This window comes from Mytilus edulis, chromosome 13 (assembly GCF_963676685.1).
Source record: "Mytilus edulis chromosome 13, xbMytEdul2.2, whole genome shotgun sequence".
NCBI classification, from domain to species: Eukaryota; Metazoa; Mollusca; class Bivalvia; order Mytilida; family Mytilidae; genus Mytilus; species Mytilus edulis.
The window spans coordinates 4,665,900-4,782,046 of NC_092356.1; the positions used below are offsets into that span (position 1 = coordinate 4,665,900).

General features: G+C 33.1%; 2 protein-coding genes and 1 long non-coding RNA gene across 6 annotated transcripts; 1 reads left to right on the forward strand and 2 right to left on the reverse strand.

Annotated features, from left to right (window-relative positions):
- Nucleotides 1-14,570: 14,570 nt before the first annotated feature.
- On the reverse strand, nucleotides 14,571-27,476 carry LOC139499872 (PDZ and LIM domain protein 3-like). The gene is made up of 4 exons (XM_071288448.1): nucleotides 27,274-27,476; nucleotides 20,929-21,080; nucleotides 17,850-17,980; nucleotides 14,571-15,592 (listed from the first exon to the last, which is right to left on the reverse strand). The coding sequence occupies exons 1-4, from the start codon at nucleotides 27,385-27,387 to the stop codon at nucleotides 15,492-15,494; spliced, it is 498 nt and encodes a 165-aa protein (XP_071144549.1). The 5' UTR covers nucleotides 27,388-27,476; the 3' UTR covers nucleotides 14,571-15,491.
- A 5,181-nt stretch (nucleotides 27,477-32,657) lies between these two features.
- On the reverse strand, nucleotides 32,658-99,226 carry LOC139501752 (echinoderm microtubule-associated protein-like 2). Of its 4 annotated transcripts, none has more exons than XR_011658647.1 (22): nucleotides 97,867-99,226; nucleotides 74,588-75,613; nucleotides 57,619-58,305; nucleotides 56,948-57,065; nucleotides 54,862-55,008; nucleotides 54,120-54,195; nucleotides 53,642-53,830; nucleotides 52,794-52,857; nucleotides 50,843-50,944; nucleotides 50,044-50,139; nucleotides 47,494-47,655; nucleotides 46,832-46,990; nucleotides 46,331-46,444; nucleotides 45,281-45,418; nucleotides 37,510-37,641; nucleotides 36,997-37,153; nucleotides 36,494-36,591; nucleotides 35,944-36,031; nucleotides 35,254-35,349; nucleotides 34,561-34,691; nucleotides 33,540-34,121; nucleotides 32,658-33,476 (listed from the first exon to the last, which is right to left on the reverse strand). XR_011658647.1 is itself a non-coding variant. In XM_071290894.1 (22 exons), the coding sequence occupies exons 1-22, from the start codon at nucleotides 97,912-97,914 to the stop codon at nucleotides 33,978-33,980; spliced, it is 4,020 nt and encodes a 1,339-aa protein (XP_071146995.1). In that variant the 5' UTR covers nucleotides 97,915-98,565; the 3' UTR covers nucleotides 32,658-33,977. The 4 variants fall into 4 exon arrangements, 3 of the variants coding, with proteins under 3 accessions (XP_071146995.1, XP_071146996.1, XP_071146997.1); XM_071290894.1 differs by adding an exon at nucleotides 73,581-73,628 and having other exon boundaries at nucleotides 32,658-34,121; nucleotides 97,867-98,565; XM_071290895.1 differs by having other exon boundaries at nucleotides 32,658-34,121.
- Nucleotides 45,322-52,943, forward strand: LOC139501753 (uncharacterized). Its single transcript, XR_011658648.1, has 3 exons — nucleotides 45,322-45,462; nucleotides 46,858-46,980; nucleotides 52,811-52,943. It is a non-coding gene; the product is annotated as an uncharacterized lncRNA (long non-coding RNA).
- Nucleotides 99,227-116,147: the final 16,921 nt, after the last annotated feature.

Sequence of the window (116,147 nt, forward strand, 5' to 3'; positions counted from 1 at the left end):
TTAGAAAGGTTTGGCAAATCGGTGAAATCATCTTGGTGTCCTTCAAGACTAGAAATCAGTGCGCCTACTGACCCTAAACAGGGTTAATTACGTTGTATCGCATCATGTTACAGCATGTGCGGCTGGAAGAAAGTTACAGATGGCAAACCCGAGACTTTTACATATTTCGTGGACAGCTATATAGCGGCAAAATCTTGTGTACAAGTTATAGTATCTGTTTGAAACAATAGCTCATGCGTATGCTGCATGGAGTAGATGTATGGAACGCATTATATTAGAACATCTGTATCTTGTGGTGACTTTGTTATTATACTACCCTTGATTTCGTGCACACCGAACTCATTGTCTACCTGCATAGCATGTAAAATCATGCGAGTATCTACTTCATCGGGCGTACAAACTAATTCTTAAAACCTGAATACTCCTTTTGAGCTGATTTAGGGTCCTTGGAAGTCCTAGCTATAGAATATGAATTCCTCATGTTTCATAGTAACTGTTGATCTACCATGATGCTGAACATTCGATTCGCCAAGAAATCTGATTAAGGCCTGCTGGATCTCACTGACTCAAAGAAACTTTTTCCAGTCAGAAATTTAACGACCTTCTATATATGACCTGAAACACTTTAACAGACGAACAAGAACTTGATTTTTTGGTCATGTTTTCACCACTGCCTGTTTCTTAGGCAGACTGGCACTTAATGTCATCAGAGTAAAAATCCCGTGAAAGTAAAACGCAATAAATTTTCTTTCTTTCAAAATGTGGTTAATTTCAGTAGTCCGGCGGCTACAAGCATTTTTTTAAACGAATTGTGCACATCCTGCTACAGGCATGAAATTTGGCATAGATCTTCCTCAACTATTACGTTTAATTTCAGATAGGGAGGCATTTGAAAAAATGTCTCACTTCCGGTAAAATCCAAAATGTCGGACATCACACTTGAATCAGCCTAATATCGAAGGCTAGTATGTAAAAGGTGTTATTATCATGCTTCTAGCATAATATTTGGTACAAACCTTTGTTATGCACTACTTTTGGATATATTATATAGATTAGATGTCTTCAAAAACCCTACTTCTGGTTAAAATCCAACATGGCGGACATTTTACTTACATAAGCTTATTTTGAGGGAGGGTAATTGAAATGTGTTTTTAACGTATTGCTACTATCATTACATTGTGCAGGAACCTTTCTTTGGTGCTTCTGATGGATACAATGTATAAGACATATGTCTTAAAAACCCTTAATGCCGGTAACATCCAAAATGGCGGACATAGAATTATCAATGTATTATTCAAATATTCATTTTTTTTTAAATGTAAAGAAAAAGAATTTTTTGTGTGCTGGTCATTAAACTTTTGGCTTTAAGTTATCCCCAAAACCACTACTTTTATCATGTTGTAAATGTTTAAATATAAAGTTAACACTTCCGGTAAAAATATGACGTAAATTTCAAGATGAGTCCTCAATCCATTTCTTCGATGTAGAGTTTTGGATAGATTGATTAAAACAAAATAAAATCACTATAGTACTAAAATGTTTTTAAAATTACTACTATACTTTACTTAAAATGATGAGGCCTCAGAAATAGTGTTTTTACAAAGAAGTCGAAATAAATTATTGCCGGCTTGCTTAAGTACGAGATTCTCCAAGTTGGCCATTAATCCTAGGTTAAATGTGTGCATTGCCTTTTAAATGGCTGATAAAACTAACGCCCTAGACCTGTACGAGTTTGTAAGCAAAAGGTTAAAGGGGGGATGCGATGCCTCTTTTTACAACGAAAATATAAATTAAGCCGACTGGCCTAACTAAGAGATTCTATACGCGGGGTATTATATCAGAGGATGAGGTAGGCATTACCTCTAACATAGCCATAACACGTATGTCCCAGACCCGTGTAAGTTAATCAGCAAAGGGTAAGGGGGGTACCTAAGTATATCACAAAGTCGAAATAAACTATTGCTGGCTGGCTAAACGAAGAGATTCTCCACATGGGCCATGATACCAGAGGTAGAAGTGGCCATAGCCTCAAAAATGGCCACTTATGCCGTAGACCCGTACCAGTGCTTCAGCAAAGTGTTAAAAGGGGGAGGTGGTATCTATGTTTACAACGAAGTCGAAATGAATTATTGCCGGTTGGCCAAACAAAGAAATTCTCCACATAGGCCATTATAACAAAGGTAGTGGTGGACATTGCATCTAAAATGGCCCATACTTCTTATTCCATTGATCTGTATGAGTTTGTCAGCAAAGGGTAAGGAGGGTACCCTGGTATATAACAAAGTCGAAATAAACTATTGCCGGATGGCCAAAAATAAAAGATGATCCACGTTTATCATGATACCAGAGGTAGAGGTGGGCCTTGCCTTTAAAATGGTTTATAGCACTTATGCCAGCAAAAGGAAAGGAGGGTATTCTAGTATATCGCAAAGTCGTTATGAAATATTGCCGGCTGTTCAAACTACGAGATTCACCACATGGGCTATGCTACCAGAGGTATAGGTGGTCATTGCCTTTAAAATAGCCTATAGCACTTATATGGCATATACCCGTACGAGTTTGTCAGTAAAGAGCTAAAATGAGGAGGTGGTACCTCTGTTCACATTAAAGTCAAAATAACTGTAGCCGGTAGGCCAAACTCAGGGATTCTCTACGTGGATCATTATACCAGAGGTAGAGGTTTATTTCGACTTCGTTGTAAACAAAGGTAACACCTTTTATTTTTAACCCCTTGCAGGCAAAATCGTACAGGTCTTTGGAATTAGTGTTATATGCCATTTTAAAGGCAATTACCATATCTATCTCTGGTAAAATGGCCTACGTGGAGAACCTCTTAGTTTGGCCAGCCGGCAATACTTTATTTCGACTTTGTTGTAAACAGAGGTACCATCTCCCCCTTTTGATTCATTATTGTCAAACTCGTACGGGTCTAGGGCATAAGTGCTATAAGAAATTTGTATGGCAATGCCCTCCTCTATCTCTGGTAAAATGGCCTACGTGGAGAATCTTTTAGTTTGGCCAGCCGGCAATTATTAAAGTGTATTTCGACTTCGTTGCAAACAGAGGTACCACCTTACCCTTTTAATTCATTGTTGTCAAACTCGTACGGGTCTTGGGCCTAAGTGTTCTGTGCCTTTTTTAAGGCAATGCCTACTTCTACCTCTGGCATCATACCCCACGTGGAGAATCTCTTGGCCAGCCGGCAATTGTTTATTTCGACTTTTTTTATATACCAAGGTACTTCCCTAACCCTTTGCTGACTTACTCGCTGGCTTATCCCTTATTGTAAGTAAGTAAGTTCAATAAATATAAGACTGTATGCCAGGTCTTTCTGACAACCAATTACAAACAAATTGGGGTTTATCTAATGAGGCTTTTCCCAGGATGCAATTGCTCGTAGACTGTATACAGTTGACCAAATAATCCACAAATTCCGCAAAAGGATCTTTTAATTATAGGCCATGTCCATTTAGACATTAAGCAACAAAAGCCCAGCATGACCGATGCATTTGTCTTTAACATCTCCGATATTGATTCCACGTGTCCTTCCAATTGACATGAGTGTCCATTGGTGTTCATTGTTAAACCTTTGGAGCTATATCAGTTTGTGTGGAAATTAAGAGCACGATGACCTTCCCTTGGTGATAACAACATGACCAACAACCGTACGGCCTTCAACAATGAGGAAAGCCCATACAGCATAGTCAGCTATAAAAGGCCCCGATAAGACAATGTAAAACAATTCAAACGAGAAAACTAACGGCCTTATTTATGTCAAAAAAATAAATGAAAAAACAAATATGTAACACATAAACAAACGACAACCACTGAATATACCGGCTCCTGACTTGGTACAGGCACATACATAAATAATGTGGCGAGGTTAAAGTCTTTTACACTAGAAATATTTTAGATCTTGTTATATAGACTAATTCTTATTCATTCTGGTCGTGAGTTAGTCTGTCATCCTCAAACGTGTGAGCAATGGTGTACGTACACCAATTTGTAGAATACATGGGATATTCAAAGACTTAAACGAACGTTAAGTCTCAGAGGCATGACTTTTTATTAGTTGTTAGTGGCTTTGAAATAGCTGTCAGATAACTGCGAGTACTCTCAGATCTGTTCATTGTGACTTTTTGTGTCGGGATGTATAAGTACCCGGCCACGTCCACTTGTATTTGTGTCTATCTGATGAGTTAAGCCTTTTTCAACTGATTTTTATAGTTCGTTCTTATGTTGTACTGTTATACCACTGTCCCAGGTTAGGGGGAGGGTTGGGATCCCGCTAATATGTTTAACTCCGGCACATTATTTAAATCTGTGCCTGTCCCAAGTCAGGAGCCTGTAATTCAGTGGTTGTCGTTTGTTTATGTGTTACATATTTGTTTTTCGTTCATTTTTTTACTTAAATAAGGCCGTTAGTTTTCTCGTTTGAATTGTTTTACATTGTCTTATCGGGGCCTTTATAGCTGACTATGCGGTATGGGCTTTGCTCATTGTTGAAGTTCGTACGGTGACCTATAGTTGTTAATGTTTGTGTCATTTTGGTCTTTTGTGGATAGTTGTCTCATTGGCAATCATACCACATCTTCTTTTTTATATGCTCGAAACTTTAGAATAGTTTAGAAATTTATCAAATCAAATAATCCTTGAGTGATGGTTTCGTTATTGAAATTCTAAATTGATGTTTAACCGCGCTAAATATTATATATGATAATCATACGAATAAGTCAGGAACGGAGTTTCAATCTGTAATTCAATAGTTGTTGTTTGTTTCTGTATTTGTTTGTCGTATAGTGTTTTGTAAATCAATGGTTTTCTCGTTTGAATAGTTTTATCATTATGTTAAATGGTGTCGGCGTTTGCTACATGTGGAAGTGCACACATTTACAACATGTTATTGCTTAAACGCACAGTTACTTCTTCCCGCTAATAATATATAGTCACCATTTGCACTTATATGCGAATGGCCGATTGACAGTCGCTCCAAAATATTTTGCAACATTTCAGTTAAAAAAAAACTTTTTTAAGTCTGGTAATATTTTCGTCATATTTCCAACAACTTTATTTTTCTTAAACATTACAAATATTACAAATATAACAAACAAACAAACTTCATTTTTGGAACACTATCACAAAGTTTACGTAATACATGTGTAGCTATTTATTTAGATAAACTGTATTAATCCATACATTTCGGAATTATTTAGCAACTATATCCAAATGACGAGGAAGTTCGAGGTTATTCAAGTAATAAGATTAAGGAAACTTTGGTTAACACAACAGCATTTTCAACAAAGTAGTTTATTTTTGTTTGACAAACTCGAAAAGAGGGGGAAAAGTAATAAAATGGTTACTTAAGCATTTACTTAATTTCTATCACGAAATAAATGCGTTTAATATTTTAGATACATATACAATATAGTGCATTCGTAAATGTAAAACACTTTTTAATAGAAAATTTAAAAGAGATACATCAACAGTGTTTATTTTAGAATTGCTCAAGTCTGTAGGGCTTATTCCCGATTGTCCCACTTTTTTTTAAATTAAGAGCTCATATTGTCCCACATGAAAAGTTCTGACTGGTCCACATTATTTTATGAGGCGAAATGTTCTTATCCCTTGTTAGATTGTCTCTATGGTTTTGTTTCAGATAATTAAGCCAAAATCTACATTTTATGCGATGCTCTTCTTTTAGACATTGCGGCCATCTTAATTATTGGGCGGGGTCATCGAATACTTTTTTGAAACTAAATACCCTAAGGATGATTTTGGCCATGTTTGCTTTAATTTTGCCAGTAGTTTCAGAAGAGAAGATTTTTGTAAAAATTAATGACGACGACGAATAATGAGAAAATGAGAAAAGCTCACTTAGTCCTATGGTCCAGGTGAGCTAAAAAGCAAAACGGACAAAAAGCAACGGACAAAAAGCAAAAGTGTCGGACAAAAAGCAAAATTATCGGACAAAAAGCAAAACGGACAAAAAGCAACGGACAAAAAGCAAAAGTATCGGACAAAAAGCAAAATTATCGGACAAAAAGCAAAACGGACAAAAAGCAACGGACAAAAAGCAAAAGTATCGGACAAAAAGCAAAATAATCGGACAAAAAGCAAAAGCGGACAAAAAGCAAATCGCGGACAAAAAGCACCGTATCAATCCACCACTTGATGATGTTTCAAGTTAAGCACCATGTTTACACAAACAGACTGACACTAGAATCAAGATGCTGATGTTATTGCTGATTCGCTATTCCGTGATATAGGGGCAGACACACTTTGGTTTGCATTTGGAAGTGGAAAAAGCTTAAGATATATATCTATCCATGACCTTTCAAAAGATAACACGTTTTCTGGAAAAGGAACTGCGTTGGTGACATTAATGGCGTTTGAAGATGTGACTTTAGCATTGAGAATGATGATTGATCAGCCAACATCATCAGATTTGGATTTGATAAATTTAATGTCTTTGAAAACGATACGTGGTTTTGTTGTAAGATCGAAACAAACTTATCAGATGGGGTTGACAAAGCAAGAAAACAGGTTATTTTTGGAAGAGGAAAGACTTATTGAGGCTATTCCCACGACTCGGTCTAGTCTTTTTCAGAATGTAAAGCGTGCAATATACAATGGCGGGTGTGAATGAGTAACAAGCTTGGAAAAGGTTCCTATGCTAACTAGTCCAGACGCGTATGAATGGCGAAGGAACAAATATGATCCATGGAAACCCTTTTGGACAACTATTTGTTAGACCTCTTCACCTTATAATTTATCAGGAGCTTTTACATTTTGGATGTGAGAAACAATACCACAGTCTTTGTAAATGTGGAAAATCTGCTCTCCGATTGTGAATTGCGGCCTAACGAGTATGCTGATTGGGTATTATGTCCTTACCTAAATAAAATACCTTGAAACTGAAATACGAGTGGATGAAGTCTTGAATGCGTATGGTAGTTATAGCAACAAATGCTCAGGATATTATTTCTTATCCACCACGTGATGAATTTCCAGTTAAGCACCAAGTTCACATTTAGAGGCAGACACTAGAATCAGGGTGCATGTGTCTGATGCAGTGAAACACGAACTTAATTAAACGAGTCATGATTCGAACAGTCGTTAATGATGATGCTGTCATTACTGTTTCGCTATTCCGTGGCATAAGGGTAGACGTACCATGGATTGTGTTTGGGAGGGCAAAATACTTTGGATTATTATCTATCAATGGTCTTTCAAATGCACAAGGCAATGAGTGATCACACACACTTATTGTTATCCATGCCTTAACTGGTTGTGATATGGTTCTCTCTTTGCTTGAAAAGAAAAGAAAAAGACTGCGTGGGAGACATTGATGGCATTTGAAGATGTGACTCTAACATAAAGAATGATGATTGATCAGCCTAAATCATCAGGGTTTTACTGTAAGATCGCACAAACTTACTTGATGATGGGTAAAACATGGTTAACGAAGCAAGAAAATAACTATTTGCGCAAAAGGGAAGGCTTTTTGAGGCTATTCCTTCAACTCGGTCTTGTCTTTTCCAGCATGTAAAACATGCAATATACTTAGGTAAGTGTTTAGGGAGACGAGCTTTGGATTGGCTCTTATGCTACCCAGTCCAGGCGGGGACAAAGAGGATAACTTTTTAAAAACTCATTTTGAGGCCTCATCATTTTGTCAGAAGCTTGTCGATATTGGATGTAAGAAAAAATGCCGCGGTCGTTGTTCGTGTGGAAAATCGAGTCTCCCGTGCACTGCGATGTATGCATGTCGTGACGACCGTTATTTTTGGCTGAAAATTGTAGTAATTGTAAAAATGTTTTAGTACTTTAGTGATTTTATTATGTTTTAATCAATCTATCCAAAACTCTACATCGAAGTTATGGATTGAGGACTCATCTTTGAAATTTACGCCATATTGTGGGTTTTTTTGCCGGAAGTGTTAACTTTGTTTTTAAACATTTACAACAGAATAGAATAAGTGGTTTTGTGAATAACTTAAAGCCAAATATTTAATGAACAGAAAAAAAAAAAAACATTTTGAAAAAAAGTTAAATAATACAATACGAAATTGACAACTCTATGTCCACTATTTTTGAATATTAGCGGAATAAAGGGTTTTAAAGACATATGTCTTATACATTGTATCAAAGTGAGAAGCAGTAAAAGAAGGTTCCTGCACAATGTAATGATAGTAGCAATACATTAAAACTCATTTATTACCCTCCCTAAAAATAAGCTTATTTTAGTACTATGTCCGCCATGTTGGATTTTACCGGAAGTAGGGTTATTAAAGACATTTTATCTATTTAATTTATCCAAAAGTAGTAAAAAACAAAGGCTTGTACCAAATATAATGATAGTAGTATGATAAGAACACCTTTTTACAAACTAGCCTTCGATATTAGGCTGATTTAAGTATGATGTTTGCCATTTTAGATTTTACCGGAAGTGAGACACTTTTTTTCAAATGCCTCCCTATCTGAAATAAAAGAGTAATAGTTGAGGAAGTTCTTTTCCAAATTTCATGCTTGTAGCAGGATGTGCACAATTTTTCACAAAGCCGCCGTACAGCTAAAAAAATAGTCTTACTAAAATCATGAAAAACTTAAATTATATACATCTTTTCAGCCTTCGGTATATGATAAATTTAATTTTCAAGCTAAATGATAAGTATCATTTGAACAAATAACACAGAAAGCAATAATTTTCTTTTTCGTGTCGAAGAAATGGTTGTATGATGAGGTATCTGTGGGTACCCTAAGAAACCACATTATTTTGAAAAACGTGACCACGGGAGCATACGACGACATTCATGATTGGAAAATATAATGATTTTCCAATAGTTTGCATAAAAATATAGCCGTGTGTTATCCGTTAACTTAAACTCGTTAAGTAGACGTCTTTTTCGATACTGGGCACCCTACTTATTCTCTCATTTGTTTGAGAGTAATATGACACATGTGCAATACGTCACGTCCATGTAGTACTACTAGGTCTCAGATTATGTTATCCCCTTATTATATATGTTATAATGTTAAGTATTGTTTATTCCTTTTACCTGAATTTTCAGTTGACTAGAAATTTAAAGGCAAATCAATTGTATTTGTGTTGACCATGTTGACGGCAATTAAAGTATTACGTATTAAAATCTGATGAACATGAATTTGAATTTGAATTATCTAATAGCTTACAAGACAGCGCACTATTTCAACACATTTTAACCCTTTTATTCATTGAAATCAATTAATACATGTAAAGGACGAGTGTCACAAAGCTGAATTCTACGGCTAGGAGTACTATTCTGTCAGTCTTATGTTTGCAGGTGAAGACGAAAGCTTGTTTAAACTATTCAACATTTCACATATTTTATACTTTTAATTCGGAACCAACTGAGGGTGTACACACCGTTCAGACTTCAGTTTAAGAAATTCGTTCTTTAATCGTTTCACTAAGAATTGGTTTTCTTTATGGTGTTTTTTATTTACCTTTTCTTAAGTTATTCCCTAGTTTATTGAAATTCACCCGCGACAATATCCTGTTTAACTATTGATAAAGATTTCGCCTCGTGATAAATGAGAGATAACGAGTGATATCACACTATGACCATAGTCCACACACGAAAGCGTTGGATATATATTCGTTTATCATTTATCGGGTAAAACAAACTTTTATTCAATCGACATTATTTATTTGCAATCAAGAAAAGCTTCTGCTGCATTTTTGTCGAGCCTTCAACTTTTGTCGAAAAAGCGAGACATAACGATCCTAGATTCCGTCGTCAACGTCGTCCACAAACATTCACTCTGTGGTTAATGTTTTTGAAATTTCAATAAATTTCTTAAACTATCCTGGATTTGTACCAAACTTGTACAAAAGCTTGTTTTTGATCATAAGATTGTATCCAGAATTAAATTTTGTAAAAAAAAAAATCTTCCATTTCACACTGCAGTTAAATTCTTTAAACATGTATAACAAATATAAGATTCATAAACTATCCTGGATTTTTATAAAACTTGGACAGAAGCTTCTTACAATCAAAATATAGTTTCGGGAAAAATCTTTTGTCAATTTTCTTCCTCATTTTTGTTGAGCCTGCGATTAACAGCAAAAGTAGGCGAGACAATGTGTTCCGCGGAACCCTTACAGGTTTTTTTTATCAACGAATTTTTAAGACATTATTAAATGAAGTGTTATATGTACTTAGTAGAGGCATCATAGGTTCTTGTGATATTTATTATCACTTGCAGACAATAGATCCCGCATAGTGTCGATTGCGTAGTTAGTGTTAACAGGTGCTCTCCAACTTCCCTGGTGCTAATATTCTCGAATTGGGAAAAATTGATTTATTGTCGAGATGTATTCGCAGTAATGATATTTAGATGCCGGAATAATACTACACGTCACTTTGGGGATAGTTCAACTATTCTTACGGTATGAAATTAAAAGAAAAGTTTTCTGCCAATTGAATCGAAAAAAGTATATTTATATTGTTCCTTATAAACTAGTCTTCGATATTTCTTACAAGTATTTCTTTATTTTTTTAGTTCCACACATACAAAAGAAGAAAACTCTGAATTTCGTGGTGATCATGATAGTACATTGCATACTACGTCTTCATTCACGTGCACAAATGATACGATTTTTTTTTCTATATTTTGGGGACAATTTGCTCCGTTTATGATAGATAAATTCTTAAACCAAACGCTTATCTCCCTTGTAACTTTCCGAATCTTCGTTTTATAGCATGAAAACACTAAAAGAGGAATATGCAACCCATCATAACTTTTTGTAATTATTAAAATGGATCAGCAATATAAGATCGTTATTAGTAACTACGACATTTAAAGAAATTAAAAGTGGTTACTTAATCATGTATAAAAGGGGCACATGTATTTATCTTTATATGTTTCATAATGCGGTACATTATGTACACGATAATTATGTTGCTGTAGTATAATATTTCGACACAACAATTTGGAATACACAAAACATTTATTTAATTCTTTTGACCAAAGATTTGTAAAAGAGGGACGAAAGATACCAAAGGGACAGTCAAACTCATAAATCTAAAACAAACTGACAACGCCATGGCTAAAAATAAAAAAGACAAACAGAAAAACAATAGTACACATGACACAACATAGAAAACTAAAGAATAAACAACACGACCCCACCAAAAACTAGAGGTGATCTCAGGTGCTCCGGAAGGGTAAGCAGATCCTGCTCCACATGTGGCACCCGTCGTGTTGCTTATGTGATTACAAATCCGGTAAATAGTCTAATTCGGTAGGTCACATTCATGAAAGGGAAGGGGATTGTAGTTACGACGTAAGGAACATATCCGATATCATTTGTGAAACGGTTATTCCATAACGGTCAACCAACTCGTGATGGCGTCCGTAAAATTTACGAAGGGATGATTTCAACTTCACCATTTGGAACTCTTGGTTTAATAGCTTCCTTGTGAGCAGTAACCCTCTATCAAGAAAATCATGATAGGAAATGCAAGCACGGGAATATCGTATCAATTGGGAGATATATACCCCGTATGCAGGTGCTGCTGGAATGTTGCTACTTAGAAATGGAAAGTTCACAATTGGAAAGCTGAAATCATCTCTTTTGTCGTAAAGTTTTGTTTTCAACCGACCCTCATTGTCAATTTCTAGATGTACGTCAATATATGAAGCCGACTTAACTGTATCTTTAGTATCCTTTATCTCCAATTCGATGGGATAAATGCGTTCCACATAGTCACCAAATTTTGAATTGTTTAGTGAAAGAACGTCATCTATATAGCGGAAAGTAGAGTTAAAGGATATTGCTAACTTCTTATCTTTCTTCCTAAGAAGTTCCTGCATGAAGTCAGCCTCATAATAATAAAGAAACAAGTCGGTAAGTAGAGGGGCACAGTTTGTTCCCATTGGGATGCCGACAGTCTGTTGAAAAACACGTCCTCCGAACGTTACAAATATGTTGTCACTCGAGAAATCAAGCATCTTGATAATATCGGTTTCAGAGAATTTTTTGTTTGAATCAGAGTGATTCTTTACAAAGTATGATTTATCCCTCCCTAAGACAACTATACATTGTCAAATCCTTGTTTTTACGTTCGTAGTAACATAGTACATAGTCAGTCACCTGTGTCAATTCACGTGCAAACTACAAATGTTGTTGTATTTGAATCTTTCGGCCAATGAAATGAGACGTAACAAGTTGTTTGTTTTTGATACGCCAGAATGTTATCAATGAACTATCAAACGCTAAAGTTGACTGCATTTCAGTGTATTGCAACAGTCGGGTTGAAAAGAAGATAGAGATAGGAAATTATTTCTGAGTATTAAGTCAGTCAAATGGTAACATTTACGTAAAAGCTTATGACATAATGGTTTTTAGTATTACTGGTAAGAAACTACATAATTTGTCAGTAGTAGACTATTTGAATATCTCTGCCAGTGAAAACAACCTATAATATTCAAGCTTTTTAGAAGTAATGTATGTTGTTACGGTATAAAAGGACAAGAATTATGAAAGTTTGAGGATGAGTCTTTAGATGATCCTTACGGCATAGCAAATGATCCTAGTGGCAATGTTTTCGTTAGGGTCGAACGTCTAAAAACTTGATACTTATTCAACATGACGGAAAAACATATGAATGTTTGCTTAATGTGGACGACTTTTCTTATCCACAAGCGGTATGCTATAATGCGGACAAAAAAAACTCGGATTACTAAACGGATTTAATCTAGTTATCATTGTGCATTTTATAAAGTATTGTACAAGTAACAATTTCGAAACAAAAAATTGCTCCAGAATTTATTTTTTTTTGAAATGATACCACATTTATCCTTTGGCTTCTTATTATATATAAATAAGAAAAAAACCAGGAGTAAATTTTGGCTGCTGTTAACAATCATCATTACTCATTATGGATATACGATAGCAAAATGTAGTAGGATCGTCATGCAATGACAAACTAGGCAGTCTGAACCCAAAGAACGTGGATGTAAGCAACTAATATGATAATTCATTTCCATATCATTTGTATAAGAGATATTAAGCACAATTATTTTGATTTTTGATTTTCCTTTTTGAATTTTCCTCGGAGTTCAGTATTTTTGTGTTTTTACTTTTTATGACTTGACTGCTTTGTAGAAAATTTTTAATGTAGAAATTGGTCGACTCTCATGCTACTTAGACAGCACCTGATCTTTTACTTAAGATGACACGATAGTTACTTTTTTTTTGTCATGTTTTTTTTTTTAATAGACGATTAATTATTGAAAGCCGTATAGTGTGACCTATATAGTTGCTCAAACCACGTAGTGTGGACAAAGCTGGAATAGTACTATTGGCAAACGTATCGAATCTCCTTATTTTCATATTCTATATATATGTCATTGTTTCAATATTAATCATATGTCATTGAGTACAATCATACACTAGCAGGTGAAACGTTAAACCAATAACTTGAAGACGAAATAAAAATAATTCGTTACATGCGCGCGTCAACAGCATTTTTCTAGATTTAACTTCAAAAGTTAACAATAAAAGTGAAATTTATCTAACGTCAATTTTGCCTGAGGACGTTTGAAGTCTTGGTTTCATGAAAACTGGTATTTGCTGTTTTTCCGCTAGGCACGTAATTTATCACATTGATATAACTGATTGATTAGTGGCCTTTTAAATACGTACAATGGCAAATTTATCAAACATTTGCAGGCTACATTACAATTAACAATTAATATAATACGTATGTCCTGTAATTATCGTCAATCAGATTGAAGGGCAACATATTTGTACTGCACTTAAGTATAAGGTTATGTTGGATAGAAATCAAAATGTAGCCTTGCAACATGTCCCATACAGTCCACTGAAAGTGTTGTTGCAATAGTTTTTTTGAACGTCCACAGAACGTCCACAGAACGTCCACAGAGTCATGAAATTTAACTGCATTCTGACCAAGTTTTACTGAGTATTCATACATCCCCGCACATAAAATCGGCCTTCCCGTTACTGTCGGTTGAACAAATTCAAAATATTGCCATATGTGTAAATTCAGGCTGTGTTTGGATATACGCATGAGGCGGCTTATGATTACCCATAGATACCTATGGTTTGATATTTTATGTATCAAAATATCAAACCAAGGGTACCCAAAGGTATCTATGGGTAACCTTAGTCCGCCTTATGCGTATATCCAAACACAGCCTCAGTCACCATTTAGGTAACTTCATTGTAAAACAAATCAAACCGAAACTAAATGAATAAAACATACAAGAAAAAAAAAACATCATTTAAACTTAGGTGGATAGTTGTCTCATCAGTAATCATACCAAATAAACTATTTTTCTGTAGATTTAATTGCTTAGACTCTTTATACGTGTAGCTTGTTTTGTAGTATGATGTTCTTCTTCTCATCGTTGAAAGCTCAAAAGAGTGACATATAGTTGCTTTTATGTAAATTTGTTTGGTCTCTGGCGGAAATTGGACTATTGTACCATTCTCAATCATACCACATCTTCATACTTTATATTGGCAAGGGTCTGCAATACTCACTCATATCTAATTGTTTTTATTTGATATAGCTTTATTATGCAAGTTTTTAGCAAACACATCAATATACATAAATGTCTTTATACAAAATAAATAATTATAAACAAAAACAAAATACATTGAAAATAATAACAACATTGTGTAAATGTAACCCTGGGAACCATAGGTCAAGTAAAGCTTTTACAAACATTGTTTCTTCTTTTTAGGCACAGGAATTAATATATAGAACATTTGAAAAAATGACAGATAAGACTAATTAGTCTTGTATATCAGATAAATAGAAACTTAATATACAATAATATGTATTAGTTGTGTGTACATAAAATTGTAGCTTTGTTTTTATATACATCGGTGAATCGTTCAAGTAGAGCTTTATGGTAGGCATAATTAGCTGATACATCAAATACCCCATCCTTTTCATACATTTTGAAAAAAAGAATGGATAGACTATCATAAACATGTATCATGTTTACGCTACTTCATGGAGAGATAGAACTAAAAAATACTTAAATGTTATATTCCCATTAAGATATAATTATAGATTTCCTCTGTGTTAACACAACTTCTAAAATCAATATTAAATTGAAATATTTAGCTTTTTTTTAAAAATCTTTCCTAAAAATTGAAAGTATAAATACATAAAAATTATACTGTATTCAAAAATATAACCAAATTGTTTTATGGAGACAAGTTAAAGGAAATGCCATGCAAATGAAGCGGTACATCCGGTTTCTGTTTTATATAAACCGTTAAATAACCTTTTTAGTTTTTAACAATCTCTCTTTGAAATCCAAATAGTAAGTTCAGTTTGTCAAACTGAATGTAAATTTCACTCTATACTTTCTTTGATTTAACACTTTTATATATTCTAAAAGTCCCAGATATTTCATTGTTTATGTTGTTGAATGCCCATTCCAATTTGGTACATTATCTTCCATTACGATTGCCCATATGCTTTTGTGTATCCAGATTGTTCAGTCTTTGTATATTCAGATCTGGCTTTTTTCTTCTTGTCAAATATTGAAGCGGGTCTGCCTCCTGTAAAATTTGAATAAGATAAAAATGCTAAGATCAAACAAAGACCACATTGACATGACTTGAATAACAGCTTGGAAGATTTTCTGCATAATTTTGTACTACCAAAATATATGCCTAGGACTAATTTGTATAATTGGAACACAAGAAGATTAATTGATGGAAAGATACTCTTTTGAAATCTAATTCACATGAATCATGGCTAATATCACTTAGTTCTATCTCACTTAGTTCTATCTCTGCCAATATCACTTTCACTGAACTAGTAAACATTTTTGTTTAGAGACCAGCTGAAGCCCGCCTTCAGGTTCGGGATTTTCTCGCTGTGTTGAAGACCCATATTGGTGATCTTAGCTGTTTTGGGCTCTTTACTTGGCTTATTGTCTCTTTTACATAATCCCCATTTTTTCGCAATTTTAATTTCATGTATTAAAGGTATTATAACCAGATGCTCCGCAGGGCGCAGCTTTATACGACCGCAGAGGTTGAACCCTGAACGGTTGGGGCAAGTATGGACACAACATTCAAGCTGGATTCAGCTCTAAATTTGGATTGTGATTAAATAGTTGACACAGCATAGGTTTCTGACACAGAATGAATGTGGTCTAATGAACTTAAAATATTTTTTTTGCCTTTGAGCAATTCACTATTCTGTTGAATATTAATCCTCTCAAAAAAATGTTTGAAGAAATTTTCTATTTATTTATGAATTCTGAAAGAAGAAAAATTTAACCCCCCCCCCCCTTTTTCACATCCACCTTTCCCTTTTTCCAAAACTGATCTCAATTCAAATTTCTAATGGAGTTTGCAACAATAATATTGAATAACTACTCATTTGAATACATCATAAAATATCAAAATGTAAAATAAAGTGCTTGTTATCACTGAATGGTAAAAATTGTTTTAATCTATCAGTTGGTAGTAAAAGTTAATATACATTGTATATTGTATAAAACAATGATTTAAATTGATTCAACTACTATTCTGGACAAAGATAGATAACTCCAATTGAAAATATTTGCTATTGCACAATACTGTGCAATTGAAGATTTCTTGCTATTGCGCAATACTGTGCAATTGAAAATTTCTTGTTATTGCGCAATACTGTGCAATTGAAGTTTTCTTGCTATTGCTGAATACTGTGCAATTGAAAATATTCTTGCTATTGCAAAAATACTTAATATAATAATATCCTGATTTGAACCAACTTGAAAACTGGGCCCATAATCAAAAATCCAAGTACATGTTTAGATTCAGCATATCAAAAAAGCCCAAGAATTCAATTTTTGTTAAAATCAAACTTAGTTTAATTTTAGACCCTTTGGACTTTAATGTAGACCAATTTGAAAACGGGACCAAAAATTAAGAATCTACATACACAGTTAGATTTGGCATATCATAGAACCCCAATTATTCAATTTTTGATGAAATCAAACAAAGTTTAATTTTGGACCCCGATTTGGACCAACTTGAAAACTGGGCCAATAATCAAAAATTGAAGTACATTTTTAGATTCAGCATATCAAAGAACCCCAAGGATTCATTTTTTGTTAAAATCAAACTTAAGTTTAATTTTGGACCCTTTGGACCTTAATGTAGACCAATTTGAAAACGGGACCAAAAATTAAGAATCTATCTACACAGTTAGATTCGGCATATCAAAGAACCGCAATTATTCAATTGTTGATGAAATCAAACAAAGTTCAATTTTGGACCCTTTAGGCCCCTTATTCCTAAACTGTTGGGACCAAAACTTTCAAAATCAAACCCAAGCTTCCTTTTATGGTCATAAACCTTGTGTTTAAATTTCATAGATTTCTATATACTTATACTAAAGTTATGGTGCGAAAACCAAGAATAATGCTTACTTGGGCCCCTTTTTGGCCCCTAATTCCTAAACTGTTGGGACCTCAACTCCCAAAATCAATCCCAAACTTCCTTTTGTGGTCATAAACCTTGTGTTGAAATTTCATAGATTTCTATTTACTTAAACTAAAGTAAGAGTGCGAAAACTAAAAGTATTCGGACGACGACGACGACGACGACGACGACGACGCAAACGACGACGCCAACGTGATACCAATATACGACCAAATAATTTTCAATTTTTGCGGTCGTATAAAAGCTGTGTAATGGATTGCGATGCAAGAATTAATCTTATTATGTTAAAATTTAATCAGAAAATAATTTTTCTTAAACTGCAGATAACCAATGAGATCATGTTTCTGGAAAATCCCTGTTTCTATAAATAGTAACAAACCTGCTGCTGCTGCCTGTGGCAGTTCTGTCTGTAAAATTTGATATGTTTTTGGTTGTACATCTCTGTAATTGTCATCGATAGAATCCTCTTTTTCGAGAGGACCGGCTGTCTTGGGACCAACTCCTCCTGGTCTGTATATATATATAAAAAAATATTATGACAGGATGCATGATCTTAAACTCTGTATACATCTGTACTTCTTATGTAATTTTCTCCATTCTATGTATTTTGCCATAATTCTAATTTGCGTTTTTTGTTTTTTTGTTTATTTTTGTTTTGTTTTGTTTTTTGTTTTTGTTGTTGCTAATTTTTCTTCTCTCGTTTATAAAAATGTAATTGTGCTATTTTAGTATGTTGCAACTAAGGCAACTCTGTACAACAGACTAAATGACAAATAAATTAACAGCTATATGTAACTGTACAGCCTTCAACAATGAGCCCATACGGCATAGACAATGAACAAATTGATAAAGCTTAATTTATGTAAAGGTTTAGGGTACTTTTTTTACATGTAGAACTCGAGAGACAATTACAAATAATTGTGTACTCGTCGTGGAATTGAGAAGAGAACCATGCCTCACAGCAATATATTTACAGGGCTACAACAAAGGCAAATCAGATAGATTATTTTACTATATTTGAAGCCATGGTGACTATAAGTTGTTTAGTATGTCAATGCGCCATGAAGGTCATGTTCTCTTTTGTTTTTAAGGGTTTTCTACCTAATATAATATAAACAAGAACTAGAACACACCCGCGAAATCGCGGGCATATACAGCTGGTAAACTGTTGAACGAACGAACGAACATAATGCCCATAAATGGGGCATACAAATTTATTGTTGAAAGGGAAAATAGTGATTTCAAAAAAATGAAAGTAGGGTAGAGATTAAAGGGAGGCAGGATCTATTTCGTTCGTTCGTTCGTTCGTTCGTGTCCTGACAGAATACAGAGAGTCTCTATATATTAAAGTAGTATAATCGTAGTTTACATGTAGATAAATGCGAAAAAATAATTGTCCTCTATAAGGAGTTATAATAGTTGTGGTTCTTACGATCTAAGCACCATGATAATGAGAACGCTCTGATTGGCTTATTTATTTTTCATTTTTGTTATCTATCATTCTCGACTCCTAGGAGTCGAGATTAAGAATTGAACGATGGACACTAAGGGCGTGAATTTCTCTTTCTACCTGATTGGAAGATATCACGAGACGTGATAATTAAAATTTATTGATTGGTTAGGACAATCCAAACCAAGTAAATGTCCTTCAATCCCGTAGAGTATCGGATTTGTCATCTCTATTTTAGCAATTAGATCTTACACAGGTAACTTTTATCTATAAATAGACGAATCTTCTAGAGTAAACAACAACGTTAAACGATACTACAAGTTCATAACGTGTGACCTCACGTGTGTGGTAAAATTTGTTGATTGATGCACGTGGCTATTCTAGTAAATGAATTAATCTACAAAGCGAGAGCTCTTTCCATTTTCATCAGCTAAGAGTCGAATTTAGCATTTTTTGAAAGGCTATCGCTTGTACGATTGGTTGTATTTGTGAATTTGTCAAACCGGAAGTCTTATCCATGACTAAAGGTTAGTTCAATGACGGAACATATCCGGACTCCTTTTTGTCGTTTTTCTCCCAAAATAACTCAATCTGAATAATCATAAGAATGGATGACAAATGCGCCTATGCATGTTACCTATATGACACAGAGGCATGATGATTGATTTATTGTGGAAGGAAGAGAAGTGACACACAAAATGAGGTCTTCTCGTTTAATAGTACTAGAACACACCCGTGATAACGCGGGTCCGTAACTGAATTAAAGTATATAACTATGCGCAAGCCTTATCTTAGTATTAGTATTGTCATCTGATAAAGTCATGCCGATTATAAGATACACAATTTGCTCCGCTTTCAAATCTTTCTGTTTGAACCCGGCGAACTGGAACTTATCAATTATTGGTAATATTAATTATTTGGAAAACAAAAGGTCCTGGAATGGAGTATTTTTTAATCAACAACATTGTCCTATATTAGTTATAAATAAAGTTGAATTCTTTGATTCGCTGTTTTACGTCATGCCCGCTTACAAATTGAAACTTATTTTTAGTCCAGATTTTTAGTATTCGTATTGTTATCTTAGAAAGTCTTACGGATTAAAATACTACAATAGGTAACAATTTGACAATTTATTAGTGTCATCTCTGTGATTATGACCCGTGTATATAGCATATTAATCCTGAATACACCGTTTGGTGGTGCGCCTGTCAGATGCGGAACGTACAGATAAGGTAAAAGGTGATTATACTATTGGTATCGGTATCGGACTCGACCCGGAACTTCCTAATTATTGGCAATATTAATTACGTGGAAAACAAAAGAGCCTGGAGTGGTGTAATTTTATATCTACACCTTTGTACTATATTAGTTGTATATAAAGTTGAATTCTTTGATTCGTCGTTTTTACGTGATGACGGCTGAGAAATTGGACCTCGTAATTTTAGTATTATAGATAGATGTGTCCATAGTACACGAAAGCCCCGCTCGCACTATCATTTTAAATGTTCAGTGGACCGTGAAATTGTGGTTAACACTTTTAATTTGGAAAATTAGAAAGATCACATATTATAAGGAACATGTGTACTAAGTTTCAAGTTGATTGAACTTCAACTTCATCAAAACCTACCTTGATCAAAAATATTAACGAAAACTTTTACCTTAGCGGGACAGACGGTCGAACGGACGCACAGACCAGAAAACATAATGCCTATAAATGGGGCATCAAAAGGAAGATGTGGTATGGTTGCCAATTATTCACACAAACTATATGAGACAGAAATTTACAACTATAGGTAACAGTTCGGCCTTCAACTATGAGCACAGCTATTCCACATAGTCAGCAATAAAATGCCCCGAAATGACGAATGTAAAACCATAAAATAATTGGCTGTATGCTAATTTACATTTAATAGAGATTAAAGGGCATACAATTAAAGAATAAGAAAATTTGCTTAAAATAAAGAAAACAAAAATGATTGAATTACACTTTTTTACCCTCTTTTGTTACCTTTTTATGGTCATGTCGATATCGTTTCCTGCTCGAATCATCTCGTTCCTGGCGTGTTGATGTGTGACGTCAGCGACGTAAGCTTTGTTAATGTAGCAAATTAAGTCACCGTCCCGCAAACCAGCTTTTCCAGCAACGCTCTTGGGAGATACCTATAATTAAAGATCTAATAATATAACATATACAAGTACATGTATTAAAATATAATAGACTTTTGATATTAATACCATTACTCATCGTTGAAATTAAAGGGCGTCTCCGTACGGATGAATAAATATAGATCAAATTATGTTTTTATTGATTACTGGGTACTTTTTACATAAGAGAAATATTCAGCTACAATAATTATGGGATATGACTATAACAACATTTCTATAATATAGGTCACAATTCATTTAAAAATAAAAGGAGCGACAAACACTGAGGAAAATGCTCTTGACTTGGGATAGACACAAAATATAGCTTGGTTGCTATATATAATATAACTGACGGAAATCCCTTATACCCTATCAGAGGCGGATTTAGAGGAGAGTAGTTCCCCTTTGTGGAAAACATTTTGGTTGATTATAATATCGAATCACTAGCACGTGACTGCAGCGGCCCCCTCTTAGACAGTTAGTGCCTCCCTTCCTCCTTTTCTTCTGGACATGTCTAAATCCGCCACTGCATTTATATCCACATCGCAGTATTACTTAGTATGTTACCTCTCCAGGGTACATTTATTTATATTTAGTATGAAATTACTATAAAAAAATCATGATGTATTTTCGTTTTGGTATATCGTTGCGTAGCAGTCTCATTCGGCATATACAAGACCTTTCCTTTTATTCATCGATAAGATTATAACTGTAATAGATCTCCCATCTAATCCTTGCCTAGCGAAGATGTATCTCCTCGTGCGGTGTTTGTGCAAAATGTGTGTTTGTGGAAAATGTGAAAATTACACGTGTGTTTGTGGAAAATGTGAAAATTACACGTGTGTTTGTGGAAAATGTGAAAATTACACGTGTGTTTGTGCAAATAACACAGACCAAGAAACCACTCGACCGGTGTTTACAGTTGTTTTAATTTCAGCCAAAACCAGATGCTCCGCAGGCCGCAGCTTTATACGACCGCAGAGGTTGAACCCTGAATGGTTGGGGCAAGTATGGACACAACATTCATGCTGGATTCAGCTCTAAATTTGGATTGTGATTAAATAGTTGACACAGCATGCATAGGTTTCTGACACAGAATGAATGTGGTCTAATGAACTTAAAATATTTGTTTTGCCTTTGAGCAATTCACTATGCTGTTGAATATTAATCCTCTCAAAAAAATGTTTGAAGAAATTTTCTTTTCATTTATGAAATCTGAAATGAGAAAAATTTAACCCCCCCCCCCTTTCCCCTATTTTTTTCACATCCCCCTTTCCGTTTTTTAAAACTGATCTCAATTCAAATTTCTAATGAAGTTTGCAACAATAACTACTCATTTAGATACATCATAAAATATTAAAATGTAAAATAAAGTGCTTGTTATCACTGAATGGTAATGATTGTTTTAATGTATCAGTTGGTAGTAAAGTGAATATACATTGTATATTGTATAAAACAATGATTTAAGTTGATTCAACTACTATTCTGGACAAAGAAAGATAACTTCAATTTGAAAATTTCTTGCTATTGCGCAATACTGTGCAATTGAAAATATTTGCTATTGCACAATACTGTGCAATTGAAGATTTCTTGCTATTGCGCAATACTGTGCAATTGAAAATTTCTTGCTATTGCACAAAGCTGTGCAATTGAAGATTTCTTGCTATTGCTGAATACTGTGCAATTGAAAATTTCTTGCTATTGCACAATACTTAATATAATAATTTTGGATCCTGATTTGAACCAACTTGAAAACTGGGCCCATAATCAAAAATCTAAGTACATGTTTAGATTCAGCATATCAAAAAAGTCCAAGAATTCATTTTTTGTTAAAATCAAACTTACTTTAATTTTGGACCCTTGGACTTTCATGTAGACCAATTTGAAAAGAGGACCAAAATTATGAATCTACATACACAGTTAGATTTGGCATATCAAAGAACCCCAATTATTCAATTTTAGATGAAATCAAACAAAGTTTAATTTTGGACCCCGATTTCGACCAACTTGAAAACTGGGCCAATAATCAAAAATCTAAGTACATTTTTAGATTCAGCATATCAAAGAACCCCAAGGATTCAATTTTTGTTAAAATCAAACTAAGTTTAATTTTGGACCCTTTGGACCTTAATGTAGACCAATTTGAAAACGGGACCAAAAATTAAGAATCTACAAACACAGTTAGATTTGGCATATCAAAGAACCCTAATTATTCAATTTTTGATGAAATCAAACAAAGTTCAATTTTGGACCCTTTGGGCCCCTTATTCCTAAACTGTTGGGACCAAAACTTCCCAAAATCAAACCCAACGTTCCTTTTATGGTCATAAACCTTGTGTTTAAATTTCATAGATTTCTATTTACTTGTACTAAAGTTATGGTACGAAAACCAAGAAAAATGCTTATTTGGGCCCCTTTTTGGCCCCTAATTCCTAAACTGTTGGGATCTCAACTCCCAACCTTTCTTTTGTGTTCATAAACCTTGTGTCAAAATTTCATAGATTTCTATTTACTTAAACTAAAGTTATAGTGCGAAAACCAAGAAAATGCTTATCTGGGCCCTTTTTGGCCCCTAATTCCTTAAATGTTCGGACCAAAACTCCCAAAATCAATTTACTTAAGTTAGAGTGCGAAAACTAAAAGTATTCGGACGACGACGACGACGCAGACGACGACGCCAACGTGATACAAATATACGACCAAAAATTTTTTAATTTTTGCGGTCGTATAAAAATGATGTTCCTAAACTCACATCTGAAGTTTAAAAATAATGGTCGGTTTGGTTAACATTTCGATTGAATAAGTTGACTTTCTACTGCATGCGTCTAGCCCATGCAGAGGTGGATTTAGGGGGCAGGTCGGGAAAACAATGATGATTATAAAGGGAATTACTGAATAAAATTAAAATTGAGAAAGGAAATGGGGAATGTGTCAAAACGACAACAACCCGACCATGTAGTAAACTGAAGCATGACTGTAGCGAGCCTCATCTTAGGCAGTCTTGTCCCCCTTTTTATGAAGCACTATTGATCCGCCACTGTAGCATTTACAAATGTAACTGCGTCCAAGGACATGTGAATATGATAGAATTAATTGAGTGGTTAAAAATCTGGAAATAATTAAATATTTAAAATTATTTTTACTTTGTAATGTACCTTTTATGAAGAATGATATTTAAAGTAAAATCATATTTACTTCAGCGATACAAAATAAGAAAATGTTGGAGAAAAAATAAATAAGCATTTACCTGTTACAGAATTCCGTTCGATCTGAATCAAGAAGGGTGAATTATCTGATTTAAGAAATCTAACACGATTAAGACACGGGGCCATATTTTGGGGTTGTTTTGAATAACACAATTTACTATATATTTTTTGGGGTCAATTTTGCACATTTAATTTAATTTGGGTTAGTATAAAAAAAAAATCTGACTTGAATTCATCAAAAATAAAACAAATCTTTTTATCAAAGGATTTTAGTTAAATCTTACCCCTTTGAGTTATTTTATTTTCAAAGTTATGGCGTAAATAGTTGCAGGTTTTTTTTTTAAAGATAAGAAATTACATGAGTCATAGGAAGTTAAGAAAATGGAAGAATTTTAGGGTAAGTAAAATTTTAAATTAATTATTATCTTATTAAGTTTATGAAACTATAAGAATTTTAAATTACTACATTTGTAAAAAAAGTTATTCATTTTCAACGATTAAAAATCGTACCAACTATGCCTATTGAATTTTACATGTATCTCGCTGTACAAAAATGTGCACCAAAAAAAATCTACATTTTTTGAAAATAAAAGATATGCGATTTCTACACAATAGAAGAGAAGATTTTAAATCCATATCGCGAATAGAAAAAACTCGGTGTTGTTAGTTACGGCATCATGGGTATATGCATGGTTAGAACCAAGAAGTTGTCACAATTTCTATAAAACATTCAGCAAGGATTTTTTTAGAATAAAAATTCCTTTTTACATTCGGATTTCAATTGAAAATTACCATATATATGGAAAAATTAAAACATTACAAAAAAGGGGGATGGTAATATGTGTTTTGTGTCATAAAAATGATATATTTAATACGATTTCATAATTTATGTCAGAAACATAACATATATAATATGTATGATTTGTCTCTCTTGATATTATTTCAAAATTGTTAATAAATCACCATGGATATAAATAGTTTCTTATTGTATTTTATCATACTCGATGAAAACACCTTGATCGCAGCTGTGTAGATCAGTAAATAACTCGAGGAATACACTCTTGTGTTTTAAGTGCAAAAGCAACGACTTTCGATCTACAGGAACTTGTGCGAGAAATTTGAATTATTGTATGCTATATCCAGAATAAGAAAAAAGGCAATAAGATAAACAAACAAGTAAACAAATCAAAAGATAAATAAATATACAGGTTCAATGTATTCTGTTAATGCGGAGATAATTACACATCATTGAAACATTGATAACACTAATATCTTCACACGTGCATGAATACTTGTGCGCGTGCCAGATACATTCCAGATTTGGCTGCTAAGGTAACCCGACTCCTAGATAACATTATTATTTACTGTCAATGTACTGCATAGCATTTTACTTATCTTGGCAATCAATTAGGGTGTAATTGTTACTTTAGTCAAAAGCAATACAGCTTATAGAATATACATTTTTACTCCAAATCTTTAATGCTAACTTGGTATATTTTTTTTTTATTTATCTTACTGTATGGTGATTAGATTTAATGATTTTGTACGTATCGGTTTGTTCTTTTTTATGAGGGCCTCAAGTCATGCAAGTAAAGATTAGGGAACACTAATTGGGTTAAAATTACCCTTTTAAATAAAGAATATTATCGTGGTTATTGATTTAAAGATATGATTATGAAATCGTACTGGTAATGCATGAGATATTTGCCACTGCTGGTAATTTCAGCGAAACAACATTCAGCTATTTATGTTATAACCATTACATTTTTTTTAATTATTTACATCAAAAATCGTGAAAGTGATTTTATCCTGCAATTGGGTGTCCTACTATACAGATACAGCCCTACATATATCGATATGCTGTATCTGTATACTATACAGATATCGCTTTAAAGCTCCGCCCACTGCCGGACTGAGTATTGTTTGAACCTGTGTGACCTCAGAATGTGTATTCCAGTTGCATTCCAATGACGATGACAATTGTCGATTTCAAAACTTGAATGTGTATGATTGTGTTACAAAATCAACCATGTCAATTTCAGCATGCATGTTTAGTGAATGTCAAGTCTGAAGCGTAGGACAACACGTACACTTCTGTTTCAAATTTGACAATGTTTTGTTATTTGTTTTTACTGTTGAAATTAGTTGTTATGTTAAAATAGATAATTATTCACCTTGAGCGATGTATTGTTGTTGACCATTCGAGATTCTTTTTTGCGAATCCATCTTCAGCGTAATGTGTGATTTTGATATTACTACGCGGGCCTCAAGGGATTACAAATCGAAAATAAATGCTAAATATGTTAGTTTTTGTGTCTTTCAAAACACAAACAATTTACAGAATTAATTGCAGGATAAAGACAATAACTGTTTAGTGTCTTTAAATATCAGCTGTATTTGTACTCGGCTCGAAACAGGTGTAGTAGCTCGCTAAAAGCTCGCATACACCTTGTTTCATAGCCTCGTACAAATACAGCTGATATTTAAAGACACTAAACAGTTATTGTCTATATAATTTTAGAGTTATAAATGATGTTTCAACCACTTTTCAATTTACAGAACGATGATTTCCCTTAATACAGCGTGAGGCAAAAGTTTTAAATTTGAATAATCTGTTTTAAATTCTGTTGACATATACATATACCTCGGGATAAATTAGTTCAAGCATGGGTTGATACATTGAGTTTACATATCTTATGAATCATTGAAAGTATACAAAGAAACATTGATTGTATTAAAATACAGGTAAATACAAAGTATGTAGAAAAGTTTTAAGTTTAAGAAAAATTTCACAATAATATCTTTTAATGAAAAAGAAAACAAATACAATAATTATTCCATCCCTGGGATTCAAAATCAAAGAAACGACTTTGATAGTTTATTTATATCAAGGTTACATATTCAGTTGTGTTTTCCGAAATATACAGCTGCAACTTCCAAAAATAATAATACCCCTCAATTCAAAACAGCGAACCATTTTGGAAAGGAAATCTTTGACATACCTCAGCAACCTGGAGTGGGATCCGGACCTCGGATCCTCCCTGCATTTTAAATCCCCATGGCTGACCAGTGTCATATCGCCTCAATTTGCAGACCGTTATTTCACTGCCCGCCATTTTGCTACACCTTGTCGATTAGCCTGATGTTACTTTCTACAAGAATGTGTATATACACACCCACTAGAGTGTATTATATTGGTATTGTATATATGCCGAACTTTCATTATCATGTTATCATAATTACACGCGATGGCCTCGATCACACGCCGGGATATCATACGCGTAATTGCCTTTTTTTTTTATAACAAAACCCTGTCCCGAAACATATATTTTTTATGATCAAGTATAAAAAACTTTCTATTAAAATCAAAATTCGCTACTCCCCATCCGTCTGAAGATGCAGTTTGGAAACATTCAGGTGCAATTATCGATTTGTGAGGTTCTGGATGGAGTTTACAGATAAGGGAATAATGGGGCATAAAAAAAGAATAAAGACACCCCCCCCCTTTCCCCCTTTAAAAGATATTTTTATTTGGAAGCAATTTTTTCTCGTCTAAAATATATATATGTATTAGTTTGGATTCATAATCAGTAATTCCCAGGGGCGGATCCAGGATTTCAGATTAGGGGTGGGCGCAATGTTTAAATTTTTGAAGGTATAATTATCGAAATTATTGGAATATTCTTCTAAAGAGGGTGCAATGTAGATATCTTGCATGGCAAGTAAAACGTGGCGAATATTTTGTGTTAAAATAAGCGAGAAATTAAAGTTTCAAGCTAAAACCGCATAAATCCACCCCTGTCAATCTACAATCACCATAATTAACAAGAAATGTGCGAGTTTCAATTCATTGACTCAACAGTAGCTCAACCGACCAATATTAGATTAAAAAAAAAACGGTCTACTTTTGCCAGCGATTTTTCATTGTCTTTTCACAATTTTTTATTATTATTATTTTTTGTTGTTTTCGGAGGTCGTGCCAAACTTTTTATGTACATTTTTTTTTTTTTTACAGCAAACCACTAAATTCAAAATGAGATCTTTATTTTCATGGGATCCTATATGTAATACGGAAATACGAGTTGGAGCCTTGATCGTTTATGCATGCTTCGGCAAACTTTACAGGTTGCAATTAAGTGAGAAACATATATTGATACAGATATATTAAATATTGATACAAATTAATAAAAACTAACCTTTCGCTTGAACCAGTATTTCTATCTTTCATTAAGAAAGAATTTAACCAGTTATCTTGACTGTTTTCTTCGCTGTGCAATGATGAAATACCCAACCCAACCGCGGGTAGGGCACTTTCACCTTCTTCGTTGGAAAGTGAGTTAGTGATGTTTTGGAGTTTCGATTATCAAAGAAATTGTTTATAATTTATAAATTGTTTTACTTTAACTGCCAATTAAAGCCTATGATATGTGTCATCAAACGCAGTACCGCGTTTTACACCTTTCTTTGAAGTATACCATATTTATGATAGAACTTATAGATAAACCGTAGGTCAGTATATTAGTAATCGCATTGGTTCTGTTAAACTTACTGTTTTATATACTTCTTTGAATGATAAAACAGATTGCAATGCGACGACATTATTTTTCGTCGTCTGTTCAGATACTTTATTGAGCTGGGGACAACCCATGCTTTGCAAATTTTAGGGGGGGCGCACGCCCGCCACGCCCCCGCCTAAATCCGCCCCTGATTCCCGTTTGACCTGTAAGTGTCCGTGAAAAACGTGACTATATATACGTGATCACATATTTGGTTAATTTGATTAAAAACAAATACTAAGACAAGTCCCAATGTTCCCTTTGGTAAACATGGTAACGTAACTAATTCTAAAAATATCTAATGAACATAATCTCGCGCATTAATACAGACGTGACTCTTATGCTATAATACATAGACGGACGGGTCGTATATTTATTTTGATTGATGTACAAGTGCCGTTGACGTACTTCCAGGTTATATGTTTTGCCAACATACTTGACTGATAGGGACACATGCATTGTCTATAAATCTTTAATTATAAAAATTACGATGCTGATAGTAAATTATAATACAAAGACGGACGGGTTGTATCTGTATATCTATTTTGATTGATGTACAAGTGTCGTTGCCTTACTTCCAGGTTATATGTTTTGCCAACATAATTGACGGATTGGAACATATATATTGTCTATAAATCTGTAATTATAATTATGCTGCTGATAGTAAATTATAATACAAAGACGGACGGGTTGTATATTTATTTTGATTGATGTACAAGTGTCGTTGCCTTACTTCCAGGTTATATGTTTTGCCAACATGCTTTACGGATCGGAACATATTGTATATAAATCTGTAATTATAATTATGCTGCTGATAGTATCAACAAAGAAATGCTGATTGTTTATTTTTATGATTTTATTGTCTTCTTTCCTACCAGTGAAATATATTGTCGAGATATACTTGTTGTTAACTGCAAATTATCGGTTTACTTATATACTCAATCAAGACTTATTTTGACAAAAACTTGAGGCAGTTCGCTCTCTTCCCCCTTTTCCAGTATTTTTGAAAGTTGAGACGTTACTCCCAATATTTGAAAATATATATTTACAAAAGTTTTATACTATTTTATACTAAAATTTATATTTTTTTTTGGGGGGGGGGTACGTGGTCGATCAATGGGGGAATGTACGCTCTATCTTCTACGCTTCCTGGATCTACCTCTGCACAGTGTACACCGTCTGTTTCTATAATGGCGAATAATTTGTATATTAAGATTCAAACAGTCATAAGGAGTTTGAGTTTTCAATTCGTTAATATTTGTTTAATAGCAACTAACCTGCAATTACTTTGTTTTTTTTTTTAATGTATCTGTAGAACGAATTACTTTTTGTTAGTTTAAATCTATTTATTTATAGTGGATTGGTAAACAAGTTTTGCAACTTATATTAATACCTTTCTACTTTCCGAGTGCGAGTGCTGCCTTTTAGCGGCATTATCCTACTCTTTTTCGATATCTACAAGGGTGTCTTTTTCGTCCAAGAGATATGGCTCTCTTAGTTTTTGTTAACGACATGTTAACAGCCAAATTTAAATATTTGTTGGGGAGATACCGGTTTATGAATTTTTGAAACTTCAAATATCGTCTCTCCAAAAAAATAACATTTAAGCGAAAGATTTATAATGTGCAAATTTTAAATAAAAAGTGCAACTATGTATCATTTGTATTGCACTTGACGTGTCAGTTTTCCGATTCCAAATATCAAAAGATTTTTCTCTCTGTTTTATTCAAATAGTACATAGATATACATTTACATATTGACCGTGAAGACATTTTCACTTAAACTTTTATTTCAATTGATGTGAAATCGACAAAACTAATTTGACGTCTCCGTTTACATCTGCTATGCAAAAAGTAATAACAAAAATACCGAATTCAATCGTAAATTTAAAAAGGGGGGTCAATAGAACCTTATAGAATTAGCTGTTAGACTTTATCAGCTATCGAAACGAACGGAAAACAATGGTCGGTCAAATTCCGAACTTGGTACAGCATTTTTGACAACTATGTAGTTAAATCTCCACACTGATCATCAGTAAAGTGCATCTGTAAATGAAATCATATATGTATATATAAATCAGCAGTTTAGCTTGTACACTATTTTTGACAAATACGGACGCACTGTAAATAAAAGTACCCGAGTGACGTCATCCTACTTGCGCGTTTGGCTTCCGAAATTTAAAATTATACACAGCTACATCATATTGTTATAAGACAGACTTAGATATTTGAAATTACTGAAGTTGTCATTGGGAGTTGTTGCACGATGTAAAACCTGACTCTAACCGGCTCTTTCCTTCTAAAGCGCAGAATTAAACCTGGACCAAAAACTCTCATGAATTACTGAAAAAAATATTACAACAGGGTTTTCGATATCACAAACTAGTCAAAACAATTACTAAATTTCATCATCGGTATAAGGACATCATTCGTAAATATAAATCAACATGCAAACATTTTATGTTACTTTCAGGTGTTTCACATCCAATCTGTTATGTTAAATTTCTTTACAGAGTACAAAAATGTCGGCATTCACCTCAAAAGCTCAAACCTGGAACAGACTTAGTCGGAAGAACTGTTTGCAGGTCAATATATGGATTGCATTTTTAGTTATTAATATTGATTCACTAATATCGTATCATAACTACACACATGTATTCTGAAACGAGTTGCTGAAATGTTACGAGTTATGTTCTCGTTTATTTTATGATGGTATGATACTTTACCCCTTATTAGAGGAAGGGATTGTTCTTGATTTTCGAATGATAAAGACATAATCTTTCAAACATTTCTTTTAGGTCTGGATCTGGCATGTCATTTACTACTCCATTTTAGTAGTCATTTGTTAATTTATGTATCATTGTCATTTTTTTTGCTTAGTTTCTTTTGTTACATGTACCTATTCTGACATAGGACTCGGTCTTCTTTTAAACAGAGTGTTACTGTACGTATTGCTGTGTGTGTGGTTTTTTTTTAATTCTACATTGGCTAGAGGTATAGGGGGAGTTTGATTAGTTGTTGCTTGCAACATTAAGTTGCAATTATTCACGCATATTCAGAAGTAGATTCTGCAAGTTGGGACGAACTGGACGACTGAGGATGTAGTCTATCACTAGATATGTTTGAAGAGAGATCAAACGTTTGCCTTGAAACAGGCCTACTACGAACGTCTTTGATGATTGTTGCAAAAGGTCCTTTAACACAGAGAGAACCTAACTTTCGTCATACTTAATTTATCGGATTTAACGTCCCCAAGTTGACCAGACGTGGTTGCTCATTTATAAATCCCAAACTACTTTGCATGGTTAAGGTTACTGCCGAAACGGCTTATGTCTACGGATGACCATATATATGTATACCACTGTCAATTCTTGAATCGTTTAAAACCATTACCAAATAATTAACAAGTACTGGTAATTCATTAATTATTGCGATGTTTACATTTTTGCGAAAAATGAGATAGGATTATAATCTAAAACTGCATTTCTTAATGTCTTAAATGACTAAATCGCAATAATAAATACAAGCAATGGTTTCTGAATTTACCGTATATAGGGACAATACTCATCAAGAAAAAATGTATATTGTAGCTGGCCATACAGAAACATATATACATTCTGGCCCATATGTCATACAACTGCTCGTCTTATTACGTAACAGTTAATTTTGGTCACTATAAATGAGGGGGAAAAATAAGAGAAGGGAGGGTAGTATAACAATTTTGGGCAAGAAAACTGGAATACAGGAACGGTTATTTATATGGTAATTCATGTTTGGTTTAAATTTATTTTATTTCACTGTCATTATATTACCTAATAAAATAAACAATAATTTGAGAAAAAATGTATTTATTAACATAACAGTATCACATTTGTTTTAAAAATGGACGGATGATAATCTAAAACTAACATAGTTTGATGTTCTAAGTAATAATACATAATATATGACAACAATTTTAAATATAAATAACTATGAACTACTAGCATAACAATTACACATTTGTATTGCTTTGAACAAAAGAGAATGGTAAACATGGTAAATGACGAAGCATCAGAAAATTGCTTTTGCAGAAAGGTTTCACATGGCCAATTCTCTTTTCCACTAATTATGAATTGATAACTTTTCGATAGATGTAGTCCCGAATTACAACGAAAATAAACGCCCAATCCTTACGTCTTGAAATAGTCACGGTCGTCCCTCAAAAATGGGACAGGCCAATACAGAAAATAAAAATAAAAAAAACCCATATCAAATCATTAGAAGTTCAATACACATCTAAACTTTTGTAATGTATTAAAAGGTTTCATATGATACAGTTCTTAGCACAAAAAATAAACTAGCAACTAACTAAAACTATGCGATACAATTCTAATTGTTGATATTCACATATATTCCTTACAGTAATATGAAATCTTGAATTTAATACATTATGACTGATTAAGTCATCACAAAATAATTACATTTATTCAACATTAAGCTATGAAGTTAAATACATGAATACAATGACATATAAATGCATAAATTAATACAAATGAAATTAGAAGAAATATACTAATATAACAGTCATAAATGGAAGGAGGTATATATGAATCATAAATGCAAATTTCGTCAAATTTCATTTAAAGGACACCGTTCTAAAATGCGATACAACTAACTTGATATAAGAAATGCTTACATCTGTTCTTTTTGCTACTTTTGCACACTGGTATTTACAAACAAAGTACAGATATCTTGAAAAGTTTTGTAATCAAATCATTTCCAAAGTATATAGTCCTCTTCAATATTATTGCACTTTTACTGGTTTCATTGTCATATAATTATCTTATTTTAATGGAAATTGTAAAGCAAAGTAGATGAAAAAAAGCAATTTGTATGCTTTAACAGTATAAAAAATAGATGAAATAATTCCTCTTGGTTGACATTATAAGTGTTACAACATTCCATAAAACATTAACCTGGGCCTAGTCTGTCAGTAAAATAACTCATAATTGAAGCTAAAAGTCTTCTTTAGATTTATTATCAGGATTTCTTTGAATATCCCGCAGATATAAAACAACAGATTTAATTTCAATCTATTATATTTTTTTTATGAAAATACAAATACATCAATGATAGCAGACAGGGATAGTACTAATGGTCCCACCATATTGTCTATGAAGATACAAATGCATCAACGACAGCCCACAGGGCTAGTACTGGAGACGATCCCCCAGATGTTATAACATTCATATCATCATACAAGAAGTTAGCTGCAGTTACGTCGTTGGAATAGAGCTTCACTCCGCGATATTCAGGCTGCAAAAGATATTTGATAATCATGATTAGACATTTCAAATTGTTCACAAAATATCCATCCTAAATCAAATAATTCCAATGTTGGCAATTATTAGTATGCAGTCTTTGACTTAGTTGGTTCTGATGGATTTTGTTTTGTTTTGTCTAGAAATGTCTTTGAACATTTTGATATTTGGCGATTGCATTGTCTGTGTTTATTAGATTATTTTCGATTGCACCCTTGTTTATTCCCGTTTTTTTAATTTAGTAATTATTCATTTGAATCAGACTTCATACTTATATGAGTACATGGTTATAAAATCATATAGACTATTTTGAGAAAAGAAAAAAAGTAAAGTTTAATGCAAAAATACACAAATGAAATTTGTTTGTAACCAGTTAATGAACATTAATTAAGAATATGATGAGAATTCTTTGCAACCTTTTTGTTAAATTTTACCTTTGTTGCGGCACACGGATATTTATAAAGTCTAACACGGCCTCTGCTATCACCAGTCAGTAAGAAATCCCTGTAGTTAGAGCGATGTACAGCATTTAATTGTGTCCCGTTTTCCATATTTGTCCAAGGACCTGTTTGAAATAAAACATTTCTATGAATACATGTAGGTGTGGGTATGTATCAACGAAAACAACACAAATAACAAAAAGACATCTAGAGTTCGTCGCCCTTCCTTTACAATGAATACTTTTTGTACCTACTTATGTAAAAAAACAAGTGTAAATATATAAGAATAAATTTAACAGAGAATTATCAAAGGTATGCCCATCAACACCAAATCATCCAAATGCACCCCCCTCCACAAAAAACCCCAACCAACCCAACATTACGATATAGATAAGACAACAGCTGGTTACAGATGTATACACTTATGTATGTTTAATGGTCAAATGTAAACAAGATGTGGTATTGGTGTCTAATTATGACCTAAAGTATTTGACATCCATGTGATTTGGTTATTGTCGGATAGTGGTCTCATTGGCAATCATAACTTCTTTTTATATCAATTCTGTCAGCAAGTCTTTGGACCCTATGCTTTTGTTCCGGTCGTCTATAATTTACCTACAGTCACTTTGATTTCATCCAGTCTGGCACCAACTTAACATTTAACTAAAGGATGTCAGATAAACTGACCTATTACTGGGTATCCTGTAGTACAACTGTATATATGCCAGTCTGCATCGCGTAAAACACGAGGATCACTTATTCTTAACTTCTTCTCTATATCCCCTGTATAAAAAAGATAAAAAAAAAAATAAGAGCAAGTAAATATAATTTATAAAGTTGACCACCGATTGTTGTATCAACGGCATTATAACAGATCAGTTCGGATTATAATATAGATTATCTATGATTAATCAAATAATAGAATGTTCTATTTATCTACCAACTCAAAGACCATTCCCTGTATGTCTTGACTTTTACATTGCTGAAGTATAAGTTTGAAATTATTCCAATTTCTCACACAAAGGAAACATAATCTATCTAAGAAAAAGACGAATACAGGTCCCCACAACACTAACAATTACTAGTGTTGAAAATTAAAAAAAATTGGTATGGCGTTCATTATCACTGGAGTAGTATATATTTGTTTAGGGGCCAGCTGAAGGACGCCTCCGGGTGCGGGAATTTCTCGCTACATTGAAGACCTGTTGGTGACCCTCTGCTGTTGTTTTTTCTATAGTCGGGTTGTTGTCTCTTTGACACATTCCCCATTTCCATTCTCAATTTTATCTGTTTTCGAATTAATACTTATGTGTAGTATACATTAGTTTTCCTTTAGATGTGTGAAACACTTAAAGAGATTAGAAGATAAAGACTTACAGTTGATCATATTGTATTGTCCATCCGTACTTTGAATGTACTTGCTGTCTCCTGACCAGTCAATATGTGTGACAAAGGTTGGATGACCCTAGGGAAAAATGAATATTGACATATTTATACATGATATTGGAACGAACATTTGATTTTCCGTGGAGTGTGATTTTAAACATGAATATCCTAGTAAGAGTTGAAAGCAATTATGTGTGCACAATACAGGACGTAATGTATATTCTGCAAGAAACAGTGGAATAAATAGTGAAAATAAATTTTAACAAGGCAAGCCGCCACAAAAAACAATAACCATAGGGAACAGTAGAAAATATTCAATCCGAAAGAAATTCCTACTCCCTCCTCCTAAAATTTATTTAATCCGTTATGATTGACTTCACTTTTTTGAACTAACTTTGACCCCCGTATTTTTGTTCTACATTTATTGCAAAATGCAATTTTGTAAAAGAATATTAGTTTTGAAAAAAATCTTGACTGTTGTTTTAATCTTATTTTGTTTAGGGATATTTACACTCAAATGCAAATATAACATTTAACCTACTTTCAGAGGCCTTGAAGGAGAATAACCTTGACCTCCGTCTTGTGCATCCAGTATGTGTAACAGTCCATCATGGCTACCTACTGCTATCATTGTACTATCTATAAAGCAAAAAAATATATCAATACACATTTCATAATTCACACACAACACTCCTACCGTGAAACCGGTGAAAAAAATCATAAGTATTTCTGATTAAGAAGAATTTCAATATAAAGTGCAAAAATAAATCAAAGAACATATCTTGAAAGATCCGATCTATCTTCATTCGATGTGAGTAAAAGACACTGTTATATATATATATATAGTCAATAGATGTTTTAAACAGTATTATACATTTTTTGTAAATGCATAAAACCGGTCCAACACGGATCTTCGATATATTGCAAAATTAAAGAAAGTATTTTCAACCGAGATGAACATTTTCAAGCTAATGTTTTTACTCAGATGATAAGTAGATGTTATATACAAGATTCCAAATGACGTTAAATATTACTTAAAACTACCTGGTGAGAAGGAAATACAATCAATGCGGTATTTGCTAACATCTATTGAGGCAACATGCATTCCATTATGAGCGTTCAGGATTTCAATATTTCCAGTCTGTGTTCCTGCAGCAACCTGTCGACCTTTGAGATCCGCTGACAAACAGCAACCAGGTTTCTGTAAAATTAATATTCATAATAGATTTATTGTAAATTTCCTTTCGAGGACATTTTTGTATGAATTATCTTTAATTTTTTTTTTAAGAAATCTGAAATTAAGAAAAAGATTAAAACATGTTTAAAATGATATTTTTCTGCTTAGCAATTTCTAATCTGTTTAAATATGAGGTTCGAAAAATACATCATATATTTTACACGAGTTATCTATATGGAATCTATTTTGATTATATAATTTTAATTCTACTTTTTATTTTCTAAAACCCACTTTTATATGTTGCTTCATATATCAATCGTATGCTGACATCACTACATAGTGTATTTTATATTACCATCATAAAACATTGTCCAACTTACCCCTATTTGTGATTTCCAAATGATTTTGTGTCTTGTCGTTGACCATTTTATCACCATTTTGTCAAAGGAAGTTGTGAAGAATGCCGATTCGTTTGGATGAGGAGCTATTGCCCATATTTCTTCGCTGTGTCCCTGTAAAGTACAAATATAGTAAAGATTATTCTCTTTGTTTAACGTTTAAAAAACGAAAACGACACGTCATGAGTTTCATGTGTCATAAGCACTTTTCGGTAAAAGCATATTGTAATATTTTAATGTTCTGTAAATATTGACCTCTAGTTAGTTTGGCTTTATAACTGTTTATTTTGTGTACAGAGAAAATTAATGACGCAAGGCTAATTTGACAAGTTGCTAGTTTATTATCTGCAGTTAAAGTTGAACTGTCAGATGTGATTAAGACCAGAAACGATGTCCTGGTGTGTAGGATAATAAAATTAGTTATGCCTATTTGTTTGTCTAGAGATGAAGTAATTGAACTCTATGATAAGGTCAGTTGGTCAAGAGACTGAGATTGTGTATCAGCTGTGATACTGTAAGGATGTGTATTCCTTGAAGTCTTGAATCAGTTAGATTCTGGAGGACTTGTATTTAAAGTTTATATGTTTAAACTTTGTAGCTTACTTTGTCAATGTGTCTGAAGTAATGTACATTTGTAAATAAACTTGTATATATAAATACCGTATTATTTAGTTACTGGGAATTTACCACAGGATATATTGTCGTGCCATAGATGGCTATGTCCGTCCGTCTGTGTCGGTGTTGACCTCCCCTCGATCACGTTACATTTTTTGGTGGCAGCGGTGGGATATTATTAACATGGATTAATTATATTCAGGGATTGATAGTAATAGTCCGATAATTTTGTGTGAGAGGATTATAGCAAATGGAATAAAATATATTTCTTGTGCGTAAATAAAGTAACTGTAATTAAATTGTTATAAAGTGGATAAACGTGATTCTTCTGATAAAGAAATCTATTTCGGAGGTGCAAGACCTAAAGTATCAATGGATACGGGAATAGGATTAAGTTCAACTGTGTTATCATCTTCAACGCCTAGAATGATTGAAACCCAAAGAGAAATTCAGCGTTTAACCAAAGAGTATGAAACTCTTCAGGAAGAAATTTCAAGTGCTCCGACTCCGAGAAGATCGCCGATTCCATCCGTGTTCCAACCGTTTGGTAATCAAGGGTCGCATTCATCCAAGCGTATGAAAATTGAAAAGCCAGTTGTCCCACTCTCAAAATATGATGGTTCTGTTCCTTGGGAAGATTATAAAATTCAGTTTGAAATGATATCCGAATTAAATTGTTGGACGGATAATCAGAAAGCAATGTTTCTTGCGACAAGTCTAAGTGGGAATGCGCAAAGTGTTTTAGCCGATATTGATCCGATAAAGCGTAAAGATTATCAATCGATATGTTCAGCATTAACAAGTAGATTTGGAACCGAAAACAGAACAGAGCTTTTCCGTGTGCAGCTTAAGAATATCCGTAAAAGAAGAGATCAAGAATTGCCAGAATTGGCGCAACATATCAAGAGACTTAGCCGTAAAGCATATCCCAAAGCTCAACAGGAACTACAGGAGATGTTGAGCCGAGATCATTTCATTGATGCATTAGATGACGCGGATACACGGTTGCGTATACATCAAGCTCACCCAAAGACACTCGATGATGCAGTTAAGTTGGCTGTTGAGCTTGAGGCTTTTTATATTGCGGATAAACAAAGGGACAAACCTTCAAGTGTTCGAAATTTTGCTATTTCGGAAAATTCAGAAGTGTCTGTTCAAATTAAAACACTGACTGATGTGGTAGAAGAACTTCGACGTGAGCTTCAGTTTCTGAAAAGCGATATGAGTCAACCGAGACGCGGATTTAACAATAATAACAACAAACCGGGAAAAAGAGGATGTTGGACTTGTGGAGAGACAGGCCACATTAGAAGAAATTGTCCTAAACATGACAAAAGTAACACAAATTATCAACAAAAAGACAGAGTGAGAACCGGTCGTGTAGCGAGTGGCGATGGAGGAATGTATATTTCTGGTAAATTTCAAGGTAAAAGCATTCAATGTTTAGTAGATACAGGTGCAAATGTGACAATTTTGAACAGTAAGGTATACGATTCTCTGTCCGATGGAAACAAAGTCGTGTTGCGTCCAACACATACAAACATGAAACTTGCAGATGGAAAACCTGTTAAAGTAAGAGGAATAGGTCAAATGAACGTTGAAATCGGAAGGACATTTCTCAAACACGATGTGTGGGTAGCGGATATAGATGCAGATATAAGCTGTATAATCGGTTACGACTTCATGAAACAAAATATGTGTTGCATTGATGTGGCTAACAATACAATGACTGTTAACAAAGAACAGATATCGTGTGCAGTATTAAATACACAAGGTGTGCGATGTTGTCGGGTTGCTGTGTCAGAGACAACAGTTATTCCGCCGGGTGTCGAACAGATTATTCCGGGGAAAGTTATTGATATTGGTTATGCTCCAGGTTGTAGTATGTTAGTAGCTTCAGATAAATTCGTGGAGAAACATCAGCTCATGTTGGCTAAAGCAGTAGTGAATTCGTCATCAGATGTTGTTCCGATGCGAGTATTGAACACGACAGATAAGTCTGTTAAAGTATACGCAAATTCAATTGCTGCGACATGTGAAGCAGTAACCATACTTAATGAGTCAGTATGTCCTCAAGAACTGTCAACAGAAGATATTCCTGAACATTTATCTAGTTTATATACAAGCTCATGTGGACATTTAAATGAAAACCAGAGAGAAAGACTCAGAGCCTTACTTTTGATGAATCAGAGTGTATTTGCCAAAGATAAGTGGGATATAGGACGTACCGATGTTGTAACGCATAAAATCAATACTCAAAATACAGACCCCATTCGTCAAAAACCGCGCCGATTGCCATTTGCTCAAAGATCAGAACTAGCTTCTCAAATTGATAACATGTTGCGCAGTGACATCATTGAACCGTCCGAGAGCCCATGGTCATCACCCCTAGTCCTTGTAAGAAAGAAAGATGGTTCTACGCGGATATGTTTGGACTATCGCAAGCTCAATGATATCACAAAGAAAGATTCATTTCCGGTTTCTCGTATAGATGATAAACTAGATGCGTTATCCGGAGCAGAATGGTTCCATGTACTTGATCTTCAAAGTGGTTATTTTCAAGTGAAATGTGATGAAAACGACCGTGAGAAAACTGCCTTTGTGACAGAAAATGGCCTATATCAATTTAAAGTGATGCCAATGGGTCTTTGTAACGCACCTGCAACGTTTGAGAGACTAATGAACAAAGTTTTGAAAGGTTTATCATGGCAAACTTGCTTGGTATACTTAGATGATATTATTGTCTTTGGAACGAAATTTGAATCTACACTACAGAGACTTCAGGAAGTGTTTGACCGTTTGAGTATGGCAGGGTTAAAACTAAATCCAAAGAAATGTACCTTGTTTCAAAAGAGTGTTAATTACCTGGGACATGTTGTTTCTAAAGATGGTGTTCGCGCTGACCCGTCAAAGACTGAGGCCATTAGTAATTGGCCTAGTCCGACAACAGTAAAAGAAGTAAGGGCTTTTCTTGGAATATGCTCGTATTACCGACGATTTATCTTTGATTTTGCAAAATATGCACGACCATTGAATAAGCTTACTGAGAAGCAGACATTGTTTGAATGGACAGATCTATGTGAAGAAGCATTCAACATTATGAAATCAAAACTTTCTAGTCCGCCGATTTTAGCGTATCCGGATCCGTCTGGTTTGGAGTTTATACTTGACACTGACTGTAGTAATTCTGCGCTAGGTGCAGTGATTTCGCAAATTCAAAATGGCCATGAATAGGTTATTGCGTATTACAGTCGAGCGTTATCTAAATCCGAAATTAATTACTGTACTACAAGAAAGGAACTTCTTGCGGTGATTAGCAGCATCAAACACTTTCATTGCTATCTTTATGGAAGAAAATTTACTGTTCGAACTGATCATAGTTCATTGCGCTGGATTACTAAATTCAAGGATATAGAGGGGCAATTGGCGCGATGGTTAGAAGTATTAGGAACCTACGACTTTGAAATTGTGCATAGGCCTGGATTAAAACATTCAAATGCAGATAGTTTATCGAGAAGGCCGTGTTCAGATTGTTCACACTGTGAAAAAGTAGAATTGAAATATGGTGTATCTAGTACACAGTGTAATGTTATTAGCGATAATAAATCTAATGTGTCAAATTCAAATAGTTGGATTAATGGTTTATCTGATAGTAAAATAAAATGTGCCCAACGGGAGGATAAAAATTTAGAGTTGATTATCAATTTGATGGAGAATAGTGATCATAAACCTACTTGGCATGAAATCTGTTCGGAAAGCGTTGTTGTGAAGGCATTATGGTCACAATGGAAACGACTTGAAATACGAAGCGACATCTTATACAGGAGATGGGAAGACGACACAGGAAATAAAATTTCGTGGCAACTAGTGGTTCCAGATAGTTTTAAAACGAACATTCTAACAAACCTACATGATGCCGTAACAGCTGGACATTTGGGAGTTAACAAAACGTTAGGACGAATAAGAGAACGATTTTATTGGCCAGGCGTTGGGGAAGATGTCAAAGAATGGTGCCGTCGATGTCATCAATGTGGTTCACGTAAAAGACCTCATAAAACATTAAGAGCGCCAATGAAAACATATAATGTGGGAGCTGTTATGGAAAGAGTTGCTATGGACATAATGGGACCATTACCGCTCTCTGAACGGAATAACAGATACGTACTAGTTATCCAGGATTATTTTTCGAAATGGGTAGAGGCATACGCATTGCCTGATCAGGAAGCAGAAACTATAGCGCAAGTGTTTGTTGAACAATTTGTAACGCATTATGGTGTACCAATGCAGATTCACACGGACCAAGGTACAAACTTTGAATCAAGACTATTCCGTGAACTATGTAAACTCCTAGGAGTGGATAAAACGAGAACAACTGCACTTCATCCACAATCTGATGGGATGGTGGAGCGTTACAACGCAACGATGGAAGCAATGCTAGCTACATGCGTAAATAAAGATCAGAAGAATTGGGATGTTCTACTTCCATTACAGATGATGGCATATCGTAGCGCGGAACATGACACGACTAAATACTCACCGAATGTGATGTTATTCGGGCGTGATGTAAGACATCCAATTGACTTGTTATACGGAACTGTTAGTAATAATGAGAATTTTGATAATCTCCCGGATTATGTGATGCAAATAAGAACATATTTAGACAATGTACATGAATTTGCGCGAGAAAACATTCATAATGCCAGTGATAAACAGAAATGGTATTATGACTATAAAGTTAATTTTAAACCGTATTCTGTTGGAGACGCCGTATGGTTACACGATCCAAAGAGAAAAGTTGGGATTAGTCCGAAACTACAGTGTAATTGGGATGGACCTTATCTTATTATAAACAGTATTAGTGACTTAGTATACCGCATTCAAAAGTTAGAATCGTCAAAACCAAGAGTTGTTCATTACAACAGACTTAAACCATATCATGGAGATTTTGACAATTGGCTAATTAAAACTGTAATTCAAAGAGACACCGAGTCTCACGCTACCGCAATTGAAGAAAATAACATTGAGTCTGACATTGAATTGAGTGAAAATGAACAGTGCGATATGTCTAATTTTCCAACGGACAATATTGAATACGGTCGCGGTCATCGTGTGAAACGTCCACCCAACAGATATGTACCTGATTAGAACTTTGTTGAAAGTATGAACATTTAAAATTGAAATGAACATTGCATGTTTTCATAATTATGATTGAGTTATTTGATTTATTTTATTGTTAAAATTTTGATATATTTTGATTTTCGTATATTTTTATTGCGTATTTTTGTTTTATTTTTGAAAAGTAGTCTTCCATACTTTGATAAGTTAAAGTTATTTTTTGTTTACATGTGAGACACATGTTTTTCAAAGAAGGAGGCAATGTAATATTTTAATGTTCTGTAAATATTGACCTCTAGTTAGTTTGGCTTTATAACTGTTTATTTTGTGTACAGAGAAAATTAATGACGCAAGGCTAATTCGACAAGTTGCTAGTTTATTATCTGCAGTTAAAGTTGAACTGTCAGATGTGATTAAGACCAGAAACGATGTCCTGGTGTGTAGGATAATAAAATTAGTTATGCCTATTTGTTTGTCTAGAGATGAAGTAATTGAACTCTATGATAAGGTCAGTTGGTCAAGAGACTGAGATTGTGTATCAGCTGTGATACTGTAAGGATGTGTATTCCTTGAAGTCTTGAATCAGTTAGATTCTGGAGGACTTGTATTTAAAGTTTATATGTTTAAACTTTGTAGCTTACTTTGTCAATGTGTCTGAAGTAATGTACATTTGTTAATAAACTTGTATATATAAATACCGTATTATTTAGTTACTGGGAATTTACCACAGGATATATTGTCGTGCCATAGATGGCTATGTCCGTCCGTCTGTGTCGGTGTTGACCTCCCCTCGATCACGTTACAATATCGATGAAATTTCTAATATTCAAATTCTCCCATTATTTAAAAATTCCAATACAATATGGCTCCTTACATTAGGTAAATAAAGCATGCGTTTTAGTGGGAGACCTATACCCTGTCGACCCACCCTGCCTCGACTCGCTTAGTCTTCATGCGATTCCATCGTTTTTTGTTTGTTACCTTGATTTGCCTGTCTCTATCGATTGACGATAATTTGTAAACCGGTAACATAATTGCCTTATTTGAGGATAAATGTTCGAAATATGGATAAACGAACGAAAAAAGTATTTGTAAATTCGGACATTTTACACCTGAGCAACGTTCAATATACATACGTTTATAACATTCGTTTTAATTTATATATCGTGCTACCGAAGTGTGGGCTAATGGGCTGATGGTATTTTGTGGACTTAGAGTCAACGTTCATTCGCACATTCTTTATGGCAACTATAATCATGAAGCATGTTGGACTTAGAGTCAACGTTCATTCGCACATTCTTTATGGCAACTATAATCATGAAGCATGTTGGACTCTCCCGTCACACCATTTGCGAGTATGGAATTAAGAAACAATGCTAGTCCGTCAGAAAGGGACGATAAATTGCTGACCCGTGTTAAGAGAGAGCAATATCTTTTGCACGTAAAAGACACCCAAGTAGATTTCGCAAAAGAGCAGGCGAATGCCGCTACAAGGCAGCACTCGCACCCGCAAATCGGAGAGGGATTAATATAAGTTGTAATAACTTTAAACTAAACTACTCCTGAAACATAAAATTCTTATTTCAGCTATTCTTCTACTATATCTTGGAACAAAAATCTAGACTACTGTCCATTGATTTCAATGCAAAACTTTTAATGCTGATCAGAATATTTTCCGGAACCAAAACCTGCCGGATTTGTTTTCTCTCAATCGATTAATAACTTTCGAACAGCGGTATACTACTGTTACATTTATTCATCTAAACAAAAATATATGTACTTCGTACAAATAACATAACATAGATGTCTGTTACATGTGTTATGCCTGCTTAGATTTCTTCTTTCCTATTATCACTATTCAAGTATTTCTTCTATATTTTGAACACTTGTGGATGTTAAACATTGGTTAACTAAATTTTGTACTGTTACTTTAAAATTGTTCTGCGGATTGTAAAAGCCAATTCATATCCAATATTTGATTGCACCTACACTCAAATTATTAATGCATTTACATCAGACTTACTTGGATAAGAAATCTAAATTTATCTTGCAGTGATCCATCAAGAACATATCCTTTTGATGTTCCAATATACAACCGTCCATCAGCACTGGCACTATTCTGGGGTATGATAGTTCTGACATGACCTGTGGCTTCTGGTAGCTAAGGTGAAAACAATGACTATAGCAATTTATATGATATAAATGGTTCGTATTTTTGTAAGATTATTTAAAATCTGGCGAAGTAAAATATGTACCGTGAAGGTTATTCAAAAAGCTGAATACAAAATAAGCAATCGGCAATTAACTCGATAGCAATATCGATCCAAATTCGATTCATAGGCATCGTATTTGATTCACAAATTTGGACTCATTTCTTTTCGTTGAGTTAGGAACAACTATGTGTTCGTAGATATTTGCAGTCGTTGTTTTGACAAAGTAAACAAAAAAAGCATACAGAAAATGTTACATTAATATTCACCCTTCGACTTCAGAGCTTAAGAACCAATTCTATCTGACCTGCTTCGAATGCATTGTAGTGATCGACGGAATATGTAAGCTTTTATATCTTTTTTATTACCGGGAAGTAATCCAATCTGAATATATTATATCGGCAATGCAAATGGATTTAATAAAAGACTTATAGATGCTTTACGTAAGAAGATTATGAATTATGTCGGAAAGTCCTAAAGTATTTTAAACATGTTGTAGACCTTGATATTTGTTTTCATATATCGGCAACAATCAACCAATGATATTGCTTAGATTAACATTTGATGTCTGTTCGCATCGATGTCAAATATAATGGAATTTAAGGCGACTGTCATACATGTGAGAGGTGTAGCTAGCTATAAAACCAGGTTCTACATTAGAAAATTCCTGTACCTAGTTAGGAATATGATAGTCCATGTGTTTGAGCTTTTGATTTTTCCATTTGATTATAGTGACTGTCGTTATTAAATTTCCTCGTATTTTTGTTCAGTATTTTTGTTGAGTATTTTTGTGATTTTACTTTTTGATACCAATTCCAACCACATTATTCTTAATTACGAAAAGAAAATTGTATGCTCCTTACCACTCTAGCATTTGCAGGCCTATAACCGTTTATACTGTCCCACGCACGAATTTCTAATCCACCACCCGTCATCAACGTGTTGTCCATTAGCATATACAATGAAGAAACGGGATGCTAGAAAACAATATGAAATATGTATTTAAGTGTAGGTATATCTACATGTATCTTACTGACCGTAAGATGCTTAAAAATGAAATTGCTATCAATAAATCGATTTTCCAAACTAGCCAATATATTTCGAGTAATTTTGCTAAATGGTGAGCAACATTCTTTTTATCTTATCATTTTAAATGTATTTATCTGCAACTAAAATTGTCTACGGTTTAAATGAAGGCAATAAGGTTGAGTTTGAAAGAATCTTTACTCTAATGTTGTATTTGAAATGATAGAAGCTTACAATACAATCAAAAAATGAATTTCTTTCATTAACATCGAAATAAATTTTGCATTCAGTATACATAGGATATAAATGTTTTAGCCCATTGTTCCATTAACAATTACCTTATGTGCATTCTTCATCGTTTCAGACAAATCCAAATTGATACTAAAGATGTATTCAACATCAGGACTCCATACTGTTATGGTACCACTGGAATCACCAGTTAGAACATCCCCTTTGGCAGAGAATGCGAGTGAACATACTTCATTTGGTATGTCGCCCTTTAAGTAAAAGATAAAGCTATCAGATAAGGTCAATTCACCAATTAAAATCTATTTTCGGATAATCACTGCAACATACTTTATAAATAACAAAACAAATCCGAGTAACTTCTGTTGGGTCATCCACTTCGGCGTTATTGTTTTATCTATATATATAAATCTCTTCTTTAATAGTATTGCAGGAGTGCTGTGAATAAACTCATTATAGATACAAGTCTTACAATTTTGTACGCCAAACGCGCGTATCCACCATTTAATACTTAAGAAAATGCCTGTAACATGTCAGGAATATGACAGTTGTTATCCATTCGTTTGATGTGTTTGAGCTTTTGATTTTGCCAGTCTATAAAAGACTCTTTAGCGACGCTCAGTGGATTTTTCTATATATCTTGATTTTTACAGTATCTGAACAGAAAAGCTGTATCCTCTAGGCTCACAAATTTGACTGAGTAAACCAGTTGGTTTTTTTTTTTTTATATATAAATGGTAAATGTTTTACATACTACAAAGAGTCCACTTCTTTTATCCCTCATTATTCTTCCTTCTTTATCCCTCACTGGATCCCAGAACAGCTTCCAAAAATATACATGCTGTTGTCCATATGTAATTAGAATTGTGTCGTTGTATTTGTAAAAACACGCTGCTTTTACTGCAAGGTTTGACGTCTGAAGCAAAAAAATATTATCATTGTATATCCATACTTCAAAAAATAAATGTTTGTAAGATGAGCAAACATATCAGATTTTTATAAGATAACAATTGACACAATTATTCATTGAGACCAAAGGCCACTAAAGTTAGAATGGCTGATAATGCCAAGTAATTTGGTTAGACATGTATTAGTCTGGTAAAAATTTGATATTGATTCTTCAAAAGGTAAATGATTTTCATATAATCATGTATTAATTAGGTATTTCAATTGAGCAAAGGATTATTGTTAGTAAAATTAAACACAGATCTTCTAATATTTTCTGAACTTTAACCCTATTGACCTTCTAATATTTGCTGAATTTTAACCCTATTGACCTTTATAAGTCAAATTGACAAAAAAACAATCGTGTAAATATTCGTGTTTGTCTATAACATCATAACATTTTGACATCGTTTCCTAATATAATCGTTTTAAGTTTTCATTATAAGGTTCATTTTCATTTTGTAAGAAACATATCAGGATGATAAATGAGTATTCGGGACAACTAGTATCGGCATTAAACTCTTTATATATGGAACGCCCGAAATCTATTTTTAAAATGGCTTTCAGATACTGAAAACTGACAAATCTTCAAAGAAAGACTTTGAACTCGCAATATAGGTGTGCATGTCAGTCGAGAAACAAATCATAATAAAAAGTGAATTTCAGTGTAACAAAAAGTATAAACACAGACAATGAATTAACTAGGTAGGTGGTAATGGTGAAAATTACTGATGTTTTTACGTACAACAGTAGACAGTTGTTATTTTCAAAAGCGTAGCATGTATTTTGTAACATCTTTAATGTGCACAGTGAGGTAGTTGAACATATTTTATGCACACACGTTTGTCACACACGGGCATTTGTGACATGCAGTTGTGAAATGAAACATAGTGCAAATTGTGTACAGACCTTTTTCTATTGGAGGTAAATTGAAAAATATGAAGTACTTTCAATACGTTTATTTTACTTATATTTTCATGTTAAATTGCGGAGTACTTGATTGTTTAGCAAATAATTGACAGTCATTTTGAACATGAGTAGATGAATTAGGCATTAAAGAGTAAGCAAAGAACTGACATATGATAACAAGAGGTGTATGCTATCAAGTGTATTAAAAATAGATCAGTAAGACCTCTTGTGTTCTAGTCAATATTGAATAAAATAGAGTTATGTTGGTTTGGTGGCTTTGTAACTTTTGTTAATCGTTAACGATTTCATTTCATCGTCTGTACAATGTTATAACAAAATGTTTTCATATCTTGGTTAATTATTATTTTTTATACTTTTAAATTGATTACATTTAATTTCCACACTTCTGATATTCCTCACTTCCTATGATTATGTACGTCGAACAGAACACAAACCACCGAATCAGCAATACCGTCAGGATAAAATGAATATATTTTAAGAAGATGGCTGTACCAAGTCGAGAATATGTCAGCTGTTATCCATCCGTTGGATTTGCTTGAGCTTTTGATTTTGCCATTTGACAAGGGACTGCCTGTTTTAAATATTCCTCGGTGTACGCTATTTTTTGGTATTTTACTTTTGCAATTACCATTAAATCATTAATCGCTTGAACTACTTGTTAATCGAAATAAATTCAAAAAAAATATAATCATCGACGATGGAAGTTTTTAACGACCTTGACTGGCTAAGCAGCCCTTGCACGGTCGGTATTAATCATCGTGTAATACATCATAGTCAGGTATTATTGACTATTTCACCTATTATGTCTGTTTTGTTAACGCATCGTTGTAAATATAAGGGAATTTGATGCGACTGTCATACAAGTTTGAGGTTAATCGCTATAAAACCAAGTTCAATCCACCATTTTCTACATTTGAAAATGCCTGTACCAAGTCAGGAATATGACAGTTGTTGTCCATTCGTTTGATGTGTTTTATTATTTGATTTCGCCATTTGATAAGGGACTTTCCGTTTTGAATTTTCCTCAGAGTTCAGTATTTTTGTGATTTGACTTTTTAGCAATCTATATTTTGATTCGCTTTAATAAATTTTTAAAGTATTTTTTTATAAATCAAAATACAATTTCTTATTAAAAGTTACCACGATTATGATTTAGTACGCCAGACGCGCGTTTCGTCTACATAAGACTCATCAGTGACGCTCATATCAAAATATTTATAAAGCCAAACAAGTACAAAGTTGAAGAGCATTGAGGATCCAAAATTCCAAAAGATTGTGCCAAATACGTCTAAGGTAATATATGCCTGGGATAAGAAAATCCTTAGTTTTTCAAAAATTTCATAGTTTTGTAAACTCGAAATTTATAAAAAAAAAAACGTAAACATTTGAATTTTGAACACTTTTAAGTGTAAGCTGTGTCAGTACATACCGTTGTCTTGGCCACCATTCGTTCTTTCTGCCAGTCCCAGATACTAAGGACATGTTTTTCTGCATTATCCATCACACAAAGGAAGCTACCATTACTCTGAAAGAGAATCAAGTTCAATGATATCCGTTTAAAACGTTTACAAATATTCGAATTTAAAATTAAACGAGATGTCCATTTCGGATGCTTAGTGCTTCTGTTTGGCAAACATATTATGTCAAATGAACTCGGTTTTTTTTCTAGAAAAGGTCACATTTTAAAATTATTAGAAACCACACCAGAACCTGTGTTTCACGAGTGATTTTGAAAATGTTGTATGCAATTTATCTGTAAAGCTCTAAATCTTTAAAAGGTATTTTCTCAATTTTCCAAAGAAGTCAGTAAATTTTAATACAAGTGCAAGCATGAAAATATAGGTATTGTGTTTAATTTTGCCGTTACAAAATTTTGGAATGTTTTAAAGTAAGGAATATATCTTCTTCTTAGTCTTTGTCCTACTTTGGTGACTATTATAGTGTTTGTCAGTTTCCATTTATAAGCTCTTTATTGTTTAATAAGTTTTGGATTTTCAAATGGTTTGGTCTTTAGCAACAATGAAGAGACATATTTTGTCAAAGTTTGCATCTAGTGCAGTACAATTACTAATTTTATTTCAGTTCAGATATATCAGCACATGTTTATCATGTGACAAATATGTCGAAAAGTTATTATTAGAACACAAAATTTGTTTACTCCGGAGGAAGACCCGTGATAAACTGTCTCTTGTGCCAACAAACATTGATGGCGATAAAACAACATTTACCTGTTGCGAAAAGTTGATCGATAAGATCCCAGAATCAAAGAATCCGACACCAATGACGTTCAATGTCGTTAAAGTCTTACAATCCCATACCCGAATGTGAGCCTGTTTGGAAAAAAATACAAATGATTAATAAGCTTGTGTAATTTATCACACACCTTTTTTTACTTCTATGAATAAACAAATGTACTTATCTTCGTGGTGTTTAATATTTGTAGCAACTATTTTTATGCCGAATTTGGTAAAGCTCTTTTTCTTTTGTATTTTTCTAATAAAACTATCTATCAACTAGTTCAATTCATTACCCTAAAGAGATTGTAAGCGCAAAAAAATCCCTGAACTCTGTATTTGTTTTTTAACATGACAATAGTATGTTAGCACTTTTAACAATCAATATCTATTCTTCCAACCGAGTCTTTTATCATTTTCATATTTAAGGGGGTAGACCTTGGTGCAGGGAGATAACTCTTTACATCAGTTATGCGTTTGCAACAGGCAAGTTCATCAACATATTTTAAGCATTTACCTGAAACAGATTGAAAATAATCTATGTAACCTAGAAGTTTAGAATATGTTTTTCAAAATGGTTGACACAAACGTACTGATGATTTTAAGAGTTATTTCCCTTAACCTAGGTCTACCTCCTTAAATTGCATGTATTATCAATTTAATTTGCCACTGCTATTGTAGAGTTAACATAGTATAGATAATGTACGTTATGCTATGTGTAAACACTTATAAGTATAAGAACAAAACTAATTCAATTTATCTATCAATGTCCTTATACAGGATGTTAATTTTCAGGATTCTCCCAAGTGCATCATAGCGACAACTTTGTTTAATTTGAAATGAAGTATTACGAAATATAATTGTACTCAGCTGTCGTAAAGATGTTTTCAGTCGATGGACATTTTAAACCTGAAATTATTTCCTTGTAACTTTAATTGAAATGATCCCAAATGACGGCTAAATGGACTTTATGATGACATAACTCAAAAATAATATCTTTTTATTGGTAATTTGACATAAATTAAAAGGAGGAAATAGATAGTGGATATTAGTCATAGAATACGAGTTTATAAGATCGAGTACTCGAAAGAATATTACATTCTTGGAATAAGTAGGGTTTTTGGGCAATATCCTATTACCAACATCATTGTTCATTTAGATATGAATGCATATACAATGTTATCATCTTGCTGTAAAATTTTGGATTATGTTTGGAAATTTTTTGCGTCTTCTTGATTTCTTCAAAATATATATTCCCCAGAATATCAGGGTCATTTGATTTTATGGACATATTATCGATACAATAACTTCCTTGTCTATACAGCTTTTTTCCAAACGTGTACATGTTTAATACTTTACGTAGAGTACTTAAACGTATCTTAATAATGTTCTTTTCGATACTTAAAAATTAATGTACCATTTCAGTACAATAATTTGAAAGTACTGGATTTGCAATTTAAGTTGAAAGGTATAGTTTTTATGCTTTTAATATATACTGCATTTTAGGTATACAAACAATTGTGTTCCATGCAATTCTTTTAGTTAGTCATTGGGCTTTCTGTAGACTGTCCTTTCAATCCAGTTTTACAGAGATACTGACTATCTAATGTACGTTAAGTCAAAGCACTTCACAATTTAGGTACCAGACGGGAACTTTAAATATATCAATATAATGGAATTATATGCGACTTTCATACAAGTGAGAGGTTTGACTAGCTATAAAACCAGTTTATTTCACTTTTCTACAGTAGGAACGGGTATACATGTACATAGTCAGGAGTATTGACAGTTAGCTTTTATTCGTTTTATGTGTTGAGCTTTTCAATTTGACATTATATTAAGGAATTGCCTTTCCTTGGAGCTATCTTTGCAAAACATTTCACAGAAAACGATATCTTTACGACACAAACCCCTCTATAAAAAGGCTGAAATCTGTTTAAATTACCTTGTTTTCTTTTCCAGCCATCTGAGCAGATGCAATAGACTTGTTAGTCGGATTCAACGCCATACTGAAGAGTACAAAAAGCTATTGTTTAGAATGCAAAGAACATACAATGCAAATGGAGAAAATGTTTTCTAACATAAAAATAAGAAGACCTGATATGATTGCCAAGGAAACAACTATTCGTCGTCTAAGCTTGTTATATGTCATATAACTATTTCGAAAATTAATAAAATTTGTTGGTTCAACAATTACAAAATCTGTTTCCTTCTCTTACATTTTTCAAATATATCATATAAAACAATATCCGAATTAAAGAATGAGTTTTGTTTTATGATATCAGAAAATATATACAGAATTCATCATCAGTATTACATATTATATAAATCGATTTTCAAAAGTGACAAACTATATACATTAATTTTTCAAAGAGTCGACCATGTGCAATACCGTTGTTTTAAATAGCTTCCAAGTTACATCTCAAAATATTAATATTATCATGTCATCAATAAGCAAAAAGTCGCATGCCGAATACGTAAATAATTTAATAGTTTGCACAACGTAACAATGATAAATTATCAAAACTTCCATATGATGGTTGCAATGCATTCTAATTAAGTAATTCCTTTTATGTATGAACAGTGTAGCAACTGCATGATATTTGAAATAAAAATGTATTCAAATATGGAAATGAAGCTCTTTTTTTATTTAAAGATAGTTTACAAAAGAGATGATTTCAGCTTCCCAATTGTGAACTTTCCATATATAAATGTGATGCCCCCCGACCAGCTTGAGATATGACCAGCTTGAGATATGACCTGCTTGAAATATGACCGTCTAAATGGACATACCTAGTTACTTCTTCTGTATGACCTAAATACAGTCGTTGTGTATCCTCTCTATCTTTCACGCTGTCTCTATCTTTGTCTTTATTCCTGATGTATTTATACAACACGACAACAGAAGCAACCGCATACGCGATCTCTCCACTGGATAAAACGAAAAGATTACTGCTGTTTTCTTTCGCATGGTAGCCATATCTGTTTATAGTTAAGATTTTTAATGTGAATTCACAACCATGCCAATTTCGGAACTTTGATTGTAATACACACAATTGCTTGAATTTTTAATTTGAAATAGCGAATAATAGCAAAATAAAAACGATAACTTCAAAATATACAGGAAAACATTTATTCGCCCTTTTTAAGAAGACAACATCAAATCTACTTGTTTCTAAAGTTAAAAAAGGGAACCGTAAGTTAAAAAATTCAGAAGTTAAGAGTGCAACCCCCTTTCTCTAAGATAATTATACGAATACCAAGAGGATACATCCATTCAAGTTTTAATTTCCGGTCTGGTTTGCCGGCTTCATCGTCTGGATATGACATCGATGGCGGGTAGTATCCTGCATAATAGAAATGGAATTCTTACTGTTCCTTTTACAAATAGATCAATCTTGTTATCTTTACAGTTATGTTTGGCCGATTAAGTAGGATGAAAATATCTTAGTCTATGTATATGTTTTCATTCTGTAATGCCCAAATACTGAGACAAAAGACATCTAGTTGACAAGCTAGTATTAAAAGATATCAATACAATTTGTTAGGCTCGTAACTGTGCGCAAATGTTGAAGTGAATGAATTGAACAGAAACCAGAAAATAAAATCAGTACCGAAAAAAAGCAATATCACAAAAATACTGAACTCCGAAGAAAACCCAAAACGGATTAACTAAACGACAAAATCAAAAACTCAAACACAGCAATAGAATGGTCAGCATCTGTCTTATTCCTGGCTTGTTTCAGGCACAGTTAAACTCTTAAATAATACTATAAACTTTAGGATAACAAAAATTTAAATAAATGCAAGTGATCAAACAAAATATAACGTATAAAAAAGCTTTAAATTTTATTCAAACCTTTGAGATTCGCTATCAGAAAACTTGATTGACAAATTTGAGAATAAAAACCATAATGGGGTCTGTGTTGATGGAACAAATAAAAACTATATGCTGCTACCAATAATCACTTTAACAAAGTGTTATGTAAACTGTGTATTACATGTATACATACGTCTTATCTTTCCATTGATGAGAACACTGGCTGAGTCGTCTTCTAAATTATTATCTGATCTACTGGTACTAAAACCATTCTCCATTGGTGGTGGGGAATCTGAGTTTGAACTTCCAGACATGTTCAGTTCATCAATACTTTGTAACTCTACAGAAATTAAACATTAAAATACCGACATGTTTAGATTATCGATACTCTGCAACTCTACAGAAATTAAACAGTAAAATACAAGACATGTTGAATCTTTAAAACGATGTAACTCTACAGACATTAAACAGTAAAATACCAGACGTGTTTAGATCATCATACTCTGTAACTCTACATACATTAAACAGTAAAATATCAGACGTGTCTAGTTCATCAATACTCTGCAATTCTACAGAAATTAAACATCAAAATACCAGACGTGTTTAGTTCATCAATACTCTGCAATTCTACAGAAATTAAACATCAAAATACCAGACGTGTTTAGTTCATCAATACTCTGCAATTCTACAGAAATTAAACAGTAAAATACCAGACGTGTTTAGATCATCAATACTCTGCAATTCTACAGAAATTAAACATCAAAATACCAGACGTGTTTAGTTCATCAATACTCTGCAATTCTACAGAAATTAAACATCAAAATACCAGACGTGTTTAGTTCATCAATACTCTGCAATTCTACAGAAATTAAACAGTAAAATACCAGACGTGTTTAGATCATCAATACTCTGCAATTCTACAGAAATTAAGCATCAAAATACCAGACATGTTAAATTCATCAAAATGTTTAGGGAACGACCATTTAATTTCAAGGCGGTATTTTTTTTATCCCAAATTTGATTGGAAAAAATATTGTGTCTAGCAGATGACAAAACTAAAATATTCAGAATCCAGATTTTCCTATCCCTTATAGTTGTGGACTTTCCATTTCTATTTAGCAACATTCCAGCAGCACCTGCATAAGGGGTATATATCTCCAAATTGATACGATATTCCCGTGTTTGTGTTTCCTATCATAATTTATTTGATAGAGGGTTGCTGCTCACAAGGAAACTATTAAACCAAGAGTTCCAAATGGTGAAGTTGAAATCATCCCTTCGTAAATTTTGCGGACGGCTTCAGGAGTTGGTTGGCCGTTATGGAATAACCGTTTCACAGATGATATCAGATACGTTCCTTACGTTGCAACTACAATCCCCTTCCCTTTCATGAATGTGACCTACCGAATAAGTCTATCTACCGGATTTTTTATAACATGAGCAACAAGACGGGTGCCACATGTGGAGCAGGATCTGCTAACCCTTCCGGAGCACCTGAGATCACCCCTAGTTTTTGGTGGGATTCGTGTTGCTTATTCTTTAGTTTCTATGTTGTGTCATGTGTACTATTGTTTGTCTGTTTGTCTTTTCTTTCATTTTTAGCCATGACGTTGTCAGTTTATTTTCGATTTATGAATTTGACTGCCTCATGTGTCTCTCTGGTATCTTTTGCTCCTCTTTTATGGACATTTTGGAGAAAAAATAATAAGTTGTTTGGTAGCATTGAAAAACTAAAGATAAATGTTTGCTCGAAAATAAATCTGACTCACACAAATGACCATACCACACTCCCCCCTTTTTGAAGTTAAATGTTTGCTCCTTTAACAGTTCATTAAAACTCTGCATCTCTACAGTTCTAAAATTGTATACGGAACAAGAATGATGATGTATTGACCATGTTGACTAAGAGAACAAGATAACATCTTTAATTAGATGCTGGTATATACTTTCACATTTGTAAGACATTGAATAATTTATAAGTAAAGGTAAAACAGTAAAAATTAAGATCTGATATACAAATAAGATGAACGGAAGCGTCTCCTGGTTCAGTTATGCGTTATGTGATATCTGAGGATCTGTATGGGGTTCTTCAACTCTGTATTCTTTAATTTCAAAGTATTTTTTCTCTATTGTTTTGTCTAATATTCTCCTTTCTTTATATTTTAGCCCCCAGTTTTCCCCTGTTCTTTATTTCGTGGTCCATTTTCTTTTTTATTATTGGTCAATTGGTGTCCTAATTCGGTTAACCCCCCATCCAGACCCTCATACAATGAACTTACTATCTGAGTTGTTGCTACCATGGTAACTATTCCTATCTGTTGGGTCTTCTCCTTCTTGGCAAGCAATAAACATGTCATGGTTTTTGAATTCACGGAAGAGTTGCGAAAAACTAACGACCTATAAAATATACATGTATGCATAATGTGCTAAATATGAATCATTCAGTCAACTCATTTTAAGACTTAAGGATGTACCTAGGTGATGTTTTTGAATTTGTGTCAAATGTTCGAACTCCTTGTTTTTTTTTCCATACTATATAAGGTAAAATATTATTGATATCAAAAGGACAACATGCATAAAATGGAGAATGGAAATGAGGAATATGGCAAAGAGACAACAATCAGACTAAAAGGCAGAAAACATAAGAAGGCTAACAATAGGTCTTCAGCGCACAAGAAAACAGCTGGGTCCTCAATACGAATGTATACATGTACATTGTACTTATTAAATATAACGTTCGAAACTTCAATTTTACAAGTTATCATTTAAGAACATGGACTTTTGTAGAATAGTATGTACATGTACTAAATGCATAAAGTTGGCTGATATTCAATTGTTTATGAAGTTGTCTAACAATCATTGAACGTTTTGATGTACGTTTTCGAAAATTCCAAATCGGCAAATTGCACAATGCTACCAATTCGAACAGGAATTTTTAAGTAAAACCTACCTTTCTGAATGGCTTCCGTCGTGTATACAAGGAATCTACGTTCATATTGATTAGGTCACCTATTATGCACAGAATATCTTCAAAGTTTTGTTTTGTTTGTGGATCTATTATCACTTTCTCTTTCAACTCTTTCCTCAAATTATTTTCCACAGTTATAACACGTGCTTTGCGCGTGGGCGAAGAAGTCGGTGATGTTGGTCTTTTAAAAAGATGAACTTCGTCTTTCCTAACTTTGCCTGGCGATGGCCTCGCTGATGTCCAATCTGTCTCTCTTGAATAACCATACGGCAGTTTTATATTAGGTTTCTTAACACTAGATGCCAGATACGCCTTCCCGTGTTTGAATTCGGTCACGCTTTTGATTTCTTTTCCGTCGGGAAGAGAGAAAACATATCTTACTCCTGCTGTGGTAGGAATTTTACCATTTAAGAACACTAATAAAGTCTCAAAGTTCCGGAAATCGTTTTGACTAATACTTATACTAATCCCTCTGAAGTTTGTGTCCCCATTTCGAAAAAACGTAACTCTCCTGCCTTTTTTAAGATCTTCTTTTTTCGTTCCGCCAACTGTCTCGTACCGTTTCATCTCGTTTTGAACGTGATTTTGAGACATGTATACTTCAGTGGCCGGTCTTTGTTCTTGATATACAACGTCTTCATCGTCACTTTGTACTACCTGTAGTTCACTCTGAAAAAGATTTAGAAAATCTAGCGTGAGAATGGAATAAATCAAATAGTTGGAAAAATTTCAGTGCCCTTTGTAACGGACAAACATTTTATCATGAAATATGATTTTCAGCGCGAAGTAACGCACAGTAAAACCGAAAAACATGTCAACGTGACTTAACACAACTTTTAACGAAAAACATGTCATGCACTGTATGACTGACAAGACTGACAAACATGTCACCGTGAACCAAGCTCATTAAAAAACGACAAACGTATTAACGCGAAGAACCCCTCTGTAAAACGGACAAACCTGTCACCGTCGAGAAACGCACTGCAAAAGAATTAAACATGGCATTCATAATTATGAAGAAACGCATTGTTAAACTGACAAACATGTCAGCGTGAAGAAACGCAATAAAAAACCGACAAATAGGTGACCGTCAAGATAGCGCTGTAAAACCGACAAACATGTCATTATGTAGAAATACACTATAAAAGCTCTATAAAACGTGATATTTTTAATGGTGAAAAAACGCACTGTAAAAAAGACAAACGTTTCACCGTGAATATCGCATCGTTAAACCGACAAACGTATCAACACGAAGAAACGTACTGTAGAATTGACAAACAAGTGTCCATGAAGTAACGAACCGTTCTAGTAACATACATGTAATCTATAAGAAACGCACTGTTATACCGAAAACCTTGTTATCACAAAGTAACAACCAACAAACGTATTACGGTGAAGAAACGCAGTATAAAAAACTCTAATGTGTTATGATTTGTGGAGGTTTTTAACGTGCTAGTTCACGTATTAACCGTCCGCAGGAAGACATGTCACCTTACCCGGACACATCATTCTGAATCCATGCCAACATGTCTTTAACGAATAAAAAAGTTACGTTTAAAAAAGAAAAAAATAATTACAATAAAATCATACACTTATATACAGCTATTTTGGAAACTAACATACACATGTACACCTCTAGTTCTGTAATTAATTTCACTAAAAGTCGTAAGTGGAGGTCCTACGTGTTGTACTTAATATTATCCTAAGAATTGTCGTAAGAGATTTTTACAAAACATCGTAAGTTTTAATATTAGAAATAGGAAGACTCTTAAGATCGAGTCATACAACTACTCTTACGATCACACTTAAGACCAAACTTTCGATTTCTGAGATAAATGAATAATAAACAGCTGCGACATGAGCACATGATACGCCCGACGTCTTGTGTGGAAGTTTTATGCAATAATCATAAATAGTTTCTGAGAAAGTTTTAAGCAATTACCATTTATTGCTTTTGAGACATGGCGGGACATGTGAACACCCCCCCCCCCCCCCCCAAACCCTGTTCTTTTTTTTACAAATATCTCTAAAATAAAATGTTGAATCAAACCAAAAACTATACAGATCTTTAGATTAATATAACAAAGAAGTGTGTACAGTTTCAAGCAATAATCATAAATTGTTTTAGAGATACGGCGCGACATGTAAAAAAAAACCCTCCCCTATTTTACAAAATACTCAATAACTCAAAAATAAAATTTTGAGTCATCACCAAAAAGTATACAGATCTTTAGATTAATATAACAAAGAAGTGTATAAAGTTTTAAGCAATAATTATAAATCGTTTTTGAGATACGGCACGACATGTAAAAACCCCCTCCCCCTTTTTTACAAAATACTCAATAACTCAAAAATGAAATTTTGAATCATCACCAAAAAGTATACAGATCTTTAGATTAATATAACAAAGAAGTGTGTAAAGTTTTAAGCAATAATCATAAATCGTTTTTGAGATACGGCGCGACATGTAAAAAACCCTCCCCCTTTTTTACAAAATACTCAATAACTCAAAATTGAAATTTTGAATCATCACCAAAAAGTATACAGATATAAAGATTAATATAACTAAGAAGTGTGTAAAGTTTTAAGCAATAATCATAAATCGTTTTTGAGATACGGCGCGACATGTAAAAAACCCTCCCCCTTTTTTACAAAATACTCAATAACTCAAAAATGAAATTTTGAATCATCACCAAAAAGTATACAGATATAAAGAGTAATATAACTAAGAAGTGTTTAAAGTTTTAAGCAATAATCAAGAATCGTTTTTGAGATACGGTGCGACATGTGAAAAAAAACACACCCCTGTTTTAGTTACAAAGTGCCGTAACTCAAAAAGTTTAAATCTTATTTTCACCGAAAAGTATACAGATCATTTGACCATCATAAAAAACAACTATATTAAGTTTCATGAAATTTAGATAAGTTGATCTCAAGTTACGGTGCGACATGTTTACGCCGGACAGACAGACGGACAGACAGACGGACGGACAGACGGACGGACAGACGGACACCGGACATTTGTATACCATAATACGTCCCGTCAAAATTTCGACGGCCGTATAAAAATGGAGTTAAACAAGTCCTTGATTGTTCAAAAGATTCTTATGGGTACGGGAATATTTTAATTTTGTAATTTTATGTAAAACTTATAACATAAGTATTAAATTATAATCCTGGTACCTTTGATAACTATTATAACATAAACTCTTTCAATAAAAGACGAGAGAAAAAAAAAAGAAAAAAAAAAGACATGAAATTGTAACAAAGTATTAATGGAAATCATTATGTAAAAGTAACAACACTGCCAAATACATTACATTTTCTTGAATTAAAACTATATTATGTCATATATTGTACACAATTACTGATTTCAATGTACGAATATATGAAATCTAAAAAATACAAAAAAACTTATCAAAATGTAAAACAAACACAAAAAACGTGTACGAACCCAGTTTTCCGAATCCGTTAATCTGGCTCTATACATCGTATTGGCAGTTAACTCAAAATCAAAAGAACAATTTAAAGCCAAACAACGGTTGCACGTTACAAATGACTAAATAATATGAATCAATATATTATCCAAGGAAAAACAATCATTTTTAAAACTATGCCAGTCAAGTGTTTCTTGTTGAAATAAAATATTTAAAACTTGTCTTGTTAAACTTGATTGAAATTTAACAAGAAAAAAATACACAAATCCCATGAGGAAAAAGTAATGTCGAATATGAAGCATATTTCATGTAATACGTCGTTAGCTACAAAATTATGAATTTAAATTAGTCGTATAGATAGCATTCTGATAAAAACGGGGTTTTTTGTCTGCCAATTATATAGTTTATATACTCGGGAGGTTTATGCGATCTTACAATGTAGATGTGTCGTCATAAATTATTTTGTTTCAACTGTTTGCATACAACATTGCTAAACTAAATTGTATGCAAAATATAATTACTCTGAATAATTTATGCGAACAAAATGAAATTCTATAAATTTGTAGTCTTTCATTGATATAAAAAGTAGATCATACCAATTACAACAATTTCAAACAATACAGGGTGAAAAGACATTTAAAATAGAGAATGCAAATGGTGAATGTGTTTAAGACACACAAAAAACCACCAAAGAGTGGGGTTCGTGTTGATCAGCTTTTCGTTCTCTATATAAAATAAAACTTACTTACTTACTGCCCTTGTACGCCATATAAAATAAAAGATATTGTATAATTGCCAATGAGATAACTCTCCACAATGGACCAAAATGACATAGAAATTAACAACTATAGGTCACCGTACGTCCTTTAACAATAAGCAAAGCCCATACCACATAGTCAGCTATAAAAGGGCCCGAAATGACAATGTATTTAACAATCCAAACGTGAAAACTAACGGCCTCATTAATGGACAAAAAATGAACGAAAAACAAATATGTAACACATCAACAAACGACAACCACTGAATTACAGGCTCCTGACTTGGGACAGGCACATACATACATGATGTGGCGGGGTTAAACATGTTAGCGGGATCCCAACCTAACCTGGGACAGTATGTTATGCGTACTGATTTAGTCTATTAGTTTGGTTTTTTTTAGCCATGGCGTTGTCATTTTATTTCGACTTATGTGTTTTCATGTCCCTTTCGGTATCTTTCGCCCCTCCTTTACATGAGAGTACTCTATGGTTCAAACAACTCAATAGTGTATATCTAAACATAAAAAATAACCTCTAAAGATGGCTTATAACTGCAATCTATATATATTTTAGAACGAAAAGACGGAACATGGAATAAAAATTCATGACATGCAATCCTCACACCATCATTTGCAAAAGTTCTCTTATTTATATGTCACATTGCAGACAAACAATGTATAAACTTTATGCGGTTTAGGTTTTGTCTCTTTGGTGTTTGTCTAATATATTTTTGTTCATATTAATTGGTAAATAAATGAAGCAGGTATTATGGAATCAGTTCTAAAAACAAAAACTACGAACAAACACTAAGAGTTGATACTTTTTTAAATATACCTTATTTTAATATCATTTAGGCGGGCCTTATGAGTACTAAACAATATCCCCTCCTTTAGCTGCGCTGTACATGTATATGGTTTATTTAATCTTTATGGCTCATTTGTTAAAGTGGCGTATTTTAAAACTTTTTAAATAACAGTTGCAGAATAATTAGTGCTGCAGGATTCCACATGGAAAGATCGTGTGCTCTAATGTTAAATTATAGAACATGAGAAAGCAGGCCAGAATTTAGTTTAATAATTGTATCTTATCTTTTTGTGCTTTAAATAATTAAGTAAATAAAACAAACCACATAAAGAGTTGAAAATGAGTTACCAGAAACAAAAATAATCGAAAGAAACAAATTCCTGTAAAGCTATTCTTGTTAATTAAAATTGATTTTTTTCTAAACAAGGTAATAAACTTCTTTTTTATTATTTATGAAGTCAAAAGAACGTGCTAATTCAAAGATCAATGTCTTCCCCAAACAAATCCAATACTGTATTCCCATTGTCCGGGTTACTATCGTTAGAAACGAGAACTGTTCAACTGCCTTCTGGGAATTTGTTGCGTTATCCAATCAGCAATGAACGGGATAGGTTACCATGCATAGTAAAGTAATTCAACCTCTACTTTCTGTCATAAGTAAGGTTTCAACACTTCCCAAACCGTATACTTATTTATCTATATAATTATGTTTATTTGTTAAACTCTATTCCAACATAGCTGAATATAAACTTTTTTAACTGGACGATTTGGATGCATATAAACAAAGAGATGTGGTATGATTACCAATGAAACAAATATCTACCAGATACCAAAGTACACAACTAAACCGCAATAAACCTTGAAGTTCAATAAAATGCAAAACACAGTACAAACAACAAAAAGGTAATGTTCGCCCTTCAACAATGCTTTAAAGGAAATTAAGAAAGGTAATTCCTGAAAAATTTCAAAGCAGAAACTCTAACGATCTCATTAACTGAGTTTTCACATAAAAAAATCTATGGAAATGTAACCGGAGAGCATGAATTTTATTACAAAATTGCTTGCTCCCACTGGGACTCGAACCCGGGATCTCTGTGATTCAGGGAGGGTGTTAACCGACTAAGCTAAACAAGTACTTCCTTAGCTCAACCGCTTATGACTGACTAAGGCCGTGTTCACATTGACCTAAACTCGGTGTTGTGTAAGTGTAACTCACACGTAAACTAAACAAAATTACGTTCCCATTGATAAAATTCAATGTTTACATGTAGTGTAAAACATGTTTTGTCTACATGCAGTCGATACTCGATGTAGGCCTTGTGTAGATTAAGTGTACACAAAACTAGGCATTTAAAACATTAGTTTCACCGTGTATATTTAAGGAAGAAATAATTTTTGATTAAAATTGATATTTATAACAATTATTAATAAAGTTCTTTACAGAAATATTTTTCTAAACTTGATATATTTATTTGTTTTTTTTTAAAACTTAACGTAGCTTTATTAAGCCCTTATCAAGACTCAAAGCAGCATCATTGCCGAACACATAATTCATTTAAAAATTAAGGTCTTTCCGAATCGACTTGACTTGCACAGCAATGTTTGCCACTTGTCTTTACTCAAACAACGATTCACTCATAAATGCATTACTTAAAAAGTGTGAGGTAAATGTATTGTTTGTCTAGTACATGTATCTCGGATCCGTTAAATTAACCTTAAAACTAAAAAAAACCAACATTACCCCCTCCCTTTGCCAAATACTCCTTGGAGAAGATACCATTTGTAACAAACAGAAAAGATAGGAATATAGTGATCCCTAATATATCATTCCTTCTTCTCCTTTAATCTCTGTACCGATGTAATGCATTGGCTTTATGAGAATAAAAATATATATTCTTCGCCTGAAAGCACGCTGCTGCAGTCTACGTTTTCTAATGCTTAATCAATACATCTTTATTATTTTTAAGCTACTGCAAATCATTAAAATGGCTTTCATAAAGAAGCAGCCACTTAACTTAAAAAAAGGGGGGGGGGGGGTTGTTGTTATATATCTGAGCCAGAAATTTTTCCGCGCAAAAGTTTTATTCCGTTTTTTTTTTCTATGCTGGTAATCATTTTTTTTCATCATTTAACACTGTAATGTATGGGGAAACTCTTAATTTAGAATATTTTTGTATCATCTGTAGGACCTTTTTTTTTTTAATCCAATTGGGGTTCGGAATATTTCCATCGATACACCCCCCCCCCCCCCCCTGATTTGAAGTCAAATGGTCGTTCCCTTACTGCTAGAAAAGTTGTCCGAAAACTTTGCATTCGATTCTACGTAATAAACATTTAAATGACATGGAGTTTACAAGTGTGAACAAATCTTATGTACAGGTAATTAAACAAGGCGTATAGATGTGAACAAATTTAATGTGAAACCAATGTCCAGTTCATTAAACTAATTGTAAACAGGTTTACTGTACATGGCGTTTGGTGTGAACACGGCCTAAGTATCTACACCGGGGAGTATCTAAGGGAAGCTATCCCGTCACAGAACCAATATATTATTCAAATCAACTCAACTATTTTATCATATCAATATTAAATGTTCACAAGACTGCAGTGAAAAATGGTCTACCAATTTTTTATATAAGATTTATTGGTATTTTGTTTTATATTTAACGTTTAATGATTTCATCGGAAAAGTAAATAACTGAAAACTTTAAGACGAGACATATCATAAAACAGTATTACGAGTATGCATATGACACTTAACAATGCTTAATGAATACAAGCACATTTGGCGAATACGCTAGTATGACACTAACCAAAACAACACAAGAAATCTGAAGTTTCAACAAGTGGTCTTTATCATGTAGAATCTAGAAAAATAAACTGTGAACACAATAGACTAAGAGACTATTAAAAATGATCCGCCAATAATTTTAAATACTTTAAATTTAGAAATTATTGTGTGCATTTATAATGGCGATTTGTTCACTTTAGACTAGAATGCGATTTTATTTTTTTGCGATATTGAGAAAATCCTGTTTAATTTCTATAAAAAAAATAATAATGCGAGTTTAAATTATTGCGTTACTATCCTGTCGCATTTCACAATAATAAAAACATCGCAATAATTTCTTAATTTAGAGTACCCTAAATGACTTAAAAAATATTGAGATATGAAAAATGCCAATTCTGGTAATATCTTCTGAATTAGGGTCCCAAATTTTTTCTCATATTACCCCCTTTTACAATATCTATAAAAAGTTTTTAAAAAATACTCTCGAGGACGTACTAAAAACTATCCATTCAGAAGGGTCTATTTACATTATAATTATATCTAACCTTTATATCTATCATGAAATAGCTAACAAACAAAAAAAGAACAAGTAAAAGCAAAATAAATTATACTGTTTAATGCTTACCCTAATATTTGGTAAAACCATATACCTTTGTCTATACAAGTTAGGTATAACCGAGTCATCTGTGCTTACAGGAGAGATAAAATCTCCTCGTGAAGTTGAGAAATAATACGGTCTCCTTCTTTCATAAGATATATCATAGTCCGAGGTCACTGTTGGGCCATATAGACCCTCATAATCTACCGAATCTAAACCCTTATAGTCTACCAAATCTTCAGATTCAAAATAGTCCAATGGTAGGGGTCCGTACCGAACTTCATAATCTGATCGAATACTCCTTTTATGCATAGTTTTAGAATAATATCTAGAACTCTCGATAATCCTTGTCTTTTATTGTAATGTTATTTTACATTGTCGTTTTTTTTTAAATTATTTTAATAAAAATAAACGAATTACAAGTTTCAAAATGTTCTAGATGAATCCATTTTCTTTTTCCCAGTTGTTTTGAAATTATTCATTATTTATAATTTTAATATGGATCAACAAAGTCGGCATACAAGTTATAATAATACTATGCGGTTTTTATTGCGGTTTGGTTTTCTATTAAGCAGCAGCACAACGTGACTATACAAATCGAATTTCTGATAACGACTTCAATGGTTGATTGAGATAAACTAAATTAACAGTGTTTTTTTTTTTATTTTGTTGTTGTTTTGTTTTGCTTTTTTCTATGTTATTGGGGTATTTTTTATTTGGAGAGGGGGGGGGGTAGTTTTAAATTTTAGTTTGTTTTTGGCGCATACCTTTTGGGGGGGGGGGGGGGGGGGGGGGGGGTTCTCAAAAAAAATATTTTACATTATAACTTAATATATAATATATAAAACATTTTTCTTAAAAAATCAATTTAGTTTATCTTTCTTTTTACTGATTCCTTTTTCAATTTTAACTAATTTGGGGGTCCGTAAATTACCAGTCGAAAGAAAAACTCTGCTCTGTCGAAAATGCCCTATTATTCGAGCTGGGATCCAAAGTTCCCGCCAATCATGATTACTGTCGTTTTTATCAGCAAATTTATTATTGGTTGATCTATTTTATGATATTCGTGAAATACTTGCTTGTGGTTTATAGAAAATACCAAGCAATGAATTAGGGTACCCTTTTTATGTAACTGAAATAAAACATAGCGAGAAATGTGATCGTACCCCATGAAGTATGTCTGTAAGAATTGAATAATGCCGTCAAATAAAGAATCTTTACTTTTAGAACTTGCCTCTGATGTCTCGTGGAAGCGTGTACGCCTCGAGGGCGATTGGTCGTGGGTTCGAACCCGACATGGTCCAATTTAAAATTGTTATTTGATGCTTCTCCAATCCGTACAGCTATAAAAAGTTAATAGCAAAGACTGGTGAGAATAGTGTGTCCACATAAAAAAATAAAAGGTTAGAATAAAGCACACGTCACGGATTAGAACACAGTTTAACAATTCAATTCAATTCAAACTAAATAAGTTTGTGACAAATACAAGTATACAAAATCCATTTAAACAAACAGCAAATAACTCAAATAAAACATCAAGCAAATAACTCAAGAATCCCTATTCTTATTTCGTAGGATATTTTTTTTACAAAAGGATTTTTCTATTTACTTGTTGACTTGTTTTGTATAGTACATGTAACCATATTCTTTCATCTTTATTTTTAAAGATAAATAAAAATCAGGTTATTATTTGGATGTTTGTGTAAATAAATATCTCTTTATTCTTCATTAGTTTTAGAGTCAACGAGTTTGCAATTAATTTGAAAAACGAAAAAAATTACCAAAAATCTACTTGTATTGGCTGTTTTATTGCGCAGAATGTATCTTTAAATAAGTGATAAAACTCAAGAACAAAACAAAAACATTAGTTACAAATATGAAAACTTAAAATAACATAAAAGATTTAGCTAGGACAAAAAAAAAACTTTCAAAACCAAATGCTGTACTTGATATTTGTTCTTTTGTTTTTGAAAATACACTATTAAACATACCAGTCCTATTTCTGTATTATAGTTTTCTGGTATTTTTTGAATATCAGGAATCATCTTACTCGCAGATTCCGGAATAGAATCTCCAGATTGTGACTCAGCCGACAATTTTTCACATTCCGTATCCGCAATTCCATTCAGTTCATAGTTTTGTTTAACTTGTTGAAGAGGTCTTTTCATACCTCTAACTGTAGAGAGTCTACGAGTATCTTTTGACGAAATCAAACTTGATTGTGACTGGTTTCTCTTAAAACTGTGCACTGAACTTGCATATGAGAATCTCCTGTCTGTTTCATTATTGGAATATGAATACATTTTCACCTTGCCCTTTTTTTAGAACAAATTAAAAACTTTTATCCGGATTTCAAATAATGAGAATGATTTCCGTACATATTTAGCCGCGCAAATTTCAGCTACCTTTATCTTCTCTGATTTTACGACTATTTTTCTCAAGAATAGTTGAACAATCCTACCAATGTTTATTTATAGAACGCCTTATAATATTGGTATCATGAATATTTAATCACAAAGAACTCCAAAGTTAATTAAGAAACAAATGTACAAATCTCCATGGAAATGTCCCGAGAATCAAAATAATATCAGGCAATAGCTGAATTTACTGCCATCTTGGGGAAATACGAAAGTGTTAATATACTAATAAAATGTAGTATATACTTTCTTCCATTAAATAATAGTAAAACAATACGAGAGTTATATTGTATACTAATCATGATAAACATGGTACAATAAATACCATTCTAGTTCGTAAGGTCATTTAGTTTGCCTTGAGTTAGACATTCAATGTTATCCAAAAAAAAGCATTGATTTCTTTGCTATCAAAACTAAATCTTAATTTCATTTTCAAACGTGTTAAAGAGTTGAATTTCGCAACTATAGAATTACATATACAACTATTTGGTGCTGAATTACATTTTGTTATGACGATAAAACGCGAATACAACAAAATACACTATATCTGGTGTATAAATAAGGCATTTATGGAATCTTCTTCATCAGGCATGATCAAAACTCAACAACAAAAAAGCAAGGGACATAAAAAAAAATAGTCACTTCTTAATTTTTAAGATTAATTCAATGAAGTGGGAATTTATGGTGTTCAATCTCGTTCAATAAAGCTTACACTAAGTGAAGATACATGTGCATGTACCACATACAATTGTTTGTGTTAAAAATATGGAAGCGATAGGGATCACGAAACGGAACCAAGGATCAATAATAACATGTTCCGACAATTATAGGTACAAGGGGGTGTATATCATATGTCACAATGACTCGCCGATGTATGAATATCTCCCTTTTGTGAATTTAAATGGCTTTCAACAATGAGCGAAACACATACACGTATAGTCAGCTACAAAAGGCCCCGACATGACCAAATATGAAACAATTAAACAAAAAGATGCATGACAAAACAATAAACAAAAAATAAGAATGACAGACAACAACCCAAGAGAAAAACTAATTTGTTGCATTATATGACTTGGAACATGTACATTTATGGTGGACTTAAACATGTTTATGAGCGCCCAACCTACATGTAGTTAAAGGTATAACTATTAGAAATATAAAGAGATGAGGCTGAGGTTTACGTCATTGAGAGAATAACCAATTCGCAAAATATCATCTAAAGACATCTAGAAGGCAACAATCAATCTTCAAATAATCAAATATTTTTACAACTTCGTAAGCGATAATTCAACCTGAGTCTATAAAAATGGTGAATGATTAAAGCATAAACCACCAAAGATTCAATTTTGATATTAAATTCTTTATTTCACGAGGTGTGCCTTTCCAAAGAATGGTTCCACTCAACAAACATTTAAGATCTTTGAATTAATTTAACATTAGTATTTCATTTTGTTATTTTATCTAAAAAAATCATTATAAGTCTGGAAGCGTATAATCTATCAAAAGATTTCCCGTTTGCATATATATTTGAGTTTATTACATAGGCAGATGAATTCTTTTACGAACGTTCAATTATTAAAAGGATGTTAAATATAACTCTTTTTTTTCAAAGTAATATGCCTAAATATTATTTTAAGTTGTCTCCCTTTGAATGAAGATCCTACATGTACGTGCAAATCAAGATGAGACTAAAAACCAACCTGTCGTGTACGCCATAAAATTTCCCTTTCGTCCTCATATCGGTCGGATTTTATCCATGCGTCGGAAATTCTTGAAGGCCCGTTATGTGTCGGCCTAGCTGAGTTCAAATTATTATATGTCTTTCTCTGAGAGGAAAACGCATTGCCAATTGGTATTCGTTTTTGGTTGTAATCAATTTCATTATCTTCGACGCAATCATACACATTCCAATCATTGCTTTGTAAATTGTTATTAATTTCATTACTAGCAAAAACAATACCATTAGGCCGATGATATACATATCGATTTGCCGTAGAAAATTTAGACACCGGGAGTTCTGCAAAGGAACTATTCGGCTGTGTACCACTGAACGTCGGAGTTCTTGTAAAAGTGTGTCTCCTGTCTAGTATCAACAAATTAGTTTGTGTGCTTTTCGACATCTTGCTGTGTCCGAATGTAGAAGGTCTTCTGAAAGTCGGTGGTACTCTCAATTCTCTTGGAGTTTTATTACTTTGACAAACAATTCGTGGCAGCGGTCGGTTTATTTTGTTACGTGATATTGATAGACCTCTAGATATCTGCCGACGTGACTGTGTCCTAATCCAAGAGTTGTCACTTTTCATTGGTGGAGATTTTACATTGTAGGTACTCTGCCACATTGGCGTAATATCGGTTTCATCTGTAAGTAAAGTTTTACAATGATTCGCGGACGAAAAATTATGAAACTGTTTTAATCCGAGATATTTTTCATTCAGTGCTTGTAAAATTCGTTTTTTATATACTGCCGGTGTTGTAGGATCTTGAAGAATGTCATTCAAAAGCTCTTCATTTGATACTTTTCTGTTGGATTTGGAATCAGTATTTTGCTCCGAAATTGCTTTGTTAATTACCCTTTCTAAATTTGTAAGAGACAATTTTGTCTTTACTTCTTCGGGTCTAGTTTCGTTACTTCCGATTTTCTTACTACTTCTTACATTTATTCCACTGTCTGTTGTATTATTCTTAATCTTTGTATGTTTCTTATTCTTTAGATTAAAAGATTTATCGATATTGTTCATCACTATTTGCGAGTCATCGTTTTCTACGTTTGATTTAGTGTGTGAACTATTTTTCTGTTCCTTACTTTTCTTGTTCTTTAATTTAGTTTGTTTATTAGAATCATTTACTCCATTTTCGCCGCCATTGGTATTTCCTATAGTTAGATTAACACTATGGTTTGTAGCTATTTGGTTTATTGTACCATGCACATCGGTATCATCGCCCTTTTCAATAGAGGGTACAGCCTCTTTTTCAACTAATATTTGATCTTTTATACTGCGCGGCAATTTTTTTACGCCAATTCTACGTTCTGCTGATCTGCGTTTATCTCTACCTCCCTTTAACACCCTTACTAAGTATTCTCCACAATGCAATACTTGATATTCATTTGGTTGATATTTATCCACGGCTTTAACAGTTTTTTTCCTTTCTTTCTTCAGTTTTGAATTGTCTCTTACATTTTTCATCTGGCTAGCTGTTGCACTTTCAATTTGCAATTCTTGGTCTTTAGAATCGGATTGTGGCATATTATTGTCAGTGGTTGTTTCTGCATCTTTTGTTGTAGCATTTGTATTGTCTGTTTTCGTTTTGCTATGGCAGATTTTATTTTTCATTTTCCCTCTATTTGGTCACAAGAAGTATTGATTCTACGACTGTCTCATGGAATAATATTCAAATTCACATCTTTTTCGCTTTAAAATCCTATTTTCGTGATATTCCATCAAAACTTATCGGCCATTCTTAGTTAAAATATTTAATAAATGACAATTTTAGAGGTTAGGGAAAAGTTTAATAGATGTTAGATTATTAAGGTACTTGTTGAGCACATAAGAAGCTTCCGGTTTTGAGTTTGAGGTGAATTATTCACATTTCTATAAGACATTCAAGATACGTGAAACAAATCTTTACGGGACAGGAAGTGCTGAAGTAAGTCAAATAACCTTAATATAACAATGGTATTTATTGTTATTTCGACAACCTTTATAATACAACGGGCACACAAAACTAGAGTACTGTTAAGGGGTTTAAACTAGTACCATGCTATCGTGCAAACAATGCTATTGTAGAACTATAAATGTTTGAAAAGAAAAATATACATTGTATCAAAGAAAAGTTGAATTAGATGTGAATTTTTAATCATACAATTTGGAACATAGATTTATATAAGCAATTCTCTATCAAAGTTATGTAAAATTTATCCGCGGTTAGAGCGGTCAAGAAGCGGGTTCAATTATTTGTGACATTGGCTATATGATGGCCTGGGCGGATTTTTTTTTTTTTATAGAGATGCTGCTGGCTGTCGATGTTGGATAGAACACGAAGCGTCAGCAAGAAAACGAGAAACCAGTTTACAAAAAAGATCGGAGATTGAATACCTCGCCACGAGCGTTTATTACAAAGTCAAAGTATTTAAAAACGAGAAAACAAATAATAAAAGACAACAAAAACTAGGCAAAATGATGCCCCGCAATCCACTCTTAAATAACTGTATTATAACAGAGTCAATGTAAGCCTTTCTTTAAGATATTATTGTGTCTGAGAGACACAAATCATGCCTCCAAAGATGCACAGTTCTATTCTAAAATATACAAAGTTGAGCATGGGAGAACATATATGTAGATATATGTTACGCTTTGAACCTCTTATGCACGATCATACTCCAAAAATTTTATTTGTTGATAATTATGATCAGAAAATGGACTTGTGTTAGACGCTAATGAGTGAGAAAATCTACATATAAAATAATTTATATCCCAGCGCTTTAAAGCGCAATTTTACAATATTTTGTTTTTCAATGAAACAGCTTTACAATGAAAATTTTCTATAAAATCATACATCTGCACTGGTCAGTGTTAAAGTTCTGGTCAAATGTACTGCGTACATGTACTTTTACATATAAATAATATGTAAAGTTTACATTCAGCGATCATGAATTATGATGAACTTTTAAAATATAACAATAAAATTATGTTACTCTTTTTGTACTCGTGTACCCACTTATTATCTTGAACTAACTTATTATAATTTGTTCCGATCAAATATTTGACATACCTTTTGAAAACAGACAAGCAATATTACATAAAGACAAACATTTCCAGGTCAAAATCTATCACATTTCTTTCACAATTCCAAAGAAAGAAAAAAAGACGAAAGAGGGATGAAAAAGAACAATTCTAGAACTGCGCATCGCAGAAACAGATATCATATATCTTAGATGGGAACGAAAACGACAGTCACTATAGCTCGATATCAAGATTATTATGATTAAATATATCATAAGATAGTGTGACATCAAAATTATTTGGCGATTTTGTTTGATATAAAAAAAAAAAAAAAAAAAACTAATAGTATCTACACATTCTAAATACATCTACACCTGCTACATATCAAACCAAACAACACTCCATGTAGTATACATACCTCAATAGGCAAATATGAATCGGTCACATATTGAGAAATTACGGATTTCTGAAGTAAAACGAATCTCGTTTGCAAATATATTGTCTAATGAGTGCCTATGGTTACTAGTTGTAGTTTATCAGTACATGGAATTATTATATTGACAATATAATACTTCATTAAGTTAAATAATTTACTTAGCAATTTTTGGTGGGATTCGTATTGATCGGTCTATAGTTTTCCATGGTGTGGTTTGTGTTCTAATGTTTGTCTTGTGGTCATTTTTTTTTTAAATAATGACGTTGTCAGTTTATTTTCAACTTATGAGTTTGAATGTCCCATTGGTATCCTTCGCCTTTCTTTGATTAATTGAATTGTTTTTTGATTGACAAGTGGCAAATTGTAAACGTATGTACCTGCCATGTTGAACACGACTGGTATCATATATAGAGCAGAATCTGCGTACACATCCAGAGAGTCTAAATGGGGTTCGTGTTGCTTAATATTTCGCTTGCTTCTGTAGCGTTCCGTAGACTGGTGTTTAACTTATGTTCTCATTGTATGTTTGTTTAGTTCTTATTTGGGCATGGTATGGCGTCGACTGCAATAAAAACATATGGGAATTTTATACAAATGATCAATTGATTGAGTGATGGCTAGATGGACATAACCTTCATTTTCAATACTTTTGGCTATATCGTGGTGGTCAGATTTTATTGGCGGAGGAAAACGGAGTAACAGGAGAAAACCACCGACCTTCGACAGGGAAAAAAAAGTAAATGATATTACATAACATTAATGTAAATACCGGGATATATGTACAAGAGGAAATATATATGCTGATGCTTTGTTGCAATAATTCCGTAACTAAGTACATGGGCGTGGAACCAGAAAAAACATTTGCTAAACATAACGGCAATGTATTGGACGTATTTGGCATACGATTAATGGGACTTTTGATTTGAAGGAATATCACCAGTGCAACTTCATACAATTATAAACAAAGTATAAGATTATCTGAAACTTACTTTTTCATTCGAGTGCAGCGAGACATTTGACTGATATTCACTTGGCTGTATAAATCTTGGAAGTTCTAGATTAACATTCTCGGGTGGTTCTGGTGACACAGTTGTCTTTACTAAAACATATTTATCCTCGTCACTTGAAGATGAAATATCTTTTGTTTGAATAAATTTCGCCTCCGTTCGGCTTTTCTCTTCCCTTTTGCTATGTTTCTTACGTCGATGTTTTGGCTTGTCAATTTTGATTTCGTCATCAGTCGAACACTGATCACTCCGCGATATATTTTCTACTAATTTTTCAGCACGGGTTAAAATTGAAATTCTTTTGCTTCTAGCTTCTTCTCTCATTTGTTCATAACTTTTAGCACCATTTCTCACTTCTTCAATCTCCTCGTTTTTAACGAAAGTTGTTTCTTGAGGTTCGTTTTCGTGTATGTTTTCTTGCACCTGATACATATTGAAAAATTTTGGCGAGAAGTGAATTTCTCCATTTGTGGCACTTGGAGGGTACACATAAGGTTGCATTGGAACATCTCCATTTTTGGCACTAGGAGGGTACACAAAAGGTTGCATTGGAACACCTCCATTTTTTGAACTAGGAGGGTACACATAAGGTTGCATTGGAACACCCCGCAATGGAAAACTTTTATTTGACACTGGCGATAATGAATTTTTATATACATGCTTTGGTTCTTCTGCGGTTCTATTCCGCGGTCTATAAAATTCCTCTTTATTCTCTTTATTGTTCATAGCGTAATTGTTCCGCTGTTTCGTATAAATTAATTCCTCTTTCATGATTTGATTTTGTCTTTCAGCTCGTTTAGGTCTTGCTTTTCTAGCAAGTTCTATTTGTTTTTCTATATCCAGATCATCCCCGTCCTCACTTCCAGTTTTAACAAGATCCTCTTCCGAACCATGTAGTCGTCTGCTCGATTTCTCTTTGGAAGGTCTCTGTCTTTGTCGTCCTTTTTTGTATCTTTCTGCATAGGAGTTAGAGTAACGTTTCAGGTACACGTTAGGATTCGGCATCACCTGAAAAAAAAACCAGAAAATCTAAAATATTTAAGAAATGTTATAAAATCAAATCAATAGGCGGAGGAAGACGGAATACCCGGAGACAACACCCAACCTTCGGCAAATTCTGTCTGTAAATTGAAAGAACATTTTGGTGTTATGAAAAAGAACACGATATCTTCCATTTCTCCCACATGTGGATGGCGTGATCATAGTACTATGCCCTTCCAATGACATGTGTATGACGAAAATGATGCTTCTTTGATTGCTTTATAAATACAGAAAATTGTCCATTTTAAGACATTATCTTTAATTATAACTTTCGATTGATTATTTGTCTTGTATCTTTTTTAGTACCTACGTAATTATGAAAAAAGATATATCGTCTGCCATGTCTTAAAGCAATAAAAAGTCTACGTTTATATGAACCCAAGTGCAAAAGGTTCCATTTAGATCGTATCATTTCTGCAAAACATGTCCATAACATGCACAATACTATGGTTATAGTAACATAAACACATGGAATAAAAATTAGTTTTGCCTATACGATATATAATTTTTCAAATCAAGTTTTTTGGGTTTATTTGTACATGTACTTGTCTAGTATATAATTATGTATGTTTATATATGGCAACGTAAGGTATCTGTTTGCTGAAAATGTGTCCATTAGCGCCACAACTCATATCGTTACATATTTCCTAGCGATGTGATATTTGATAGTTAACAGTAGGACAAACTCGTTTAAGGAAGGTGTGGTGTGAGTGCCAATGAGAAAACTCTCCATTCAAATAACAATTTAAAAAGTAAACCATTATAGGTCAATGTACGGCCTTCAACACGGAGCCATGGCTCACACCGAACAATAATCTATAAAGGGCCCCAAAATTACTAGTGTAAAACCATTCATTGACAAACGGGAAAACCAACGGTCTAATCTTTATAAAAAACGAGAAACGATAAACACGTATAAACTACATAAACAAACGACAACTACTGTACATCAGATTCCTGACTTAGGACAGGTGCAAACATTTGCAGCGGGATTAACGTTTTAATGGTATCAAACCTTCTCCCTTTTTCTGAAACAATAGTATAACATCACAACATAGAAAAACACACGATAAAATATCAATTGGAAGGCTTAAGGTTTACATATGTCACTTCGGGGCATTTTCTTGCTGTCTATGCGGCATTGGTTTTGCGCATGGTTGAATTCTGTACGGTTCTCTATAGTTGTTAATTACTATGTCATTTGGACTCTGGGGGATAGATGTCTCATTGGCAATTATTCATGTAACACATCTTATTTTTATGTTACGCAACATTGCGTGATATAAGTAAGCATCGCGTGCAGGTTTATGATTGAAAGGGATCCTTATAAGTATTAACCTGGTATTCTGCTATATTTCTGTACAGCCGGATAAGACATTTGTACATGCAAACTTGGTTCTGAGAATAACTAATTTTTTCTTTGGTTTCCTGTTTATACTTTTAATTCCTTAAAACGGCCTAAATAAATTAATGAATTTCATTGATCTAATTTGATTGTAGTGACACATTTTGCTGTCCTGCATGATATAAAAAAAAGAAGTTGTCGTATGATTGCCTTAAGGGATAAATTTATATTTTTGAAATCCAACTTTTCTAAATTACTATTTTTCATTTTATAAATGAACAAATCAAAACCCTATACAAAACCCTATACAGACCTCATTTACAACTGACCAATGAATGTTCTGTACAAAAATGTCTTGTTATATATATTTAATGTTTTTAATTTGTCAGAAATCATGATACAGATTCGTAATGACCAGACCAAATGAAAACTGTAAGTAAATATAAAGTCTTCCAACAATAAGTTATTAGATGCATAAGTTCCTGCACATATTCAGATATTTTGATCAGTGGCGGATCCAGAACTTTTCATAAAAAAAGGGGGGGGGGGGTAGACGCTGACTAACCTAAGGGGGCTCGATCCAGTCATGCTTCAGTGAATCCCTATATAATCAACCAAATTTTTCCCACGAAAGACAGCCAGGCCCCCCTCGATCCGCCTATGTCGATTCTGTAACTTTCCTAAACTACGTTACATGCAAATGCGAAATAATCAGTGTTGTCTGTTCAGTCCAATTAATTTATAAATATCATTTTAATATTTTAAAATAAAAAACTACGCCTGTAAACTTCAATGCATACTATTGTATTGAATAACCCTAAATGTAACAACTTTAGCAGCAAGATATGTAGGTTGGAGTGGCTCGATCAAAACGGGTATACAATGTAGATGAGAAAGTTTCATAATTCTTTAATTGAATTACAAAGTATTAGATAAGATAAGATAAATTTTATTTTCCAAATTAGGTCCCCCCGGGGGGGGGGGGCATATACACATAACATATATAATTGATACAACATACATTATTTTACATATAGCATTGTAAAATAAACTATTGAAATAGTCATACAGGTATTATTTGTTAAATAAAAAAGTATTTGAGAGTTGCTACTCCAGAGATGTGGCAAACCCCATTTATTTATTTACTTTTTTTTTATGAGTATTATATGAGAACAAACACTTTTATTTAAGTCGTCCGTCATTTCCTTTTCACGGCTATAGATGAAGCATAAACACGTTGAAAAAAACATTTTATCTTTCTTAGTTTTATAATCGCCTGACATAATCATATATTATAAATAATGACAAAACGGTAGATATTAATTTAAAGAACCATGGTTAAGAAGTATTTAAAAGAAAAATAATTGTTCAGTCTTGTGGTTAATTGCACAAAATAACAAAAAAATGTTTGAACTATTATTCAGTGATTTAAATGGATATTACAGCGTTTAACAAGATCGTGTACTTTTCACATGGAATCATTTTTGAAGTTGATTCATAGTTGTTTGCATCACGTCCAGTGGCAAATGTTCATGACGAGAAAACATTAATTTTAAATACAATAGGTAGGACTTGCAATAGTCGGTCGACAGTAAGGTTGGACGTAAACTTGTAATACCACTGGAAAATGAGGGTAGATTTAAAAGGATCGACATTTAGCCTTGCAACAGCTCGCCAGAGTGGGACCCCTAAAAAAATTAAAGCAAGGGTTTTTAATTTGCAGAGAGCAATGATCCTCTAAATCTACTCTGATGTGGGCCATTGTTATTTACGTGTAGTTTCCGATATCATTTAACGCATCTAATTTAAGTTAATCACTTTTAGCTCGCATTAGTAACCATGACAATTCTGTGAAACTGTATTGTTTATTATGCTGGAGGTTTTGGTGTGATATTCTTTGCGACTGCTCTCCTGGTTGGTCTCGTGAGAGTATGTTCGCATCGAGAGCGGGAGGACTTTGGTCCGAATCCTGACCGGGTCAAACGACGGGTGACTTGTTTCCCTCCGAACTGATAGTTTGTGAACTTACACGTTAAAAATTCCGCCTCAGTATGTCGGTCTAGTGCAAAGCAGGATTAATTTTCATATTATATTTCCATTACATGTTTTTTTCCTGAAAATTCATTTAATTTGTCACTGGACGTCATCCATAATCATTATTTATTTTACCGTTACTATACAGTGAAGTGTTTTTCTTCTACGGATTTATTACACCTTCTATAATTTCCACCGATCGAAATTAAAAAGGGGCATGGGAAACTTTTCAACCAAACACTTGTCTTAAAACTCAACTCCGTATTATTTAGTCATGTTGCGGTTTTGGGCTTTTTTGTTCTGTATAGCATGTATATTCTTCTTGCTATTACAAAAGTCTGTATGTTGACTCTTAATGTTGACATTTATGCGTGTCGTTGGGTTGCTGTCGTATTGATGTATACCTTTATATGCGTTTTCAAAACCAAAGGATTGATTGGCAATAGAAATATTGACATCTCTGGATTTCTCCCTTCCGACAGTATATCTTTGCTAAAATTGGGTGCGGCCGTTTAGCTGTTCAGATGTATAAAATATGCAGCCATGTTTGGTCGAAATAAAAATGTCGTTTATTCGATGCCTGGTGTAGTGAGAGTTTCACGCTATCTATACGTTAAAGAACCACCTGAATAAATCGTTGAGGGGGAAATACGATCTACAATTGAGAAATATGTGCAGTTCTTTAAATTCAGATTTACATCGTGTTAATATTAAACCAAGTCCGGCATGCAGCTGTGGCCACCCTGTTGAGGATAGTATACACTATTTTTTAGAGTGCGCTTTTCACAACGAAGCAAGAGAAATACTGTTTTATAAATTAGAACGTTATGCTATATCCATTGAGCTTCTGTTAGCTGGTGACGGTGACCTTTCTTTTCAGCAAAACAAAGACATTTTTGAGTCCGTCCAATCTTATATCAGAATAACACAAAGATTTAAAACAATCAATTAACTTTCTAAATTTCTACTTTACAATCTTTCACTCCAGTCCAGTTGTTCATTATTATTCCTTATTATATTGTATTTTTTTTCTTTTTATTTCTATTTTTTTTTTATGGTATTTTTTTTTTGTCCTTTCCTATTATAGACCCATTAAATTTAAGACGGCGTGTCTAATTAGTCATGCACGATTAGCTTTTAGTAAATTGAACCTGCAACTTAAAGACCTACACCGGGTTAATAAGTTCGAGGTACAATAAGTAAACAAAAGAAATCCTATTTGAAATGGGATCGTCCCAAGTAAATAATTATTTTGCGTTGAATAACAATGAAAAATGCACGATCAGGTTTGTCACACAAATTAAGACACAATGAAACCATATTTCATGTTAAAAATGCAGATTATAGCTTTACTGTAAAGTTGGTTAGTGCGACACTTCTATGATTTCCGGATGTAATTTCAAGCCAACATTATGCTAATGAATTGGTTTCATTTGGTATGCTTAATAACATTTTAACAATAAACAAAACTAAGAATCATTAAAACAAAGTTCAACGTGGTTGATGTCGATTTAATGGCGCCTGTTTTTACCGCAAAAATTGATTACAAACAAAGAGAACTGCAAGTTATATCATTTAAATGTGGGAATTTACAGAACCACTGATGTCCATTAAATAAAGGAATTATTGGAAAAGTAATAATGAGGTTACTTTAACATTTATTTACTACGGTAATCCGTACGTCATACCAAATTTTAATTTGAATCGAACGATCATTTGAGCAATTCGATTGTCATTTTGTGATAATAAAATCCTTTGTTCGGTAAAATTGTGATCTTTTATTATCTTGACGTGAAGCTATTGGGGAATTGTAGAACTATAAGTCATCTGACTTTCACTGATATTTATATAAAAAGAACATAACACAGAAAATAAAAACTAACATTTTTCGGTTCATGTGTTCTTTAGTATCAATGATATTATGTCTAGCCATTTCTAACTGATTTTTACAGATTGATTTTAAAATAATACTGTTCTCCAATTTTCCGATTTAAATGAAGATATAGGTGTTCAAAACAATGTATACCCCCTCACATTCTCTATTAATGTCTGGATAGGGTTTATTTATTTCATTATTCTTGATCTTTCAGGCATTTTTTCTCATTTTAATATTTCAATCCTTATCTTCTATTTTTTCTTTTTCATCACCTCATTATGCTCTTTTATTTATTTTTATGGCATATTTTTTCTCAATTCATTATACTGATTGCTTTCTGCACTTTTCATCCATTATTCTCTATTCTGTTTTCCCCGTCATGGCCCTCCAATATGTCTCTGTTCAAAAGACATGAGCTTATAGGCCAGTAATTGTAGTTGGTTGTCGCCAGTCATTATTGTTTTGTTTAGTTATCTGCTATATATATATATAAGTCTGAAAATTACTCCAAACAGTGTTAGAGTTAGATTTTCTACTGACAATTTTTTGTTCGTCCCTCAGCGGGATTCGAACTCACACCTTTGATACACTACAGCACCAATCGCTTAGCCTCATGTCCAGCGCTCTAGACCACTTGATCACATCCGCTATAAAAAATATAACTTCAATAGTCGTAGTGTTACCTTGTCACGGAAGGCTAATCTAGAGATAGACATGAGACACGTGTTTTTTTTTTAAGCGTGTGTAGATGTTATATTATTATTTTTATACACAATATATATATAAATGAACTTGAATCAAATTAATCTTTAGTTTTTCCTTTGAATACTTTCACAGTGTATTACCCAGTATTTGGTACAGCTATCTTAACAGTAAGAGTTCTGTTTATTGTTGGCCTTAGATAAGTTTACACCTTGTTCTTTAGAATTTTTGGTGGATATTTGTCTCAATGGATCACACGCATCTTGGTCTAACAACTAATTGAAGTCTTGTACTTTGATCTCGAGCTAAATTTATAATGCTGGATATTAATGCCATGCACGGTGCATGGCATTTATATCCAGCATTATAAATGCAGCACGTGAGTGATTCATGCTCGTGAGTGATTCATGATCTTATGAGCCTCTAGCTCATGACCAATTGTGTACTGCTTTTTTGCGATCTAAGATGTGAATCTTCCCTAATCAGATTTCATAGTGGTATGTATAGCACTTGGTTAGGGCCCTTGTTTAATTCCCTCCTTTAATTATTTATCAAGATATACGCCCTTGCACCATGCAATTTATGAAACATGTACACTACTTTTGTTTTACTATAACATTTAATCAATAAATCATGCATCTATAAGCATGTTTATGCTCCTTTGAAAATTATATAATGCTATTTCTTTGTTCAATAAATTTTAAATATAAACTTTATTGGAAAAATTATTAAATGTATTGTTCATTTCTGTTTATGTATTTAATTATCTGTCGGGTAATTAAAGGACGCGATGTCTGTTAGATGTTGTGTAGACTTATAATTCAAAAGTCAATGTTGTCTGTGCATATATTGTAGTTTTGAATAACGATATTGTAAAATTTAATAAATAAACATTTGGTGAATGCATTAACTACACTGTATGCAAGTATCTTGTATCATTTCGTTTGATTGATACCTGGTATTTGGATAAGAATAGGGATATTGTTTAAAATCGATATTTTTTTCATATTTCACCATTTCCATCAGTGTGTTTACCCTCCCTGGTATTTTCAAACAAGAACAAGATGGAAATGCCTTTCCTCTTCTCGGAGACAATTTGCCATTTGTGGGTGGAAGGATAGTTATTTATAGTCTATACTAGTAAATCAAAATTGATACAGAGAAGAAAGAAAGGAAAAGAAAAGAAAGGATACAACACACCACAACACAACACAACACAAAAGATCAGAACGGAACAGAACAGAAAAGCACAACCAACAAAAAAAAGTACCACATAAAAGAGGGACGAAAGATACCAAAGGGACAGTCAAACTCATAAATCTAAAACAAACTGACAACGCCATGGCTAAAAATGAAAAAAGACAAACAGAAAAACAATAGTACACATGACACAAGGAGAGACGTGTATAACTGTGTTTTTTAAATGATGTTCGTTCATAATGCGCATGCATTATTTGTCGCTGTAATCATAGATATAATAGCCATTATATTTTTGCTGTATTTAAGTAAGCAATAACCAATTTTAATTACTGTGTCAATCATGTCTCAGCATTCAAAACAAATATACATCAAAATAGTCGTTCATTCTATCGTACACTGCACACAAATCGACATTAGCGTCAGAACAGTAGCTATTTCGGTATTGATATGATTCATAACAACCCTTTCTAAAATTGTCCGTTAATAAATCAAATTATAAGAATTATACAAAGATTTTAGCTCGCTCCGTCAAAATTGGTTTGTTAACTCTTCCTATTTTTTTATACCAAATTAAGTCTACATTCAAATGCGTGGGGTTTTTCTTCTCATCGTTTCTCTCGTGATTTCTTTCTTAGATGCCATCTTTTTAAAATTAATATTGAGTGGAAGTTTAATTTTTTTATTCACTATTATAATATTTATATACATCATGATAATAATACATCTAATTTGTTTATCTATCATCATGTAACAATAGCTCATTGTTGTATATGCTGAACTCGCTTTCATTCGATAAATACCTGCTAATTATTTCTCAATATCGTTTAGATTTTTTTCTTGTTAAAGACCGTTTAGATAAAAGATTTTTTTAATTATTCTTTTCAATCATTTAAAATCAATTTACATCATTTCAATGGAATTCAAGTTTATTTGTATTCGAATGGTGAAGGGCATTTAAATGAACAAATGCCGAATGCACGATGAAAGTAGTTAAACATATTATTTTATCAATCTATTATAATTTCATTTATAAGTGCACAATAACTAAAAAGGTTCAAACACGTACAAATGTTGGCATTCTTTATGTGTACCACCCTAATTATAGTGATACAATAATGTATGATTAATCTAGAAAATTTCTAATACGATGTCAGTAATGGATGGTTTTAGTCAAAAAGATATACGGTTCCGGACAAGTGCAAATTAATGCAGCGGGTTGAAATGTTTTAACAGGTACCAACCTTCACCCTATCCTGAAACAATAGTGTAGCATCACGACAAAGATGCATGCAGAATTCTGGATTTATCTGAATCGGTTCTTAGCAACACGTTAGGGACGACATCAAAAGTTCAATGAAGGATAAAAAACTTAATTCAAATAGTTTTTTCACTGACCCCCCTACCCCCCTATTAACTTAATTTGGGAAAAATTGATTGACCCATATGAATATATGTAAAAATCAATGTCGGATAACAAAATCTTGCAGCAGTTCAACCCCCCCACCCCCAAACTATTTGAATTAAGTTTTTTTTTATCTTACATTGATCTTTTGATGTCGTCCCTTAATAAAGAAGAAATAACATTTAATTTGGGTTACAAATGTATGGAGGCTGAACCACGTCAAAAGTAAACCATGAATTCCTTGACAAGACGTTACGAAAAGCCATGTTACGCAAACAACTATACGACTCATATCTTTGCAAACAAAATATATACTATATATGGTAATACCCTTAACCAAGGGATATAGTCGTATGGTTTGATATTTGGTTTTGTCGAGCAAACTTAGAAGAATTTTTTTGTCAAATGTTTAAATTATTATCTAAATTTGATCAACAGAAACAACAATAAGCACTCGTGAATGTCACTATACGGTATGGACTTATGCTCATTGTTGAAGGCCGTACTACAGTGACCTTCATTTGTTAATTGCTGTGTCATTTGGTCTCTTGTCTCATTGGCAATCACACTACATCTTCGTTTTTTATTAAATTTTTCCAATCGAAAAGTCAAAATAAAAAGCTCACATGGGTGATGACATTGAAGTCCCTTTATATTATCGAAGTGGCTCCTCTGTTAGGTAGATCAATTAACGTTTACAGCAGGAACCTTTTATTTTTCTGAATTTCTAATGACAGAATATTGAGACATTAAGTAGTGAGATTCTTCAAAAGTATTTGCTTAGCTGCGGAGCAAACACAAACGTAAAAGCAGTTTTTAAGCTTTTGCAAAGATTCATGCACTAGGAAGACACTGTACCAATTGTATCGCAGATTTAATCTTTTATTCTTATGCATTATATCATTGCTAAACTTGAAATGACATTTCGATCAATGGAACAACATTTGGTTAAGTCTTGTTAAGATTAAAGCTATGCAGCGCATTGCATACTGTACAGAAAAATCTCTTCATAAAAACTAAATTTTAGTTTCATTGCTTTATTTTAGGCATACCTTTACCCTATTTATATGATGTAGTATAGATTTGACAACATAAACAGTATTTCAAGCGCACTGGCTCACACGGTTAAAGCGAACAGTACGACACGTTCTTTCAACGTGACGCATCATTGTCGACAGTTGGTGCTCTAACTCTTAAATGTCTCTTTCTTACAAACAAATGGAAGTTTTTAACGACCTTGACTGGCTATACTGCCCTTGCACGGTCGATAAAATCTTACAAGAGAAGGTTATACCTATTTTAAGGTATTCTTTTATACTGTTTTTAAGAAACGAACTAACAACCTCTCAATCTAATTAAAAACCGATCTCTCATCGCTCCTGTTTCTGATATGTCGCGTGGAAGCTCCCACGCGACATATCAGAAACAGGAGCGATGAGAGATCGGTTTTTAATTAGATTGACAACCTCTAGTAATTAATGCGAGCCCGCAAATACGAGTCTACCAAGGTGTATATTTAGTCAACTTTATATATACCAATTTTATTTTTAAGTTACAATGCGACTTTATACGTCGCGTAGGTTGTCTTTATAGTCAAACACGTACAATGTATGATACTGTATTTTTTCTGTATTTTTTAACTGATTAAATTTATCTTTTTTTTAAATGCTGTCAAACTCCACCAGTTGTATCAAATTGTCAACTGCATGATTCTTTTATATTTACAAGCATTTTACCAATGAATGATTCACATTGGAGTGTTTGCTTTCGAAATTTGTTAGTTTTATAAAATTGTTCAGTAAAACATCGATTCCATACAAGGATCTCTTAACATAAAGTGGCCTAACCCTTTGGTTGAATGCTGTAAATCAACAATTCTCTGTTATAAGATAGGGTAATATAAGCAATGTTTTTAATATTAATATTCAAATGATAGACCATTTCTTTTGATGATAGAAGGTGAATTCCTGTTTAATTGTGGCAATATAGAACTTGATACTGCAATATTTTAAAGTTTCAGTGAGATAACATAAATATTGACGATGCATCGATTCGAATATATTTCAACTGAGAGAATTTCAGATTGCTATATTTTTTGCTTTTATCAATAAAAGTTACACTTTTTGATTTTCACTGAAATCATATCATGTTCACTTGACGTGTTCAAATTAAGGAAAGTATATTATTTCAAACACTTCGAGAGAGTATTATATAGTTTCACTATAATTCATATAATAGCATTTAAAAAGAATAAAAGAAAACTTATGAACATTTAAAACAGTCTCACCTCAAGTGATGTTGTAGCTGGTTCAATAAATAAACTCATCATAGATACCAGGATTAAATTTTATATTTACGCCAAACGCGCGGTTCGTCTACAAAAGACTCATCATTGACGCTCGAATCGAAAAAAGATTTAAAAAAAACAGTTGAAGAGCATTGAGGACCAAAATTCCTAAATGTTTTGCCAAATACAGCAAATGTAATCTATTCCTGATGTAGAAAAGCCTTAGTAGTTCAAAAAATTCAAAAGTTTTGTAAACAGTATAAATATATATACATATATATATATCAATGACAGCTCAGAGCTGAAGTGTTGACTACTGAACTGGTGATACCCTCGGGAAACGTCATGAATATTTGTTTAAAGTGGGGCAAGGTATGCTTACCCTTCCGGAACATCTGAGATCACCCCCAGGTTTTGATGAGATTCGTGTTGCTCAGTCTTTAGTGTTCAAGTTGTGTTTTATGTACTATTGTTTATCTTTTTTTATTTTAAGCAGTGGTGTTTGTTAAATTAGTTTCGACCTTTTTGTACCTTTGGTATCTTTCGACTCTCTGTAAATATTAATAAAGATTCTAGCGAATGTCAATGCTACAGCAACCAAACAACACGAAGTAAGGTCTTCATGGACGAAAAGAACTAATACCCCCTGATAATTGTAACCTCTCCTACCGTGAATGTTTTAAAGACATTTCAATGTGACTAAGCTGAACAGCAAAAAAAAAAACAGAAACAGAAAAACAACAATCCAAAAAGTGAAAATGGCTTTTTCTCTTTGCCTTATTAACCGGCAAGATATGATATCATTATTATTAATGATATTACCACACAGTTGAGTTCTTCAATGAACAGATGTACCTAAGAGGGTCGTGGTATAGTGGTAAGTGCAAAGCACTAGCTCAAAGGGTCCTGGTTCGATTCCCGTGCCGGAATGAAAATTTCCGGGACTGAATATTCGGCTCTGCCTTGACACCAACTGCAAGTATATTCATGAGGAAATGATGATAGTCCGTCGGAAGGGGACGGTAAATGGCTGACCCGTGTTAAGAGAGAGAGCCATATCTCTTGCCCGTAAAAGACACCCTAGTAGATTTCGAAAAAGAGCAGGCTAATGCCGCTACAAGGCAGCACTTACACCCGCAAAGTAGAAAGGCATTACTGTAAATTGCAATAACTTGTTTTCCAATTCACTTTAAATCAGGCGGAAACCCGGTTGAAATAGAACTAAAGAATCGAAGCTCTTAATAAGATTGTGAAAATTAACTGGCGTAATGGGGAGATGATTTTGACGAAGTAGAATCCTAACTGAAATAAATACATGTATGTTTAAACTAACAGATGTACGTAGTAAAAAGACCCGCTCAAACCGATGTAACATGTTCAGCTGTTTTGAACTTGCAGTAAGCTAAAAGATTGTCTTTCATGTCGAAGCCTCACTATATCTGTGATATGAAGAAAAGGATTGATGGTATTCGTATTGTCATTGTAGATCTGATATGGAGTTAAGCTATTCGAGGGGACGAAGTTGATTTTGTGCCATGAACTGATAAATCATTTATCGTTTTCTTTACATTACTTTTTAAGCAACCTTAAAGCTATTGTTTTAAATTCAAATTTAATTTGACATATGATATCAGGGGCGGATCCAGCCATTTTGAAAAGGGGGTTCCAACTATATGTCCCCATTCAATGCATTGATCGTCCAAAAAAAATCAACTATAAAACATTTTCCAAAATCATTTTCCGTACAAAGGCTATAATCTAGAACCAATAAACTATGTTCAAACGACTAGAAAGTACAAAAGTTCGTGTAGTTCACAACGACAGGAAAGAAAATAAATATTCACTTTTAAATATTTATTTATACTTGACTTTTAACATTTATACGTTTGAAATGTAAACAGAACACAATCTGTTGAAATTTTTAAAGAATAAAACAGAGGCAGTTATTTGTACTTATAAGCGTTCTAATAATATACGAATATTTTGTGTCCCCAATGCTCTTCTTAAAACAAAATCTCGCAGAAAAAAAATTGAACACCAAATGTATCGCCAAACTGGGTGGAGATAAAAGTCACCAAACCACAAAGACTAACAGTCGGAAAGCTGACCCCGTGGTTTTAATTCGCCGTTTCAGAATCTAATGCATCCTGGGTAATATTTTCAAAAGCGTACACCAAAGCGTTTTGATTGGTTTAAAACGTTATAAACAATGGAAATTCAACCAATGACGTAACGTTATTCTCACTTTGGGGTAGGAACAATGAAATTACCCATGATGCTTTAGATTCTGAAACGGCTAATTGTGGGCCATTTTCTACTAATACGAGTCGTCCAAAATAACTCCACTTTATTATACTAAACTGTAAATTGGTTTACAAAGTGTTACCATGTAAATGAACGATATGCATAACTAAAATATTCACAGGCAACGGAGCTATATTTTAACATTTACTGATGATACCAAAATGCGGCCTTCAAGCCAAACTGAATACTATATTTGAAATACTAAAATATCCTTTTAAGACGAAATGTGCGTCTGTCGTGTACAATTTTAATCCTGGTATCACATGTCACGATGATGATGTGTGCATCTTTGATGGGTTAAAATAAAGGCTTCGATGAAATTATAAATGAATAAATATAAAACCAAAAATTAAATACTAATTAAATATTTTAAATTTTTGCATTAATTTGTGTATTCATTTGTATTACCTTCAATTCCAAGGGGTATAAATGTGCATTTATTAATAATTAAAAAAAAATGAAAAAAATGACCAAGTTAGAAATGAATAAATGAATAAAATCGTTATTCCTATTACAGATGGAATAACATATTTCACATTTCAAAACACAAATGTATGCCTTTGAAATGTTTCACAGGAGTTCTAAATTTAGTAGAAAATGGGACTTGATTATTCATGGAATTTCGTAAGATGTTATATTACTTATTCATGAATATCATAATGAAAATATGAAATACTGTTCCATAATGAAAAGAATTCGCTTAATGTGTTCATATGCAATAGGTAATGTATATAAACGTTAAACCATTTAATGTCTTGCCGTTTAAATATACTCAGTAAATAAAGAAATGCACCATGTCAAATTATTTCTATGGAGTAAGAATTTATATTGCATATATAACATTTTTTAGGTGATTGAATTGCGTGAAATTTTGATTTTAAGTAATATAACACACACAAAAAATATGACAAATCTGAAAAACAAAGCTGTGTGTATCTCTTCACATGATAACGAAGAAGATTTATTTAGTTCCTACTTCGAATTGTTTTCTAAAATTAAAAAAAAAAACAATTTGAAACTGATTTTTCTCTGAATTTGATTTTCAACTTTTGACAGTTAAAATCTCCATTGCCGCCACTAATATTTTATTTTCTCTGCATTAATTTCAAGGTTAAGCTTAATCAAAATATACATGTACATGCAGCTAGAAACTACTTATTCAATGGTAAGGTACGTTGTGCGTTATTTATATTGTTGAGTTTATATCTGTATAGATAGATCATCACCGCAATTATTAATCGTTTTACTTTGAATGCTAACGTGCGTTTAAATTTATTATGAAACATGATGTTGTTATGTCTTTTAAAATATAAAGTAACATTGTACAGAAGGTTTACGTTCTTTTTGAAAGAAATTGAGAAAAAAAAATCAAAAATCTTAAGACCATTTTCGGAGACGTTGCACTAAAACTGTACGTATGGCACTTCTGAAATAGAAACACGCCCTTCCCACTTACTATCTTTGATGTCAAATCATTTTATCCAGAAGATATAAGTGTAGCAATATGCAAAACCATTTAGTTCTGAAGAAGATTAAGGAAACCCCATATAGTATTATGATCATAACTTTCAACGGAGGGACGAAAGATACCAGAGGGACAGTGAAACTCATAAATCGAAAATAAAATGACAACGCCATGGCTAAAAAGTATAGACAGTTGAATTAATGTAGTTGTTTTTTATTTGATCAGGAATATGTTTGCAATTTTACATGCATCCGTATTGCCTTCAAGAATGAAAAAACTTATAAGGTATTATTATAGTCTGCTATAAAAGACCAGATATCGGAAAAATGATCGCCAGAGATTTTTAGTTCCAATGGCAAATATTTCTGGCATGTTAACGTTCAGAACGAAATTTTAAAAAGAAAGTGGAAAATAGCTTAAGGATGTATACTCAGGTCAGGTTAAAGTTTTTTTGTCAGATGTTCAGATTTCTTTATTTTTTCCCTACTATACAGGGTAAAATATTTTGCCCCACCAAATCGATTTTTCTTTTCATACAAGACTTCAATAGCTCAAAGATGATCATTTACAAATATTTAAGCAAATATGATAAGGTACATGTAAGAGTCAAAATATGACTTTTCCCGCCATTTGAAAAAAAAAATCTTGAAAAGGAGCTCCATAACATGTTATTTTGTTCCTTTACTACTGCTCGTCTGACCTATAGTATTAATTCCAACTTCTAAATTTGTTGAATTTCACCTAAAAAGTAAAATCACAAAAATACGGAACTACTAGAAAAATTCAAAACGGAAAGTCCCTAATCAAATGGAAAAAATTAAAGCTCAAACACATCTAACGAATGGATAACAAGTGTCATATTCCTGACTTGGTACAGGCCTTTTCTTTTGTAGAGTGGTATGGAATTTGCTCATTGTTAAAGACCGTACGGTGACCTATAGTTGTTAATTTCTGTGTCATTTTGTTCTAATGTGGAGAGTTGTCTCATTGGCAATCATACCGGCATCTTTTTTTTATATTTTCGTATGTAGAGTACATCCTTAAATCCGTTTAGTGCATGTAACGTCAATATCAAATTTGATTCATCATAATAGTGTTTTGACATAGCCTCCCGTTTATTTTTCTATATTATGTTTGGTATTTCTCTTCTTTTGATGTCGAACCATTTACCATTTTCATATTGAATAATCATTGACTAGATCGAGACTATTTTTTCTCTAATTTTATTGTTGATAGGTAAAAGAAAATATGTCATGTGAAATAACTTCATATGCTCTTCAATTATATTGACAGTAATACAAAATATGCACTGTTGTATCGAGTTGAAAAGAATACATTAAGTATATGATTCACACATGATACAGTCGTTTCAGTGTATTTGAGTTTAAATCTCCGATGATAACTGATAGTATGAATATGAAAACTTTGGTATACAATAAATAATTTTTATTCGATTTGGTTTAGTTAGTTAAAAGTTCTATTTATTCGATTTTTTATATGAATAAAATTTAAATTCAAATACGGTCAAAGAATATCCTCAATTTGATCAATTTCAAATCCAAGTTTGCTTGTGAATTCATATTTTTTTCTCATTTGTCATTTTCTAAAATTTGAGAAAACCCAGAAACTACGACTAGTAATGGATTATAAACCAATTCGAAAAAGACTATATTTTTTTTTTTACCATCTTTTAAAAAGGCGAGGGGTAGCGCATTAGATGTCACCATCACCATTTCTTGCATGTTCTTGCATTTTGTTTTACAGAAAATGTATTTCAACATTTTTCTTTTTTTTTTTTTTGGGGGGGGGGGGGGGGGAGTTCCCCCACTTATAACAAGGACAGAATACTCCCTTTCTTCTACCCCAGCCTATAATCTTACAAAGGGTCAAGCCCTCACTATCACTGAATGGGAAAATCTGAGTGACCAACTGCTATATCAAGTCACCTGTAACCATTTGAGTCAAAATAAATGTATACTGCAAAAATAAAATCTTCAGTATAAAGATGATAAGTAAATTTATATCTATACTTATCACGGTAATGCTGAACTCCATGTAAGTTAAAGGTAAGGGAAGTAACTTGTACTAAAGAACACTCATAGACAAAGTAAGGGAAGTAACTTGTACTAAAGAACACTCATAGACAAAGTAAGGGAAGTAACTTGTACTAAAGAACACTCATAGACAAATTAAGGGAAGTAACTTGTACTAAAGAACACTCATAGACAAGGTAAGGGAAGTAACTTGTACTAAAGAACACTCATAGACAAGGTAAGGGAAGTAACTTGTACTAAAGAACACTCATAGACAAAGTAAGGGAAGTAACTTGTACTAAAGAACACTCATAGACAAAGTAAGGGAAGTAACTTGTACTAAAGAACACTCATAGACAAAGTAAGGGAAGTAACTTGTACTAAAGAACACTCATAGACAAAGTAAGAAATACTTGGAGAGAAAAAAACATCAGATTGAACCTATACTGATCTGAACTTAATTCTAAAGGAACACTAATCATTTATATTTTAAAGTCTACTAAATCATTACAGATTTTTATGATATCAGGTTTGACAAAAGGCAGAAGTCATCGTCTGGAAGTTTATGATCTTTATTAAGGTATATAAATGATAATTTTTATACCTATTACCCTAATCGATCGATCCCGTACAAGCATAGGAATTAGAATAATAGATTATATTTCATCGAATCAAATTTGAATATAAAATTTGACACATTTCATATAAAATCTTTAATATTCATCCCTTGTACGTAAATAAATCTTTATTAAAGCAATGAGTTAAGTATTTTTAAGCCTTAAAACCCATATTTAAGACTGAACCAAAGTTACATTACAACGTATCATTGCTGTGAATTATAATAGAAAAGGTAATTAAGGACAATTCAATAATAAGATAAATTGGAGATTATCTACATGCACTGTTTTTTTTTGTCCTTCCGTCATGAGAAAAAAACCACGTTATTTAACAGCTATGCGGAATGAAGATATTGACGCAGTTTATGACGGACATCCAAATCCAAATTGTTAGATATAATAGAAAGTTGATTCTTAATCTTTGGGGACAGCTCACATAAAATGCATTTAAAGGGACCCGTTTTGAAGTCCTCCACCATATTACGTACATAGGGGGACATATACTTGCCTCCCCATGCCGCTAAAGCTATATTTGCTAAAGAGCAACAAAAACACATCTATTTCCATAGCACGTTTATTTCAAAGAGACAGCTAACATCACATGACAAATATGCATCATCATCATACAAAGGGACACAACTCTCACGACTTAACTACAAAACACATACGACCATACAATACAGATACATAACAAGATCATTAATCTAAATAAATAAGTTCCCTCCTACTCGTTTTTTTTTTCCTATAAACTTTTTAAACGGACATAAAAGAAGAAAAAAAACCGGTGGACCACCACTGTCCCAAGTTTTTTTTTTATTGGGGGAAGGGGGGGGGGGGGGGGTTGGCCATGATCCCGCTAACATGTTTAACCCCGCCACATTCCGTATGTATGTCCCAAATCAAGAGCCTGTAATTCAGTGGTTGTCGTTTGTTGATGTGTTACGTATTTGTTTTTCGTTCATTTTTTGTACATACATTAGACCGTTAGATATCTCGTTTAATTTTTTTTTACATATGTCATTTCGGAGCCTTTTATAGCTGACTATGTGGTATTGGGTTTGCTCATTGTTGAAGGCCTTACGGTGACATATTATTGTTAATTTCTGTCATTTGGTCCCTTGTGGAGGGTGTCTCATTGGCAATTATACCACGTTTTTATAGTCTAAGTAGTTGATGGTAGTTCGAACAAAGTAGATTTGACTAGGATTGTCAGTTTCCTGACACATGTCTCATGCATATTCAGGACGAAAATATCAATAAAACGGATAAAACCAGACCCCAAATTGCTTGCTATGTTGGATTTGGTAGACAGTTTGCCTTGCAACAGGCTACCAAATAGATGTTGGCCGGCTACGTCATTAACGTTCAAAATAAATAGCCGTCACCATACTGTTACATGGGACAAAATATGCAATGCATCCGATCTGTGTATTTGAACAGCGATTGGGACGCTCCACTTAAGCCAGATTTAACTGCCGGGCGGAAGAAATCATTGGCTAAATATATATGCAGCAGCCAACTCTTGTTATGGCAAATTATGAGCTGTGCGCCAAAAAAATGTAGGTTTTGAATAATACTCTTAGAGGCGGATTGAGAGGGCCCCTGGGGTCCCGGGCCTTCCTTTTCTTGGAAAAATTTGGTTGGTTATATTAGGAATCACCAAACCATGACTGAGGCGGGCCCTCTTGGGCAGTTAGTGGGTCCCCCTTTACCAAAATATCTGGATTCGTCAGTGGTCCGATACATTCATCCTGTATCACAGCGATTCTCTTAACTCCCTGATGAGTGGTTTTAACTGATATCGCCATAAGTTTACTACAATTGTCGAAAATAGGAAGAAAATTGGTGGCCGAGTGGTCAAATAATTCACCAACTGAATCCCCACCCTTTCAACACTGAGGTTGTGGGGTCGAAACCCGACTCCGATCTTTTAAAACTTATTAAGGATTTGCATTTTCTACCCAGCTGTTAATTGTTCTATCCGAGCTCTCCGACTTCCCCAATTATTACGCTTGTCACCAAATGCCACTTTGAACACTCTATACTATATCATGGGCCATAATATAGTTTAGAGTGTTCAAAGTGGCGTTAAGCACCAAAAAGCAACCATTAATTAAAGGATATCTAGGTATGCATGTACATGTCATTGAGATACTACAAGACAACATTACAATTATTTGTAATGGTTTTAAAACCATAAAATCGTTCCTGTTTTGTTTGTGTAATACGAGATAATTAAAGTAAGGGTTCCATTACAATGACTATCTATTAAATCAATGACAAACTAGCTGTTTATAGATTTTATATAATTGGCATCATTAATTTTGTAAATAATGTAACATGTTATGTAACGGCTAATAGTTACCTTTCATATCAGTCTTAGAAGTAATTCAACTCACACGTCAAAGAGGTTTTTTTATAAGGAAAGGGAAATTAATGTGCTAAGAATGCATGGCTTATTTAACTAATATCTACAACTTGATAGTTGGTTCAACTTCTTAACGATTAACTACGTAGACATTAAAGGGGGGGGGGGTCGAAGGAAATCAATGTGCAAAAATTGGAGGTAAAACTAAGATCTACATTACAACTCGATAGTTTGTTATGAACTTTATAGATTCATGACACATCCGTAAATAGAGGCTTGAAGTGGAGACTTGTGATTTACAAACCCCCCCCCCCTGTGTTAACACTGAAATACTAATACAGACTATGCTTATTGATAGTCGGATTGAAGTCAGAGTGTGTGTGTCATGACACACACAACCCTTCTTAAAGTTTACCTGATCATGTGATGGATTCCATAGGCGGATCCAAGGGGGCCCACCCCCTCCCCCTTTTGTGGAAAAAATAGTGATTATATAGGGAATCACTGAAGCATGACTGGAGCCACCTCCCCTAGGTCAGTCTGAGCCACCACCTCCTTTCCAATTATAAAAAGTTAAGAAACAGTCGAAATCTTATGGCAGTTTGTCCTAGAAACTTTAGTCATTTCGTTATGCATTTCTTTTAGACAATATACATGTAAAATTAACAATTATAGCAACTTCTCTATCTCAGACGGTTTACACTGTATTTCAGTTGTCGTTGGTTCATGGCTGTTATATATTATTTCTTAGTTTCAAATTGATTTGACTACAACTTCATCAAAAACTACCTCGACCAAAAACTTTAACCCGAAGCGGAACAGACGGACGAACGAACAAACGGACGCACTGACCGGAAAATATAACGCCTCTTTACTATCGTTGTTGGGGCATAAAACTACCAAAGTCACCCTAGTCATTCTCGAGTAATGAATGTAAAAACACTAGTTTTATTAGAATACTCATAAATGCGGTCCTTCCTACCAGTGTAAATAGTTTCTGCTATTATCAGTTGTTGCTATAATATCTATTAATACAGGCTTGTCTATCTAATGTCATGTAAGACATGTAGACAATACGAATGATTTACAATTGGTAATTTGGAGATGAACTATAGGTCAACAGACTGTCAAACAGAAATTGACATTTCATTACAGATATTTCGTGAAACTAATTTGGTAAACACAATCTTTAAATTGACCTACGCTGAAATCATTCTTCGGCTATTTACATCTAAAATGTACCATATTAAGATAGTATATTTTCGTCAAAGAAGAGCAGGCTAAATTGGGTTACTATATTAATAACAATCTTTTGCTGCACATTTTTTTGCAATATTGGACGAAAGGTTTACAAAGCATTTAGTGAATCTATTTTGTTAAACATGCTTTAAAATTGACCTACGCTGAAATCATATTAGACTATCTGAAATCAATCTTAGACTATGTACATCGAACACATGCCACGATAAGATCATTTATTTTACTTGAAAGGAATCAAGCAAGCTATCAAAAGTTTCACTAAAAAAATATAATTCTGCACTTCATTATTTTTTTAAATTTCGTTTTATTGAACTGAGTTTTGATTTTTTGGTCTATTGTCCCGTGACAAGGACAGATATTTTTTACATTTTAGCACCCTAGTATTCTGTCTTTCTTTTTTTGGGTCAATTTTTCACTAATCATTTTTTTCGAGGCTATTCTTTTCTATTTTGTTTTGCCCATTTTCTGTACTATTGGTCCATTTATTCTGTACTATTGGTCCATTTATTCTAAACATTGGTCCATTTATTCTGTACTATTGGTCCATTTATTCTGTACTATTGGTCCATTTATTCTAAACATTGGTCCACTTATTCTTAAAAAAAATGGCCATTAATTCTATAAATCCAGCCATGCTCTCCTATATAGTTACATTACTGTGCAAATGAAGGTATTTTTATTATAAATTATAGAATCTAATTTTCCGGATAGTACTTAATGTCCCTTTATATAATTAGTTTATGTATATTAGACAAAAAACATTCTGTTCCAATTCTTTCATAAAGAATACTACACTTGTACTAGTATACAACATGAAATTTACAAGACCCCATAAGAAAGTGTTGTATTATCAGAACATCATATGCCTTTAGAAAAGTTTAATAATACCCATCAATAATCAGTTGTAAGCACTGCACAGTTACAGTGAAAAGTTTTGGGTTCCAATTATGACAAACAATTATTTTAATTAGGCAAGCAACCACACACCCACCCCCTTCTCTCATTTTTTATTGTCCCTTGTTTACCCTCCGTTGGTAGTATATAATTATACTGTATAGAATATTTTTAAAGACATTGTTATGATCTATCAGGCAGCAACCTGAAGACAAAACTGACATCAAGCTAAAATACTTAACTCTTGTCTTAATTTGTAAAAAAGATGGGTTAGATTACTTTCTGTTAATTTGAGATACCTTTTAATATTATTTGACACTTTGATTTTCCAGTGATTAATGATACAGTATTCAAATATCAATCTATTTAAAAAAAACTCTACAAATAAAAAAATCGATTTTTTTGGGGGGGAAAAAAAGAGAAAAAAACTTACATGACTTTTCTTTCTATCTCCCGTGTCAATCTGAAATGAATAGTCCATTCTGCAATCTTTCCTTTCGTGTTTCTTTTATGGAGAAACACAAAATTAACTTAAAAAAAGATTTATTCCATAGATTAAAAAAATGTCAATTTCGTAACGGTATTTTTATTCCATAGATTCAAAGAATGTCAATTTCATAACGGTATTTATGTTTCCATATGATATAATATTCCATTTGATCATTATTGAGTAATTCGAATTAAAATTGCATCCATGTTCATCCTTGGTGTTAATTCCCAAATCACAATAGATAAAATTTACATGATATGGAGGTATTGCTTTTAATAACTTTTGACATCTAAAAGTAAATCTTCTCCTATTAAGGCAATATTAATATATCTCAATGATACGATGTTTTATTGATGATAGACTTGAGATCATAATGGTCTGTCGCTAGTACTGATAATAAACTATAAACTTTTACCACATTTTTAGACGTGTTTTCCGTTTCCCCGACACCGTATCCATTTTTTTCTTTATTTTACGGAAATAATATTTCGCGTCTATTACCGTACTTGTTCCACTTTTCTTGACACAAGATCTGACATGGATCGCTTTTTTCTTTATTATATTTTCAATTTGTTAAAATTTAAGCATGCATCTATGAATGAAGGTTCTACATGGGAAATTTTCCAATTTGAACCGGTTATCGGCTTTTATCAAGTGATAGTACTCTTAATTCTATTTGACATATTGAAAAATTTAAAATACCTATTGTTTTCATACTCGATTCAAATAACAAAACTTTTACTTTTAGTTAAGTATAAATGAATTAATAACAATGGGATATACATCTCTGTACCCGGACTATATTTTATCCTTTTGATTAAAGCAATTATTTATTTAAACATAACATAAATATCAATTACTTTCAATTGGTATTATTTCTATTATAATGTTTTTACTGCTAGTTTGTAGAAAAAATATTATTATTTTAGAAATACAATTTATTGATACATTTTGTGTATTTTACTTTTACTAAAAATGTGTTTTTCTTTTAAAACTTCCTTATTGTGCCCCTGTTTATGACTATTTATTCATTTATTCGAAATAAAGGATCTCTTTCACTATTTTATTTACTCAATAGACAAATCTTTCCCGTTTGAATGCAATACTAAACAATATGCGCAATCACTATATCCTATACTATACAAGTCGTGAAAACTTAATATATAGCCACGGAGAAAGATTTTTCATAATAGGTGTCTTTCATACTAAACGACGTTATTTAATTTCTGACAAAAAGAAATATATAAACACATTTTGACTATAGAATATTTAAGATTTATTTGTAAAATTGTGTCCCGTCTCTGATGTTAGCAACTGATGTATTATATATTTGTTATGACATGTGATTAAATAGTGTAAGTGTTTTTTTTTGTTAAGATCACCGCATAAAATCGATTAGCATAGAGGTACGATAACTATTTCATTAATACTTTTTTATCATTGAGGGATGGAATTTCAAACAAAATATTAATAATTTATTCTTAAACAAAAAGACTATCAAATGCATCCTGGTCCAAGAGCAATTAAACAAATTAAAATGGAATTAAATTACGAGTTGACAAAACAGTAGTTGCATCATACAAAATTGATGATGTACAATTATTTGTTGCTCTCTCAATTGATTATTAGTTGGCTATTTAACTCCAGTGACAAATATTACATGCATGTTCAGGACGAAATCATAAACACTGCGGCATGTTTAGGTATGTCCTTAATAGAGAGCGTTCGGAATGATTGCCTGGGAAATTAGGACTGACACTGAAAAAAATGAGGCTATACTGAATAGGGACAGCAATTTGCCTTGAAACAATGCACACATACGGACATATCAAAGAGTTGTTGCCAGGGTTCTTATAATTTATAGATCGTGTCACTCTCTTTACGCGAGATGTCGGATTTAAACTCCTATTATGACCGGACATGGTACACGGCCGAACAGAACGCCCAGCTCTGGCAAATGTTACTGTATAATTGACGTTTACCTGCATCACCTTTAATTCATATGTACTGTAGTGAAAGTCTGATTTGTTCATGGCTTTTCCTTTAACATGGAACCCTTATATAATGGTCAATCAAATAAAAACGGAAGGTTTTTCAAAAACACACCCAAGCTGATGGTTAGAAATAATAGACAGGAGTCAATACAGTCCCGCGTAGGCAACGTTATTTGCATATGCAATTAAAAGAAATTGCATATGCAGATGAATGAAAATTAATAGCAACCTTATAACTGGCAACAGAACTGATTAAATGTATATAGTAAAATTTAAAACGCAAGATGTTGTTAAAAATCAATTTATGATTAAACATCCTCACATTGAAATTTTAATGGTTTATGAAATTTTAGTAGTTTGTAAACATCACTGTTAAAATTACCATGATTACAAAGATAAATCGATTACTATTTGTTTTTCTAACCTTTGTACGCACTTATCATGGAAGGCAAACATCACAAATTAGTTTCATTGACAAATTCTTGTGTTAAACTAATAGAAAATTGTCAGTATTTTGGATCAGTAAATTTCAAAATAATGAACGGTATATAGAAATAAGTCTTGTTAATTGATTTCAATACAAATATACAATAGTATATGTATAAATATAGAGTAAGCGTTGACTGATTATGAGTCGGTGTTTAACGTCCAATTACAACTATCACAGGCATGTCAGAAAGAGATAAAATTGAGAATGGAAATGGGGAATGTGCATAAAAGAGACAACAACCCGACCATAGAAAAAAAACAACAGCAGAAGGTCACCAACAGGTCTTCAATGTAGCGAGAAATTCCCGCACCCGGAGGCGTCCTATAACTGGCCCCTAAACAAATATATTACAGTTCAGTGATAATGATCAATTCGACAAACACTGCTATAATTTGTCCTTTTCCACAATCATGTCAGAAAGAGAACATTCATGTTGATGTAATATCATTATGAACGAACCATGCTTTGTACTTGACTGACACACCTGGGCCGGATCGATTGTAATGTGCTTGTTCGCAATGTTAGAGTCTTCAGAATGACATGTCACCTACCGAGGCACTTACTATCATCCTCCTAAACAACCAGTGCTACCCTTGATTGCACTCCTTAGTGTCGCCAGGGCTGCAAACCCACTTCATCTTACATCCAACATGAGAGCACCGGATTGGTTGACTGATAGGCCTTACTGAAGTTACTGGACATTAGTTTCAAAAGCATGTGCTCTTTGGGAGGCATACGTTCTCGATCTTTAAAAATCACATCAAGAAGAAAACCTAAGAACAATCATTCGTTCATCATTCATTATTTTATTCATTCCCTTTTTCTTTCTATCGTATTCAATATAATAAAAATAAGGAGATATGGTAGCAAATTCATTTCGCCGATCAAGGATAACACAAAAAAACTAATGTTTAAAGGACAACATGTATTATCTATAGTTTGCAAAATGAGTGTGTCATTGGAAAATTTTCTCTTGTCTTCTGTCGAGACGCAAAATTATTTGCAATCTGAATTCAATTTGACAAACACTGCTATAATTTGTCCTTTTCCACAAACGTTTGAAACTATCAGATAGGTTACCGAAAAGCATGATTCTACATACAAAATCACTGGGTCTCCTTCTGGACTCGAAGCCGGGACCTTCGTATTACAAGGCAGTGCTTTAACCGACTGAGTAGCTCAACCGCTTACAGCTGGCTAAATATCTACTACATGTTCATGGGTAAGCAATCACGTCACATAGTATATATTATTGTATACTTATTGACTGGGTATGGGTGGAATAGTAAGTTTATTATCCCCCACTGGGTGCAACTATTGCCCTGCTATATACGCTCTTCTCTTTCGTCTCTTTGTTACTTTGTTTTAATTATAGAAACTGCGGATCAGATTATAGTCAATAGAGAACATTGAACGCAAAAGTTCGTTCTACAATTGTATTTTCCTGTTTACAGTGATCAATACTTCGACTTAACAATCGAGACATTTTGATTTTATTTGTTCTGTCAATAGTAAGCAATTAATTGTTTTATTTTCATAACCTTTAAACTCTTAAAACATTGAATGAAAACTATGTGATTTAAATACCTACAATAAAGGACTTTCTTGTCAAAATAGATCGTTTCAAAAATGTCATATTTACACATTTGCAGGTTAAATTTCACTATACAGACGCTTATAGATAATTGATATTCAATATCTTTCGGGAAAACACATTTTAGAGCCTATTGATATTGTTAAAATTTTGACTTCATAACAATTAAAATTGAAAAGTGTTGACTGTAATATCTTGAAAAATGTACTTTAAAAAAAAATCAACAGTGTCATTTATATTCCAAATTCGATATTTTGACTTTGGAAACAGTTGAATATTAATTTGATATATTCAGAACCACAAAACAATTTCTGAGTGATAACGATAAGAAATAAAAATAGAAAGAAAGAAAGAAAGTGAATCTTTCGAATACTTTCGAATTATATACTTGTTCCTTTGGCACTCATACCATATTTAATGAATACACTATTATGATCAAGCCGATGACAAAAAAAAAATTCTATGTGCAATCCCCCCTCTCCATACCTTATAGTGTTAAAATTCGAAGAAAACAAAATATTCTGAGTGATTGTGTCGACAAACAAAAAAATGACTCAGAAAAAGCCAATACCCCCCTTTTTGTTAAGGAAATAGTTGCTCCCTTAGCACTTTCGGAAACAATCTGAATTCATTAATTTCTGAACTAAATACTCTCCAATGTTTTTTGGTTTCGTTATAAATTTTCTCGTTTACGGTTAATTTCTGTATTCATAATGATAATGGACAGGCAGACAATCGTTTTAAGGCATTTTTAAACATTTTAAACTATTTTGCTACATGTTCAGAATTTAGACGCATGTTGTAAACCAGGCGTTGACTATTGGTCTTTTTATGTGTGCTTGTGATGGAGGTATTTTATTCTCAGGACAAACAATAAATTTTCTATAACATACAGGATTCTCTTGTTGTATACAAAACAAACCAAAATATGTAGTTTTTAGTTAAAATAAACTATTTCTTTAAGAATGCAACTTTTTTGGCACTACCCATCCAACCCATGAACAAAATGGTTGATTGTGCAGTAGCACATTTTAAAAGCTGTGATCCTTGTTATATACAAATGAAAATACGTTCTGATATAAAATTGTCTATACCACTTTGATGAAAGTTTTAAGCGTTTTCAAATTGCAAAGAAAATCAAATCTTAAACGTGAATTAAATTCAGTATTGAAATTTGAAGTTGGAACATATATATTAAAGGTTAGGAAACGACCGTTTAACTTCAAGGGAGGGGGGTTATGTTTTGTTTTCCTAAAAATATTCTTAATATCCCAAATTTGATGGAGAAAAAAATATTGGTCAAGCAGATGACCAATGAACTCAGATTTAACTCATACCTTCTACATTATAGTGTTAAATTGAACGAAAATTTGATTGAGAGCGTCGAAAAACTAAAGTGTAAAATTAAAAATTAATATACCTGTTCATACTGGTCACCTTCCATCGTGGAAACTTCTTGACAGTAAAATCAAGTCGAGCTATAAATACGTCATCGTGTGTGGAATTTGACTTTTTTCATTTCTAAATTCGTTTAAGTAGTTTATGTCGAAAATCCCAATTATCCTGATTAATATAGTTTTATCAATTGCTTATCAAAAGAATAAAACGAGATGTGGGGGTAAACGTCAATTTATTTAAGTGCGAAAATATGTTAAACATTGAGTTTATCTCAATCCTGTCTAGTCATTCTGCTGTAATGTGTAGAACACTTGAAATTTCATTTATACAAATTGTCATCGTTTTTTTTGTAAACTTATCACCATATAACATGAATTTCAAATACACCTTTTATTTTTGGTAATTTCTTACACACCTACTCCAAAGTATTCTTCTATTATCTTTCATTATCACTCACTCAAATGCGTTTTTTCCTTTTAGTGTTTTTACTTGTTTTTACTAAGTAAAAATGTTTTTTAAGTGTCTCTATATGGGATGTTCTTTTCTTTTTTTTTTTTTTTTTTTTTAAATCTTAACCCTTTTACAACAATACAAACCAAAGGATGGTGTACATGATTTATGCAGACCGGTAGGCCAATTGATAAAGAGCGCCTATCAACTATTCTAATTCAAAGAACTTCGACTAAAGCGTGTTTCCGTACTGTGATCTATAGTTTGTAATTTCTATGTCATTTGGTCTCTTGTGGAGAGTTGTGTCATTGGCAATCATACCACATCTTCTTTTTTACATTTATTTGGTCTCTTGTGGAGAGTTGTGTCATTGGCAATCATACCACATCTTCTTTTTTATATTTTCTTTTGGAGAGTTGTGTCATTGGCAATCATACCACATCTTCTTCTTTTATATCTATTTGGTATCTTCTGGAGAGTTGTGACATTGACAATCATACCACATCTCCTTTTTTATATTTATACCGGAAGCTGCAAAATAAAATATAAAAAAAAAATCTGTAAAACAAATTAAATAGAACAAATAATGGAAACGGGGAATATGTCAAAGCATCACCAATCCGACCAATGAGCACCAAACTGAAGGACGCGAGAATAATTCAGTACATAGTGACGTGTTTCAGTTGACTTCTTAATAATAATGTATTCGGTTAAGCGAAATAAGTGTCACACTAACTCCGAAACATACAAATGATCATCCTTTTTGGTCGTCTTGAACATGCAAGAAATATTTGCAACTGGACGCAGTACAACAATCATTCCAAAACATTACATGAAGCTTATGACCTTCCTTTAATGTATTGTTCTCGTACATGCAAATAAAAACATGTAATCAATTCAGCTATACATATTAAAGTCTAATGAACAAATACATGGGAATTAACATTACTTGTGTAAATACACTTTTAATAGAATTACGCAACGCAACCCCTTTAAGTCTTTTACAGAATTGTTTGAAGTATTTTTGTTGTTTACTTCATATCGATATCATCGTGCATGGTAAACACGCCCAAGTACAGGTTAAAACAAAGCAATTAAGTTAACAAGTTTATGCAATGTTTTTACAAATATTTTAAGAGGTTCGTTTTGATCTTAAAAACTTTAACTTGCTAATCTTTTCTTCGTAAAATATTAGTAGTTCGTTCTGGGTGATACAGGCTGTTGGATGCATTCTTAAGGATTTAATCACTTATTTTACTTTTGAAGTCTGGCCCTGTACATGGGTAAAACTGTTTGTTTTATGAATCAGGAAGTAAAATGGTCATTTTTGCGCCTGTCCCAAATTAGGAGCCTCTGGCCTATGTTAGTCTTGTATGTTGTTTTTTTTTCTAATTTTGTTCATCTATATTTTGGAGTTTAAGTGTTACGTCCATTTTCACTGAACTAGTTCACATTTTTATTTATGGGCCAGCTGAGGCCTATCTATGGGTGTGGAATTTTCTTGCTGCGTTGAAAACCCATAGGTGGTCTTCGGCTGTTATATGCTCTTCAATAGAGTTGTTGTCTCTTTGACATATTCCCCATTTTCTTTCTCAATTTTATTTTACAAAATTAGAAAAAAAACCCTAATCAATGGTATCGGGTTTATAATTTTGTAAATACGCATTAAGGGAGCTACCATTTGATTTTTAGAGTGGGGGGGGGGGGGGGGGGGGGGGGGTCTAGGATGAAAAATTTTGTCCTGCATTTTTTTTTAGCTGTAATCTCTGTCCTGCCTTTTACCTAAATTGTCGTCCTGACTTTTTTTGTTGCAAGTGTCTCATCCTGCCTTTTTTTTAATCAAAACTCCTTTCCTGCCTATTTTTATCAAATTTCATCCTAGCCCCCCCCCCCCCCCCCCCCCCCCCCCCCCCCCCCCCCCCCATAAAAATCAAATGGTAGCTCCCTTAGAGTACACAATCATCATGAGAGCGTAGCGTATTTGATTATGGATCTACCAGTGAAATGTATTGCCCACTTTATGCTATTTAATTGTCATACATAACTAAATAAAAATAAAAGTGAAATATATATGGAAAATGAAGAAAATTTGTGTTATTGAAAAATCGTCAATTTTAAATACCGAGCTTGAATTTTTTATCCTTTTTTGAAAAGGGCTAATTTAGAATTATTTTACAAGTTTCACAGAAGCACATACCACAAATGATTAAACAAAATATTAAAAATTGCATGTGTGCTGACGCGTTAATGTAGAGGCGAGAACTAATTCGTGTATCACATTGAATTAGGAGTATGTCTGAGGACTACATAATAAAGTTTTTGCATAATACATAATCCCTTTGTATATTTTTAAGAATACTTAAAATGACAGTTTTCAAATGTTTAATCAACGATTGCTCAAGTATAATCCACATGTAACGGTAAAGACACGAATTTCACACAGTTCCTCCACAGATTAAACTCTACTAGCTAAACAGATCAACATTTGACACCTTTTAAAGGATGCATAACTTATCTTAGGCGTTAAAGTCTTCTCTTTAACAGATTCGACGTTTAAAAGATACTGAGTCACTGAAAATCTTTGGTGGACTTGACTTGTAATTTTTGGGACCTCTTATAGCAAGCATGCTGTTCGGTGTGAGCCAAGTCTCCGTTTGAAGGCCGTACCTTGACCTATAATGGTTTACTTTTATAAATTGTGACTTGGATGGAGAGTTGTCTCATTGGCACACATACCACATCTTCCTATATCTATTGTAGTTTGTAGCTGTGATACATATTTGATCAAGTTTCGCTCATTATTTTGTACATAAATTAGGCCGTTGGTTCTCACGTTTGAATCATTTTACATTTGTCTTAGCGGGACCTTTTTAAAATAGCTGACTATACGGCAAGGGTTTTGTCCATTGTTGAAGACCGTACGATGACCTAAACAGAGTTGTCAATGTCTGTGTCATTTGGTCTCTGGAGGAGAGTTGTCTCATTGGCAATCATACCACATCTTCTTTTTACATCGGATGACCGTGAGGCATTCCAGTGTATTGGTGTCACCTAGATTTTCATTACTTTACTTTCGTGTTGGGATTGTAACCGATCTATAAACATGATAAATGCGCGGACATTGTCGAGTGCAAAATAACATCCTTATCGCATGTTATAAATTTTATTTTTTCAATAGATACTCCTAAAAAAATATTTTTAGAACATACATTAATAATATGATTTATATATAAGTAAAACATAAGATAAGATAAGATAAGATACTTTATTTTCCAATTATGGGCCCCAAAGGGCATAAACATTACAACATCAATAATTTTTTCATAATACAATACAAACAATGAGATAAATAAAAAAAAAAGTTAAACGAGAACTTTTTAAGTTCTTAAAGAATACGTAGACAAAGAATCTATAGTATGTTTTTTTTTTTAATACTAATGCATTTTATTGCAAGTGTGGTTGATATAGATAACAAACAAGTAGCCCAAAAAGAAAAAAAAGAAAAATAGATATCCACATATGTATAGTACACAAAAAGTTGGATCAATTAAATATATAATAATTAGCCAAAAAGAAAGTAGAAATTAAACATGTCCATGACTCATCCTGTGTCAGCAGCAAATAGGAAAGCATTATGGTTTCCTAAAGGCAGCTGACACCAGGGGGCGATACCTTATGGGCCATAGGCATGTAAAATGTGTGTAAATGTCTCTTTCCTACCTGTATCAAAAGCAAACAAGGAAGCATCATAGGTAACTTGAATGCAGTTGATACCAGGGGACGATGCCTCAAGGATATAAGAGAACATTTGAATAAATAATATATCTTAACAATTATTTTTTTTTTTTTTTAATCGGCTAGTATGTTTGTGATATTCAGATGAATATAATTTTCTATGTCCAATCAAATGTATATAACACATAGATTTCCTTTAACTAATTTTCACTAAGGAAAACATATATATAAGTAAAAGTCAGTTAACGCATGCGGAGGAATACCTCAAGAACGTTTGCAGGTTACAAGAGCGCAATTATTTGTTCACATTTTACCGGCAAGATGGTACTCAGAATAAAATTCTATACGGCTTCTCATTGGACGATACAGGATTGGAATGATATTTAATTGAAAGCTTATCCAATTAGGTTTAAAAAATGCAGAAAATCATATTCGCATTTTAAAGAGTATAGAAAATATCTCCCATTTCTGCATGTCGGAGCCATTAAAAATATGCCTTTTTCATTAAGCGAAAAAAATAATCGGTCTTTTTCAACTGCATTTTAAGTAAATTTTTGCCGCATGACCCTATATATATATATTTTGGTTGTTATGAAACACCGTCATTTCTAGTAACAGGAACTGCATGCTGCCTGTTTTCCCTAGTTTGTGTAGTCTTTAAGGGAAAAAATACGGAACACCTGAGTGGTACCCTATGGAAAATGCATTACGACTTATTGCGCGCTTGTTAGCTGCAATCTCCCATACAGAAATATCGGATTTTGCTCTTTCTCAAGGACCGATAACTCTAAATGGGATATCGAACGTTTGTCTGGAAAATATGAATGCCTACTCAAATCCAATCTATTAGAAAAATCGAATTATTATAGAAGAGTGTCCACCATGCACTTGCACTGCCCTATTATTAATAAAGTAGAAAATAATGATATATAAATGGATACAATTATATAAACATGTAGCTGTAATATAATATATAACAACAAACCAGAGTATTCTGATTTGTATCACTACGTTATAATAGTTATTACGATGAGGTTGAATTCCCTGTCATTTATTTATTATCCACGCACAAACTTGTCTCAGAAAAAAAAATATATCTGTACATAAAGCTATCTTTTAGGTATAGATGTGTTGTTTTTTTTTGCAGTCATCCAAATTGAATATTCAGTACTTCAGTACTTTGATTTATATTGTTTGTCTATACATGTATGTAACTTTTCGCCATATCGTACTTTGTCAAGTCTGTCGACATGATTTTTTTGAAGAAATGCCCCCTTGGTATTTTTCGCCTCTTTTGAAATCGTGATTTGTTATTTTGCAATGCTTATAGTATTTAGTAACTATGATTATAAAAAAATATTCAGACAAAAACAAAAGAAATTAATGAAAGTCATGTTCGTTTTCTAAAAATGTCATCTGAAAATGAAATCTCAAGTCAGGACTTAACTTAAGTATAACACTTTAGAATTAAATTGCCGAAACAAACACGAACCTAGTTCAAGTGTTGTTTTATTAAACTATTTGACACCTGAGTTTGATAATCATATTAGAAATAAGAGTATAACTATTCAATATTCTTGTCTAAAAGGAAAACGATGCGGGTGATCGATTAAAACAAGAAGTAAAGAAAGTACTAAAAGCACTTTGATTAGATTATGTAATCAGTTAAATACCAATGGTTTTTTTTTATATTAAGGTGGTATCAAATACCTTCACATTGACTCTGATTAATTTCGGTCGTTTATTTTTCAAAAAATTGTATATACTTTGACAAAAATATCAAAATTTCAAACATTTGGACACTTTATCGTTAACGTTCCATTGGAAATAAAGCAGTTTTACACTAATTATGATCATTGAGAAGCTTAATGTATCTTAACAAATGAACGTGATTAAAATGTATAGTTGATTTTTACAGATTTATCTCAGTTAGTATTATGTGCCACCTTAAAACAAAATCATATGTGGTATAATGCTATAGAGACAACTATCGTCCAAACTTCAACTGAAGTAAATTTAAGTTATTTTAAGTGTCATACGTCCTTCAATGAGAAAATTAATACAGTTTAGCCAGCTATTAAACGGCCCTGCAATTTTTTGTATGTTAGGGCCTTTTCCAGCTGACTATACATATAACATAAGGTATGACTGCCACTAAAACAACATCTACCAGACTTCAGGTTTTCGACAATTAGAATAAAACATATTGTATAATATTAGATACCAAATTTCATACTATTTTATCGCTAGCTTGTCATCACTGAGGTTGTGAGTTTGAATCCCGCATGTTGCATTTGCTCTCAACTCCAATCTTAATTGACTATGATTATAAATTTTCCTACTGAAGGTCGGTAGTTTTCTCCAGTCACTCCGACTTCCTCCACCGGCACAAACTGACCGATATATGATTGCTGATTGATTTTATAGTGCTTTGTTTCTACACTTTTAACGGCTATAACAACGACATTGACAATATGTTATGCGTCACCAATTTCCATATACTACTCTTATTTTTTTGTTCTCGTGCTCTGCAGATTTATGTATGATTTCCGGAAGCCATTGTAAAGCAATAGATTTTGCAATAGACTGTTTTCATATTGCCAACTTTGAACTCCGGATTTTAACATTTTTCGACAGGTCACTTTTCCTGTGGTAAGGCATCATGATCCTGGTACTCAAATAGTAGTAAGCAAATAATAAAATCAAACACATAATCGGTGTGATATGTGGGGAAGTTTTCTGAAGTCCATTATTTTTTCGTGTTAAGAAAACATTCAGCTGTTAATTTCCCCACAAGTTATGGCGATTGAAAGCTTGATTTTAATCTTTTAAGTTGCTTTTGATTGACTTGGTATCATGATGAACAACCACAGTGTTTATAACCAGTCGAAAAAAATCCATCAACTTCGAGGTCAAAAGTCAAACATCAGTAATACGTGTACTGCAGATTTAGATTTTTTTTTACCTGTTTCATCTAAAGTGACGTAGTTCGACATCCAGCTTTAATATCCCTCATAGTGTCTCCCCCGTGTGATGTCATATACATTTCTTTTGGTTGGTTGTGTTTGTGCTGTTTGTGTTATGTTTCTCTCTGGTTGCCAAATGTGCCAGGGTTATAATATGATTTAATACAGCAGAAGCGCGTTTCGTCTACATAAAATTGATAGTGACGCTCAGATCAAAATAGTTAGGAAGCCAAAAATAGTACAAAGTTGTACAGCATTCAGGACCCAATATTCCAAAAAGTTGTGCCAAATACGGATACACTGTATGGAGAAGCATGTTTTATAGAAAAAGAAAAAAAAGAACTAAAAAATGCAAATTCCATCATTTGAATTCGTATATTTCACCATTTTGTTATTGACCTAAATTTGTTCAATTAACTACTAATACCCTAGTTCTACTAGGCCACGATCGCACTACGATCTGTGAAAAAAATGCAAATTTTGATGATCGTAGTGCGATCGTGTAGATCGCAGTAAGGTCGTATCACGGTCGTGGTGAGGTCTTCAAGATCGTGAAGAGCGTGGCCAACTTTGAACATGTTCAAAACAATCGTGGTGCGGTCGTGGCGAAATCAGGTCGTAGTAGAAGCGTAGTGAGAGCGCACTAAGATCGTAGTTTTGTAACCTTCAACAGGGGCGGATCCAGCCATTTAAAAAAAGGGGGTTCCAACTATATGTCCCCATTCAAATGCTTTGATCGGCAAAAAAGGGGGTACCAACCCCGGAACGACCCCAATCCCCCCGCCTCGGATCCACCAATGAGACGCACACACGTAGAACTATTTTCTTTTTTTAAGATACTGTTTCGAATTTTCGTTCCATCTCCGACTAAGTTTGTTGCATTAGTACAAGTGTGGACACAGATGAGTGTGGATAGTATGTTTTGGATGTTTGACAGTGTCTTATGACAAAAGGGAGTTCTATGTTTTCCTATATGGTGTTATTAACTTTGTTGCATGATGACAACCAACCTGAGCATTAGGAGTATTGTTTATCTAATATTTAGTTTTTATGTTCAAGACAGGATGGAAGAGACAGTAATTACATTAGTTACCAAATGAATATGATAGAGTATGTTCCACATCTTTGATGTTGGATACATTGTGTAGCTAGGAGGAGAGCAACACATAATAGGTTCATTTTTTCATGTGTTTTTTTTTTCTAAATGGGAGATGATATATAGATTAGATAACATGATATAAGAAGCCTATTATTCAGTGGTTGTCGTTTGTTTGTGTGTTACATATTGGCTTTTTGTTTTATTTTTTGTACATACATATTAGGCCGTTAGTTTTCTCGTTTGAATTGTTTTACATTGTCATTTTGGGGCCTTTTATAGCTGATAATGGGGTATTGGCTTTGCTCATTGTTGATGGCCATATGGTGACCTGTAGTTGTTAATTTCTGTGTCATTTTGGTCTCTTGTGGAGAATTGCATGTCTCATTGGCAATCAAACCACATCTTTTTTATATGTATTTGCTTACTATTTGTATGGTTCTATTTATATAATTTGGTGGTGGATCATCAGTATCATTAGTAAAACATTTTGTTAAAATGTTCCTCAGATTAGAATACATTTATTGGTTTTTAGTAATGACAATGCATGACATGGTGCTTGGGGCTAGATGATCTAGGAAGTAAACCTTTGTGCTGATTTTTATAAATTCTTTGATAATATCTCCTCCACATCTGGTAGTTTAAACATATTTTATTGTTCCAAAAAGAGACAAATGGATTAGACACAAGTTTTCCAACTTAGTAACGTCTTCTCCAATATATACATAAATATACACATGAACGAACATTACATAAATCTGACTTTAACCAATTATTATTTTAGCATGAAGATATAAAAATAAATAACATATAAATTTTTAGAATCGAATCAATGGATATTTAACACTTAATATAACCAATCGAATGCGCCTATTTTCAGAAGAAATAAATGCAAACACACCGAACTGTAAATTAAATATGTTAGTGTACATGACATCTGGTCGAGGCAAAGACAAATTTTGACCAATATGACAATGATGTGAGCATGCTTCAAAGACTCATAACTGCTCCAAAAGTAATCGGATAGAATTTCAAGCATGTCAAGTGGATATTATCTATTCAACAGCTAATTAAACAGACTTAATATGTCTAAATATCTAAAAAGTAATAGTATTCAAAAGGTTATGCAAAATTATTCTCTTTTCATTTTTTTTGGTTATATGGATACAAATATAAGTGATACATGTACCAATACATTATTTGTTGTGGTATGAAAGTGTAGTAATTAACATTTACTGTAAAAATGTTAATTCACACAAATTAAGAAATAAAGTTAACAAATGAATGAAAAATGTTGAACATGTACAATGAAATATAGTTTTAGAAATCGATAAGGCCAGATAGGCCTTATAATTTTTTTTGAACATAATTGAAGGACCATTTACACTGAGGACCGAGTCATCAGTAGGCAGAACAAATGTATTAAAACAACCTAGCATCATATTGCTAGTAGCAGGAGTAGCATTGTCGGGTAAAGTTGGTCTTTTTTAAATTTGGTCAATGGACATGTTTGGTTCAAATCGAAATAGATCTCCCTATTACTTACATTGTACATAGAGGTGATACTTCTTTGACAAATCATTGTACATGAGAGTTGTCTGTCAAATCTTTTTTTTTTTTTTACAAAGAATGCATTGCACAACAATGAACTGAGCTCAAAGCAAAATACTTTAATAATACACTTAGACAAAGAGCTAAATCTAGTGATATACTTTGTACTATAGGTCCTTCATGAACATCCATCGACGAAAACTATATCTCAATAACATGCTATACTACATGGTTGGATAAGAAGTCCTGAAAAAGACATGATTTTTTTTTATCGTATTTTAAGTATATATGCACAAGTTAAAACTTTCTTGTGGTATCATCATTCAGTATCTAGCAACTATAAATTTGCTTCATGCACAAATTGATATAGGTTGAGTGCCCCTCTGTTGGAAATAAGAACACACCTCCACCTAATTTTGTAGTCAACTGATGAACAAACATTCAAAACTATAAAATGTTAGCTAAGACTTGTCAGTGTCTATATACCACTGCCACTGAGTTAGTGATATATGTACACATAATTATATACATGTAAGACTAAAATTTTAATGTACATATATAAGACTAAAACTGACATTCGGTCTTTACTGACAACTTCATTCCCCAAGTCATTTTAAAATCTGACTTCATGATAAAATAAGATTCCATATCTACATGTACAACCAATGAAAAGCAAATATCCCTCTAATAGAATAGCATTGAAATCCCAGTTTTCTAAAATGGTAGCTAGGTGGAACCTAAAACTAAAAAATTGAAACAATATATCTTAAATATTTCAAATGCACGTACATGTAATAATATAAATTCTCCAAAATTCGATATATTTTTTCTCTTTTTTTTTTGTCTTCTGTTCGAGACTGTATACTGACCTCTAGATGTCTTTCAATTACATTCAGTTTGGTGTGGGTTGATGTTTGATTGATTGTTGTACATATTACAACCAGATTTTATACGACCACAGAGGTCGAACCCGAAACAGTTGGGGAACCCCAAGAATTCAATTTTTGAAGAAATCTAATAAATTTCAGTTTTGAACCCTTTGGACCATAATGACGTAGACCAATTTAAAAAAAAAATATCAAGATTCTAAATACACGGTTTAATTCTGCATTTCAAGGAACTCCAGTAATTCAATTTTTGATGAAATCAAACAAAGTTTTATTTGAACCCTTTTTGGCCTCTTTTTCCTAAACTGTATGGACCAAAACTCCCAAAATCAATCCAAACCTTCCTTTTGAGGTTATCAACCTTGTGTTTAAATGTCATTGATTTTCTATTCACTTATAGTAAAGTTATTGTGCGTAAACCAAGAAAAATGCTTATGTGGGCCCTTTGAGTTTTATGGCCCTTAATTCCTTAACTGTTTAGATCAAAACTCAAAAAATCAATCCTAACCTTCCTATTGTGGTCATTAACCTTTTGTTTAAATTTCATTGATTTTTTTCACTTATACTGAAGTAATTGTGCGAAAACCAAGAAAAATGCTCATTCGGGCCCTTTTTTGGCCCGTAATTCCTAACATATTGGGACCCAGCCCCCAAAATCAATCTCAACCTTCCTTTAGTGGTATTGAACCTTCTGTTTAAAATTTATAAAAATCCATTCACTAAAACTAAAGTTATTGTCCTGAAACTAAATGTGTCTTCGGACGAAGAGACAACGACGACATCATACCATTATACGACACAAAACATGTTTTTTGCTGTAGTATAAAAATTGTCACTTGACCAACAGAAAAACCTTACATTTTGTGTATGTCCAATGCATTATTGGAACTGATTTAAGCAAATGAACCTTAGATTTAAGTCACCTAATATCACTTACTATTGTCGGCTGACCAGATAATCTCTCCCACTTCAACTATTGATGTCATTATGTAAAACAAAATATTGTCCTATGAAATATTGTACCACAAGACAATATTTCATAACTATGTATCATGAAATATTGTCCTTGTCTACGGAAAAATGTCCAAAGAAGGACAAATGTGCATAGTGAAATTGTGTCTGTATATAGACAATATTTCACCAATGAACACTATGGAATTTTGTCTTTTTCATAGACAGATTGTCATAGAATTTTGTCTCATGAAGGGGATATTATCAACATATATTCATGTACATGTATATAGGAATATTTTTCTGCGACATGTGCCTGTGTATATATTTACAAAATAAGCGATTGTCAGTACATTACTAATATTTGTACAGTATAATGTAATGAAATAAAACCTACGTTAGACAATTCTTTAATCTATAATAAACCATTTGTTATGTTTCTATGCAAATTTAAAACTCACTATAGTGTAAATGGACTAAAGAGTATATATATGACTTTTAAACAAATGTAGAGGAAAATGACGGGGAAGGGGCCAAATAGAGTTCAAGTGGAACAAATTGGATGGAAATTTAAAGTTGAGTCATCTTTTTAGACGCAAGTTAAATGAGAGGGGGCAGGACCTTTTTCGGGACGTCAGAATCGGGTGTTTTTAAGTTTGGGATTTCGGGATTAACACTTTCGGGGTCAGGAATAACTTTTTTCGAAGTTCGGGATGTCAGGATTTGATATCTTTTTAATTAGGGACTTCAAGACTTCATGTTTTTAAGCCGGGGATTTCGGATTAGCCCCCCCCCCCCCCCCCCCCCCCCGATCACCCCTCTTAAATAATTACTCTATATTAATAAACTCTATGTAAATGAAATATCACGATGATTACGACAAATAATTTTGATGATGGCAATGATCAATGCTGGTTAAATTGGCGCTAAAAACATTCTTACTCCTATTGCTTTACGTAATAAAATTTGTATGGAATTGAAATTGACCATTAAAATTCAGCGTAAAAAAAACCCGTGAATATGCAGATGCATGACAATATATGTCTGATGAAGTGTGTATATATTTCTGTAAACAAAGTTCCCTGTATACTTCACCAATGATTACATTTGAG

Coding starts and splice junctions, on each gene's coding strand:
- LOC139499872 (XM_071288448.1), bottom strand. CDS start 27,387: ATGGCGGGCAGTGAAATAACGGTCTGCAAATTGAGGCGATATGACACT. Junction 21,081..27,273: donor TCCCACTCCAGGTTGCTGAG/GTATGTCAAAGA, acceptor CTTTAATTATAG/GTATCTCCCAAGAGCGTTGC. Junction 17,981..20,928: donor ATCGACATGACCATAAAAAG/GTAACAAAAGAG, acceptor ATATATATACAG/ACCAGGAGGAGTTGGTCCCA.
- LOC139501752 (XM_071290894.1), bottom strand. CDS start 97,914: ATGGACTATTCATTTCAGATTGACACGGGAGATAGAAAGAAAAGTCAT. Junction 50,140..50,842: donor CGATCAACTTTTCGCAACAG/GTAAATGTTGTT, acceptor ATTCTCTTTCAG/AGTAATGGTAGCTTCCTTTG. Junction 36,592..36,996: donor TTGTATTTCCTTCTCACCAG/GTAGTTTTAAGT, acceptor TTTGCTTTATAG/ATAGTACAATGATAGCAGTA.